The sequence below is a fragment of the Elgaria multicarinata genome, chromosome 16 (genome assembly GCF_023053635.1).
Source record: "Elgaria multicarinata webbii isolate HBS135686 ecotype San Diego chromosome 16, rElgMul1.1.pri, whole genome shotgun sequence".
Lineage (NCBI taxonomy): Eukaryota > Metazoa > Chordata > Lepidosauria > Squamata > Anguidae > Elgaria > Elgaria multicarinata.
Genome location: NC_086186.1, coordinates 19,783,093 through 19,926,531, shown reverse-complemented (window position 1 = coordinate 19,926,531; position 143,439 = coordinate 19,783,093). Strand labels below are relative to the sequence as shown.

The 143,439-nt window shown below is 46.6% G+C and overlaps 3 protein-coding genes and 1 long non-coding RNA gene across 7 annotated transcripts; 1 reads left to right on the top strand and 3 right to left on the bottom strand.

The window, feature by feature from the left end:
- Window positions 1-26,081: 26,081 nt before the first annotated feature.
- MRPL46 (mitochondrial ribosomal protein L46) lies at window positions 26,082-38,078 on the bottom strand. The gene is made up of 4 exons (XM_063142234.1): window positions 37,862-38,078; window positions 33,755-33,947; window positions 30,710-30,883; window positions 26,082-26,512 (listed from the first exon to the last, which is right to left on the bottom strand). Exons 1-4 carry the CDS (start codon window positions 38,069-38,071, stop codon window positions 26,262-26,264), a joined length of 828 nt encoding a protein of 275 aa, XP_062998304.1. The 5' UTR covers window positions 38,072-38,078; the 3' UTR covers window positions 26,082-26,261.
- Window positions 38,079-41,276: 3,198 nt separating this feature from the next.
- On the top strand, window positions 41,277-56,971 carry MRPS11 (mitochondrial ribosomal protein S11). The gene is made up of 6 exons (XM_063142217.1): window positions 41,277-41,389; window positions 44,464-44,583; window positions 45,795-45,893; window positions 52,517-52,646; window positions 55,890-55,955; window positions 56,647-56,971. Exons 1-6 carry the CDS (start codon window positions 41,337-41,339, stop codon window positions 56,752-56,754), a joined length of 576 nt encoding a protein of 191 aa, XP_062998287.1. The 5' UTR covers window positions 41,277-41,336; the 3' UTR covers window positions 56,755-56,971.
- Window positions 56,972-75,506: 18,535 nt separating this feature from the next.
- LOC134409794 (uncharacterized) lies at window positions 75,507-77,173 on the bottom strand. The gene is made up of 2 exons (XR_010026214.1): window positions 76,444-77,173; window positions 75,507-76,266 (listed from the first exon to the last, which is right to left on the bottom strand). It is a non-coding gene; the product is annotated as an uncharacterized LOC134409794 (long non-coding RNA).
- Window positions 77,174-77,184: 11 nt separating this feature from the next.
- Window positions 77,185-99,115, bottom strand: DET1 (DET1 partner of COP1 E3 ubiquitin ligase). Of its 4 annotated transcripts, none has more exons than XM_063142718.1 (5): window positions 99,074-99,115; window positions 95,522-96,672; window positions 90,987-91,177; window positions 87,885-88,076; window positions 77,185-78,611 (listed from the first exon to the last, which is right to left on the bottom strand). In XM_063142718.1, exons 2-5 carry the CDS (start codon window positions 96,602-96,604, stop codon window positions 78,422-78,424), a joined length of 1,656 nt encoding a protein of 551 aa, XP_062998788.1. In that variant the 5' UTR covers window positions 96,605-96,672; window positions 99,074-99,115; the 3' UTR covers window positions 77,185-78,421. The 4 variants fall into 4 exon arrangements, with proteins under 4 accessions (XP_062998788.1, XP_062998787.1, XP_062998790.1 ...); XM_063142717.1 differs by lacking the exon at window positions 99,074-99,115 and adding an exon at window positions 98,908-99,004; XM_063142720.1 differs by lacking the exon at window positions 99,074-99,115 and adding an exon at window positions 97,272-97,294.
- Between the last annotated feature and the right edge of the window lie 44,324 nt (window positions 99,116-143,439).

Sequence of the window (143,439 nt, the reverse complement as noted above, 5' to 3'; positions counted from 1 at the left end):
AGTTGTACTTTCAGGCCTGCCACACTTTCAAACTGAGGAACGTCCCATGATGGCCCTTCAAATAGAGGACTGTCACATAGGATGCACAGCCACCCTACCCTTGCTCCTAAATAGGTCTGGCACTCTGAGCCACTCTCTCCATTGTGTAGTGACACAGATTCTCTCTTGCCTTCCTCATACGAACCCTTTGCTGCCTCGCCTCACTTTATTTTGTCGAATCAAACCAGTGTTTGGCCGACAGCCTGTCTGTGATAACATCTCCAGGTGCTGGTCCTCTGTTTCTGTTTGTCTGTTCTGGTACCTGATAGCCTGTTCGCAACCATGCCTCCTGTCTCTGGCCCACGTCCCCATTGCCCAGTAACAGACCCGGACATGGAAGGTCATTTTCCCTTGAATTGCTTCAACAACAACAAAAATGACCTGAGATGTCCCAAATTCGTTTGGACGGTTTCAAGTAATTTCCAAGTCAGCCAAGGTCAGCTCTAAGGAACTTCCCTCTCTCTACTTCAGATCTCTTTCAGAAGACCACAGGTACACCAGCTTCTCCTGCCAGAGTTTCTAAGCTCTAACCCCTGGGCCTCTCAGGGTTTGAGTTTCAAGAGATATGCCCTTCTCCAGAATCTAGAATTAAGGGTGCAATGCTATGCATGTTTAGACTGAAAAAAATAAAACAAAAAATGTCCTACAACTCCCAGCCTTCCCCAGCCAGGAATGCTGGGAGTTGTAGGGCATTTTTCTGTCTAAGTATGTGTACAGTTGGGCCTTCAGCCATCCACATGGGTGTCTCAAAGGAGGCATTATTTGACAACGGCACTCGCCCCCTTTCGCGCTGTGCCACCGGTTGTCATGCATCGTCACTGCTATTCTGAGGTTTTCTAGCAAGAGAGGAAGCAGAGAGGAGAAAGAGGAGGAGGGAAAGGGAATGGAGTGGTTGCCCAGTGAGGTGAAAAGAGCATTTACTCAGCTGAGCAGATTAGAACAGTGTGTCACTTCATCCAGCAAATTATCTTTCTTTTGCTCTTTTCGCCCCTCTCTTATTAAAGTCGCTCGAGAAGTGTCCCAGTCACTCGCTGACCAGAATTTGAATAGGAGCAATTTAGGGAGAGTGGGGGCGGCATAGCCAAAGAATGTGGGAATTACCGTGCTGGGTCAGACAAACACCTACCGTGTACTTTCTTTTCCACTGTCAGCCACAAGCAGAATTGAGACTGACTTTCAGCAGATGTACCGTGTGTGTGTGTGTGTGTGTGTGTGTGTGTGTGTGTGTGTGTGTGCGCGCATCCTGTCAGTGGGCATAACAAAGCAGTGTGGTATTCCTTTTCAGCAGTGTCTTTAAGTTTTAAAAATTCATTTTAAAAATGTGTTCGTAAGAACATAAGAAGAGCCCTGCTGGATCAGACCAAGAGTCCATCTCTGTTCACACAGTGGCCAACCAGCTGTCAACCAGGAACCACAAACAGGACATGGTACAACAGCACCCTCTCCCCCATGTTCCCCAGCAACTGGTGCACACAGGCTTACTGCCTCTGATACTGAAGGTAGCACACAACCATCAGGGCTAGTAGCCATTGATAGCCTCCTCCAGGAATTTGTCTATCCCCTTTTTAAAGCCATCCAAATTGGTGGCCATGACCACATCTTGTGGTAGCGGATTCCATAGTTTAAATATATACTGTGAGAAGAAGAACATCCTTTATCTATACTGAACCTCCCACCAATCAGCTTCATGGGATGACCCCATTGGGTTCTAGTATTATGAAAGAGGGAGAAAAATGTCTCCCGATCCACATTCTGCACACCGTGCATGATTTTGTACACCTCTATCCTGTCTCTCCTTACCCTCCTTTTTTCCAAGCCAAATAACCCCAGCTGTTGTAATGTTCCCTCTTTCTTTCTTTCTTTCTTTCTTTCTTTCTTTCTTTCTTTCTTTGATTTATGTCCTGCCCTTTCTCACAAAAGAGCCCAGGGCAGCTAACAACCTATACAAAACACAGCCCACCACATAAACAACCTTAAAATCAAGACTCTAAAATCACAAATGTATAACAATGTATAATAAACCCATCGACACAATCCAAAACTAAACATGGCACTTGACTGCATCACCCCCAAACCCTGCATGAAGAAGTAAGTCTTTAATTCGCGTCAAAATGACACCAACCTGGGGGGTGGACAGCCGAACCTCTACCAGAAGAGAGTTCCATAGCTGGAGGGCTGCCACCAAAATGTCCCTTCCGAGTGGGGTAGCCCCAGTGGCCACATTCCTCACGGGTTCCACAAGCAAAGCCTCCCTGGCTGATATTAAATCTCAGTATTGAAGAAGGCCAGGGCTCATGTCAAGCTTAGGCATGGTTGGACATCTGCCCACACCCCAGAGACCCATGGAGTTGCTCCTTCTCTTCATCGTGGCATCATGCCTCTCCCTGTGGCCCAGACAAGGCTGGTGGTGAGAAGGAGGCGCAGCAGATGCTCCTGCCTTCTCGCTCACTAGCTCTCTGCCTGTCAAGCAAGCGAGTGGGAGTAGTGATGAGAAAGAGGATGAGGAGCAGCAGAAACCAGTGACAATGATGGTGAGATGGTCAACTCATTGAAGGAGGGGGCCCGTGGGCCGTGTCTTTCCCAAGGCCCTCAAAACCCTAGAGCTGGCACAGGGGGTGGGGGGAGGAGGTGTTCCTTCAAGTACTGAACCATTTAGAGCTTTGTACACTGGAACTAACACCGTGAATAGAGTCCGGAACCTCACTGGCAGTCAGCGCAGAGATTTCAAAACTGGTGTGATACGTTCACATCTCACTGCTCCTATGAACTCAGGGGCGGCAACATCTTCCACCAGCTGCACCTTCCGGACCACCTTCATAGTTAGCCCCATGTCGAGAGTATTGCAGTACTCCAATCTGGAAGCTATCTGAGCATAGGCTACTGTCGCCTGCTATTTTAAGGGCTATCCTGCCAACACTTTTAATTTTGTTAAAGTAAGCCCCCCCCGCCCCCCAAAAAATGTTTTAGCAGAAATTTTAGTGCACCTGACTCATCATGAGCACACTTCCTCATAGGTCCAGCCCTCCCATGATGCAAGGTGAAGCCCCCGCCTCAGGCGGTGGAGCAAGAAGAGAGGCAAATTTTGATGCTCCCACTTGCCCCCATTAGGAGGGCCCGCCATTGCCTCCAGCAGGTGCTTCAGAGAGCCCTGCCAGTTGCTCTCCTAACATGGCATTTCCTGTAACAAGAGAGCAGCCGGTGTGGCTCAGTACAGGCAATCTTCTAGGATACTCCTCCTATGCCTGGCTCTATGGAAGGACGCCTCAGAGCCAGGCATTCTAGCCTGGCTGACTCGCTGAAGGCATATAAGGCTTGGTGGTAAAGGTAAGTGACAAGGGGTTGAGGAGGCACAATACAGTAAAGGGGAGGGACATGTTGTGAGAAGAGGAAGGGAATACTTGGTGGGAAGGAGAAGGGACATAATTCCAGAAGGGGAGTGATATGGTAAAGGAAGAAGAAGGAGGGGAAATGTGACATGGGAAAGGCGTGGGCATGATGCAGTAGAAGAAAGGGGTGGAGGCTTGTGAGGGAGGCAGCCACGTGTGCTCTATCTCATCTTAGGTGGCAGGAGAGCTTGAGTCAGAGCTGCCTCCCCATACACGTGACTTCTCTTTCCAATCACCACCATGAAACAGTGAAAGCAGGGCTGGCGCTACCATAGAGGCAACTCAGGCGGCGGCCTAGAGTGCCAAGCAAATGAGGGCGCTGAACGGTGCACCCGGAAGCTGCTCTCCTAGAGCAGCTTCTGAGCGTGCTGTTCCAAAGCTGCCACCCCGGCCGCCCCCCAACCCCAGCATCCTGGCTTCGAAGCCAACACCCAGCCGGAAGCCGCTCCTGGCTTCGAAGCCAGGACGCTGGGGTTGGAGACAGAGGCTTCAGAACGGTGCTCCAGGAAGCCACTTCCGGGCACGCCGCTTTGAAGCCTCAGCCCCGCCTCCCAACCCCATGCATGCACAGGGGGGAACGGGGCGGAGGCTTCAGAACGCGCCTGCCTAGGGCGCAATATAGTCTGGTGCCAGCCCTGGGTGAGAGCCAGTGTGGCATAGTGGCTAGAGCGTTGGACTGGGAGTCGGGAGATCCAGGTTTTAGTCCCCACTCGGTCCTGGGTGGCTTTGGGCCAGTCAGTGACTCTCAGCCCAACCTACCTCATAGGGTTGTTGTTGTGAGGATAGAAATGTATGCCACCTTGAGTTCCTTGGAGGAAAAAAAAGTGGGATGTAAATGCAATCAATCATTGTTCTGGTTCTACGTGGCCATTTGCAGAGAAATCTAGTGGTTGGGAACATCTTTTCAGGGTCCTGACAATCTCAGCTTCGCATCTTTACATTTTAAAAAATAAACGGACAAATAAAGCATCATCATTATAATCTCTGGCTCTCAGAGCTTCTGAGAAGAACTTGAAAACGCTTTAGTATGAGAGTAGAGCCGGATAAGGCTTTCAAGTGATCAAAGGACAAGTCTTAGTAAAGTTACTTCTCGTCTCTGCATTATGTATTCCACCACTAGCTTTATTCTTGCACTGCGTTAACACTTCTGCACCCAAACGATGAAGTCTTGAATCATGAATATTTTCAGGCATTCACACGAGCTCTTGTTGAATAATCTCATCAAAATCATGTGTGGTCAGGTGCAACTAGAGCAAAATCTGCAATGCGTGGGAATAGTAAAGTGTTGATGAACATTTAAGACTACAAAACCTATGATGCAGTGAAACCTGGAATATAAGATGTGTGCATGGCAAAATGTTTATGAAGCTGTAAGGCAACCACCCCCAGAGGCCATAAAAAAGTATCCAGGGGCAATAGAGAGTGGGGGGGGGAGGGAGAGAGGGAGGGAGAATTGCCTGGTGCCTTTAATGGAACTGGACAGCTCAGTAGGCAACTGGACTTTTAGTTCTTATGGTTTGACATCCACTGCTATGGGCATAAGAAACAGAACTTTGACACCTCCTGCAAGAGTCACACAGCCAGTGGAGGTGTACACCCATTCTGGGTTTCACTCGGAACCAAGTGGAACATTAAAGGAGTTATCCGAAGTGCTGAACCTGTCTTGCAGTTCAGGCTGAGCACTTTGGATAAAGATAAATCGCTTAGCAGTTTGGTTGGATCTGACTGAAATCTGGAATGGAGTCACAGCCCCCTGGAAACTGGACTCATCAACCTGCACTGTTCAGAGTAGAATATCAAACCTAAGAAGAAGAGCATTGGGCCATTCAGACAACATGCAACGCCACGGTTAGGCTGCTAACCCTTTTGCAGCAAATGGTTAGTGAGCACGTCTAAACCATGGTTATGTCGCCACCATGGTAAGGAATGGTTCACGTGACACACTAAGCCATCATGTTTAGCTCAAATGCTTATATCCACCAGGGCTTAAGTGTGTCGTCTGAAGAGGGCCAATGTGTGAATGTCATCTCTTCCAGCTTGCTAAGGAATATTTTTGCTACCTAATAAAACACCAGGCATCTCCAGTTGTTCTTCAGGGTACAGCCTTCATGAGGCCATGGAACTCTTTGCTTCTCATTGCCCCTTGCAAACTGGCCCAACTCACTGCAGACCAAGTTGGATCAGTTAGCCAAAACGGATCAATGTTGGGGTGGGTGGGGGTGAGCCATGTGTGTCGAACTCCACCCCAGACGGACTCCTTTGACATCCCCACCACGGACTAGACAGAACACTAACAGAACTTGGAAATGATACAACAACCTCCCTGACCCCAGCTAAGGGGAGGCGGCGGATGTAAGCTCTCTGTGTGAAGAAATTCCAATTTGGGGGACAGCGACAAAGGGACTCAGAGCAGGGGGGGAGCTCTGGACTGTAGGCCCCTATGGGTGCAAGTCTCTGTCTCTGTCTCTGTCTCTCTCTCTCTGTCTGTCTGTCTCTCTCTCTCTCAGGATCTAACGTGAGACAACGGCTCTGTTGCCTGGTAGGAGTTTGTATGCAGTTTGCTCCCTGCTCTCTTTGTATATTTGTAAATAAGCCAACTATTGCAAGAACAAGAACACAATGTATATGCATGGGGGACGGATGGGATTAGCTGCGAAATCAGGGGGAAGGGAACAGGGCGAGGAGTTTAAACATGTGATGCTTGCTGTTCTAATTTTAATGTTCATCCCTCTTGAGTTTAAGTTTTGTCATCGCCGGGTTCCAGGCGTCTCGGACTGGGCAGGTTCATAAACCCAAATCAACAAAGAAATCCAATATGCGCTGGCAGCTGGTAAACTTAAAGGGACAAATAAGCAACTCCCAGCGATGAAAGAGATGCACTTGGAAGGCATGCTATGTCTGTACATGGGCACCACTGCAGGCCTTGGGCATAAATCATCTGATTGAAAAGGAGGGGGGGACAAAGACCTGAGAGAGAGGGGGAGGGAGGGAGGGAGAGAAAGCAGAGAGAGACAGAGAGAGACACAGAGAGACACAGAGAGAGAGAGAGAGAGAGAGAGAGAGAGAGAGAGAGAGAGAGAGAGAGAGAGAGAGAAGCTCAGCTTTGACACCCAACTCATCCAACACTTCTCAGTATTGGAAGGCGTCAGGGTAACCCAGCCTAGGGCTTGGGCTGCAGAGTCTCGTTGCGCCGGCAATTCACTCCCCACCATGTCATCTCGCCAGCTGCAGTGCTGCAGGCTGCTCCGCCGTGGCGGGAGGCACGGCTGGCAGCCGGCTGGCTGCGGGCTGCTCCGCCGATGCCAGATGGCGGCTGAGATTACGAGAAATTTGATTTTGAAATAATCCATAAACCTGGCTGAGCCCACGTCGCTCCGTATGCATTATCTTGTAATCCCGCCGAAGTGAACGTTTTCGAGCAACGAGACTAATCCCCCCTCCCTGCAAGGGCTCTAACAAGCTCCAGATAATCCCCTTTTTGTTGGAAGGTGCTTACAGGGAAACCTGTGAAGGCAAGAGGGGTAGGGGATCTGTCTGCCATCTCTGGAATGGAGGCGCCGGACGGCTGGCTCAGTTGCCTCGCAAGTCAGTGGCAGCGCAGTGCACGGAAGGTCATCAGATGCGGACGAAGCCAGGGCTAGGGATGGGGGCAGCGATTTGCTGGCATTTTAATGCCAACTTCTATGCAAATGTTTCATACACTAACATGCAAACTGAAGCGTAGTTATATTGCGATACCCGCTCTTTTGCAAATGTTCTTTATTATTTATTTATTATAGCACTTCTTTCCCACCCTTCAGCCGAAAAGGCGCTCAAGGCGGCTTACAAAAATATTTCTTAAGACAGTCCCCTGCCCACAGACTTACAATCTAAAAAAAAAAAAAAAAAAAAGCATGGCACAAAAGGAAAGGGAATTGGGAGGGTGGAGGGGAAAAAAGAAGAAGCAAATTCAGGCACTAGATTCTTAGTTACAAGATCAGCAGCCCCTTCCTTTCCCTCTCCCTCTAATAGCCTCATACAGATCAAGGCATGATGGAGGGATGCCTGGCTGTCATGTTGCAGTGAACTTCTCAAAAGAAATTAAACACACACACACACACACACATGGGAATGCATATGTTAGGGGACAGCGTGCACAGAAAATGCATGCATTTGTGTGTGTGTGTGTATATACACACACACACACACACACGGGGAAATGGCTTGCAAAAAAAAAAAGCACATCTTCGGCAAAACTGCATACACATTTGGGAGAAAGGCGGACAAAAATGCAGATTGGGTTTCATGCCGACTTTAAAAACAAACATTGGAAATCAATGCGGAAATGGGATGAAATGAATTGCAGAATGGAAAAATGAGAAATTGAAAGAAAGCCAAAAGGATTTGACCCTCTCGACTCCTGCGGCACTAAAAATAGTGTGCAAGAGAGGCAGTTTGATGTGCCACTTTTTATTTGTTTGATGGTTTTTTTAAAAACGTTATTAATTTTCCAAATGTGAAAACAAACGAACAGATGGGAAAATGCATCAAATTTAAATCTAGTTACTGACAGAAGATTGAAGTACATTTACCGCCCCCTTCATCTTACAAACAAAAAAAGTAGATGGAATCCATTGGCTGCTTAAAGGTTTTCTTAATTTTTAATGCAAATTCTATTTCGTCTCCTTTCCATAATCAGGCAAGGCTTTGTCAAATATTGCTGCATACACTGTCAATTTGTATATGAAATAAATTCATGCCATATTTTATTAAAATCAGCTATTTTGACTCTGACTTCAACTAACTTTTGTTGGTACATCAAGTTTTTTTCCTGCCTTGGCTAATTGCCGCAGCTCCATGCACCAAGAGTCAGATTTTCTGCCATTTTGTTCTTCCCATCTTTTCAAAAGAGCCAATGCTGGTGTGACGTATGAAGTTTGATGTGCAAGTGTTTGCCATTTCTGAGACGAACACGTTCCAAAACTGGAATGCAACCGGACAAGGCCACCACATGGGTATATATAAACTAGGGCTGTGCAGGGACCCCCTGATCCACCTCAGAGGCTGATCCGGGGCTCCTGAAGCAGCCCCGATCCGCCTTGGGGCTGCCTCAGGGGTTCCCGACCCGCTTCGGCCCTGAAGCTGAGGTGAAATTCGGGCCCTCTGAAGCGACTCAGAGTTTCCTGAGTGCCAGCTACACATCCAGAACCCAGAAAACTCTCCCATGTACCTGGTGCCTCTGCCGCCATGGATGGCGGAGGCATCAGGTAAGCCCCCTCCCCCCGTTACCTGTGTCTGCCGTCCACCGCCGGCTTGCATCCAGCAGCTTCCACTCCGATGAGCCTACTTCCAGGCTTCAGCGTCATCAGAGTGGAAGCCGCCAGACACAAGCTGGTGGTGGTGGTGGTGGATGCAGGTAAGGGGGGCTTACCTCCTGCCTCTGCCACTGCTGCCATCTTTCTTCTGGCAGCTTCCAGTGCCGCCATCAGAAATGAAAGGTAGTAGGCTGCGCTATAACTTAAAATCACGCGGCCTACTCCCTTTCATTTCCGGCTGCGGCACCGGAAGCCGCCAGAAGGAAGAAGGTGGTGGTGACAGAGGCAGTAGGTAAGGAGACTGGTGGGGGACTGAGGGCGGCTCCGAAGTGCCAAGGCGACCCGAAGCTTCGGAGCCTCAGCCTTCACCCGAACAGCCTCAGATCCGGTTCGGAAGGGTCCGAACCACCCCGATGCGCTTCAGATTCGGGGTTCGGATCCGAAGCAGTGCAAATCCCTAATATAAACCTCTTGAAGTGCAAGGTTGATTGAAACTGTGACTATTGATGCTTTGAAATCCCATCGCCATGAGGCAGGGTTGGGAACCTCAGGACTGGGGGACAAGTCCTGCCCCCTTTTTGGAGTCTCAATCTGGCCCTCCAGGGTTCCCCAGATGGCCTCTTTGCTGACTCCACTCCTTTCTCTCAATCACCAGTCATTGTGAGTGTGTGTGTGTGTGGGGGGGGGTTTTCCCAGCTTTTGTGACATTTTTTCCTCCCTATTCTAAAAGGTTGAAATGCCTGTCCTAAGATTTGGTTACCAGCAGGTAATATGTGCTGGGATTTATGGTACTTTGGCCACACCCCTTTTCCTTAGGCCCTACCCCTTTGCCTTCAGCTGTGCCCAGTAGTGAAAGAGCTCCCCTGCCCTGTTGCGTGTCTAGTTAAGACTAAGCAGAAAAGAAAGATCTCTTGGTGCCTCTGTTCATCTAGATTCTTCACAGCTTCTGTTATTCACGAAGCGGCTCAGCTGACTGCCTCCCGGAGACACTCACATCAGGGTAGGAGTTGGCCCAGTGCTTTCGAGTTGCTGATTTAAGTGGATCTCATCCAAGAGAAAGGAACTGCCCAAGATACCGGAGAGAGACCAAGCCCTGATCCAGTTTCCTGCATTGAGTAGGGGGTTGTGTTAGAAATGTATAGATATGTTACTTTTTCATATTACAATGTTTAACATAAAGAGAAAATATAATAGCTAATGCATTATTAAAATATTTTTATAAGGGCTTCTGAAAAGGGTCAGCTAAAAGCAATGTTATAACTGAAGCATTATAAGAAAAACAGGAAAGCATAGCTTAGCAGGTGGAGGGTCCTTTTTCAGTTGGGATAATGAGAGTAACGGAACTTGTGGTTAGGACTGGTGGTAAAACCGAAAACAGTAGTTGATAACACATCTGTTGTTTCTGAACTCATGACCTTGTGGTTACATGATGTGTAAGAGGGGTGATCAAGAGCAATAAAGAAGGTAGGCCCAGAGGAATCGAAACCAAATATGGACATAAGTAAATAAAAGTGGGTGGAATATCAAATGAGGGGAGCAAGCAGGTAAACAGAGGCTGGACCAACAGGCGTACTGGGATAGGCTGTAACCCCTTGAGTCTCTGACCAATGAAGAGACCGGGGAGGGACCTCTTCGGCCGGGCGTAAAGTATAAAATGGCTTCACATGTGCTTGGGGGGGGGGGGTGCCTACCTGCCTAGACACCCAAACTTGCAAGTTTGCTCAATAAAACAGAGTGTTTAAACTTTCACCATATTTGTCCAAGCAATTTCATTTCAAATCATGTTTCTACCAGTTGGTCTCAATGGCCTTATAGGCCCCTTCCAACTCTACTATGCTACGCTTCTGTGATTCTCCCATTTAAAGCACACATCCGTGCAGAGACGAGGCAGGGAGATTCAAGTGTCTTTGACACTGCTGGAGCGATTCTCCCCTCCCAGCCGTGTGAGATGCGAGACCTGAATTATTCCTCGGCTGGTATTTCCTCCTCCGAATGCCATGGAAACCACCCTGCTCCAGCAGAATCTTGGCTCGATGGAAGGAATAAAACATTGAGTCGTTTTTGCAGGCATCTACCACGCCGGCCCTCGCTGCATGTGTGAATGGAGCCTGTGGCAGCTCTAGCCTCCTTCGCCCGAGAGCAGCCGAGCTTCCAAATTCTTCATAAAGCCGCAGTTGCCAGAGCCCGATTGTTGAGCCTGCCACTTCGTTCATCCGCTACTGCAGACATGGGCAGAGGTTTTGCCAAATCTTCTCCTCGGGTCTCGGTGCTGGAGAGGGTGAGGCTAAGGTCTGAATGCTCCCCGGGGCGCTCTCTCCCCCAGGCAGCCCTTTACCTTGAGATTTCTCTCCACTCCTAAGCTCTAGCCTTGCTCCTAACCTCTAGATGAGGTTAGGCCTCATCTAGAGTATTGTGTCCAGTTCCGGGCTCCACAATTCAAGAAGGACGCAGACAAGCTGGAGCGTGTTCAGAGGAGGGCAACTAGGATGATCAGGGGTCTGGAAACAAAGCCCTATGAGGAGAGACTGAAAGAACTGGGCATGTTTAGCCTGGAGAAGAGAAGATTGAGGGGAGACATGATAGCACTCTTCAAAGACTTAAAAGGTTGTCACACAGAGGAGGGCCAGGATCTCTTCTCGATCCTCCCAGAGTGCAGGACCCGGAATAACGGGCTCAAGTTAAAGGAAGCCAGATTCCGGCTGGACATCAGGAAAAACTTCCTGACTGTTAGAGCAGTGCGACGGTGGAATCAGTTACCTAGGGAGGTTGTGGGCTCTCCCACACTAGAGGCATTCAAGAGGCAGCTGGACAACCATCTGTCAGGGATGCTTTAGGGTGGATTCCTGCATTGAGCAGGGGGTTGGACTCGATGGCCTTGTAGGCCCCTTCCAACTCTGCTATTCTATGATTCTATGATTCTTTCCCAACCCCTTTCTTTGCGGTTTCTCTCGTGCTCTCCCCCCTTTGCCTTGCTATTTCACTCTCACTCCCCTAACCTCGCTCTTTCTCTCCCCACAACTCCCCATTTTTGCTCTTTCTCTTCGCCATCCCTGGCCTTGCTCTTTCTCTTCCACTCGCCTGTCTTGCTGTTTCTCTCCACTCCCATTCTCTAACCTCACTATTTCTCCCCACAACCTGGCTAGTCAAAAGACAAGCAAGAGAACAGCTACAGCTGCCATTTTTCCCCTTAAAAAAAAAAATCCAGGTCACCCCTGCAGCTGCTGGGATGAGCTTTAGGGAGCAGAAATGCCCCTGTCATGTCTAACCCTACTGCTCCTGTTTTGGGAGAAGGTGTTTCAGGTAATCAATCAGAACCAGATTCAGAACTAGAAGATGCAGTGCCAGACACCAGCCAGCCTGTACCAGTGGGGGAGGAAGCTCTCACGGGCAATTCCCCAGCTGGAAGTCAGCCCTCTCCAGAGCTTATCTCCTCAAGGCCAAATCCTACACACTCAGTGGGAAGTGAGGTTTCTTCCAGAGGAGAGCATCCTGACAAACTAGCTGATGCTAGGGTCCGCCAGAAGCTCAAACGCACAGCGCGGAAGGAAGGTGTGAGAAAGTCGGTTAGATTATGTCAGAACTTGCCTCCGCACCAGGCGCTCTGAAGTTATGGGCATTTGAGAAGTGGCTTCCTATTCTTCCTGAATGGACAATTGTCTTGCTTAGTTTGCATAGTTTTGCCTAGCGGGACGTTTCCAAGAGGTTAGACTCTATTCAGGTAGAAGAGATGTTTGTTGCTTAATAATAGTTTTATGGATTACTTAGCAAGTCTCGTTATTTGCCTCCCATCAAAAGCAGGAGTGTTCTGAGCAACACAACAGCCCCCACCCCACATTGCCCGTCCCTGATGTAGAAGGTCCTAGGTTCAATCCCAGCATCCCTGGCTGGACAATTCCAAGTCGCAGGGCTGCGAAGGACCCCTGCCTGAGACTTTGAGACCTGCTGCCTGTCAGAGCAGACAGTACCAGGGCCGATCTGATTCATTATAAAGCAGCTTCATGAAGGATATCAACAAACTGGAGCGGATGGAAGAAGAAGAAAAAACAACAACTCTTCACATCTGCATTTAAGTTGCAAATGAAACTGAGACATTTTCTTACTTACAACTGCAAGGGAAGCAGTCCAACAGAACGCTCTCTGTCCTTGAGCAAATCTCCAGCCAGTGTAACATTTAGGAAAGTTTTTACACATTTAGGTTATCACAGTTAAGCGATTGTTTCATGTTAGAATGCGCTGAATTGGCATTTCTCACTCTCTCTCTCTCTGAAACATAACTGATTGCCGCTTCCTCTTCTTTTCCCTTGTCACATGCACAAGTCATCCAAGTTGGCTACACATAGGCCATTTCGTTCTTTTCTGCTTCCACAAGTGTGTGGAATACAGGGCTTGGAGACCACCTGTGATGGGGGAAAGTTGAAGAAATTGGGAATGTTCAGCTTGGACAAAAGACAATTAAGAGGTGGTATGATGGCTATCTGTTTGAAGTGGTGTCACAGAGCTTTTCAAATGCTCTAAAGCAGTGGTTCCCAAAGTGGGCAGTACTACCCCCCTGGGGGCAGTGGGATTGCATAGGGGGGCATTAAGAGGCAAGGGGGCGCTAAGAGGCAAAGGGACAGCAGGGGGTCGCTCGAGGTGGTCTTTTCTGAGAAGCGCCTCTACAGAAGGTCTTAAAACCCAGGGACATTTTTATGGGAGAAGGTAGTTTGGTCCCAAGCCATATAGGGGAAGAATCCACACATGTATTAAATACCTTTTAAGAAGAGTCCTTTTAACGGTGAATTGAAATGTTTCAAAAGCACCAAAAGGCTAATGAAGAGACATACCCTGTTTGGTGTGCCCCGCCACGCCGGCTGCAAAACAGAGGCGTTCACTCTCTTTTCCCTCATTCCCTTGGCAAGCCTGTGGCGGGTGCTTCCCCTTTTTCATTCTCAGCTCCTCAGTTCAGCTCTTCTGCCCAGCCGCCACTGCTGTGCAGCCCGGACACCCAGACCAGCAGGATCCAGAGGAGCGCGGCCCCTTTGAATGGGAGGCACCCGCCCCGGGCTTGCCGAGGGAGGTAGGGAAAAGATGTAATTGGATTTTGAATAAATATTCAATTAATTGTTACTGTTTTAAATTTTATTGTTATTATCTTCCTTAGTGGGTTGTTGAAAACCGCTATTCTGAATGATTTTTATAGTGTAGGGTAGCAGGCACTGGGCATGAGTTTGTGGAACCAAGGGGGCGGTTCCCTGAAAAAGTTTGGGAACCACTGCTCTAAAGGATAGGACCCAAACCAATGGGTTCAAATTGAGATTTTGAATTAACATAAGAAAGAACGGCCTGGTGATCTGGGCTTATCGGCCGTGGAACAGACTCTCCTGGAAGGTGGTGTACTCTCCTTTGTTAGATGTTTTAAAGTGGAGGTTAGATGGCCATTTATTGGTGGGTGCTGTAGTCAGTCAAGGCTGTTGGATCCAAAGTCAGTGGGGTGTTTCAATCAGAACCAGACAGAACCCTAAAGGAGCTATTCCAGGTGTTGCAGCAGCAGATCTCCAGCATTGACTCAGGTTGAACTAGATGACCTTTGAAGTACCCTTCCAGTTCTTTGATTCTATGATTCTCTGTGTTCATGTCCTTATGCAATTCTCCCCTTTGAATTCCTGACTTAGGAACTAGACTTACCTGCAATTATTTCCAGTGATATTTAGGGATCTACCATTCTTCCATTTTGGATTTGAAGACATTGTTAAGACTGCTGGGCATGCACCGTTTTTCAGTTTTCTCCTCTTCTTGCAAGTCACCAATGCACGGGAGCATGGATGCGCCTTTAATTATAGCACCGCCCCAAAAGCAATCCTGTTGCGATGCATCAACCAGATCAAGGTTCCTTGTTTGCGCAGTGTTGTAGTCAATGCATATCTGCACTTCGGTAACTTGGGAGCGGGGAGGTCATTACGGAACCACTGTGGCAAACCGTTCATGTGCCAGTTCAGACACACATTTTGGAAATGTGAGGAGCAGCGTCAATCCATGAAAGAGTAACACAAATGGAATGTGGGATATTGACGCGTTCCAAAGTCCAACGCAGGCTGCTTTACCACACGGCTTTTAAATGACAGCCAAGTTAGATGAGGCTCATGTCAAACATTTTAGATGTCAGCTTTGCCGTGCACAGGGTACATTCCAAGTTGGAAAACAAATCCTGATGACAACATATTAGTGTGTGCTCCTAATCCTGCTCTAATTGGGAACTACAGCCAGAGCTTGGCTGAGAATATGTACTGTATGTGCGTGTGCGTGTAAACTTCTTCTTTTTTGTATGGAGCTGAAGATTTATGGAGCATTGCCAGTCAACGCTTGCCACCTAGTGGCATAGACAGATTTGGTGTGCCTATTTTAGTAGTAACCTTCAGCGGAACATTAGGTCAAACTCAAAAGCACTTCTCGAATCAGGCCAAAAATGTGCTTGGAACCAGACGTAAAATTCCATGCCGTAATGGTGTAAAAATAGGTCTTCAAGACCCTTGAAGTTCGTGGGGTTTTGATGATTTTTCCAAAGAAATTGGCTGGCAAAAGGTTTGCGATGGGGGCAGGAGAAGCCGGGGGCGGGGGACACGTATTTTTCCACATGACAGCTAATTCACTTAAGGCAGCCTTCAGGAATTTGGGACCACAAGATGTGCTGGTAGACATTCACTTACACGCCTTTTAAAAGGATTAACTGAATTCATGGAGGATAGGCGTGTTAATGGTGGCTATCCCTGATGGCAAATTAGAACCACCATGTTCAAAGGCCAGGGACAAGCAACAGGGCAGGGCTTCTTTTTAGAAGACTGGCATTGAGTTGGCATGGTTGGGCCTCAGATGGGCCCACCCTTGACCCCACCCCTGCTGCCGCCAGATCCGTAGGCCATGTTAGGGTCACCCAGGTGTGGCCTCTGACATTACGTTGACACTGTTTAGGGCTTCGTTGATGGTCGTGCATGTGAAGGCTAGGAACGTCCAGATTTTGTGAAATCCATCCCGCGTGTCTTTTATGGATTGCATAGCGTCGTTTGTTCCAGCATCCATTCACAGACGAATTCAACTCCCCCCCCCATTACATGGGAAAATACACAAATAATTCCGTAAGAAAGTTCACAACAATTTACATAACAGTACGTAATTTTGAGCGCATTGTCCCCCATTCCATTCAGCTTCTCCCCATGTATATTTTCCAGTGCGGCAAACGTCTCAGCAGAAATGTGCATATTTCCCTGCAAACAAATTTGCGTATATTTCGGGAAACTAAGAAACAAATGAACACCAAAACACAAAAGCCCACAAACTCCATGCTGCCTGGGAGGTGGTGCACAGCAGATTCCATAGAGCTGAACTCATTTTAGTCCATCTTGAATTTCCCCAGCACCCCTATTGAGAGCGGGAGCCCATTGATAGTAGGGCTGTGCTCCGCTTCGCATCGGAGCGTAGAAGCAATAGTGAGGCGGCCTGATTCACCTTCGACAAAGGCAGAGGTGAAGTGGGTCGGGGGGCTGCGGATCGAGGCGAAGATCATCGAGACAAAGCAGATCCTTCACCTCGATCCGGAGCTCTGAAAAAAATGTTAGTGGGGGGCTTACCTGGAGCTGATGCAGTCCGTGCGGTAAGGGGACAGAGGGAGGGGGGACTTACCTGCCTCTGTTGGTCTGGCGGCGGCTTCAACTGAGGCTCAAACTGGAAGACCAGGCTGCAACCACAGCCTGGTCTTCCTGTTTGAGTCCTCAGGCTCAGCTGAAGCCACCACCGGACCGCGATGGACGCAGGTAAGGGGGGAGGGGGCCTTACCTGTCATCGCTGCCACTGCTGCGGAGCTCCGATTCGGAGCCGGAGCCGGAGCTCCATAGCAGAGCGGAGCGGCCAGTAGACGGATCGACGCGGGGTGTGTGTGTGTCCGTGTATAGCCCTAATTGAAAGTACCTTGCCCACGGGCCCTCAAACATCTGGAGCTAGCATTGTTTGTGTCCTTCTCTTGAAGAGCGTGTAGCAGCATCTCAGTCCTGCAGACGCTAAGAAAAGCCTGCATGAATGAATGATCACTTGCTACTCCATTTCAAAACGAGCACACCATTCCCTTTCCTTCCCCCAGTCCTTCCAAAGTAACCAAGAGGTGACTGTACCAGTGGGCTACTCAGAATTCAAACGCAAATGGGATTCAGAGCTCGTTATCTTTCTCGGGGAATGGGGCGGCGGATTGGGGTGGGGAGATTGCTCCGTTCTCTCGGAAATGAGCCTCACCGATGGGTCACCCAAGCAATTACTCAGAGCTCAGCAACCACTGAGCCAGATAGAGAACGACATCTCAATAAATTCCTATTTGCCCGGAAACAGAGGACCCTGGCTGTCCACTGGCTTGCCCTCCCTGAGCCGCCCTGCTTCTTTACGTGCCTATTAAATGTGGATTACATCTAGTTACTTTCCCAGATATTTCACTCCTCCACCCACCCAACCCCACAGTTTTAATGTTCGGCAGTAGAGTGGCTGGGAGGGTAAAACCCAGCCGGATGAATGTAATGTGCGCTATTACTTTGATAAATGAAAGCGAGGGAGCGCACAGCAAGCCAGGAGCTGGAAGTCCACGAACACAGTAGCTAAGATTCGCCGAGTCCATTCACTGAGATCATCACTGGAGGCTGGGAAATACGTTTTATTTACAGGGCTGGCACCAAGGTGAGGCGTGACCAGGCACCTGGTGAGGGTGCACGCCCCAGCAGGAAGCCACCGGCAAGAGGCCCCTGGACGTGCTCCTCTTCATCATTGCAACCTGCTTGTTCACCTGCCTCTTGCACCAGGCACCTGGTGAGGGTGCACGCCCCAGCAGGAAGCCACCGGCAAGAGGCCCCTGGACGTGCTCCTCTTCATCATTGCAACCTGCTTGTTCACCTGCCTCTTGCACCAGGCACCTGGTGAGGGTGCACGCCCCAGCAGGAAGCCACCGGCAAGAGGCCCCTGGACGTGCTCCTCTTCATCATTGCAACCTGCTTGTTCACCTGCCTCTTGCACCAGGCACCTGATGAGGGTGCACACCCCAGCAGGAAGCCACCGACAAGAGGCCCCTGGACGTGCTCCTCTTCATCATTGCAACCTGCTTGTTCACCTGCCTCTTGCACCAGGCACCTGGTGAGGGTGCACACCCCAGCAGGAAGCCACCGGCAAGAGGCCCCTGGACGTGCTCCTCTTCATCATTGCAACCTGCTTGTTCACCTGCCTCTTGCACCAAGCACCTGGTGAGGGTGCACACCCCAGCAGGAAGCCACCGGCAAGAGGCCCCTGGACATGCTCCTCTTCATCATTGCAACCTGCTTGTTCACCTGCCTCTTGCACCAGGCACCTGGTGAGGGTGCACACCCCAGCAGGAAGCCACCGACAAGAGGCCCCTGGACGTGCTCCTCTTCATCATTGCAACCTGCTTGTTCACCTGCCTCTTGCACCAGGCACCTGGTGAGGGTGCACACCCCAGCAGGAAGCCACCGGCAAGAGGCCCCTGGACGTGCTCCTCTTCATCATTGCAACCTGCTTGTTCACCTGCCTCTTGCACCAGGCACCTGGTGAGGGTGCACGCCCCAGCAGGAAGCCACCGGCAAGAGGCCCCTGGACGTGCTCTTCTTCATCATTGCAACCTGCTTGTTCACCTGCCTCTTGCTCTGGCCCGGAAAATGATGGTGTTGATGGTGGTGGTGGTGTGCAGGAGGAGATGTCACTGCCCGCTGTCTCTCTGCAAGGAAGTGATAGCACAGATGAAGAAGAGGAGGATGGGTAATAGCAACTGGTGATAATGGCTGTGAGGACACAGACTCGTGGAGGGAGGGAACCCATTGAAGGCATCTTGCCCAAAGGTATTGGAAGAAAATGGAGCTAGTACTTGGGATGGTGGTCCTCCTAGTGCCTCGGTCCTGAGTTATTTAGAGCTTTATACGCTAGTACTAACACCGTGACTTGGACCCAGTAGCTCACCAGCAGTCAGTGCAGAGATTTCAAAATTGGTGCGATATGCTCACATCTCACTGCCCCTATGAACTCATGAGTCACAATATTTTGCACCAGCTGCACCTTCCGGACCATCTTCAAAGTTAGCCCCAAGGCAAGAGTATTGCAATACTCCATTGCCGGAGTTATCCGACACACACACCCAAAACATGTCACTGGCTCTCTCAGTGGTGGCAATGATGAAGAAGAGGAGGGAAAACAGACTATGGCGGTGAGAAGGTAGGCTCACCGAAGGAGGTGGCCATTGAGGGTGTGTTGCCCACGGGCCCTCCGAAACCTGGAGCTGTCACTGCGTCTCTGCTTGTTATTGTCAATCGTCCCCTACAAAGCCCAGCTGCAAGGGGGTGTTGGGTATTCCAGAGGGCAGCTTTCCCCAATGAAGCGGCCTCCCAATGTGTTGGACTACAACCGCCTTCATCCCCAGCCAGCCTCTCATCATCCAGCCATGTCAGAGAAGGCTGGCCAAGGACACCCTTTTGGCTCATGCAAAATGGAGAGGCCCGACTGACCTGGCCTGCACCGTCCATGAACGGTATGGAGAACCCTTCCCAGAATCCCCTGCATGTCTAAAAATTCTACGGCAGACCCAAAAAGGGGTTCCCTGATGCTAGAAGCCATCTTTACCATGACCGCCTTAAACTGTTGTGCCATCTGCCTGCGGTGAGTGGGATGTCTGCCTGCGGTGAGTGGGATGACCACGTCACAGGCGCCCATCTCTCTGAAGACCATGGATGCCAACTCACGAGAGGGGGGAAAGACACACACCAGCCGCGCCATTCCCATCCAAAACTCCTCAGGCTCCTCAGAGCAAAGAATCCCCGACATAAACAAACAAATACTTTATTTTTTACTTTATTTTTAAGCCTAGTTGTATTTTTCACGAGGGAACTTCTGCCAAGGCAGCGAGAAATCTTTTCCCCTCCATGGTTTTTTTTTCCCCGTTCCGGCAGAACGAGTTCAATAAAGGAAACATAACGGACAGGGCTTGATTGAGTTTGATTTGCTTTTAATAAGTAGATAAGAGGAGGAGGGAAAACTGCAGAGGCCCAGAGAAAGTGTTTCCAAAAGATCCTGCCTCCAGGAAAGCCATGGTTCCCTAGTTCTCCAAAACAGATGAGGAGATAAAGCCATTTCTGGAATGTATCACGTCAATTTGCATGCAACTGAATACCTCTCCATACAAAAGAAGTGAATGAATCACTGAACGTAGAAAACTAAATGTTAATGGAGACATTTCGTTCTAATATTCTCCGGAGGGCTGGTTTTCTATAGGCAAGGGATAATTGTCCTTGCCTATTTTTCTCCATCTCTCACAATAGTGGAACATGGAATCATCCCACGAAACTGATCGGTGGGAGATTCCAGACAGATAAAAGGAAGGACTTCTTCACACAGAGCAGAGTGAAACTATGGAATCTGTTGCCACGAGATGTAGTGATGGCCACCAATCTGGATGACTTGTAAAGGAGTTAGACAGATACATGGAGGAGAAGGCTATCAATGGCTACTAGTCCTGATGGCTATGTGCTCCCTGCAGTATCAGAGGCAGCAAGGATATATACACCAGTTGCTGGGGAACATGGGTGGGAGGGTGCTGTTGCACTCAGGTCCTGCTTGTGGCTTTCCCCTTGGCCATTGTGTGAACAGAGTGCTGGACTAGATGGATGATCCTGCACGGCTCTTAAAACACATTCATATTCTCTCTCTCACACACACACACCAGCATATGGTAGCTTAAAGTTCTTAGTACTATTAACAAAACCTTCAAAAGGACATTTCAGCCTTTTAGAATGGGGGGGGGGATGCACAAAAGCCAGGAAACGATTGGAGGTTGGGGATTGGGACCCCAAGAGGGCCAAATTTGGTCATGGGGCTGAGGATCCCAACCTCTGAAAGACAGTGGCAGAAGATGGCGGCTATCTTATTGCAATGACCATGGCCTAGGCGGTTTGAAAAGGCTGAGGCCCGCAATATTTTCAAAGGGGAGTGACACCCTATACCACATAATTCTGGGAATTGTAAAGTTAGCCCCAATAAATCTTCAGGGAGTACACAGCAGCCCGCATTGGCCACTGACAAAGACCTCTTGTCGAAACGTGTTTGGCCTTTTTCTACGTTGTTTGTTACACATTGGTCTGTTCAATATGTTATTGCACTTTTAATGCAATATTATTGTTAATCTTTATTTCATTTTTGTATATTAAATATTATAGTTTCACTATATCTCCTTAACTTTTTGTTTAGTATTATATGGCTATCCTTTTGCACCATTCTCCAGATCAGGGCACTTACCCGAGATGCAATCATGCCAGTTCCCCCTTTACATCAGGACTCCCCCCACCCCCCAAGCCAATGAAGCAACCGCACTAATAAACTTTGCCGCGCGTCTCTCTCTTGACGCTCACTGCTTGGCCCGGCACCCCTCTTTGCCTCCGTCCCACTCATCACCAGAGCTTTCGCTACCTCGGACCTTGGGAAACTCATTTGCAGTCCCCCAGTCTGAGCAACATACCCACCTTTTTATTTATTTTCCCCTTCACCGCCTGCCATCGCTCTTGCCTGCCCAGGTCTCTGCAGCTGAGCCGGCTCCCTGCCGAGCCTCCAAGGGGGGGTTCAGAACAGAGGAAGGCTGAGGCAGGCGGGTGGGTGTCGTGTGCTATAGAAATCTATTTTATTTATTGCAGGCCTGCAGCTTCAGAACAGTAGCCTGACTTTTGGGCTGGGGGAGGGGGGGAGATGTTGGATAAAATAAAAGGCTGATGTGCTGCACTTTAGGCAGCTCGCGGAGTGATTAAGAAAAATACGTCGGGCTCTTTCTTTCCTTCTTTTCAAGTTTGAGGCCTCCAGCAAGACAAGCTCCCAAGGTGGTTGGCGGAATATCTCCAGCTCTGTGTTTGGAAGCCTTGCGTAATGGAGACCGAGCTCTTTCCTTCAGGCCTGAGGGCCGAGAGAACCCCCAAATTGCCACGGCAGAAGGGAAGGGCAATCCCACGTGGAGAGAAAGCAGCGTTTCAAAGTGGCAAACACTCCTGGCAGCTATTGGCAGCAGGAGGTGGCATGGTCGGGCAGTGTCGAGGAAATGTGTGAATGGGCTGTTTTGTCTGTGCCCACCCCGTTTTGATGTAAGCCCTTTCTATTAGAAATTAAGTTCTACAGCAATTTGATCCAAACTGTAACTGAAAATATATTGAGTAACACTTGCTCAACCAACAAGAAGTGTTGACACATTAGTCAGAGTGTGAGCCTCCCAGCGAGGACAGGGAGAGTAATAACCACCAAGGAACAGATGTTCCAGGATTGCAATACCCATCTACGTATTGTTTTTCTAGTCTTAGAATTATCTGCACTCTGCACATGCATTCAGATCCTCTAGGGTTTGCCACCTTGCAGCACTGCAGGCTGCTCATAATAAAACTTTTCCAAGAGGAAAGAAATTGTGTCTTGAGAGTCTTTGACCGCCACTCAGCGAACCAAGGGAACCTGCCCTTTTGGGTTCCTCCACAGCAGCTTCCAGGGTCCCGAGACCGCTGACAGAAGGCAAGCGACTGGAGACACTGGGAAAAGAGGAGAGCCCAAAGCTGCACTTCTGGGTCCAGCACAAGACATTTTGATGTCTGAGGTGAAGGGCAAGATGGAAGACACACACACACACACCCCGACTGTACACACGCCAGCTAGACGGATAGTTGAGTGTTACTTCCACCCTGTAAATAGACACCACGTCCACACTGCACCAGGGAGCAGCAGACTTGCTTAGAGGGCACAGAGCAAGCCATGTATTACCTTGACTCCACCCCACACCCCCACAACTGCTGCCTGAGGCTGCTGCCTCACTCTGCCTCACGGTAGGGCCGGCCATTTGCACTAAACGTTATTAAGGCCCAATGTTGAGGGTGATGAAAGTGGGATTATTCCAACCAGCCATGTTCAAGACCATCTCCACGAAAGCTCCTCCTCCCTCAACTGTCACTACCAGCAGCTGTTCCGGCAGGCAACGTGGAGGGAGATGAGAAGCGTGACAGTGTGTTGGGAGGACTGTGTTGCCCTAGGGGCTGCCCGAGTGATGTGTCTTTGAATTGCTATGGTCTGGAGGGCACACAACACAGCAAATGCAAAATCAAGTCTAGTCTGATCAGTGCTGGGCTGGGAGACTGCAAAGCTCGTGCGTGCCACCTCAAATCGCATCAGGCGAGGGGGTGCGGGGGTATAAACACATCATAATAAAAGAGTGATAAATAAAAGGTGGCACGTTGCTTCTAACTGGGAAGGGTGGTGGACAAACGGGATTCAAATGAGAGGAAAAGGCGACAGGGAGTGTTGTGGTTACAGGGCAGGAGGCAACAGGGCTGGAAGGAAAGAGAACCGTTTCCAAGAAGGGGAGAGGAGCTACTGAAGAGGCTGACAGACGCGGCAGGGAGAGGACAGGAAGAAAACAAAAAGAGGGACTTTGCAAAGATCATTACAAAAGGGGTCAAGGGTATCATAGAATAGTAGAGCTGGAAGGGGCCTATAAGGCCATCAAGTCCAACCCCCTGCTCAATGCAGGAATCCACCTTAAAGCATCCCTGACAGATGGCTGTCCAGCTGCCTCTTGAATGCCTCTAGTGTGGGAGAGCCCACAACCTCCCTAGGTCACTGGTTCCATTGTCGTACTGCTCTAACAGCCCGGAAGTTTATAGAACACAGTGGTCAATATCCAAAGGAGTCATTCCTCAAACTCAAACTGTGCTGAGCTCCACCTCATATTTCCGTTGTGACACCAACTGTGCATTCCACTTGCACGACTGGTTGCGCGACTGTCATGTGCATTTTGGTTGTGTAGGCGTTATTCACAACCGCTTGTTCAAACGCAATGTTAGTCGGATTCTCCTCTTGCACATAATTCTGAACCTCATTTCTATTTGCATAACGCCATTTGCACTGATGGTATGATCCAGTTGGATACGGCCCAATGTCTGAGCTTGGCAGAATCCCGAGCTAGCGTTGTTCCACAAATCTAAAGACCCACCTTGAAGAAGGAGGATCCGTCTCCTGGACAATTTCAACTCTTCACTTTGTTACTCCTTTCAAGACACGAACAAAGAACGTGCAGTCGAGCTTTTATCCCAATCATTTCCAGGAGTTAGCTGTTAATCTATTGTATGAAGACCTCTTCTGAATAAGAGCTACAGCAAGTGGGGAGTGAAACACCACGATGGATAGAGAATGCTGGGAGTTGTAGGACTTCTTTCCATCTAAACAGACATAGGATTGCATTGCTCAAGGTTTGTGGCTGCCTCTAAGCCAAATGAAGGGAGTTTGCCCTAGAGTTGGAAAAACATCAGAACTGATACCTGGAAGCTAAGAAGATGCTCGATGCAGTTGGACTATTGGTCCATCTAGCTCAGTGTTGTCTCCACCAGCCTTCTCCCAACCAGATGGAGTGTTGGACCACCTCTGTAGGGCATCAGATTGGAGACTGCTGGACTACACAGACTGGCAGCAGCAGTTTAGGGTTTGAAACGGGGCTTTCCCAGGCTTACTTGGAGATGCAGGGGCTTAAAACTGGGTGCAAGCAAACCCTCTGCCATTATTTTATTTATTTATTTATTTAAGGAATTTTATGCCGCCATTCAGCCAAAAAAGGCTCTCACGGCGGCTTACAAAAGTATTTCTTGACAGTCCCTGCCCACAGGCTTACAATCTAAAAGACATGACACAAAAGGAAAGGGGATTGGGAGGGAGGAGGAGGAGGGGGGAAAGGAAAGCAAATTCAGGCACTACAATCTTAGTTGCAAAGTTCAGCAGTTACAGTTGACAGCAGGAGGGAGGGGGCTCTGAGCTGGAGCTGGACCCAGGCACGGTGGAGAGGTGCCTGGCTGCTGCTTCCTCCCTCACTGGTGGCCTCTGAAGTGACAGTTGGCAGCAGGAGGGAGGGGGCTCTGAGCTGGAGCTGGACCCAGGCACGGTGGAGAGGTGCCTGGCTGCTGCTTCCTCCCTCACTGGTGGCCTCTCCAGAGACAGTAGGTAGCAGGAGGGAGGGGGCTCTGAGCTGGAGCTGGACCCAGGCACGGTGGAGAGGTGCCTGGCTGCTGCTTCCTCCCTCACTGGTGGCCTCTGCAGAGACAGTTGGCAGCAGGAGGGAGGGGGTTATGGATCTAAGACCCTTCTTCTTCTTCTTCTTCTTCTTCTTCTTCTGCAAGAGCACACAGAAATGAACTGCACACTGTTCTCCCTTCAACCGTCTATTACTAAGCCACCAAAGCCAGAAAGGAGAGGACATGTTTGCCAAACATTTTGGAAGACACTGTTCATTTGTGCGAGGCAAGGAGCAACACACTCCGGCCAATCCTGTGGTACGCAGCTGAGGAGAGGGAACCAGGGTTATGTTTTCACATCAGGGGTTCCCAACTGTAACTCCTGTCTCTCTACTCCTTAGAAAAGAGAGCACTTCCACTCCATTTTACTTTCCATGTGGCCACAATCAAGGCGTCTGCCCATGTGTAAACACACATGCATGTAGAATTGCTACCGGCCTCAGACTGTGTTGCCCAAAGGGGCAGGGGCTGTGTTACACCTCCCACCGAAAAAAAGAGAGGTTAGCCTGGTGCATCTCCTGTTCTTCCATGCCAGGGAGTTACTGGCACTGCTGGGGTCCAGGCTACCTAAAAGACCGTACTCTCCCTTATGAGCCTGCCCATGCTCTGAGATCTTCTGCGGAGACCTTTCTCTCAGACCCACCAACATCCCAGGCACGCCTGATGTGTACGTCCGTCGGAGAGGGGCTTCTCGGTGGCTGCTCCAAGGCTCCAGAACCCCCTTCTCAGGGAGGCTAGGCTGGCTCCCTCTGTGCTACACTGTCGGAGGCAGGCAAAAACTTTTTTGCCCTGGCAGGCTTTTGGAACTACTCTGGACCTGTGTTAATTTATTGGATTTTTTTTTTTTTTTAAAAAAAAAATCCGTTACTGTTTTAATTTTAAAAAAATGTTTTTAATTTTACTGTAGGTTTAATTCTATTTTAACTTTTCTAAATTTATATTTCTATGTTTTAATTGTACACGTTTTAATCTTGTAAACTGCCTTGAGTCCCAGTACTGGGGAAAAGGTGGGATATAAGCAAACAGTCAGCTCTACTGGGAGGCGAGCATGCAGCTTAAACGTAGGGAGAGATTTCAGCCAGCTGAGCGGAGGGAGGTGAATAGCCCTGCTTCCCCCTCTCCACTAGGCCTGCTGAAAGAACCCCCCCACCCCTTCGTTTTTCCCTTGTGTGTTGTGCCTTTTTAGACTGTGAGTCAGCGGGCAGGGGCCGTCTTGTTTGATGGATTATATGGGAGCCTTTTCGCCTGGCATAAAAATACTTCAAATAAATAAGAAATAATTTGACATCTGTTAGACTCTTTATTCAGCAGAGGCAACAGCAAAACGGGGGCCTGGTCCCTGGCCAAACAGGACTCCTGTAAATGCATGAAAACGACGAACAAAACCCTCAGGATCATCTTCTCCGGCACAAGACTGCTCCCTGTTGTCTTGACGTCGGGATGGGGCACAGCTCCTGCGTTCACAAGTCCACCAAGAACCGGGCAACTTGGGAGTGGTACTCCGGTTTCAAGTAGTCCGTCAGCTCCCCTTTGCTGACCCACACGTAGTCTGTTTTCTCCTTTGGTAAAGGCAGATGGTTGCCTTGCAGGACGGCTTTGAAGAAGAACACCTTGGCTCCTATGCCGCTTTCTGTCTGGACCGCTTTGGGTAACTTGTATTTGTAAAAGCCGCATGGCGCATTCCCAAGAAACTTGGCCTCAACACTGGTTCCTTGGGGATTCAGGAGTCAGGAAAGGGGGGGGAATGAAAGTGGAAACATACATGTCAGAGCAGGTGATATTACAAGAGAAGAAGAACAGGCTGTGCCTATCAAGAACTTTGCCCTCACACCCATTTTTAAGGTGCTGGTCTTTGGATGGACTAATCCTTTTAGTACTGAAAAGCCTGGGTCGTCATAACAGTACTATTCAGCGTTTATGCACCATGTTCAAAGCACTTTACATACAATGATCCACAAAGCTGGGATTGGCTGATTAGCCAGCCAATAGCTGTGTTTACACCTAGTAGTATACCAGGATTCCTGGCTTACTTCGCATGTAATCTGTTTGCCCACATGAGTGGGAAAACAAACCAGAAGTGTTGAGCTTAGAGCTGTGTCTGGACTTGGGATCTTGGGTTGTTTTTCCCAAACAAGGCAAGCTTGCAAGCCAGCAACAAGCCAGGGACACTTGTCTTAAAAAATCCTGGTTTGTTTGGGAGCAACAAACCAGGATTTCAGGGTGGGACATAAATATTTAGTTTTCCCACTCAGGCGAACATGAGAAACATGGGAGTGAACTGGCTATGTGTACCAGCATGTTCACATCCTGGCCTTTTATGTACGAACACAACCATTATTTGTGGTCATAATTGACCCTTCCTCTCCCAAAGTCCTTGGGAAAATGGGCTTCTGCAGAAAGCATAAACAGCAAACGCCCAATGGGGAGGAGGAAAAGTATCACACCTTAATTTTTATGAACTGCAGGGAGGAAAACAGCTGTTTCCTTTGCTTTTGTACTCTCTTCTCCCAAGTCCTTTCTTGTTAATACAAAAAAAAATACGAGGGGAAGACAATCTCACCACTGGCAAATGAATATATGGAATTCTATGTGAATACACATGCGCAACTGTCTTTACACCAACTCCGTAATATTGATACCTACAAAACAGGGCAGCCCGTTTACTAACAGGGACTGGCCACTGAGATGACATCACGCCAGTCCTTCTACAACTTTATTAGCTGCCAGTCCAGGTCCAGGCCTGATTCAAAGTGCTGGTACTAACATTCAAAGCCCTGCAGGAGCCCTGCCCTTTTTTTGTATGTAGTATAGCTAAAGCAGCTTTAACAGTTTTGATGAAGAGGGGATTTCACCCGGTGCTGCATGCATACAAATGGCTCCTGCTGTAATTCCCTTTTCTACGCAACTGTTAAAGATACAGGAGCCCTGTCCTCCTTTTCATATGGTCACCCTAGTCAGTGGCAAGATACCCTCAGTGAATCTACCTTCTCGCTACCATTGTCACCAAATGCGATTGCTCCTCATCCACTTCCTCATTTTTGTGACCACTTTCTTGCTTGATAGGCAGAGAGCTATTGGGCAAATGGGAAATGGACCCGCTGCTCCTACCTTTCACCTCCACCATTGTCTTGTGCCACAGAGAGAGGCAGGTGGACAAGAAGGTTGCAATGGTAACCTAGCTACAGGTATCCATGCTCTGATAACCTCTCTTTTCGATAACTGCAATGCATTATACATGGGCCTGCCTTTGAAAACAGTCCGGAAACTTCAACTGGTACAAAACAGGGCAGCCTGTTTACTAACAGGGACTGGCCAGTGAGACCACATCACGCCAGTCCTTCTACAACTTCATTGGCTGCCAGTCCAGGTCCGGGCCCAATTCAAAGTGCTGGTACTAACATTCAAAGCCCTAAACGGTTTGGGGCCAGATTATTTGAAGGAACGCCTCCTCCCATATGTGCCTGCCTGGACCTTAAGATCATCCACTGGGGTCCTTCTCCATGAGCCCCTGCCAAAGGAAGTGAGGCGGGTGGCTACCAGGAGGAGGGCCTTCTCCGCTGTAGAATGAGGTCCCCAGAGAGGTTCGCTTGGCGCCTACAGTGTACTCCTTCTGTCACCAGCTGAAGACCTTTTTATTTTCTCCGTATTTTAACACCTAATTTAACTTAAATTCAAACTTTGCTGTTTTAATTCCGTATTTTAATCTTATATCAACTTCTGCTGTGTGGTTTTATCCTGGTTGTGCTTTTTATATCGCATTTTGCACTTGTGTTTTTAGACAGTTGGTTGTTTTATTAGGCTCTTCGTGGTTTTAACTTTTGTGAACCGCCCAGGGAGCTTCGGCTATTGGGCGGTATAGAAATGCAATAGATAAATACATAAATAAATAAATGTCACAGATGGGGGACTGAGGCTGCAAAGAAACAACTTGCGTAAGGCCTCTTGCCATGTTCACAGCAGAGGTAAGGTTTGAACCTGGAGCTTCTTGATCCATAGCTCCGCCTCTAAGCTACTAGGCCTACCACCAATCATACCAAGTGGCAATGCCCCAAACCCCAGACCAACCACGAGATGTTGACTGGGCAAGACTGCCTTGCCCCCAGTTGCCAAGCGCGAGAAATCTTTAAACGCCATTTCCACCAAACAATTTGCAAAGACCACTCAGAGTTTCCATTTGGAAAGCCAAGGCGGGATTCTGCGTTTAAGAAAAGGGATACATTTGCAAAGGGCCATATGCCACTTGGCAAGAAGGGAGACGGGTTTCGGGAGGAGGGAGGGTGGAAAATGGCAAGCGCTGCGTAGTGTAGTATTTAAGAGCACAAGCTATTAATTAACATGAGCTGAAGTCTGCAGTCCTTCGCTTCACTATGAAGTACGTGTATCGTCGAATTAAAAAGAAACTGGCTTGCGCACACACACATTCCTACATAAAACTTAAAATAAAAACCAGCAACAGACTTCCACCGCGAGCCAAACACATTACAGCAATCACAAACTAGTGCGAAGACTCTGGAATTCCCAACTGAGACAGGCTGTGTTGACTGCCTCTCTGCTGTCCTTGCACTGACAGGCAAAGAAGTTTTGATACTGGAAGGCCTTTGGCTTGGAAGCTGCCTTGTTGCTGAAGGCAATTTGTCATTTGCTGGGTGCTGTTTATTTATGTTACTGGAGTGTTTCTAACTGTGAATTTAGTTTTTTAGAGCCAGGGTAGTGTAGTGGTTAAAGTGTTGGACTGGGAGTCGGGAGATCCGGGTTCTAGTCCCCACTCAGCCATGGAAACCCACTGGGTGACTTTGGGCCAGTCACAGACTCTCAGCCCAACCGACCTCACAGGCAATAAATGACTGAACAAAGAACATCCCCAGTTCACGTCTCACTTCTGCCACGAACTAACTGGTTGGCTGTAATTATTCTCCCTCGGCCTCCACATCTTCAATATTTATTCACTATTATTCATTCAGTTTTGGCCTTGCCTTCCTTTCCTACAAAAGCTACAGGTGGCTAATCACACTAGCCTAGCCTACAGGGCTGCTGTAGGGTTACAGAGACAATGGAAATGAACTGTTCTGAATGTCTGGCATGCATGCTGTACATTCTGATGATTACATTACACCTTGGTTATTGTTATGCCCCTGAATCTATGGGAAAGATTGTTGCTGTTCAGACACTTTTCTCAAGAAGAAGAAAAAAGACTCATAGAGACTTACAATAAAATCAAAACATGCACAATTTAAAACACCTAAAATGATTGTCTACTAAAATCCAATCACCCCACAAACAACTAAAACATCAGTGAAGACCATAATTGCCGTCAAATGACTGGGAGTGGAGGAAAGTCCTCACTCAGCGGAGGGCTCGGAGAACCACTGTGTTGTAGTGGCTAAAGTGTTGGACTGGGAGTCGGGAGATCCAGGTTCTAGTCCCCATTCAGCCATGGAAACCCACTGGGTGACTTTGGGCCAGTCACAGACTCTCAGCCCAATTGACCTCACAGGGCTGTTGTTGTGAGGATGGAAACGGAGAGGAGGAGAATTATGTATGCCGCCTTCGGTTCCTTGGAGGAAAAAAGGTGGGATATAAATGTAATAACTGTTTTATTAAAATTCTGTTTTAATCTTGATCTTATGATTGTTACCCACTTTGAACACTACTGTTTGGTGGAAAAGTAGGATATAAATCAAATAAATAAATAGAATAAAGTGGGTACTATGTTTATTTATACAGCCCCATTTATGTACATGATATTTTAGAAAGAATGAGGCAACAACTTCCTGATCCTAAGGGGCTTGCAGTCTAAAATAAAAAAACAGACATAAGAAAAGGAAACGAAGCAGAGGTATAGAGGAAAACACAGAGGTGGTGGGGGGAATATGAGAATATTTTATACACAGATGCACGCATCACTGACCTGAAAAGGTAAACAAGGCCCGTTCTGCTGTGGCTCGAAGAGTTTCCCCATCTTTCCACTCTGTTTGGGGTAAAAGCCAAATCTCCTGATTGCCAACCTTCTGCTTAACCAGCAACAGCAGGTTCTGGTCCAACTTCCTGTTCAAAGATGTCCGATCGTTGTTTTTATCAGCATCTGTGAAGGGAAGAATCCGGCGTCACAGACATCTAGCCAGCCACAACCAATCCAGGAGCGTTTCCCAAAAGTCTTTGCAGAGGAGTTATAGGAAGCCATGCCGAGGAGCAACACTGGGTACAGATTGCCTAGACAACATACGAGCAAGCATTTAGATGCCACTTGCAAATGCATCATCCTTTGCACCTTCAGGTGACAGGCAAAAATTGTGTACTCTTTTTCAAAAGGTCATTTAAATAGTTCAGTGTCTAATTTCAACACGGTGACTTATTAAAATTGGCTTTTTGTCTGTAGGGCTGACAAAAAAAAAAAACCTCCAGGGCATTGCAAAATTCTGAAGTGCATGACCTTTTAGCAACATCTACCTCTAAAAATAAACCGCCCTTCTTCAAAAAGTCTACAGCTGAATTCATGAATCATTTAAGCCAGACTACCTGGATTTAGCCAGATTGATTGCGCACGGTGACTTTCAGACAGCTGAAATGTGAGCACACCACTTTGTTCAACTCATCTGAGGACTGGGCAGTCAGATGCTCAACGATGATCAACCCGGTCAACTTCTGGAGAGCAGGAATTGCCTCCAGGTGAACAAGCAGAGAAATCAAGTGGGTCCTTTTAGACCACAAATGACTGCTTGCATTTGCATGGACAGAAGAGGTATTTGGGTGCGTGGGTGGGTAGGGGGTATTTATTCGTTTAATTTCTATACAGCTAAACAGTCTACGTTCTCTGGGCAGCTCACAAAAAATAAAACCCTAAAGTACAACATGATAAAATATAATATAAAACCTTTAGAAGTTAAAACAGTATAAACCTAAAGTAAATTCAGCAGCAGTGTAAAGATCTAAAAAACAAACCACACAACAAATTTAAAAATGTAACTGAAGGTTTAAACAACCCGAGAAAATAAAAGGTCTTTACCTGGCATCAAAACAAACACAATGTAGGTGACCGGCAAACCTCTCTGGGGAGAGCATTCCATAAATGGGGTGCCACCACTGAAAAAACCCTCTCCTTAATTGTCACCCTCCTCACCTCACCAGAACATGCTGGATCGGACTGAGGGTCCATCGAGTCCAGCACTCTGTTCACACAGTGGCCAACCGGTTGTCGACCAGGAACCAACAAAGCAGGACATGGTGCAACAGCACCCTCCCACCCATGTTCCCCAACAACTGGTGCACACAGGCTTACTGCCTCGGATATTTGAAGTAGCTCATAACCATCAGGGCTAGTAGGCATTGATAGCCTTCTCCTCCAGGAATTTCTCTAACCCCCTTTTTAAAGCCGTCCAAATTGGTGGCCATCACCACATCTTGTGATAGTGAATTCCATAGTTCAACTATGCGCTGAGTGAATAAATACTTCCTACTATCTATCCTGAATCTCCCACTAATCAGCTTCATGGAATGACCCCAGGTTAGAGGAAAAGGAGGCACCACCGCCTGGTGGAGGCATCCAGAAGAGGGCCTCTTCTTCTATGAACCTATCTTCCATGAAATAATTCGCAACATTGAGCTAAATAAAAAACAAAGCTAGTGAGAACTGAAAATGTTCCTGTTGATTGCAAGGTGTGTGTTCACTTTGTTTCATCCAGTCACCATTCAGTAAATGTGTTTAAGATTTGAACCTTTACATGTGTTTCTAGTGTGCTTATTGTACTCAGTGGAACTTAATACGGGTTAACTTCAGCTGGATTATATTGTGGTGGTGGTGGTTTTTTTAAGAGTGTGTGTGTAGGGGGTGACATTAAAGGACCTGTCAAACTGTAGGTGGAGTGAAAATCAAAACAAAAATAAGACTTTTGTGTCCTTTTTGAGGGGCAAGGTACCTTGAACTGTATGAATTTAGGAAATAGAAACCAAAATAGAAACTAAATGCACAGTTATAAGATGGGGGATACTTGGCTCAGCAGTACTACAAACGAGAAGGATCTTGGAATTGTTGTAGATTGCAAGCTGAATATGAGCCAACAGTGCGATATGGCTGCAAGAAAGGCCAATGTATTTTGGGCTGCATTAATAGAAGTATAGCTTCCAAATCACGTGAGGTACTGGTTCCTCTCTATTCGGCCCTGGTTAGGCCTCATCTAGAGTATTGCGTCCAGTTCTGGGCTCCACAATTCAAGAAGGATGCAGACAAGCTGGAGCGTGTTTAGAGGAGGGCAACCAGGATGATCAGGGGTCTGGAAACAAAGCCCTATGAAGAGAGACTGAAAGAACTGGGCATGTTTAGCCTGGAGAAGAGAAGATGGAGGGGAGACATGATAGCACTCTTCAAATACTTAAAAGGTTGTCACACAGAGGAGGGCCAGGATCTCTTCTCGATCCTCCCAGAGTGCAGGACACGGAATAACGGGCTCAAGTTAAAGGAAGCCAGATTCCAGCTGGACATCAGGAAAAACTTCCTGACTGTTAGAGCAGTATGACAATGGAATCAGTTACCTAGGGAGGTTGTGGGCTCTACCACACTAGAAGCATTCAAGAGGCAGCTGGACAAGCATCTGTCAGGGATGCTTTAGGGTGGATTCCTGCATTGAGCAGGGGGTTGGACTCGATGGCCTTGTAGGCCCCTTCCAACTCTGCTATTCTGATTCTATGAATAAATCATACCGTTTTCTTCAGCACAGTGCAAGGTTTGTGGGTGTGCTCATTCTTAGTTTTTATTTGCAAGTGGTGTCCAGGACACACCTCTCCTTCAGACACAATCCAGTTTCTCTTACAAAAGAATGGGCACAGTCAACAGAACCAGCTGCCCATTTCTCAGCACGCCACCCTGCATTCTGCTTCCACTAGATGAGAATTAAGTCAGAGCCCAACCAGAACCAAGCCTGCACAACATTCCAGCACAGCGCGAAGCATGGAGCCGAACCTATTATCCGCGGGCCAGGAGTGAACTTCCGGAATTTCTGCTCCCAACTTTCTTCGAGATCTTGGGCCAGCACAATCTCCGTCTCGCTGTCGTCATCGTCGTCGTCATACTTGTCTTTCCTTCTCTGCAGACGCTCCTCCTCTGCCAAGCAGCGCAGTTCGTGGTCTGAATACAAGCTTTTCTCCATCTCTATCTGGAGAGCAAAACCAGGAGGTCAGATCTAAAGACCAAGCAGGTCACATTTCTGCAAACCACCTTCCTGAATGTTGCATTGCTTAGGAACTCGGGAAGTCTACCAGATGGAGATTTTGTTGTGGTGTGTGAAATGTAGCACAGATAGCACAAAAGAGAATGGGTTGGAGATGAATCTTAGGAATCGATCATCTCTGTTTTCTGGATAGGAATGCCACTTAATCAGCAGTTGTGCCCATGGTGTCTTGCACAACTAGTAGCAATGTGAACGCACAGAGAATAAAACTGTGGGGTTCTCCCCACCTACCCCCATTTCCCTAAAGCATCACATCTCTAGCAGGGTATTTGCTATGCTGAAGTTTTAAAGCTCTATTATATTGGGGATCTTGCTACAATCGGCAAAATCTTCCCCAACGCAAACCACAGGATCCTCAAAACTGCCATCAGCACCCAAATTTTCATTTCCCCTCCTGTTTCTTATCCTCCTAACACTGCCTGTGTGATGATGAAGACTGGGCGGGGGGTGGGGGGCAGCACAAGCGATCTCAGCCTATAGGCTGTATGTTGCCCATGCCTGGCTTAAGGGAAAACCAGGATTAGTTTGTATTAAAGAACTATAAGCTGAGTTGTGGCACTAAAGCGTTGGCTCTGAACATGTGCCGAGAAGCACTCCGTTCCTTGATTCAAATTGTGCCGCCTTCAAACACACGTGAATCAATATTTTTTAAAAAGTTGATCTAGTAAACCCGAAGTTTGGACACCTCTATCATCACTCAGTGTTCCATCACATGTTTTGCATACAGAAGATCCCGTCCCTGGCATCTCTAGCTAAAAGGTTAAAGTGGCAAGTGATGGATACAACCTCTGCCTGAGGCTACAGAAAGCTGCCTCCAGTTAGAATAGACCAGGGATGGGAGGAGGGTAGCAACATGTAGCCCTCCAGATGTTTTGGGCTACAACTCCCATGATCCCTCTTCCACTGGCCGGTGGAAGTTTTGGCCTTCCAGGTGTTTTTGTTTGTTTATAAGCTCCCCACCCTGCTTTGAAATCAGCAATACCAGAATAGATGGGACTGTGGTTACAATAGAAGATTAAGGCGCTAACTATCTTATAAATACATAAATGGACAAATAGCCTGACGTGATATAAGGCAGCTTTCTATGTTATTTGTTAGAAAAACTGACCTGATGACTCTTTAGTCTGATCCAACAGAGCTCCTCTTAATTGGGTCGGAGTGGAGGAGATGGGACTGGTGCTGTTCAGGAAAAATACAGGAAACTGCCTTGTATCGACTCAGCCCAATGATCCACCTAGCTCAGCCCTGCCTACACCAGCCTTCCCCAACCTAGTGCCCTCTAGGTGTTTGGGGCTACTACTCTAGCTCCTTCCTATCTCTCCTCTCTCATCTCACACTATTGCTCCGCTTGTGCTCTTCGCTCCTCTGATGCCATGTTTCTCGCCTGCCCAAGGGCCTCTACTTCCCTTGCTCGGCTCCGTCCATTTTCTTCTGCTGCCCCTTACGCCTGGAACGCTCTTCCAGAACATTTGAGAACTACAAGTTCAATCGCAGCTTTTAAAGCTCAACTAAAAACTTTTCTTTTTCCTAAAGCTTTTAAAACTTGATGTTGTGCGGACTTTATACTGTTAGTTTTACCCTACCCTGTGCCTGCTTACCCTACCCTGTGCCTGTTGGCATTCTCTTCCCCTCCTTAATGTTTTATTATGATTTTATTAGATTGTAAGCCTATGCGGTAGGGCCTTGCTATTTACTGTTTCACTCTGTACAGCACCATGTACATTGATGGTGCTATATAAATAAATAAATAATAATAATAATAATAATAATAATAATAATAATCCCAGCACTCCTGATCGCTGGCCATGCTGGTTGGAGCTGGTGAGAGTTGAAATCCAAGACATCTGGTTGGGGAAGGCTGGTTTACACTGACTGACAACAGCTCTCAAGGTTTCATTCCTGGCCCTTCCTGAGACAATGGGGATTAATAACATCAGAAGAGCCCTGCTGGATCAGACCAAGGGTCCATCTAGTCCAGCACTTTGTTTACACAGTGGCCAACCAGTTGTTGAATAGGGACCCACAAGCAGGACATGGGTGCAACAGCACCCTCCCACCCATGTTCCCCAGCAACTAGTGCATATAGGCGTACTGCCTCAGATACTGGAGGTAGTACATACGTAGCTATCAGAACTAGTAGCTACTGATAGTCTTCTCCTCCAAGAATTTATCCAAACCCTTTTAAAGCCATCCAAATAAGTGGCCATCACTACATCTTGTGGTAGCAAATTCCATCATTTAACTATGCGCTGTGTGAAGAAGTCCTTCCTTTTTTCTGTCCTGAATCTCCCACCAATCAGCTTCATGGGATGACCCCGGGTTCTAGTATTTTGAGAGAGGGAGGAAAATGTCTCCCTATCCACATTCTCCACATCATGCATAATTTTGTACAGCTCTATCTTTCTCCTCTCAGCCTCCTTTTTTCCAAGCTAAACAATTCCAGCTGTTGTAACCTTCCGTCACAGGGAAGATGCTCCAAACCTTTGACCATTTTAGTTGCACTTTTGAACCTAGGACCTTTGACATGCAAAGGACATGCTGCCTTGTACCAAGTCAGACTATAGCGAGCCTCCTTGGGAGAGCTTCTGCCCTGAAAGTAAGTATTGGTCTACGTAGCTCAGCACTGCCTCCACCAACATGGAATGCTGGACAATCACTCTCATCATCCACAACCAAAGCAGCCAATGGCCATGCCTTATAGTCCAACATATCAGGAGGACACAACAGCTTGGGGGAAGTTGGTGTTCGCTGACTGGGAGCGTCTCTTTAAGCCTGGAGACGCCGGGGATTGAACCTGGGGCCTGCTGCGTGCCAAGCCTCTAGCCCTGAACTACAGTCACTGCCAAACAACTCCAGTTTGCCTGACTCACAGAGACTCTGCAGGGTTGCAGGTAAGAGGCTTTCCCTGGCTTATCTAGAGATGCCGTTGATCTAACATGGGACCAAATTAAAAGAGGGTGGCCATCTGTCACATTTCACTAAAGGCAGTCCTCAATTTTAGGGTGACCGTATGAAACGGAGGACAGGGCTCCCGTATCTTTAACAGTTGCATAGAAAAGGGAATTTCAGCAGGTGTAATTTGTATATATGGAGAACCTGGCGAAATTCCCTCTTCATCACAACAGTTAAAGCTGCAGGAGCTATACTAGAGTGACCAGATTTAGAAAAGGGCAGCTGCAGCTTTAACTGTTGTTAGGAAAAGGAAATTTCGCCAGGCTCTTCAAATATACAAACGACACCTGCTGAAATTTCCTTTTCAATACAACTGTTAAAGATACAGGAGCCCTGTCCTCCTTTTCATAGGGTCACCCTATGTTAAATGTATTTCTAATGGTTTTTTTTTTATTTTGGCCAACAGCCTGGACAGCTTTGGCTATGGGGAAGTATAGAAATATAGTAAACGAAATGAATGAAATCATTTCTAAGTGTCCATCGCTCTCTATATATTAGCATATACTAATATATTAGTACCCACATGTTTAGTTTTTAATTGGTTTTTAATGCTCTATGTGTGTATGTACTGTGTTTTAGAGTTTTAAATTTTGTATTCTTGTTTTTATCTCAATTTTAGAATTTCTGTAAACCGCCCAGAGAGCCCTGGCTATGGGAGCGGTATATAAGTATAATAAATAAATAAATAAATAAAATAGCATATGTAAATTTTATGCAAATAGCAGCTTTCTTTTCCTGGGATGTCTTTCTTTTTATTTTCAATGTGCCTTGAGCGACCACCCTAAATTAAGAGGGAGGGGGGCAGATTCAAGCCCCCCCCTCCCATGTCAGCCCCCTCCCCAAAAAACTCTGCCCGTTCTGCGCATGCGCGCCGCCCTTTCTTTTACCTGCTGCAGCAACTCAGCCATTTCCTCCTCCTCGGGGCTCATCGCCTGGGTGACGCGAGGCGGCCTCTGCAAGCAAAGCGCCCCGTGGAGCCTCCATTTCGACGCGGTAGGCGCGGAGCCGGAAAAGCCCCGCCAGCCGGCGCGGGAAGAACTCGTAGCTCGCATCGTAGCAGCGCCGCTTAGCAACGCCCGGCAGAAGGGCGCCGCCATCTTGCCCCGCCGGACCACAATGCACCGCGCCAGTAACGTTAGGAATAGGGGAAGAGCGAGATGAACGAGGAGGGGTTCTAAGCAGCCGGGACTTCCGGTAAACACCGGAAGCCGCTGTTCGCACAGAGATAAGAAAAGGCTAAAGTGACACACAGACTAAACTTCCGGATTTGATTAGCACGTCTCTCTTCTCTCTCTCTCTCCCCCCCCCCCCCCCCCATAGGAATCAATGCAGAAATTCAGAATGGTTATTGTAGCTGTGCTGGGCATGCCTATAAATATTGAAGGAATATTTCAGGAAGCTCAGCTAAAAACTTTTCTTTTTCCTAAAGCTTTTAAAACTTGATGTTGCTCGGACTTTAGAGTGTTAATTATACTGTTATACTGTTAGTTTTACCCTACCCAGTGCCTGTTTGCATTCTCTTCCCCTCCTTATTGCTTTACTATGATTTTATTAGAATGTAAGCCTATGCGGCAGGGTCTCGCTATTTACTGTTTTACTCTGTACAGCACCATGTACATTGCTGGTGCTATATAAATAAATAATAATAATAAGAAAGGAAGGAAAGATAAGGTAGGGTGACCATATGAAAAGGAGGACGGGGCTCCTGTATCTTTAACAGTTGCATAGAAAAGGGGATTTCACCAGGTGTCATTTGTATATATGGAGAACCAGGTGAAATTCCCTCTTCATCACAGCAGTTAAAGCTGCAGGTGCCCTGCCCTCTTCTAAATCTGGTCACAGTATAGCTGCAGTATAGCTTTAACTGTTGTGATGAAGAGAAAATTCCACCAGGTTGTCCATTAAAGATACAGGAGCCCTGTCCTCCTTTTCATATGGTCACCCTAGATAAGGTAGCGGTAAATATAGGAATTCCTGGTGTAAGCTAGCTCTTATTTCGTGTGATTTGTTTTAACTTCCCCCCCCCTTAGGTTTTAAACACTTAAGGTGGATTCTGTATATGTTTAGACAGGGGGGGGGGGGGGAAACAACTCCCATCAATGCCCAGTCAGCATGCTTAGACAGAAAACAGTCTTACAACTCCCAGCAATCCCCACCAGTATTCTTAGACCAATAAAAAAGGGCCTACAACTCCCAGCATTCTTCAGCCAGCATGGCGGGCTGAGGAATGCTGGGAGTTGTAGGACTTCTATCTAAGGCATGCACAGGATTGTACCTTTACTGCATACACATTAACGGAGCGCAAGGCTCCTGTCTGCGACTGGTGGTGGTGGGGGGGGGGCAATGTTGGCATGGCAATCCAGGCCCCAACCGTCTCATTTTGTTGTTTATTCGTTCAGTCGCTTCCGACTCTTCGTGACTTCATGGACCAGCCCACACCAGAGCTTTCTGTCGGCCGTTGCCACCCCCAGCTCCCCCAAGGTCAAGTCTGTCACCTCCAGAATATCATCCATCCATCTTGCCCTTGGTCGGCCCCTCTTCCTTTTGCCTTCCACTTTCCCTAGCATCAGCCTCTTCTCCAGGGTATCCTGTCTTCTCATTATGTGGCCAAAGTACTTCAGTTTTGCCTTTAACACCATTCCCTCAAGTGAGCAGTCTGGCTTTATTTCCTGGAGTATGGACTGGTTTGATCTTCTTGCAGTCCACGGCACTCTCATTCTGACCCCTAATAAGTGGGCGACGCTGAAAGGCTTTTTTAGCCGTTCTTTCTCGGCCGCAACAGAGGGATATTAGGCTGCATTTATTATTATTATTATTATTATTATTATTATTATTATTATATTTATTTTTATCCCGCCTTTTGCCCAATGCTGGGCCTCAAGGCAGCCTTACAAAGTTTAAAACATACGGGGGGGGGGGAACAAAACCATAAACATTTAAAATACACAACAAAATTATAAGACATTAACATAGATGGAGGGCCAGACTATTTGCCCTGCAGTCAAAATGGGCAACAATGGACTGGTTTAAGATTGGGAAAGGAGTACGGCAGGGTTGTATACTCTCACCTTATCTATTCAACATTATGCAGAACACATCATGCGACGTGCTGGGCTTGACGAATCCAAGGCTGGAGTTTAAATTGCAGGAAGAAACATTAACAATCTCAGATATGCAGATGACACCACTTTGATGGCTGAAAGCGAGGAGGAGCTGAGGAGCCTTATGACAAAGGTGAAAGAAGAAAGTGCAAAAGCCGGGTTGCAGTTAAACCTCAAAAAAACCAAGATTATGGCAACCAGCTTGATTGGTAACTGGCAAATAGAGGGAGAAAACGTGGAGGCAGTGACAGACTTTGTATTTCTGGGCGCAAAGATTACTGCAGAGGCTGACTGCAGCCAGGAAATCAGAAGACGTTTACTTCTTGAGAGGAGAGCAATGACAAATCTTGATAAAATAGTTAAGAGCAGAGACACCACACTGACAACAAAGGTCCGCATAGTTAAAGCAATGGTATTCCCCGTAGTAACCTATGGCTGCGAGAGCTGGACCATAAGGAAGGCTGAGCGAAGGAAGAGAGATGCTTTTGAACTGTGGTGTTGGAGGAAAATTCTGAGAGTGCCTTGGACTGCAAGAAGATCAAACCAGTCCATACTCCAGGAAATAAAGCCATACTTAAGGGAATGGCATTAAAGGAAAAACTGAAGTACTTTGGCCACATAATGAGAAGACAGGATACCCTGGAGAAGAGGCTGATGCTAGGGAAAGTGGAAGGCAAAAGGACGAGGGGCCGACCAAGGGCAAGATGGAGGGATGATATTCTGGAGGTGACGGACTTGACCTTGGGGGAGCTAGGGGTGGCGACAGCCGACAGAAAGCTCTGGCGTGGGCTGGTCCATGAAGTCACGAAGAGTCGGAAGCGACTGAACGAATAAACAACAACAAAATCTTGCAAAGACTTTTTGTACACAAAGCAAGATCTGAGAGCAGTGACTCCTATCCTCTTACGTTTGAGGGTGGACACGCCATACAGCCTACTCATGTCGCTCTATAGGTTTAGTAGCTCTATAGGTTTAGTAGCTCTATGGTGACATCCACTCTCCCACTTGGCATTTCACGTTAAGAAAAGACAAGGGAAGTCCGCGCGAGTCGCTTGAATCCTGGGCGCCGCCATCTTGAGCCCCTATTGAACTCCTATTGAGTCGAAGCCGTACGTCTCCCAATGGGCGCCGCCATTTCCCCCCCCCGTCTGTGACATATCGCGAGAAGAGCGTTCGGCCGTAGCTCCGCCCCCCACTCACGCTCCGTCGTGAGAGCTTCGCAGAACCCGGCCAGGAGTGCGGACGGTGGCGGAGAGGGGTCATGATTCCCGTCTTGGCGATTACCCGGAGGGGGCTTTTGGGGGGCGCCTCGGGGTAAGATTAGGGGCATCACTGATGTGCATTTAACTAGTGTGATGTAGTGGTTAGGGTGCTGGGAGACCCAGGTTCGAATCCTACCTTGGTTATGAAGCTCTCTGTGTGACTTTGGGCCCTTTTCACTCCTACTCAGCACAACCTACCTCGCAGGGCTGTTGTGGAGACAACACGTGGCGAAGGGAGATGGGAAAGTGTACACAGCCTTGGGGTTTCTTGTAAGAAACGTGGGGTATTATTATTAATATTATTAATAACAATATAATACTAATAATAGATGATGAAACAATACATAATCAAGAAGGGGGGAAGGTATCCCTGCCCCCAAGGACCTTGCAGTTTTAAATTTAGGCAGTGTAAATTATTATTATTATTTATTTATATAGCACCATCAATGTGTCAGAAATGTACATGGTTGCACATAAATGATTTAATGCACTTTTAACTGTGTAAATTATTTATGTTTATATTCGACTGATTTTATCTGTACGCTGCCCGGACATCCCAGTGATAATAGGGCGGGATACAAATGTTTTAATTAATAAATAACAAAAACTAGGAGGGAAAGTCTAACAGTAATAGGGAATGCACCATGTGCAAACAGTGGTATGCAGTGCAGGCCATGTTTGGTGAGCAGATTGGGACTCGCTTTTGGGCAGTGATTGCAGCTTAGAGACCTGGGTTCAAACACGCATGAAAGTCACTGGCTCATCTTGGGACAGTCATTGCTAGGGTGACCCTATGAAAAGGAGGACCGGGCTCCTGTATCTTTAACAGTTGCATAGAAAAGGGGATTTCAGCAGGTGTCATTTGCATATATGGAGAAACTGGTGAAATTCCATCTTCATCACAGCAGTTAAAGCTGCAGGAGCTGTACTAGAGTGACCAGATTTAAAAGAGGGCAGCTTTAACTGTTGTGATGAAGAGGGAATTTCACCAGGTTCCCCATATATATCAATGACACCTGCTGAAATTCCCTTTTCAATACAACTGTTAAAGATACAGGAGCCCTGTCCTCCTTTTCATAGGGTCACCCTAGTCATTGCTTAAGCGAAACCAACCTCACAGGGTTGTTGTGAAAGGAAATTGGAGTGGACCTGGAGGTCCTTGGAGGTCAGGTTGGAGAAAGACATAGCAATAGTAACAATAATAATCAATAAGTTGGTGCAGAATGGCTGGCTGGCACTATGCCCAACCAACCTCCATGTTTGTAGTTATGCCTTCCATGACGGCAACCCCAGGTAGACTCTCGGTTGCATAATTGCACACGCTGCCAACGTTAAGGAACCGAATCACAAACAGACTTGTATTAGGCGGGCAGAGCGTTTATAAGGCCAGAGATGACGGTATCTAAATCTCCAGGGCTGTTTGAGGCCTTTCTTTTCGGCTTGGCTCTGCTTACGCCGGTGTGGATGGTGGTGGTTGTGTCATGGTTGACGTGGAAATGCTTGTGCCCTAACGAAACGAAGCAATCTTCCCTCTGCCCACCCCCACATACAAGGTTATAACTAAGCGGGCTCTCTTAATTACTACAAGAAGTTGGACAAGGTTGCTACATTCCAGAAGAACTTTCTTATTTGTCCACGCTCTTTACCGCAGCTGTTGTCGAACTAGAAATACGGTCTTTCAAACGTGCAAAGACTGCCCATCTTAGAGAGAGAAAGAATGAAAAAAAAAACTTGTGGGTTCTGTTTTTACTTAAACATCCTTGAACCAAGACGCCGTATTTCTTTGAATTACTGATTGCATTTTTCTGTTCTTTTTCTCTTGACTTTTGTCTGTTTATTATGTTCTGCTAGCATCTTCAGTGTTGTCTGTTTATTATGTTTTGCTTCTGTTCTGCTTCTTGCTTGTTGGAATTATTTCTGTGCCCTTGTACAATTCTTATCTTTGGGAAGGGGGAGTTGGCAAGGTGGGTCACGTTGGAAGACGTCAGCGGGCCCTTGGTTTTGAACACAGTCTAGTAGCAGCTATTTGAGGGGGAAAGAACATTCTCTATTCTCTTATTTTTAATTATTCCTTTAAAAAAATCTTATTCATGCTCAAAATTGCTCAGGGCATCTCTTTCCTCTGCTTTTATCCTCATAACTACCCTGTGAGGTAGGTAAATGTGAGAGATAGTGACAGTCTTAAGGCCATCCAGTGGACTTAATGCCCAAGCAGGGATTTGAACCTAGATCTCTCTGGTTCAAGTCCAACACTCTCTTCATTAGACCATAGAGGTAGGCAAGCTAGTGGCTACCAGTATGCCCAAGAGGGAGGCGTCAGCAGACTTGGATGAGTTCTCAAAAGTAAAACAAAACAAAACAAAAAAAGAGGGTACAACACAACACCCCCCAAAAACAGCTCAATGAGATCTAGGTATGCTCAGTGGCCACAGAAAGTTGAGTCTCTGTTGTGGGGAGGGGGGCTCAGAAAATGAGGGAGGAGGGGGAACGGAATGGAGTTTCCTAAGGAGGACATCACTGGCTGGTTGGCACCGGGAACAGGAGCACACCACGTGGCAACATTTTGTTGCAGGACCCATAAGAAGAGCCATACTGGATCAGACCATCTAGTCCAGCATTCTGGATACACAGTGGCCAACCAGATAACCTTGGACAACCTGCGAACGGGATATGAATGCAACAGGATCCTCCAGCCCAGGTGTTCCCCTGCAACTGGCATTTTGCCTCTGATACCGGAGGTAGCATATCACCATCACGACTAGTAGCCATTAATAGCTTTCTCATCCAGGAATTTGTCCATTCTTCTTTGAAAGCCATCCAAACTGATGGGCATCCCTACCTTATAGTAGCAAATCCTACAGTTTAGCTAGCTGCTGTGTGAAGAAGTCCTTCCTTTTGTCTGTCCTGAATCTCTCCCCAATCAGCCGCATGGGATGATCCCTTTGGGTTGTGCCTTCTAAACACGGCCCCGCCCTTGAACTAAATTGGACGACATTGGTATCTGCGGGTGGAATTGATGGGCCAGCTCTGACCTTGAACGGAAATTCTGTGACAAATCTTCGGCCTGCTGTTCCGGAGCTGCCACTGAGCTAATCTGTGTTTTCTGCTTTTCCCTTCTGACGGCAGCTGCAGTCTTGCTCTGTCTCAGGGCGTGAAGACCGGTGTCCGGAGGCTTCAGGAGGTAGCAGACGATGCAGCCAGTCCGGCGACTGAAGAGCCAGAGGTTGTACAGAAGAGTGACTTCAGGTGAGGCAGTTCAGCGCTTTTATAGAATCATAGAATAGTAGAGTTGGAAGGGGCCTACAAGGCCATTGAGTCCAGCCCCCTGCTCATTGCAGGAATCCACCTTAAAGCATACTTGACAGATGGTTGTCCAGCTGCGTCTTGAAGGCCTCTAGGGTGAGAGAGCCCACGACCTTCCTGGGTCGTTGGTTCCATTGTCATGCTGCTCTAACAGTCAGGAAATTTTTCCTGATGTCCAGCCGGAATCTGGCTTCCTGTAACTTGAGCTTACAGGAAGCCAGACTCCGGTTCGACATCAGAAAAAAAATTCCTGACTGCACAGTGTGGATATTCAGTGTGGAGTGTTTTCCATTAAAAAAAAATCCACTGTGGATTGGAGTTTTCCCGCCAGACAACACATTTCTCAATGGTGGTGTAATAACTCCATCGTGGAGTTCTAAAACCACCGTTGAGAAACGTGTTGTCTGAGCTGAGCCGGAGTCTCTTTTTCAGAAGCTCACTTATTGACCTCGGCCACTTTGGAGTTGTGTTCTTTCTTCTGCCAGTGCTTACAAACTGTTTGTAAAACTGTGCGCAGAATGGGTTGAAATAGTTTGTGTATAAAGCTGAGCCAAAAGTTCTCAAGCGAGCTCATGGAGTGGGGAGAGGGAATCTCCAGTTCGCTAACCTTTTTTCACTCCTTCACAAAGGGTTTGTGGTCCTGGCTATGCCCTCACTCCTGCTGGGCACCTTTTTATAAGCCATGCCAGAGTGAGGGCTGGAAACATTGCCTTCACTCTGATTTGGCTTTGAACGTCATCCCATTGACAAATCTCTGGCCTTCACAATGTTGTCACAATGACAAATCATTCTGAAGGCAAAAAAGGAAGGAGGGAAAAAGCTCCCAAGAGGAACCAGGAGCATAATTGAATCACTAGTAATTTATATGCATATTTCATCTTTCTTCATAAGGCCCCTTTCCTCAAATGTAACTCAAAGAGGGGGCTGTACCTGAGAGTGGGAGAAGATGGGGAGGATTTCAACTCTGCCTTAATTCAGTTCCTACTCATGATGAGCATCTTTGAACAAAGTTAGAAGTTCACATCTTGAGGTGGTGACTTCTAAAACCTCATTTTTTTTTGCTGGAGGTTCTTTTCTCGATGCCCAGGCTGCCAGAAACGTAGCGCTTAGTTGGCTAACGTGAGTATGTCCTTCCTTGACATTTTCGTTTTCAGCTTTTTCCCTCCGGTGCCAGGAAGAGAGAGTTCTCTGAGGTGGGCTGGAAAGAAGTTCGAAGAGATCCCAATAGTTCACATCAAAGCAACATATAACAAGTAAGAGACCAGTTTCTCCATCTGTGGTGCTTGTGCGGACAGACCTGCCAGAGCGGGCAAGTGTTGGTGGGGGGCGGGGGAAGATCTGTGACCTATAGTGAGGGGGTCACTGTGGCGTTACACCCCACAACTCAGTTCCCTAATGTATGTCTAGGATTTGTAAGTCTATTGTGTTTATAGTGACCTGAGTGGGTGGAGATTGAATATCTTAGGAGGGAGGAGGAGGAGGATATGTAAGGGAATGACTGAGGTGATAGGGGGGTGTTTTTAAAGTACTTTGGTTCGAGGGAGAATTAGAGGATCAGGGTAGAGAAGGGTATCTTTTGAGCGTAGTGTGCAGATAGTCAGTTGGTGTATATTAAACAATCCTGATAATAAAGGAAGTTCAAGAGTGGAGGTGTGAGAGAAAGGAAAGCGTGTATGAGAAGAGAGAAAGGATTGGATGAGAGGTTTTAACAAGGGTCTGAAAAGTTTTATTATGAAACAAAGTTTGTGAACATTGAAATAATTTTTTATTCAGTTTGTTTTACTACCACAAAAATCCCACGTGTCTCCTTGGCATTTACCATCTGCAGTTATATACATATAACACCCGTTCTGACATTAATTCACCATCAGCACATATAATTTGCAGCGCGTTATTTTATTCCTGAAATTATTCCTGTTTAACCCCTTTCTCCACAGAGTTTGTAGAAAGGTGGTGTTTGTCCCTCACCTCAGGCTCATAAAGTGGTGGCGCTTAGCTTGAGCAGGGAGTGTCCGCGGACAGGCCTGTTGTAAAGAGCCCGTGTCGTGGCAGTCAGATAGGGAAATGTTCAAAGGGAGTGCGATGCCACCCCTTCACACACAAGGCTTTGACACGCACACCTCCCTCAGGCTAAGCACCACCACTTAAATACCTGAGGAAGGGGGTAAAAAGAAAAGTATAACCATTCCCTTATAGCAGAGGGAAAAGCTAAGGAGATTTGGAAAAAGGCTTTTCTGTGAATATAGCAGGCTGAAGGTTTAATGTAATATGTTCATTTACGAACTAATAGAGCAGGAGACACAGCCAAACTGACTCGTGGTTTTATGGTTGCAAAATAAAGAAAATGTTTATTTTTTATTTATTTATTTATTTATTTATTACATTTCTATACCGCCCAATAGCCGGAGCTCTCTGGGCGGTTCACAAAAATTAAAACCATTCATAATATAAAACAACAGTATAAAACCATAATATAAAATACAATAAAAAAGCTCAACCAGATAAAAACAGCAGCAATGCAAAATTACAAATTTAAAACACCATGTTAAAATGTATTTATAGATTGTTAAAATGTTGGGAGAATAAAAAGGTCTTCACCTGGCGTTTAAAAGCATATAATATAGGTGCCAAGCGAACCTCCTTAGGGAACTCATGCCACAGCCGGGGTGCCACAGCAGAGAAGGCCCTCCTCCTGGTAGCCACCTGCCTCACTTCCTTTGGCAGGGGCTCACGGAGAAGGACCCCTGAAGATGACCTTAGGGTCTGGGCAGTTACATATGGGAGGAGGCGTTCCTTCAGATAACCTGGCCCCAAGCCGTTTAGGGCTTTGAATGTTAATACCAGCACTTTGAATCGCCCGGACCTGGACTGGCAGCCAGTGAAGCTGGAAAAGGACTGGCGTAATGTGGTCTCGTCGGCCAGTCCCTGTTAGTAAGCATGCTGCCCTGTTTTATACCAGTTGAAGTTTCCGGACCATTTTCAAAGGCAGCCCCACGTATAACACATTGCAGTAATCCAAGCGAGAGGTTATCAGAGCGTGGATAACTGTAGCTAGGCTATCTCTGTCCAGATAAGGGCGCAGTTGGTATATCAACCTAAGCTGATAAAAGGTGCTCTTTGCCACTGAGTTCACCTGTGCCTCAAGTGACAGTTCTGGATCCAAGAGCACCCCCAAACTACGGACCCGATCCTTTAGGGGGAGTGCAACCCCGTCCAGGACAGGGCAAACATCACCTCGCCGGACAGATGAACTACCCGCTAACAGTAGTTTACAGTTCTTAGTTCCTTCGAATTATGTTCCAATCCTGCCTATTCTTAATAATACTGGTAGTAACCAATCTAATAATAACAATCCTTAGTCCCTATGATGTTTTTTTCACTCACTCCTCACACAACTCCTGACAAGAAATCACACAGCTAAACACATCCACCCTCCAAACCCAACCACCCACCGAACAGCTCAGACCCCTCAGCTCCCCCATATATATAGACTCCTCCCCACTTTCCACAGCATCACCAGCCACACCCGCTCAGTCCAACATTCCGCACTCACCCAGACATACCTAAGGGAATAGACATGTGGGTAACACCACAGGGAGTCTGGGTATTTCGGTTCTGGAGTAGTGGAGAAGCTCTTCGGGGCAAGAAGAGAGGGGAATCTATCCCCGGCCTGTAGCTGTTTGGGATTTTTCTTGAAGAATTTGTATTCTGTTTTCCTTCACCCTAAAAACTCCAAAGCATCGCACAGCGTTTAAAAATTGACAGTGTCCTGCCTTGGTGCAAGTTATCCCACTGCCTGAGGAGGGAGAGCACGTAGGCTGCCATCGCTTCCCCCCACTTAACGCCACATCACTCACCACTGCTTGCATGTTGGCTTGCCCTGAGGATCCTCTCAGCGTGATCCAGGGGGCAAGTGGGCTCTCTGGAGAGCTGCATCAGCCACTGTGGGAGGAGTGCCCCAGGTGGTCCTAGGACACCTTCCCATGAAGATTCACCCCACCTCATGGGAGGGCCGGCCCTGACAATTAAAAACAAACAAGGATAACCATGAGGTAAAAACCATGAGACATCAGTGGAGTCTTCAAAACCTAGGCTGAATCCACCAAAAGCTTCCTAAAAGAACCTGGGGAGAGCCAAACACCTGAGAGAGAGAGAAAGAGTGAGTGTCAGGACCCGGTGAACCTCTCCGGAGAGGGAATTCACCAAGCTTGGTGCCATTACTGAGAAGGCCCTGCTTCTAGGGGATGCCTGCCTGATCTCGTTTGGCAACGGCACCCAAAGCAGGACGTTTGCCAATGAACAGAGCATATGGGGGAGGCATATATACTGGATAAGGGGCTTGATAAGATAACCTTAAACCAGTATCATACTGCCTTCATACAAAACTATGGTGCGACCACACCTGGCACCTATGTTGTGACCACGCTTAGAATACTGTGTACAGTTCTGGTCACCACACCTAAAAATAAAAAGATGATCTAGAGCTGGAAAAAGTGCAGAAAAGGGCAACTAAAATGATTAAGGGGCTTGAAGGTAACAACAGCTGGGATTATTTAGCTTGGGGCGGGAAAGAGGTTAATGGGAAAGCTGATAGAGGTGTACAAAGTTAGGTATGGTGTGGAGGATGTGGATAGGGAGACATTTTCCTCCCTCTCCCAAAATGCTCGAACCCAATGGGGTCATCCGATGAAGCTGATTGGTGTGAGATTCAGGACAAATAAAAGGAAGTACTTCTTCATTCAGCGCATAGTTAAACTATGGCATTCTCTACCACAAGATGTAGTGATGGCCACCAACATGGATGGCTTTCAAAGGGGGTTGGATGAATTCCTGGAGGAGAAGGCTATCAATGGCTCCTAGTCCTGATGGCTGTGTACTACCTCCAGTATCAGAGACAGTCTGTCTATGTACACCAATTGCTGGAGAACATGGGTGGGAGGGGCCTCTTGCACCCATGCCCTGCTTGTGAGTTCCTGGCCGACAGCTGGTTTATTTATTATTTATTTATTACATTTTTATCCAACCTGTTTTCCTCCAAGGAACCCAAGATGGCTTACATAATCCTCCTCCTCCTCTCCATTTTTATCCTCACAACAACAACCCTGTGAGGTAGGTGGGGCTGAGAGGTTGTGACTGGCCCAAAGTCACCCAGTGAGCTTCCATGGGGACTAGAACCCGGATCTCCCAACGCTTTGGCCACTACGCCACACTGGTTGGCCCCTGTGTGAACAGAGTGCTGGACTCGATGGACCCTCGGTCTGATCCAGCAGGGCTCTTCTGATGTTCCAATAGCAGGCTTTTGGAGCATGGGTTCTTAGTGCAGATAGGGGTGGGAAGAGATGGGGGCTGGAACAAGGCCATCTTGTGAGCTGTTTGCAGGAGGGATTTGGGGACCTGGGAGGTCCAGTGCAGTCTTCCAGAACCAGATGCCCTCCAGAAGTGTTGTATTTATTTATTTAGAATATTTATATACCGCTCCACCTTGAAAAATTTTGGAGCGGTGTACAAGGTAAAATGGGGGGAAAAAACAGAATAAAAACAGTTAAAACAAAATTTAAAAGAAGCAATAACAGTAATCCAAGGCTGCATGTTAAAGAAAGGCTTCTTGGAATAAAGATGTTTTCAGGAGGCGCTGAAAGGAGTACAAGGTTGGAGCCTGCCTGTCCTCCAGAGGCAGGGAATTCCACAGGAGGGGTGCCACCATGCTGAAGGCTCTTCCCCTGGTGGATTCCAATCGGAGGATGGATCTGTGTGGAACCACCAGGAGCAGGCCCTCGGATGACCTCAGTGACCGGGCAGGTTGGTAAGGGAGAAGGCGCTCTCTCAGGTATCCTGGTCCCAAGTTGTTTAGGGCTTTGTACACAAGTACAAGAACCTTCAACCTGGCCCGGTAGCGAATAGGCAGCCAATACAGTTCCCATCATTCCCAGCGAGTGATCTGGAGTGGAAAATTCCTCCCTCCCTCCCATTCTATAAGTTTATTGACAATAATTAATAGATGCCAATGGCAAATACAGTAGTAGCCAATCTTGGCCGCTTCAGCGTTCTAATTAATGTTTTTTTAGGCCATCATCCCTAGCAAATAAGCAAGAGCAGACATATATGTCATTGATTTGTAAGCGAGGGGGTAGGGGAATAAAAATGACAAACAGATCAGGAATGAGCGCGTATTGTCCTGGGTTTTAACGATGGCAAAAGTTGTAAAAGTTGGAATAGATTAGTGGTTGTCAGCATATCATGCACAGCTCTTTGAATTTCTAGAATTAATTGGAGCGTCAACAGTTTTCAGTACCTTCATTGTTGTCCTTTTCTTAAATGTAAAAAAAAGTAAGGGAGGAATGCGTCTTTATTTTTTTATATATATAAGTATTCCAATACAATTTCTACGTAATGTACCATTGAAATCACATTAAGTGTGCTTAATTTCCTGCCCCCCTCCAATATTTTAGGTCAAATACTTGCGGTGTATTGGATGGAGTTCTTTTCTTTCCTTTTTTTTAAAGCATTGTTGTTTACTTAATGCAAGTTCTTTTACTTGTATTTAGTAAATAATGAAGTTTTTTTTTAAAAAGGAAGTAACTCCATGCTAAATTAGATCATGCTCGAGAGCAACACATTTTTTCCCAAAGCAATCTGAACGTTTTCTGATGCAAATTATCCTATGCACATTATACTAATTTTCTGAGCAGCCCACGTCATTATTCACAATGATGGGGGTTGTAGTCCAACACCTCTGAAGGCTCTGACATTGGAGAAGGCTGTTTCAGACCTTTGGAAACAGGCTTTTGACTGTGTCATTTTGAGACGCATGTTTTTTGGGGGGGTCTTTTCCTTTATGGCACCTCGTTTATGAAACACTCTCTCTAGATAAGCTTTGCCCCCAAGCTATCAAGCTGTTAAGATTCCCCGACAGCCCAGGGAAAACTGGCAGGGTGCACACATTGGCTGCGGTCGAACAACACAATTGTCCACGGTGGGGTAATAATATTTATTATTTTATTTATTTATTAAACTTATATACCGCTCCCATAGCCAGAGCTCTATGGGCGGTTTACAGATAATCACTTCGCGGTTCGTTTATCTAGTCCATGGTGTGGATTGAGATCAGCATTGAGTTGACTATTAGTCCACGCTGAGTTGACTCACTCCTCCTATGCCCTCTCCCCCACCTCAGTCCTCCCGCTAGTATCCCATCAACCATTGCTGCCGAAAATCTATGCTGCCGGCTGGACTAGAGCGACAGCCGTTGCTTTGACCACTCTTGCCTTGCGACTCTGTGGCTGACGAAATAGCCAGCGGTGCCCTCCACGCCACACGATAACCAACTCTGCGCAGCAGGGGTTGCCCTGAAGCATCCACAAGAACAGCCCTTCTAGGCACGCTCTGTCTAATGCAGTATCCTGTTTCCCACAGCAGCCAAACAGCTGCCTCTAGGAAACCCACGAAGAGGACATAAAGGCAAGTAAGTGCCTCTCCCCATTGCTGCTCCCAAGGTCCAAATGGAAGTGCCTTTTTCCCAGGCCCGGGGTGACAGTTTGCTTTGAAGAAGCAGCTTGCCTCAAGCCGGGATTGATGGTTTGCTTTGAAGATGCCGATGGGCTCAGCCAGGGAATGCCTTTTTTGTTTTGTCATTCAAGATTTTATTTTCTTCGGTCACCTAGAAAGGGGCCTTCTCTAGTCACAGGCTGCCTGTTCCAATCACACGCCTGCCATCGGTTGCATACTTTTTGATCCCGATCCAGAAGCAGTGCATGAGTTTAGTTAAAATATGGCTAAGAGCTGTAGTCCAGAGCGCCAGAAAAGTTGCCAGGCAGTCTATGGACTTCTAACAGGCTTCCGCTTCTGCCTTCTTGTCCGTCCTCTGTCCTGTCCGCAGCACTCACGTCCTGGTGTCCTCGCATGAGAACGTCCCGTTGGCCCTGTCTACCTGTGGCACCGAAGGGTTCAAGAATGCGAAGAAGTCCAGTGGCATTGCTGCACAGGCGGCTGGAATCGCGGCAGCAATAGTAAGTGTTGGCCCCATTTCCCCAAGTGAAGGGGGGGTTGCTTGTTTGCACACTTGAGATCCGAGTGGCATCGGCCTTGCTCTCTTGAATCAACACCTCTTGTTTACACAGGCAGGGAATCCCATTGTGTTAATGACTCGCTCTCTTAGGCTGCTCTTGGATCATTTGCCCAGAAATTTTGAACTCTGCCCATCCCTGTAAAGTAGGGTTAGGTGACATTTCGAGGCCAGGGACACCATTATTATTATTAGTAGTAGTAATTATTATTTATTACATTTCTATACCACCCCACAGCTGGAGCTCTCTGGCTGTTTACAAAAGATCAAAACATTAAAAATGAAACATAAAAACATACAACATATACACAAAGACAACATACATCGAAAAACAACTTTGAGCTATCTGCCAGACCTAAAAAAAAAATAGATCCGGTATCGATTAAAATCTCATCGCATGCCGCTGAATGCCCGGGGAAAGTGGATCGGCCACTGCTGCTGTCCTGGAACAAGTAAAAGGGATCTGGGTACCATTCAGTTACCTGAATATCAGCTGTGCAATAGGCCTGGGAGAAGCGACTGGATGCTATTCCAGAATTTCCCAAGGCCAGAGAGCAATGGAGGGGGGAAGAGAGAAAGAGAATTGGGAGGAAAATAGCACTTGGAGAGAGTAAGTGGGTATGAAAAAGAAAAGAAAAAAATCCCGGGGGTGTTAGTCTGTTGTAGCAAGAACAACGGTCACCTTAAACACATGCAGGGCAGAGAGAAGCCATTTAGAGTGAGTGGGCGCATAGAAAAGGAAGAGGCAGAAAGAAACAGAAAGGTACAAGGACATGTTCTGTCACAAAGATACACACACACACAGAGATGGGTAGGGGAGGGATGCATGCTGGAACGTTTCACCCAGGAATCCGTAGCAACTGAATGTTGCACGTCCCACTTGTAGCTCAGCGGTACCTGCACTGCGGCATGGAACTCCACTTAATCAATCGAGGCCCTATGAGGCCAGAGTACCCCCATCCCAAGGAGGGGATCCCTGTAGCAGCCCCGGCTGATTAACTGCTCTGCTTTGCCTTCAACTAATCGGCCTTCGCTAGAGAGAGAAAGAGAGAGAGAGAGAGAGAGAGAGAGAGAGAGTAATCCTGCCCCAACTCTACATCGGGTATGGCTGAATTGTTCCATCACTCCCAATGCGGGGCTGCAGCAAAAGTGTGGTGTAGCAGCTAAAGTGTTGGACTGGGAGTCGGGAGATCCGGGTTCTAGTCCCCACTCAGCCATGGAAACCCACTGGGGGACTTTGGGCCAGTCACAGACTCTCAGCCCAACCTACCTCACAGGGTTGTTGTTGTGAGGATAACATGGAGAGGAAGAGGAGGGGGATTATGTATGCTGCCTTGGGTTCCTTGGAGGAAAAAAAGGTGTGATAGAAATGTAATAGATAGATAGATAGATAGATAGATAGATAGATAGATAGATAGATCTTAAAACATGAATAACTTAAAAAAATTCGAAGTTCGAAGGAATCTGGAAACAGTTCCTAGTGTTCGTGTTTACTAAGGGAAGTGGGAAACCACCAGCAGAAGAAATGATTAGATTTTGGACTCAAGAATGATCCCGAGGTGGGGGGTGCACATTTATGTTAAGAATGAAGATGTTGTAGAGTGATAAGGCATATGTAATAGTTTTTGATATTTGTACTCAACAATTATTCAATATGTATGCAGCAGATATTTGATGTATTTTTTTTTCTTATTGTGTTAGTTTCAGTTATATTTTGGAAATGTTTATCTATGTTTATATAGTGTTGTTTTTAATTAAGAAAAAAAAAATTAAAACATGAATAACTTAAAAAAATCTAAGATTGAAGTAATGTTATTTTTAAAAATATATGTATATCTTTTGATAAATCTCTCTCTCTCTCTTTCCCCCTCCCTCCCAATTACCATTAGCACCAGCTACTTTTGATCCTCATCCAGCGTGGTGTAGTGGCTAAAGTGTTAGACTGGGAGTTGGGAGATCCGGGTTCTAGTCCCCACTCAGCCATGGAAACCCACTGGGGGACTTTGGGCCAGTCACAGACTCTCAGCCCAACCTACCTCACAGGGTTGTTGTTGTGAGGATAACATGGAGAGGAGGAGGATTATGTACGCCACTTTGGGTTCCTTGGAGGAAAAAAGGTGGGATATAAATGCAATAAATCATCATCATCATCTGCCTTCCGAAGGTCTGCAGCTCTGCATGAGTTCCTGTTCTACCTTTGCCTCCATCCAATCGGCCTCCTCTAAGAGCAGGAAATTCTGTCTATCTCTGCATTGGGGATGATTGGATCTTTGTGCACCTCCTGGTAATGCAGCGGATTTACCTGCCCTCGGAGGAGTCTGCGTGCGGGTCGCTGCGCTAATCCTCATCCTCCTGATTGACCTCCTCGTACATTCTCTAAAATAGGCTTTGGGAAACCTGTGGCTCTCTAAGGAGTTGTTGGGACAACCAACTCCCACCATGGCCAATGATCAGGACTGATGGGAATTGGAATCCAACATATGGAGAGTTTCAGGGTAAAATTTGCGGGCGGGGCAGGTAGGGAAAGGAACCGTGTTTTGATGTCTATCAGAAACTGCGGAAATATTGCCACAGGTAAAGGGGTTGGAGATAACCGCTAGATGGCACCCTTAGCATAGCAAAGTTGTGGTATCCAGTGTTCTCTGGAAGTTCCCGCTAGCCGCTTTGCATGTGAGAAACCTTCAAGGGAGCTGCAAGCGGGGTGAAAAGAAATGCTCTAGAACGAAATATTCTCGTTTTAGCAAGCTTTCTCGCATGCATGGGCCCACGGTGACCATCTGCAGCCGGCTTTTTTCATTGGGCGAAGGGAGCTTTTTTCCTGGCCCAGAAGCCTTCAGGGCAGGCTACCACTCTCTTACTCCCAGAATGCTCCTCTCCATTTAACATGATAGGTCTGGTAGTGAACAACGTACATTTATTCTGCGAGACCATTGGCCCATTTAGCCAGCTACTGTCTGCTTTCTGGCAAGGCCTCTGCAGGGACCGTTCTGCTCAGAGTTATTGCCCAGCGCGCTCCCTGGTATGTATTGTCCTTGGAGGTGCCAGGGATTTAACCTGGGACCCTCCAGTGTGCAAAGCGTGTTCCTTCTGCCAGTGAGCCACAGCCCTCCCGAAAACGAAGGGCAGACAACATTGAGATGGCTAAACGCACAAACCGGTGTCTTTTCTCTTCTCTCCCCGCTCCCAGAAAGCCAAAGCGAAGGGCGTGTCCCACGTGCGAATCGTGGTGAAGGGCCTGGGACCCGGGCGAATGGTACGTGGCCGTGATTTCGTTTCCGTTCTTCTTTTACGGAGTGCCATCAATGCACAGGGGTACTTATTTATTAAATTTATATACCGCCCCACAGCCGAAGCTCTCTGGGCGGTTTGCAAAAGTTAAAAACGGTGAATATTAAAAAGTATACAAAATTTTAAATCATCAAAAACATAAAAACAACAGCTCTGGGGGTCTGTTAAAAAACAAACAAACTTTGCGTTGTTAAATGCTGTTAAATGCTTGGGAGAAAAGTCTTGACCTGGCGCCAAAAAGATAGCAATGTTGGCGCCAGGCGAGCCTCATCGGGGGAGATCATTCCATAATTGGGTGGCCACCACTGAAAAGGCCCTCTCCCTTGTTGGGGAAAGTGGCAAAATCCAAGGGGGTGCCTTTCTTTCTTTCAGCCTCTGTTTTGCAGGCAGGCCCCATAGGCCAGAGGTGGTCAATTTATGGCCTTCCAGATGTTTTGGCCTGCAACTCCCATCAGCCGTCACCACTGTTGGCTAGGGCTGATGGGAGTTGTGGCCCTCCAGATGCTTGGGCTCACAAGTTGCCCAGCCGTGGTTTAGACCCGACGGAGCTAGACAGACCAAGGCTCCAACACAGTATAAGCCAGCTTTCCCTGCTCTCGTGTGAAGGGCCAAATGTTGCCATCTGAAAACGCAGGAGGTCTCTGCCTCTTTTTCAGGCAGCCATCAAAGGACTGACCATGGGCGGCTTGGAGGTGATCTCTCTTACGGACAACACCCCGATTCCACACAATGGCTGCCGGCCTCGGAAGGCACGGAGGCTGTGAAGCTGGGAGGCTGCAAGGCAAAGAGAAGACAAAGTCTGTGTCGTCGTGTTCCCCCGGATGTCTGGTTCTGAGGGAGCAGTGTAGTCCTACCCCACCACTCCCTTCCATGCAACTATCAAAATGGAGTCAGGCTCAATTTTTGCCTCTAGAACAAGCAAGAGAGTTTTTCTTTTGTAATCTTTTGAATGAGAAACATCTATAAAGTCTTTAGGTTAAACCGTTGTCTGTCTGTGTGTGTGTGTTGTGTGTGTGTATCTCAAGCTTGTACATTGAACTGCATTTTCGCCCTGCTGCTGTTTTCCTCTTCTGAACGTGGCATTTTAAAATATTGTTTATTTGTTTTAAACCGCATGTTGTAGCAAAACGGAAACAAAAGAGGGTTCTGGTAAAATCAGAAGAGGCGTAACAAGTCACTTATTGTAAAAAGAGCCAGCTACAGGCGCTGCCAAGCAATTTTCACACACATCTGCATCTGCCAAAGCAAAAGAGGGCACTTTTCCCATTACGTTCGCCTCGCTGTTGGCTGGCAGAAGTTCATTTCCCCCCCCCCCCCCTATGAGATGACTACCCAAATGTTTGGTCCTTGGTTCTTTTTTCACCCCATTGTGTATTGGAATAAGCGACCTGGCACGTTTTTGACAACTCCTTCGCAAACCTGGTGGGTTGGATCCAAAGTTGATCCTGCGGGAACGGAAGACCTGCTTCTGTTGGTGGAGAGAAATGGGATCCGGCAGAGCTTGGGCAGGGCAGCGATGCTTGGCTATTCCTCCTTGCCGCTGCAGCCTCCACGTTCTCAAGGATCCCTGAATGCTCCCAAGGAAGATTTCTGGGGGTAGAACAGGAATCAGTGAAAATTATTCTCCACGCACCTTTCCGCCCACGAGATCATCCAGTTCACTGAGTTCTGCTTGGTGTAACTCTGGATCTAACTCAGGGTCTCCTATGAGGGATCAACAAATCCACTTGCCAGGGAGGAGAATCCTCAGCTCTATGGCAAGTGGGGCACCCAGCACCGCACAGATCCGTGCCCTGGTCTCATTGCCTCAGCAGTTTCAAACAGGCAAGAAGCTGCCGGCTTCCCCTTTGCGCTGAGACACCTGCTGTTCCTCACCTTCCAGAGAGGAGCCCTCCGTGCACGCCAGAGGGCTCTGGGGAACTGGAAGCAGCAGCAAATAGTGGGTGGCTCGCAAATTGAGCCAACCTTTGCGAACGTCTTTGGATGATGTCACACTGTTATTGCCTCCCATGAATCTATTGCTGCCACGGCTCACAATTGCAAAAGGTTACCTTCGCCGTAAGCAGCAGCTGTCTGTCGAGGCAGCTTTAGCCACCAGCCAAGATCAGCGCCCACATGCACACCAAAAGCGGAGATGTTGAGAACCGTGGAGGACGGCGAACTGGGAGACTCCTGAGGCATCAATCCACTGTGGAAGCCCCTGCGAGTTGGCCAAAGACACCCTTTAAGAGTGCAGGGCTCCAATCTCTTGGGATCTGATCCAGGGTAGAGAGGCAGTGTGGTGTAGTGGCCAGAGTGTCAGACTGGGAGTTGGGAGATCCGGGTTCTAGTCCCCACTCAGCCATGGAAACCCACTGGGTGACTTTATTATTATTTATTTAGAATATTTATATACCGCTCCACCTTGAAAAATTTCTGAGCAGTGTACAAGGTAAAATGAAAATAAAAACAGAATAAAACAGTTAAAACAAAATTTAAAAAGAAGCAAAAACAGAAATCCAAGGCTGCATGTTAAAGAAAGGCTTCTTGGAATAAAGATGTTTTCAGGAGGCGCCGAAAGGAGTACAAGGTTGGAGCCTGCCTGACCTCCAGAGGCAGGGAATTGCATATGGTGGGAGCCACTACGCTGAAGGCTCTTCCCCTGGTGGATTCCAATCGGAGGATGGATCTATGTGGAACCACCAGGAGCAGGCCCTCGGATGACCTCAGTGACTGGGCAGGTTGGTAAAGGAGAAGGCGCTCTCTCAGGTATCCTGGTCCCAAGTTGTTTAGGGCTTTGTACACAAGTACAAGAACTTTGGGCCAGTCACTCCGGGGAAATGCCCACTCTAAGACATAAAAGTAGTGAGTTGCTTGAATACAAAAAGGAGAAAAAAACAGAACCTAAAGCACAAATGTTCACCCCAGGAGATAAGACTGCTCTAATCGAAGAAGAGAAGATATTATTGGACTCTTTCTCTGCACTCCCACTAGTAGAGCAAAATGAAATTATGCTAAGGCTGGAAGGCCTTAAAGGGCACTTAACAACTCTATAAGCGAAGGTGAAAGGCCGTAACCACACTGAAAGGGGAGACCACGTGGAAGATGAACTTGACACAACACATACGACTGATTTGGATATTGCGAAGGCATGTCGAATAATAAAGGAGGATTCATGTCAATCAAAGAAAAGGACTCCCAAGTTCCAGTTATATGCAGAAGTACACCAACCTCCCCAAAATACAGGGCCAAGCAAAAATGAGAAGAAAGTACTCCCAGTCCAAGCCACTGTAGTACCTGGGACATTAAAGCCTCTGACCTGGTTAGACATGAGACGTCTAGATAAGGAGGAAAACGGATCACCAGCGTCACAGACTCTCAGCCCAACCTACCTCACAGGGTGGTTGTGAGGATAAAAATGGAGAGGAGGAGGATTATGTACGCTGCCTTGGGATCCTTGCAGGAAAAAAGGAGGGATATAAATGCAATAATAAAATAAATAAATGCGCTGTGCTTTAAGGCGGCTTTGCAGTCTGCCCCGACTTCTGCTCAGCAAGTGGTATGAAAATATCCAGGGAGGCCGTAACTCAGTGGCAAAGCACCTGGTCCCCGGTTCGATTCCCACCATCTCCAGGTAGGGCGAAGAACAAATCCTGCCTGAAGGCCTGGGGAGCTTCTGCCAGCCAGTGTCGACCGTACTGGGCTAGACGGACTGAGAATCTGACACGGTATGCTTCCTATGTTCCTAACCCTTCCAAGACTACAGCTGCTGCCTATAGAACCTCTCAAGGAAGGGAGTGGAGAAATTAAGCACATAACAATACGTTGATCTCACACACCAGTACAGCGGGGGTCAGAAAGTAGGGGTTTGCCCTGCTTCACCCCCACCCCTGGTTTAAGGAACGCTGCTCTCTCGCCTGTTACCGGCTCCTGATAATCTCCCAGCTGTGGCCCACAATGTTGACTATTGCAGCCAGGGCTGATTAGTCAAAGCGGGGAAGCGCTGATTCTAGTTAATGAACAGATCGCAAACACACTTTGTTTTGTCATGACCGTTAATGGGGCGTAGATGGTTCCCTCTTTGGTCCAGCTGCCAGCTCCAAAGCAAATGTGGTTGTGTCTGCCTTCCTCCCTTTGATTCCATTATTTTCCTCTCTCTCTCTTTTTGGTTCCTAATGTTGTATAATCAACTCTGCTCTTCTTTAAAAGAAAGGCTGCCATGACAACCAGGCAGCTGTTTTTAACTCCTTGTTAGGCACTGAAACAGGCGTTTTATCTTCTTCCTTTTTTCCGCTTTTTTTAGGAAATGGTCTTGTTTTTGCTTCTAACACTTTGGATTTGACGCGATTGAAGAGCGAGGTCTAGAGAGAGAGAGAGAGATTGAAGTAATTAATTTTTTTTTCTTAAGCGAGGGGAATAATCGTAAGCCCACAACAGAACAAGAAAATGTAGAATATGAAGATTGCGTGCGAAACTTATCAGATCTATCCAGAGAAGGACAGGTACACGCTGATGATTTGTATAACAGTATGAAAAGCATCCAATGTGGAAAGAATGTAGAGGTTCATATTCCTCCCTTACAACAGGAGAACTGGGAGTGATCGACAGAGGAGTTGATTTGTAATAGGATTTCTTTTGTTTTTTAATGAGCTATTTTCTCCCCCCCCCCCCAAGAAATAAAATAGTTTGAGATGCATCACTTCCAGTACCAGAGGCAGTAAGCTTTTGTACACCAGTTGCTGGGGAACAGAGCACTGGACTAGACGGACCCTTGGTCTGATCCAGCAAGACTCTTCTTATGTTCTTATATGGCAATTTTTCTCAGGTGCAGAATTTCTGAAGTATTCATTAAGCACCCCACCAACAGCAATAGCTGTTCTCCGCCTCACCTCCAGTCTGTATACGCAGAATTAGTGGGTCGTTGACAAGGATGGCCATGTGCCCTACTTTACAGAGGACATTCTTCTGCTTGAAGGTATCCTCTATTTGAAGGGCTGACTGGTCCAAGTCTGGTTTAAAGAGTAAGAATCGTAAGAACGGAGAGCAGAAGCCCTGGAATTGGCCCACAAATGAACCCGTACAGTAGGCTGAGGAGGCACACCACACAGGTTGCTTCCCTGGTCATAGTCTTCCCCCATTAGAGTGAGACTAGTGTAAAGCCCATGTCGCCATGGGTATTCCTTCTTCTCACATCAGTTCGTTGGTTTCTGTTCACCACTCTGCTGCTAAGATCATCTTCTTGGCTCGCCGCTCTGACCATGTTACTCCACTTCTGAAATCTCTTCATTGGCTTCCAATTCACTCCAGAATCCAATATAAACTTCTCCTGTTGACCTACAAAGCTTTTCGCTGTCTAGCTCCTTCCTATCTCTCCTCTCTCATCTCACACTATCGCCCCGCTCGTGCTCTTCGCTCCTCTGATGCCATGTTTCTCGCCTGCCCAAGGGTCTCTACTTCCCTTGCTCGGTTTCGTCCATTTTCTTCGGCTGCCCCTTACGCCTGGAACGCTCTTCCAGAGCATTTGAGAACTACAAGTTCAATCGCAGCTTTTAAAGCTCAGCTAAAAACTTTTCTTTTTCTTAAAGCTTTTAAAACTTGATTTTGCTCTGACTTTTATACTCCCTGTTTGGTGCATTCTCTTCCCCTCCTTATTGTTTATTATGATTTTATTAGAATGTAAGCCTATGCGGCAGGGTCTTGCTATTTTATTGTTTTACTCTGTACAGCACCATGTACATTGATGGCGCTATATGAATAATAATAATAATAGTAGTAGTAGTAGTAGTAGTAGTAGTAATCTGAGGGAGTAACATGCTGTTCCTTGACTCCCACTTGCTCTGTCCTCCGAAAGCTGTATGGAGGTTACTTTCCTTCAACACAACAGAGGACTTTGGGCCCTCACTTACAGCTGTCACCACTGGATGACACTCGCTTCTTCCCCTCAGGCCTCACGCCCACCTCCTTCCCTCTTCCCCACATTTTACAACCCGGCTTTTCCTGGGGCCGCTTCTTCCTTTGCTGCTGCCTCAGAGGGTTCGCCGTTGTCTCCTCCACCACCATCGCTGCTGCCAATATGGCTGCTTTGAGAGCGACTTTGACTGGCCAAGCCCAAGGCCTTCTGTCTGTCCCCACCTTCGTGTTGGACTACAACTGCCAACGTCCCAAGTCAGCATGGAGCTGGCGATGATTGGAGTTGTAGTCCAACACATCTGGAGACACCAGATTGGGAAAGCTTGGGGTAGAATGTTGGATTAATACTGGGAAACCGCTAAAATTTGAATCCCTGCTTAGCCAGGAAACGTGAGCTGGTTTCTCTCTCTCTCTCTCTCTCTTAGCCTCACTTACCTCACAGGCTTGTTCTGAGAATGAAACAAAACTGTGTGCTCCTCCCTAAAATCTTTGGGGAAATGGTAGGTTATAAATAAATAAAATAATAAATAAAATTGGGCACTTTTCTGTAGATCTAAAAGCTTTTAATTGATTAAACTTGGTAACAAGGATAGCATATCCACTTCTGTATGCAAGATGGCTTACACTTTAATAAACAGAAGCTATCGCTTGATGTTATGTAAATCAAGGCCATCTGTAAGATTTTCTTTGCCTTTCTCTATTACAGTAACAGGCTGGAACTGAATTATTTTCAAATAAACAAGGGTGGCCTTAACTCACTGCACATACACACAGACAGGCTGGTGTCATGGATTGGGATGGTGGGCACCTGTCAAGGGTCCACTCCCCAATAGGGAGCCCACTGGCAAGAGCCCCTTGAACCTGCTCCTCCTCACCATGGCAACCTGCTTGTTGGCCAGACAACGGGGATGGGGAGACGGAGGAGCAGGAGATGCCACAGGTGGCTTTCTCATGGGCTCTCTGCCAGGGATGCAAGTTGAGAGTAATAATAATGCTGCTGTTGATGATGACCATGCTGGTTCTTAGCACTAATAGAGGAGAGCCAACTGGAGGTTTTCCAAAACCTGGAGTTAGTCCAGCCTATCCTGGTTGGTTTTTTTAAAAAAAAAAAAAAAAAATTACCCTATGTGGTGAATCAAATGCTTCACTCAGTTGGCCTTACAACTCTTGTGCAAGACACCCTCAGTCTTCCCTCCATGAGTCTCATGTTTTCCCATCATTGCTCCCATTTACTTTACAGGCACAGAGCCAGTGACCAAGTCGGCAGGGGCATTTACCACTCTGCCTTCCTACTACCTCTACTGTCTGGGTCAAAACAAGAGGCAGGTGGACAAGCAGGCTTCAATGGTGAAGAGGAGCAACTCCAAGAGTCCCTTGTCAGTGGGCCCCTGCTGGGGTGTGGGCCCTCGACAGGTGTCCAACCATGCCTACCCTGGCCTTGATATCAATAATGAAGTGACCCTCAAATGAGAGAAGGTCAATATTTGCACACACCATCCTCTTCCAAATCAACACAAGTTGGCGTTTCAGAGTTTGAACTGACACACAAAGGCCAGCATATGCGTGTGAAGGTTTGAGGTCTTCAGAGGCAAGGTAATAAGTTCAGGTCTAGAAGCCTAGAGTTTTTCCTGCTCAGAGGGGGTATCCCTGAGAGGAATAGTTTCATTTCCCTGGTTAAGTTTCATTTTTCCAATCAAGTTTCATATCTTCAAGGTTCAAACTGTACTTTCTGCTTTGGGGGAACAGCATATAAAAACAGAGCCAGCCAGGGAGGGCATGAAAAGATGAGAGCATGAGGAAGAAACACTTGGAAAAGCCTAAATGCAGCTAGGGTAAAAGAACATGCATTTTGCATTTTCCCCCTTTTTCTTTTAATACCTTGGTATCACACAGCTCTATTGACTTTCAAGATTGCTGTCCCAGGCTTTGGTTGTTTTAATAGTCTAGTAAACTGTTGTGTTAAAACTAAAGTGTCTGGGGCATCACTCACCCTACATCTACAGCTTAAACCCCCAGATTATTGGGAAGAGGAAGGAAAAGAAAGCAAGCAAGGCGGGATTCTTAAGGAGGCAAAAGACCTTCAAGGAGTTCCTCAGAGGGTCCAGGTCATAGAAGGAACCTGGGCAGTAAGGTGCTTCTGTTTATAATGGTGAATGTGCGGACGGACTCAAGAGGTAGCGCTTGGACCTTGCTGTTTGTCTTTTTCAAAACAAAAAACCCAACACCACCACAACGTTATAATAACATCTGCGGAGGCATAAAGATTGGTCTAGAAAGCCAACCTGTCGCTGGGAGGGGACGGACGTGAGCTCCTTATCACGTCGGTGCAATCTGGTGCCTGCTTTTCCATCCCTTTGTGTTTGCTTTGCTCTTCAGTTCCTTGCGTATCTCGCTTGGGAGAGGCGGGTTTTACCTTTCCAGCTGCCCCATTAGGCCACGGAAATGTAACATCTTGCTGTGTTTGCTTCCTCGCCAGATCCACCAGCTCAGCACAATCTTCAGGAGGGTTTGCAAACAAACTCCATCAGTCCTGTCTTTGTCTTTCGCCCTTCTTGGTGGGGGACGGGGACCTCCAGAGCAGCATGAATTCTCATCGCATGGCTAAACGAAGGACAAAGGGGAGCTCCTGTCCTGCGAGGTTTCCTAAACTTGAGGGCTGGATGTCACTAAATAGGGTCACGGGCAGCCGATCTGCCGTTGCAGATGCATACCGCATGCCTCTGTATCAGGGTGGGGCGACAATTTCATTCCAGCTAAGAATTTACCAAAATTTGCAAGGATTTCCAGAAGGACCAGAGTTGGACCCCAGCCCTGAGTTTCAGCACCCCTGCTTGGGCAGGGAGGAGAAGACGACTGGGAACTAGGCTGGCCACTTACGCTTCGTCCCCAAAAAGGAAGCGCATACACAAAGGATGTATAAGTATAGGCAAGTGTTTAGAAATGACTTTGAGAAGAAATGGGATTTGCAACCTAAATAGAATTGCCTTGCCTTGCTGGGTCATGCAAAAGGTCTACCTAATCCAGGATTTTATTTATTTTATTTCATTTCATTTCTATACCGCCCAATAGCTGGAGCTCTCTGGGCGGTTCACAAAAATTAAAAACATTCAAAGTATAAAACAACAGTATAAAACCATAATATAAAATACAGTATAAAAGCTCAACGATAAAAACAGCAGCAATGCAAAATTACAAACTTAAAACACCAAGTTAAAATTTATTTATAGACTGTTAAAATGCTGGGAGAATAAAAAGGTCTTCACTTGGCGTCTAAAATCATAAAATGTAGGTGCCAAGCGAACCTCCTTAGGGAGCTCATTCCACAGCCGGGGTGCCACAGCAGAGAAGGCCCTCCTCCTGGTAGCCACCTGCCTCACTTCCTTTGGCAGGGGCTCGGGGAGAAGAACCCCTGAGGATGACCTTAGGGTCCGGGCAGGTACATATGGTAGGAGGCGTTCCTTCAGATAGCCTGGCCCCAAGTAGTTTAGGGCTTTAAATGTTAATACCAGCACTTTGAATTGGGACCGGACCTGGACTGGCAGCCAATGAAGCTGGAAAAGGACTGGCGTAATGTGGTCTCATCGGCCAGTCCCTGTTAGTAAACGTGCTGCCCTGTTTTGTACCAGTTGAAATTTCCAGACTGTTTCCTAACAGCAGCCGAATGGACAACTCCGGAAACTTGCAAGCAGGACGCAAAGGGGACAGCAGCGGCCAATTGTATGTTCCCAGCACCTGGTCTTTGAGGTGCACGATGAGCCTCCATGATGATCAGAGCAGCAGCACTGCAGGGCAGCTGTGCCATCCTTTCCACCCCCCACCATGTTCCCCATCTAAATTCTTCTCCCCAAATTGCAACTAGCCTTATTGGGGGGTTGGGGGGGGGGTGGATTAAAGGTGCCCTCTAGATGTTTTGGATTTCAACTCCCAGGAATCCAGACCGATTGGTCAGGCCGGCTGAGGCTTATGGGAGTTGTAGTACAAAACATCTGGAGAGCACCAGGTTGGCTACTCCTACGCTAAACCATGGTTGTCCCGTTGTGCATTCGGAAGCTCAAATCAAGGCTGATTTGTGTTTTTTAAAGCTTTAGACCGTAGCATTGTATAGGATTTTATCCTCCTTGTGTAGAGGTTTAGATTGTAAGTTCCTTGGGGCAGAGACCTTTCTTTTCACAACTCTGTGTAATCCTCCTCCTCCTCCTCCTCCTCCAACCTTTCAGAGCTCTTGCAGATTTCTCCTTTTTTTTAACCTCCCTCCCATCCACTTTCACGAGCCAGTGCAGCTGCAGGGCTTCTTAACCCACTTGCTCGCCTCTCCACGTTCCTCAAACACAATTTGGCAGGGCAGGAAAGATCAAGGGCCCTCCAGTTGTTGTTTTTGTACTTTCGCAGCCCTCTCTGCTCGCAAAACACCCTGGCTTTAATTGGCACTCTTTCCGTCTCGGGAGCTGCTCGGGGGCCTTTGTTATCGAGCCAGCTAAAAGCACCCAAGAGGCCCAGGCCCTGATGGAGGGGTTCAGTAATGGAGGAAAGGGGATTTGGTAGAAGCTGTCAGGGAGCAGCTCTTCTCCATTTCTCGGAAACGCGGAGGGGAGGCGCCCTCCCTCCCTCCGCTCCTGCACGGGTTTAGCTAGGGTGAACCGTGCCCTCATTTGGCCAGTAAGGCACCTACCAAGGACAGTGCTGGCTCCATGTTTTCGTGGTCCCTCTCCCTCCAGAAGTCTACCTTTATTTATTTATTACAGTTATCTACTGCCCCATAGCCGAAGCTCTCTGGGCGGTTTACAAAAGTTAAAAACAGTGAACATTTTTTTAAAAAAGTATACAAAATTTTAAACCATCAAATATTAAACAGTATAAAACAGTATCCATTTTAAACAACAGTTCTGGGGTCCGTTAAAAAACAAACAAACTTAGCATATGCTGTTAAATGCCTGGGAGAAGAGAAAAGTCTTGACCTGGCGCCGAAAAGATAACAATGTTGGCACCAGGCGAGCCTCATTGAGGAGATTATTCCATAATTGGGGGGGCCACCACTGAAAAGGCCCTCTCCCTTGTTGCTATCTTCCGAGCTCCCCTCGGAGTAGGCACTCGGAGGAGGACCTTATATGTTGAGTGCAGTGTACGGGTAGGTTCACGTCGGGAGAGGCGTTCCGTCAGGTACCATCGCCACCAGCTCCTCTTGCTATTCGTCCTTTTTCTCATAATTTCTCCCGCTCGATCGCTTGCCAGGGCAGTGAGCGATTAGGCATTGACTGCTCTTCCTTTTTTATTTATTGCATTTATATCCTGCCTTTTTTTCTTCCAAGGAACCCAAGGCAGAGTACATAATCCTCCTTCTCCTCCTCTCCATTTTTATCCTCGCAACAACAATCCTGAGAGTCTGGGACTGGCCCAAAGTCACCCCGTGAGCTTCCATGACCGAGTGGGGACTAGAACCCAGATCTCCTGATTCCCAGTCCAACACTCTAGCCGCTACACCACACTGGCTTTCCTTGTCACCAGCACCAACGTTGCCTAGGCCAGGAGGAGAGGCTGGTGAACAAGCCGGTTGCAATGGTTCTGCAACCCACAGAAACTAGCCGGTGAAGCTTTTCACGGCGTGGAGAGAAACAGTACCAGCTGCTAAGGTTTGATGCTGAACATGCTGCCGTTAAAAAGACGAAACAGCACCATGTACACTGATAGTGCTAAATAAATAAATAAATAAATAATAAAAGAGGGTCTGTTTAAAACAACAACAACAACAACAACAACGGCATCAGTTGGTGTGAAACTCTGAACATGCTCAGAGGCCCCCAAGCCTAAAACCTTGGTAACTAAAAAGTCACCAACGAATTTGCCAAAGCCCTAACCATTTTGGGACTAAGTTACTTGAAGGACCGCCTTCACCCATATCAGCCAGCCCACACTTTAAGATCAGAAAGAGATGCCCTTCTCATCTGCCCACCAGCGTGAGAAATTAGGTGGGTGATCTACATGAGAGGGCCTTCTCTGTAGTGGCCCCACACCTTTGGAACAAGCTGCCATCGGAGGTCCACCATGCTCCGTCATTGCAGGCTTTTAAGAAGACCTTGGAAACATATTATTTTACCGTGGCCTTCTCGTGATACGAGTACCGTTGCTGCTATTGCCATTGCCATTTTTGGCCTTTTTGGATTTTAATTGCTGTTTTACTGTGTTTGTTTTGCTGCTTTTTAATGTAACTGGCTTTTTAAAATGTATTTCATTGTTGTAAGCCGCCTTGCAAAGGCTTCTGCCCTAAAAGGTGGCCAAGAAATGTTTTAAATGAACAAAATAAAATAAAATATGCAAAACCGGAACTGAAAACACCAACATGTGGCTTAGCTCTAAGCCCCGACTGCCGTGAAGACAGATGATTGCAATCTTCCCCTCCTCCTGCCCTGAGGCGAACAACTTTCCTGAGCAATTGTCAGAAATAGCTCTCTTGCCACTCTTTGCAGAACCCCGGGCTTCCATTTACTCCTGGATGGTTTATGGCAGATGCAGGTCCCTTTATTGGCTTGTCAGCACTCTGATCTGCCCAAGCAGACCCACACGACAAAGGAAAACAGGAACTGACTTGGAGGCTAGCTCCCGAGCAACGCTGGAGCGCCGTGTGCTCCAAACGCACCCTCCGCTGTTCATCAGCTCCGGGGCATTTGCAGTGAAATAGATCATCGCTTTGGATCATTTGGAGGGGCCCATTTAGTGCCAGAGACAAGAGGCAGGCAGACATTCGCCATTTGTCTCTAGAGCAGGCATGACAGGGGAACGATCCAGATACTCTTATTCCACATGCTTTGTCAGTGTGGCTGATCTTTATCTAGGGTGACCCTACGAAAAGGAGGACAGGGCTCCTGCATCTTTAACAGTAGCATAGAAAAGGGAATTTCAGCAGGTGTCCTTGGTACGCATGCAGCACCTGGAGAAATGCCCTCTTCATCCCAACAGTTAAAGCTGCCTTCTTTTGTAGCTTGTCATACTAGGCAGGGCTCCTGCAGCTTTAACTGTTGGGACGAAGAGGGCATTTCACCAGGTGCTGCATGCGTACCAAGGACACCTGCTGAAATTCCCTTTTCTATGCAACTGTTAAAGACACAGGAGCCCTGTCCTCCTTTCCATAGGGTCACCCTATCTCTAACCCCAAACTCTTCATGCTTTGATCCTTTTAAAACCCTTCCAATTATCATGCCTTGCAATATAAGAACATGAGAAGTGCCCTGCTGGATCAGACCAAGGGTCCATCTAGTCCAGCACCCTGTGTTCACACAGTGGCCAACCAGCCGTTGGCAAGGGATGCCCAAGCAGGACATGGTGCAACAGCACCCTCCTGCCCATGTTCCCCAGCAACTGGTGCATACAGGCTTACTGCCTTGAATACTGGAGATAGCACACAACCATCAGGGCTAGTAGCTTCAGGACATTACCAAATCCTACATTAGAGGCAACTTACCTTTTGCTGTGCCTAAGGGCCAGTGTCAAGAATCGGCATGGCTGGGCCCTTGCCAAGGGCTTATAGCCCAATAGGGGCTCACTGGCAAAAGCCCCCTGGAGTTGCTCCTCCTCCTCCTCCTCCTCCTCCTCCTCCTCCTCACCCTTGCGACCTGCTTGTTCCCCTGAAGAGAGACTGAAAGAACTGGGCATGTTTAGCCTGGAGAAGAAAAGATTGAGGGGACACATGAGAGCACTCTTCAAATACTTAAAAGGTTGTCACACAGAGGAGAGCCAGGATCTCTTCTCGATCCTCCCGGAGTGCAGGACACGGAATAACGGGCTCAAGTTAAAGGAAGCCAGATTCCGGCTGGACATCAGGAAAAACTTCCTGACTGTTAGAGCAGTGCGACGGTGGAATCAGCTACCTAGGGAGGTTGTGGGCTCTCCCACACTAGAGGCCTTCAAGAGGCAGCTGGACAACCATCTGTCAGGGATGCTTTAGGGTGGATTCCTGCATTGAGCAGGGGGTTGGACTCGATGGCCTTGTAGGCCCCTTCCAACTCTGCTATTCTATGATTCTATGATTCTTTGGCCCAGACAACAGTGGTGGTGGTGAGAGGGAGGAGCAGGAGATGCCCCTGCCTGTGTGCTCACTGACTCTCTGCCTGTCAAACAAGTGGTAGCAATAGAGGGAAAGAGGATGAGGAGCAACAGCAGCTGATGACCATGGCCATGAGAAGGTAGGCTCATGGAGGAGGAGGGACTGTTTGATTGTCTAGCCCAAGGACCCTCAAAAGCCTGGAGCTAGAACTCTATGGCTGTGTTCAGAAGACACCTTAAACCACGGCTTTAACCACGGTGAAAGGGCAAAAAGCCTTATTCACTGTGGTTAAAGCCATGGTTTAAGGTGTCTTCTGAACAGGACCTATGACTGGTAGGAGGAAATGCCATTTTTAAACATTTCCCCTGTTACAATAACACATCTGAGCCAAAGGAGACTCAAGAAACAAACTCCGCTTACAAGCGTCGCTGATTCAAACTGGCTTTTGACAGTTAATCAGCAGAAGCACTGGTTGATTAATCCTACTGATGACACAATAAAGCTCGCAGAAGTAAGCCAGATGCAAAGCGATACTTGGAAGTACGTAATGGACTTGGCCCAGGGTCATTCTTTACTCCCCCATGCCGTGTCATGCCATCATCTGGTTACTAAGCCAGGTTACCATGTCGAATGGGGAGGAGGGTGATAGCTCAGTGGTAGAGTACCTGCTTTGCAAACAGAAGGCCTCAGGTTCAAACCCCAGCACCTCCAGCTGAGGATCTCTGTTAAAAGGCCTGGGAAGGACCTCTGCCTGAAGCCGAGAACCACTCTTAGAATAGACAATACTGGGCTAGTTGGTCCAACTAGATACAAGGGTCATCCAAAGGAGTTGAATGACAAGGATTCAGGAGGGATTTCTTCACAGAGTATGGAATTCGCTACCACAAGATGCAGTGACAGCAAACATCTTGGACGACGTTAAAAGGGAATTGGACAAATTCATGGAGGAGAAAGCAGATCAGGGAATAGGGATTTAGCTTGTGCTGGATGGGGTTACACTCCCCCTGAAGACACAGGTCCGCAGCTTGGGTGTACTTCTGGATTCAGCCCTGAGCCTGGATGCCCAGGTTTCGGCGGTGGCCAGGAGTGTATTTGCACAGTTAAAGATAGTGCACCAACTGCACCCGTGCCTAGAGGTGTTGGACCTGGCCATGGTGACATATGCCTTAGTTACATCCCGATTGGATTACTGTAACGTGCTCTACGTGGGGCTGCCTTTAAAGAGTGTTCGGAAACTCCAGCTGGTTCAAAGAGCTGCAGCCAGATTGTTGACCGGGGCTGGTTACAGGGAACATACAACTCCCCTGTTAAAACAGCTCCACTGGCTTCCAGTCTGTTTCCGGGCACAATTCAAAGTGCTGGTTATGACCTATAAAGCGCTATATGGTTCGGGTCCAGGTTATCTGAAAGAACGTATTCTCCCTTATGAGCCTGCCCGTGCTTTGAGATCTTCTGGAGAAGCCCTTCGTTCAGTCCCACCTTCTTCACAGGCGCGCTTGGTGGGAACATGGGAGAGGGCCTTCTCGGTGGCTGCTCCAGTGCTTTGGAACTCTCTTCCCGGGGAAGCCAGACTGGCTCCCTCCTTGATGGGCTTTCGGAAGCAGGCTAAAACTTCTTTGCTCCGGCAGGCCTTTGGAGAATAATCTGGTCCTCCATCTATGTTAAGGACTTGTAAAATTGCCATGTATTTTAAACCTTTAATGTTTTAATATTGTATTGTATTTTAATTTTTGTACATCTCTTTTCCTAGGTTTTTGAAATGTATATGTTTTAATTTTTTAATGCCGCCATGAGGCCCAGTATTGGGCAAAAGGTGGAATAATGATGATGATGATGATGAAGAAGAAGAAGAGGAAGAGGAGGAGGAGGAGGAAGAAGAAGAAGAAGAAGAAGAAGAAGAAGAAGAAGAAGAAGAAGAAGAAGAAGAAGAAGAAGAAGAAGAAGAAGAAGAAGAAGAAGAAGAAGAAGAAGAAGGCCATCAAGGCCTACTAGTCTTGCTGCTATGTGATCTCTAGTATCAGAAGCAGTGTGCCTATGTACTCCACTTGGTGGAGGACATGTATGGAGGGTGCTGTTGCACTCACGTCCTACATGCAAGTTTCCAACAGGTAGCTGATTGGCCACCATGTGAACAGAGTGGACTGGATTGACCCTTGGTCTGATCCAGCATGGCTCTTCTTTTATTCTAATGTTCTTATTCACTTTCTCCCGCATTCACATTAAAAACAAACAAACAAAAAACTCAATTTCCATCCCAAATATGAGGCATATCTCTCACTCATCTGTACCAGCCAAATTCAACAGCTACAGCTATTTCCAGCATGGAGAGGTCCATATTGTACCTCCCTGCCATGTAGCTGTTAAATCTCCAGGTTGGTTGGTTTGTCTTCTATTTCAAATATGAAGAAATGTGTGGATTCTGACAAATGCTTATCAAAACTGAACAGAATTCTCACCCATCTCTGTTCTTCACACGGCGCATACACGATGGAATGCTCTAGCGCTAGATGCAATGACAACTGCCAACCTGGATGGCTTTGAAAGGCAATTAGACAAAATCCTGGTCTATAAGGTCATCAGTGGTTACTAGCATTACCTAAGCAATAGGTAATTGCTGGAGAATACAAGCGGGAAGGTCCTGTTGTGCTGTGGGTTTCTGGGATAGGGGAGGACCCCAAAGGCAATTGGCCAATGGAGAGCATTCTTACCCCTCCCTCTGCTGCAACCTACAGATGTCAATATTAGGTTTCTACTTTCAAGGAGTTTTGTTTTGGTGCAGGAGGCAGAATTCAATCATGCAGTCCTCCTTCCTGACTCCCCTCCCACTGCCAGCCTACATCCTACACCTAGGAGTGCATATCTGCTCTGGCAGCACGGTCCTGGCCTTTGGCCATGGGTCTACGGTGCTACTCACAACGTGGAGGGTGAAGGAACAGCCCTCGATCCCAATTAAATCCAAACCTTGGAAAGCTCTTTGTCATTAATCAGGGTGGAAAGAAACAACCCTGTCGCAATATGGATCACGAGAAACTCTCTCAACCAGATTTGAAAGATTGGCACTTGGATAGCATCTTCTGTAAGATGACTAAAATAAGGACCAGGGGGTTGTCCGATCAGATCTCAGACAATGGAGACAGCCCTTTCCCATGCAGAGGGTGGACAAAGAACCACTCTTTTCCACTCCAGAGCTACAACCACCACCTGTTGCCATGCGTTGAGGACATTCCCGCGATGGGAGCCGATCTGGCAGGGCCATCTCTACTGGTCGTCATGGTTACAGTGATTAGCAAGAGCTTCGTCCTGACGGGCAGGGGGATGGGGGCACGGTAAACTCTCTCTTTTCCTCCAAAGCACTCTCCAAGGGCAACAGGTACTTTTAATCCCAGCCTTGCTGTGTTTTAGGTCTCTGCTGAGCATCTGAGAGCTACCAAAGGGACAACTCAAAGCTTTGCACCAGTTGTTCAGGGAGGCCAATGAGGCGTTTGGCTTTCTTAGATTAACGTTTTAAATCACTGCCTTGGCTCGGGATGCTAGTCCAACATTCTCAACATCAGATCAGGGGTAGGTAATCCTCCAGATGCAGCCAGGGCTCTGGCCACACACAGCCCCCGACCGGAGGTAATGTAAATTTCGGCAGGAAAAAAAGGTTCCCAACAGAGTTAGATTAAAGCAATCTTGACTAGTTGGTGTGTTCTTTCTTTGTCTGTTTGATTAGAGTTTGAAATTTCAACAGCAGCTAGAACGGCTGATTTCTCCCCCAGGATTTGATTTTACTGATGTGTTAGGAATGTCATTTTCAGATGGGCGCCCTACCATTGAGACTGCTTTTAAAGAAGAAAGACCGATGTTCAATCCCTAGCATTTGTTGAAAACTGCCCAGAGAGCTTTCGACTACTGGGAGGTATGAAAATGTAATAAATATCTAAATCTCCAATGGAAGGGATCCGAGGCAGAAGAGGCAGGAAAGTCCCCTGCCAGAGAACTTCCAGCATGGCTGCCAGTCACAGTAGATGGTATGAGGCTAGATGGACCAATGGGATAATCCTTGGATGTGTGCAATTGATATTACGCAAGGAAAACAGTGCAGATAATTGAAATGGGTGTGTGTGTGTGTGTGTGTAGCTAAGTGGTCGTCATGTGCCAACAAATCCCCAGTTTCAAATATCACCATAGCACTCCATCCACTGTCTCCCGGCAGCACGGCAGCATCCGCTCTGTCGAGCGAGAGAAGGAAAGCAGGGGGGCGCTCAAGAGCACCATCAAGGGACAAGCAACTTTGAGTTCCTCCTCTCCTTAAACGTCACCATGGGAGCTAATACTCTTTCTCCTTCCCCGTTTTTTTACCCCCTCAATCCCCTCACCAGTGGCTCATTAAAGCCAATGTGACTCCGGCAGAGTGAATCCCCCCCCCCCCCGAAATTTCCCCACTTTCACTCCCTCCCGCACCCCGATTGGCCATCGCGAGGGCAGGGACTGTCTTCTTTAGTGATCAATCCTGCTGAGGTGCAGGATAAAAATACTCTAGTAGTAAATAAATGAATGAATGAATGAATGAATGAATAAATAAATAAATAAATAAATGAATAAATAAATAAATGCCATCCCCTTTCCCCTCCTCACTGGCTAAGGCAGCCTAACCACGCGACTGCACCCAGGGCCAGCCTTCGCGACACACTCATTGGCTGAGCAAGGTTGTCTTGTCATATCGCTGGCAGAGGGGCTGCTCTGCCTGTTTGGTGAGGAAGAAATTCAATTATTATTATCATCATCATCATCATCATCATCATATCCCGCCTTCTGCCCAATGCTGGGCCTCAAGGCAGCATTACAAAATTTAAAACATATACATTTAAAACCTGTAAATAGAAATATACAAAAGTTAACAATATATTAAATATGTTCCAATATTAAAACATTTAAAATGACAATTTTAAAAGTCCTTGGCACAGACGGAGGTCCAGGTTATTCGCCCAAAGCTTGCCACAACAAAAACGTTTTTGCCTGCCTCCGAAAGCACATCAAGGAGGGAGCCAGTCTAGCTTCCCTTGGGAGGGAGTTCCAGAGCACTGGAGCAGCCACCGAGAAGGCCCTCTCCTGTGCTCCCACCAGGCGTGCCTGTGATGGTTGTGGGCTTTGAACTTTTTCAAACCTTCAAAATTTTCTGCACGTCTTCACTGCTCAAGCTTCAGTTTAAAATAAAAATGAGCAGCATTGGTCCGGTAGATCTTGAGCAATAAGCCTTACAAACAAACATGGCAAACAAATTAACAAATAAACCTGGCTGTCCCTAACATCTGTCCCTTAAACCAGTGGTCTTCAACTGGTCCAGACCCGAGACCCACCTCGGATTCCCAACGTGCAACATGGGACCCACTTTCACAATTGCCCAACATGGCAGCGAGAGTTTTGCCACGACCCATCTGGACTGATCTCGCGACCCACTTTTGGGTTGTGACCCACCAGTTGAAAACCACTGCCTTAAAAATCAGGTGTATGGAAGCTTAGTTTCCGAGAGGAAAGCCTGCTTATAGACCTATGCAAAAGGCTTCCTGTTTGCACGTATAGGTATTAAGGAGAAAGTGAGGAGACAAGTCAGCGTTAAAAAATAGAATTGTGGTTTATTTTGTTCTTAATCTCACACTGGTAACAAGTTTGCACCGTAGCCTGGAGAAAAGAAACATACGAAGCGTACATATTTGTCTGCTTGTCAATTTTTCCTTTTATGCCCCCTAAAAGCATTTTAAGAGAGAAGAGAGAGGCAGGGAAGGAATGCTTTAGATAATACATTTGTGGACTTGGTCATGTGCCTAGAGGTAGCTCATTCCCCCTTCATCAACCACCCCTCCATATTTTGCATTCTAAATCATCAGGTCCCATAGAAATGTAGTGGTATCGACAAATGCTTTTTCTCTTCCATCTTTTTTTAAATATGAAGAGGGTGAGATCAACGCAGCGGAGAAACACAAGCTGTGTACGCCATCTTCAAACACCTTAACCCCAATTTCTAATGCAGCATCTGTATAACAATACCAAGATCTCATTCCTGCCTCTTCAAGATAGGATGTCGTGGTTGCTCACAAAGCTAAAAAAAGACTTTAAAAAACAACAGCATTCTCAAGTGATGGCTTCTCTCGATTTCCTTGGAGTTATAGGGCCAAAACAGATGTGATGCTAAAGGGAGGCGTGAGGCAAGTACCATCACTTCCCCAGGGGGGCTCAATATCAGCTTTGGATGCAATTTTGATCAGGAAACACAGGATGAGGAGGAACGAGTTACATATTCCCATCCTAGCACCCCTGTTCTGATAAAAACTGGAGCCAACTCAAGGGTATTTTAAAGAGGAAAAAAATGCTGGGAGACCCAGGCCATAGCTAGACCTAAGGTTTATCCCTGGATCGTCCAGGGGTCAAACCTGTTCATCTAGGTGACACACAGGGGATCCAGTGCTCAGGCAGGGGTGAACCCTGGATGATCCCAGGATAAACCTTAGGTCTAGCTGTGGCCCCAATTATGCATCTCTTGCATCACATCTGGTTTTAGGTCCTCAACGGTGGAGTCTAAAGGTTAGTGTAACTCGGGGCTTTGATAGGGAGAAGTTGTGTTGAGAACTTTCAGGAAGTGTTAAAGGGTGGCCATTTTGTCAATTAACTCCGGAAACTGCAGAACGTTTTTGCCAACTGTGAGGAAGACTGTGTAAGGACGTGGCTTAGAACTTCAGCAAAACACCTCAGGAAGTAGGTTCAGACAAAAATGAAGAAGCACGGTGTTCCAGAGCAGAAAACAATTAAGTGCTAGTGCCCACATATTCCAGAAGTATCCAAATGTGAAAACATCCGCCACAATGACTGAAAAAGTCTCTGTCCTCTATAAATCTGATCGGCGAGGGAGTGACATTGGAGAGTTTAAGCACAGGGGGTCAGAGGAAGGGTTGAGTTCATGCTTCCCGTTACTGTGCTTATTTAGAATGAGTGACGCTAGTCTGACCCGCCTCCCCGGCCATCTCAAAGACAGCGGTACTGTACGTAGAGAGAAAAGGAAAAGTGTGGAACTTACTTAAAGGTAATGTAGTGACAGTCGCCAACCGGAACGGCTTTAAAAGGGATTAGATAAATTCATGGAGGATAAGGCTAACAACGGGTACTAGTCATGATTTCTATATATTGCCTCCAGATCAGAGGCGATATCCAGTCGCTGAGGAACTCAAGCGGGACGGCACTACTGCATTCATATCCTGATTGTGGGCTTTCCATAGGTATCTGGTTAGGCTAGAGAAGCCTTTGGTTTGATCCTACACAGCCCTTCGTATGTTCTTAAGACATCTCGGAATGATGCCCCCTGCTCAGTGCTTATCACATCCTTCTTGCCCCAACCTCATCTCTAGTGCCAAATATCTACAAAAGGCAGCCAGCAAAGATCAATAAAATGGATGCAACAACACGTTTGAACTCCCGTTTCATGAATCACATCTACAAAATGCAGCCAGCATTTCAGGAGGAGCGAATGCTCTGACCATCTCCCAGTGAGCATCTGCCATGAAGAACCTCACACTCCTTTGAGGCGTTCGCTCTGCCTCCAACATGCTAGACGGACATAGCGAGAATGTGAACAGAACCACTTGCAAAGCCATTCGGAGGCCGCAAAGGCGAGAGAAAAGCAAAGCAACCAAAGCATGAACCTCCCAGAGGAAAGAAGAGCAACCAGACGGCGGCCACGAAGCTCCCAGACAATTGTCCTTGCTGTGCATATCTCTCGCACGGCCCAGCTGCGAGCACCTTGCCATCTAGCTCACATCAGGGCCTTGGCTGAAGCAGACTGCGCACAACTGAGGGACAAAACTAAACACCCACATTACCAAGCCGGGTGACGCTACTCACCAGGTCGCACTCAGACCTCCCAAGATCTAAAAGCTGTTAAGGGCCAATCCTCGATGCCACGTGGCTGAACACCGCTGGGAGAGTGTGAAACTCTGTGCATGAAGACAAAAGGCTGGCTTGTCTATATATTTTTCTCTCCACCCCCCCTCTCCCTGCTACTTTTTAAACAGATGCTTTTTCATCCTTAAACAATGATGGAAGAGCTTGCTCCCAGTTACGAGAAAAAGCTGACGAGAGATGAACAATGGGAAGACTAAACTCCTTGGTGAAACGCAAATGGTTTCTCAGTCCCATTGTGCTTATCTGGTATTACCATCCTCCTCACCCCCTAGCCAAAAAATATAGAGGTTGTTGGAGCAAGAGGACTTCACAAGATACGTTTGTTTGGCTCATATAGAATGACCAAAGGGCTGAAGCTTAACAAACATGAAGAGGAGAAGCACAATGAACTCTGGATTCATCAGCACTCATCTAACCTGTGAGAGTCAAATGCTATTGGCCAAGACGACACCTTTTTAGGTCCTCAAAAGGGACATGGCTGTTTGGTTTCCTAGAGCATGAGACTAACTTTGGTGTGTCTGTGATGAAATGCACCTACTCAACACCCGCGACCGCCATAAACGAAAAGCGCGCTATGTGCAGCTGTGACGCATATGGAAGTTGACGACATATTCGGCGTTAGTCCGTTGCACGGAAATAGCAAAGGGCTCGAAAGGGTGGAAAGTGAATGCAACCAAGCGCCGGACTGTGTGATTGATGGGCCGGCCCAGGAGTCCTGCTTGGATTTCAAACTTCAGAAGACCAGAATCTCGGGCATAGAATCTGTGAGGGAGAGAGAGAGAGAGAGAGAGAGAGAGGCAATGATGCTTTAAGGACACTCATGAAACCATGTGAGAGTCAATCTCTTGCAATTCAGCGAGTGAAGAAACAGTTCTTTTGAACAGAGTAAAAACAAAATAAACAAAACACCAGGCAAAAAAATAGGATTGTTAGACCTATATGAGAGAACAAGGCCAGAAGCCTTGATACACCTGCTCTGCATGTAGGCCTCTGTATGAAGTTTAGCTCTTGCAAGTGAACGGCATGATGGGATTGCAATAATGTATGTGCCTGAATGTGCTGTAATGCTAAAACTGTTATATCAGCAAGGAAATGCTTAACTGGAATTTCTAACTGTCAAGACCTCTTGATATAGTAGAAGACAAATAAGCTAGCTTGATAAAGAGGACTGACCATCCAGGACCATCTGACATTGCAAGAAGAGTTATAGGCCATCTATTGATAAGGTACAATGAAGTTTTCTTTGATCTGTCTTTGTTTTACTTTAGAATTTTGCTACAATGCTACAACGTATAAATACATCTGCTTTTCACACTGCCAGCTGAGAAGTTCTTTGTCTGCAGGACTTTCTCTATACAGCTGTATTACGCTCAATAAAACAGAGTTGCCTTACAACCAAACTGGATTTATTCGAATGTAAGCCTATGCGGCAGGGTCTTGCTATTTACTGTTTTACTCTGTACAGCACCATGTACATTGATGGTGCTATATAAATAAATAATAATAATAATAATAATAATAATAATAATAATAATAATAATAATAATAATAATATCCTTGACACGTAGATCCCATAAATACAATGTGGGATGCGGGGAGGAAACTTTGCTTTTTTAAGATAATGGACAACAATGGGATTAAAGCACATGGTGGATTAACTAGTGAAATGCCCACCAAATGGTGTACAGGTGGAACTTCATAGGAGAAGTGACTGTAAAGATGGACCGTAGCTGAGTGGCTTAGCAAGTGTAGCTTGAGCCTCCTCTCTCCATGGCACAGGAACTGTGCCCAACGTCTCATTTCTCATCATTTGCTTCACGGGCTGTGAAGTAGAACAGCCTTTGCTGCTCAGCTGAGAGGCATGCAACGAGGTTTGAAACAAGAGTGGGGATTGGCGTTAATGGCTGCCCATGCCGCAAAGGCACAGATAGGTTCCTAAATCAGTGATATTGCCCCAGGCAGCTCCTAGGAAGAAAAGGGCATTTGGGAAGTTCTCCGCACAGGTAAAAGGGTTGCCGATTTCCCAAACACAGTCTATTGCCTTCCCCCACCTAGGTTTTCAAGGGTACCTCTCCTGGCCATGCCAGGAAAGCAGTTCTGGAAGAGAGGGTAAAAACAGAGACTTTACAGAGGCATGAGACATTATTATATAATATTCGTCTGTATTAAGTGGTCCTGAAAAACACCCACAATTGACATTGGTGAGAATTCATCATTTTGTTCCCTCAAACTCTCTGAGGGACAAATTCATAAATCAGCCACCCCGGGAACTTTATGTAATGGAGTGGCATAGAAATGCTGTCAATCAATCAATCAATTGCCCAGCAGCATGGCAGCTATGTGGAAACTGCATTCCATGAGTGCCGAATCATGGGATTGGGAGCAGTGTTACCATCACAACAAGCCACTTCCAGGCAAAACACATACCTGGATGCCTACACGTCACTGGTCTCATAGAAAGCGGTCTTATGCCAGGTCAGACAGCTTGTCCATCTGTCTACTCTGACCGCCAGCACCTCTCCCTGGCCTCAAGCTGAGCTCTTCTTCCTCACCCACCACCTGATCCTGGTACCTTCTATATGTGCACCATCACTGAGCTACGATCCAAGAGGATCCGAATGCAATTTGGCACAACCAATGTAAGTTTTCCTTTGAAGCGGCAGTTTCCAAACTGTGTTCCAGGAAAGCCCAACATTCCTCAGAAGTTCTAATCGGCGATTCTTGGTAAGGAGGTTGGACTCCATCCCTGCCTATCATCCCTTGCAAATTGCAGCCCTGGGGAGGAATGTTGATGGGCTCCAGGACACATTCTCTACTTAAGTGTGGCAAGGGTAAGTCCACAACAGACATGGACCGTGCCTTGTATTAACCACTTTTCGACCCAGAAGTTGCCCAGAATCCCTCTGCAGTGCACTAAGTTTCTATGGAGACATTCCTGTATTTCATGGCAGACAAATATTTATTTATTTATTTATTTATTACATTTCTATACCGCCCAATAGCCGAAGCTCTCTGGGCGGTTCACAAAAATTAAAACCATAATAAAACAACCAACAGGTTAAAACCACAAATACAAAATACAGTATAAAAAGCACAACCAGGATAAAATCACGCAGCAAAATTGATATAAGATTAAAATACAGGGTTAAACAGTAAAATTTAAATTTAAGTTAAAATTAAGTGTTAAAATACTGAGAGAATAAAAAGGTCTTCAGCTGGCGACGAAAGGAGTACAGTGTAGGCGCCAGGCGGACCTCTCTGGGGAGCTCATTCCACAACCGGGGTGCCACAGCGGAGAAAGCCCTCGTCCTAGTAGCCACCTGCCTCACTTCCTTTGGCAGGGGCTCACGGAGAAGGGCCCCTGTAGATGATCTTAAGGTCTGGGCAGGTACATATGGGAGGAGGCGTTCCTTCAAACAACCTGGCCCCAAACCGTTTAGGGCTTTAAATGTCAATACCAGCACTTTGAATTGGGACCGGACCTGGACTGGCAGCCAATGAAGCTGGAAAAGGACTGGCGTAATGTGGTCTCGTCGGCCAGTCCCTGTTAGTAAACGTGCTGCCCTGTTTTGTACCAGTTGAAGTTTCCGGACTGTTTCCTAACAGCAGCCGAATGGACAACTCTGGAAACTTGCAAGCAGAACGCAAAGGGGACAGCAGCGGCCAATTGTATGTTCCCAGCACCTGGTCTTTTTGGTGCACGATGAGCCTCCATGATGATCAGAGCAGCAACACTGCAGGGCAGCTGTGCCATCCTTTCCACCCCCCACCATGTTCCCCATCTAAATTCTTCTCCCCAAATTGCAACTAGCCTTATTGGGGGGTTGGGGGGGGTGGATTAAAGGACCTGGACTGGCAGCCAATGAAGTTGTAAAAGGACTGGCGTAATGTGATCTCGCCGGCCAGTCCCTGTTAGTAAACGGGCTGCCCTGTTTTGTACCAGCTGAAGCTTCCGGACCGTTTTCAAAGGCCGCCCCACGTATAACGCATTGCAGTAATCCAAACGAGAGGTTATCAGAGCATGGATAACTGTAGCTAGGCTATCTCTGTCCAGATAAGGGCGTAGTTGGTATATCAACCTAAGCTGATAAAAGGTGCTCTTTACAGGTGGAACATTTTTTCCCCCCAAGGAGGGAAGCTTGCTTCACAGAAGGGCATCCGCAAAAGAGACACAACAGCCCAGGGTTGGCGTCCCATCTCATGAGTCGTCTCTCTCCTTCCTCTTCTACGGCCATGCTTGAGAAGCTCCCTGCTTTCAGCTCAAAGCCTCCCACTACTCAAGCGGATCCCACGCGCGCCCCCCACTCCCAGCAGCCTGCCCTTCCCATTCCTGGGCTGACCGCTTCAGCTGCAAATAGAACAGGAAGCAGGCTGCTCTTTCAATAAGTAGACACCCTCCAGATTTCAATAATGCAGCCTGTTGAATTCCTCGCATTCTTTCTAAATGGCCATTATTCTCTTTCTCCTCTTGAAAGCCCCAGCGAGGCTGGCTGACAACGGACAAGGGCTAGGTGGAAGAGCAACCATCTTAATAGCTTGAAGAGCTGGAAGCCTCTTGATAGCTGGCTTTCTAAATGGTTCCCTCCTCCGCAGGAGGAGCCATGGGGGGTGGGGGTGGAAGTAGGGGAAGGGAGGAATAAAGGGAAGGGGAGAGAGTTCTCTTCTCCCCCCCCCTTTCACCCAAAGTAAAATATGGTGTGTGTTCTGCTCGTCTCATTCCAATTCAGGGCAATTTGCCACACTCAAGAAGAGAGCCCTGTAATCTCCAAGATGGGCTCTGTTTGGTATTTTTAAATCTATTTTTGAAAAGTGCTCTGCAATCAGAGGCCATTTCCACAGGCTTGCATGCCATGGATAAATTAGGCACTGAAATGCAAGATGCGTGTCAATAAGAACAGGCATATCAAGCATTCCCCCCCCCCCCCCGCTCCCTCTGCCAATTGTTATGAAAACAGGAAGTTTACCTGCAAATTGTTTTGCTTCTAAAATGCTTCCAAATGCTTCCTATTAAGCTTTTAAGCCTCCCGAGCCCCAGCCTTCCGACATTGACAGGGGCTGCAGGCAGAAAATCGGAACACCTTCATCCCTCCCTCCCCTTTTCGCCCCACCCCGAGGCTCCATGTTTGGCTAGAGGGCAGCTGACTTGCAAGTGGGACAACCGGGGAGGGCCAGAAGCCATGCAGTCACCCAACACAGAGGCTGGACAAGCCAGCAGGCCGCAGCCTGGCGCAAGAGGAGGAGCACTGTGCGGCCGTGGGAGGAGGAGAAGCCAAAGCGTGACAATGGGACAAACCAATGGTTCAGGAGAGCAGCGACAACCATCCCGCGTGGAAGAAAACCTTAAAGCCCCTGGGGTGGGGTGGGATGGGGTGGGGGAGAGGCTCACAGAATGACAGGAGAGGATCCAAAGCAGCCGGCCAACTGGCCACCAAGAGGAGGCTGAAGCGACAGTCCTGCACAGCAGCCAGGTTGTCATCACAGCCCACCACCAGCATCAGGACCCTACTACGTAAGTAAGGCAGACCTGGTCAGGGCCTGAGGCAGGCTGAGGATTAAGTCTCTGATCCTCTCAAGGGAGCCAGGCCTGCTCCCTCGCAGCCTCCATCTCCATCTGCCCTGTTGCGTCCAGGTCCTGCTCATCAGCTTCTCGGAGGCGTCTAGTTGGCCGCTGGGGAGAATAAGAAGCTGGACTAGATCAGGGATGTTGAAACCCTTCCAGCCCAAGGGCCAAAATTGATTTCAGAGAAGCTCTCAGGTGGGAGGCGAGAAAGGCAAAGGGGCGGAACCAGAGACAAAAGGGGTGTGGCCAAAGGGACCAACAACGCAGCATACTTTCACGTACTGCCAGTAACTAAAGCTTTAGCAGAGGCATTTCAATGTTTCAGAAGAGAGGGGGGAACCGCACAAAGGCTGAGAACCACAAAACGATCAGTGGTTGGAAGAAAGAGGGGGTGGTCAAGGGAGGGGTCGGCTACCTGGGAACCTCAGTGGGACAGACTGGGCCCCAGGTCTGAGGATCCCCAGTCCTGGACTGGATGGAGCTTTGGTGCAATCCAACAGGGCTTCTTTTATGTCCTCTTGTCTCTGACTCCACCTAGCAGCTCCAAATTGGAGACATTGGTCATTCTTAAGTTACAACGGAAAGGGTGAAATCCAGCCTTCCCAAGAATATATTTCATTTCCGGCAGGCCCACCCACATGAATTTTAAGATGTCCAATTGTTAGGTTGTAGCGGAGGGCCTTCTCTGCTGTGGCACCCCAGCTGTGGAATGGACACCCTTAGAAGGTTCGCCTGGCACCTATTCTATATTCTCTCAGCATTTTAACAGTCTATACATTTGTGCTTTTATATTGTATTGTATATCATGGTTTTTATACGGTTTGCTTTATACTTTGAATGGTTTTAATTTTTGTGAACCGCCCAGGGAGCTTCGGCTATTGGGCGATCTAGAAATGCATTGAATAAATAAATAAATAAATAAATAAATAAATAAATAAATACATAATAAGTTTTTAATCAGTTTTATGCATTTGATTTATATGGCATTTTTGTATTAAATGTTGTTCCCTGCCTCAATCCAGGGAGAGGCGGGTAAGAAATAAAATTATATTGTGATGATGATGATGATGACGCTACTCAGGAGGGATGACTCAGCAGTATCCAATTCACTTCAGAATCCAATATAAACTTCTCCTGTTAACCTTCAAAGCTTTTCACGGTCTAGCTCCTTCCTATCTCTCCTCTCTCATCTCACACTATTGCCCCGCTCGTGCTCTTCGCTCCTCTGATGCCATGTTTCTCGCCTGCCCAAGGGTCTCTACTTCCCTTGCTCGGCTTCGTCCATTCTCTTCTGCTGCCCCTTACGCCTGGAACGCTCTTCCAGAACATTTGAGAACTACAAGTTCAACCGCAGCTTTTAAAGCTCAGCTAAAAACTTTTCTTTTTCCTAAAGCTTTTAAAACTTGATGTTGTGCAGACTTGTACTGTTACTTTCTACTGTTAGTTTTACCCTACCCTGTGCCTGCTTACCCTACCCTGTACCTGTTTGCATTCTCTTCCCCTCCTTATTGTTTTACTATGATTTTATTAGATTGTAAGCCTATGCGGCAGGGTCTTGCTATTTACTGTTTTACTCTGTACAGCACCATGTACACTGATGGTGCTATATAAATAAATAAATAAATAAATAATAATAATAATAATAATATCTCCCACCCTCGGTCTTTCACAGTATACCCTTCTTCTCTTTGTAACTACTGGCGATTCCTGCAGCACAATTGCAATTTCTTCCATGGTATAAGGGGCCTGTCCTTCGTGATGCCTTTCTAATTATATTCCTCGCAAGGACTGTGCCATTTAGAGTGGAACGTAAAATAAAAAAAATCACCCATTCAGAAGTTGGCAAGATTTTACAATTCGACTTCTAACATTTTTCATCCGTCACTTTCCCCCACTCCCCCAGATTTCACTTTTGAATGTCAACCTTGAGGGAGATTTGCAAGGGAGTCAAGTCCTGCTGGTTCACTTTAAGGCACAAAAGGTTAAGCATCAAGAGCAGCGTGGCACAGGCGATAAATGACTGAACAAAGAACATCCCCAGTTCACGTCTCACTTCTGCCACGAACTAACTGGTTGGCCGTAATTATTCTCCCTCGGCCTCCACATCTTCAATATTTATTCACTATTATTCATTCAGTTTTGGCCTTGCCTTCCTTTCCTACAAAAGCTACAGGTGGCTAATCACACTAGCCTAGCCTACAGGGCTGCTGCAGGGTTACAGAGACAATGTAAATGAACTGTTCTGAACGTCTGGCATGCATGCTGTACATTCTGATGATTACATTACACCTTGGTTATTGTTATGCCCCTGAATCTATGGGAAAGATTGTTGCTGTTCAGACACTTTTCTCAAGAAGAAGAAAAAAGACTCATAGAGACTTACAATAAAATCAAAACATGCACAATTTAAAACAGCTAAAATGATTGTCTACTAAAATCCAATCACCACCACAAACAACTAAAACATCAGTGAAGACCATAATTGCCATCAAATGACTGGGAGCGGAGGAAAGTCCTCACTCAGCGGAGGGCTCGGAGAACCACTGTGTTGTAGTGGCTAAAGTGTTGGACTGGGAGTCGGGAGATCTGGGTTCTAGTCCTCACCCAGCCACGGAAATCCACTGGGTGACTTTGGGCCAGTCAAAGACTCTCAGCCCAACCTACCTCACAGGGTTGTTGTTGTGAGGATAAAATGGAGAGGAGGAGGAGGAACCGCCTTGGGTTCCTTGGGAGGAAAAAAGGTGGGATATAAATGCAATAATAAATAAAATAAAAAAAAAAGTCCAAACCCGGTACTGAAAAGCTAACAACGTTGGTGCCAAGCGGGCCTCGGGAGAATGTTTCATAATTAGAAATCGCCACTAAAAAGGCCCTTCCCCTTATGACTCCAAGCCTCACTTAGCGGAGGGCTCAGATTTTGATCATAGGGCATGGGTAGGTTCATACTGGGAGGGACAGGGAAAGCAGGCACTACAGCTCAGAGGCAGAGTGTATGTTTTGCATGCTTGGGGGTCCCAAGCTCAGGGGATTCCAACAGCGGGTGGAGGCCAAAGGTGATGGGAGTGGAGCAAAAATACCAAAAAATGTATAAATAAAAATACCAATGTATTTAAGCTTTAAAGCTCTTACTGCTGATAACTAAGTCTTCAGACAGGCATTTCAGTCTTTTAGAATAGGGGAGGGGGGGAGAATGCACAAAGACAGAAAACCACCAAATGATCAGTGATTGGAGGAAAGTGCGTGGGTCCAGAGAAGGGCCGTGGCCACCTGGCAAGCTCTGGAGGGCTGGAGTAGCAAGGACAGAATTGGGCCCTGGGCCTGAGGGCTCCCCACCTATGATATCGCCATTCATCATCACAACTAGGTCACAGTTTGGACGTTCTGCTTTGGTCGAAAGGCAGAACTCTCAAAAGGCTGGGGACAAAAGAACTCTCAAAATCCCTTCCAATTGGAGGATCTTCCACTTGGTAAGCAAGCACTGGAGACGTAATAACTATTCAAAAGCTCTGAAAGGCTACATGTGGCCTCTAGCCTTCTGAACCCCCAGCTGCTGAGCCCAGGAGAAGGTGGCTATCTGCTGTTGTTTACTGCAGAAGTCTGCTGTTGGGAACATCTACAGAGTTCCTGCTTTCTGTCGGCAGGTGGGTGGGGGACACGTCACCACCTACAGACAAAAGGCCGCCCAATGGAGCTTCTCTGAGCATCAAGGACAGCAGCAAGAAAAACAAGCGGGAGCGAAAAAGCCAGGATGACTCATATACATGGAGCACTTATAACCGGGAGACAGCACGAGCAACATTGTCCCAGTGCTCACCAAGAACTTGCAGGGACTGAAAGGGAAGCACAGGCAGATCTGTTGCACAGCGGTAATGACTATTTCCCTCCAAATATCCTGGATAATAATAAAGGGGAAGGCTTTTGAACCGTTGCTCATCTTTCTAGGAAGGTGAAGAGAATCAAGGCCTGGAGTGGCTGTGCGGTATCAGTTCTTAGAAGTGTTCTTAGATGCAATTAAGAACATCCAAACCCAAGAACAGTCTATACTGGATCAAGCTAGCCTGTCAAGGTTGGAGAGGAGCCGGTTGACTTTGTCTGGGTATCTCAGGCTCTGAGATTTGTTGGGGAGAACAAAACAACCTTTGATTCATGACTTTGGGGGCATACATACTAGAGTGCAACAATACATCAGCCACGTACCTTTTAGCACTTTGAGGTGTTTGTTTGGATCAGGCTAAGGACCGTGTAGTCCAGCCTTCTCCCGGTCTTCGGAGGTAGCTTGCCCCTGTACACGGGGGCTTCATTTAGCTAACGTGTCTTCCAGTGCAGCAGAGAGGTTAGCCAGAATGGAGATAATATTCTAGTTTCTCCATTCTGGCTAACCTGCCTCTCTTTTGCTCATTTCAAAATGCAGAACGTACATAAGAGTCATGCATTCAAACCCTAGATGTAGGCGATGCTCGAGGCACTCAGCATACCTGATAGGGTGATCGCCGCATGTCTTGGGGCGCTCCATGACCGAGACCCACTTGTCGTCGTAGCTGAAGAGGGAGAGGTCAAGGTAGGGGCTGCCGCTGTACGACTGAGCACTGATTGGAAGCTGGCCCAGCAGCCGCCGTACGGCCTCCGTGTGCCCACCATACTTTGCGTTCACAATAGTGTCCTTGAATCTGAAGCAGACAGGGGGATAGGATAGAGCTGAAAGGAATGAAATGCTCCTCCACCACCCATCGCACCACCAACAAAACCACTGCGTCTTAGCCTTGGGAAAAGCAGAGATGGAAAAGGACAGGGGGAATCCCAAGCTCGTCAAAGGAGAGGAGGGACTGGAGCTTAGACGGAGCACATGTTAAGGCCTGGGAGTGCTACTGCCAGTTATTGTACAACGTTAGATGGGCCAGTCAATGGGCTGGCTCAGCATGAAGAAGCTTTACATAAGAAGGCCCTGCTGGATCAGACCCAGGGTCCACTCTGTTCACGCAGCGGCCAACCATCCATCGGCCAGGGACCAACAAGGCAGGACATGGGTGCAACAGCACCCTCCCGCCCATGTTCCTCCAGCAACTGGTGCACACAGGCTTACTGCCTCGAATACTGGAGATAGCACACAGCCATCCGGGCTAATCGCCATTGATAGCCTTCTCCTCCTTGGTACACTGCCAACCCAGTAAATAGTCTTCCACATTTTAACCAAGAATTGATTGGTACAGTGGTTTGCAAAGTGTGGCCTAGTAGGGAACCCTGTAGTTCCTTGGACATTGCTGATCATGGGCTCCTCGGTGAGAAGATTAGTGATGGTGGAACAACTTGCCCACCACCACGGACACCACTACCCTCTGCAATGTGAAACCCCAGGGCAAATTCTAGGCTGGGAAACATCTAGGGTGCAGTCTCAGTCAAGGCGGGGGCAACAGCGAGAGTCCTGGAACGTTTTTGAGGATCTCCTGCAACAAAACCAGGGCTTCATGCCACGGCAGATGAGCCCAAAGATCCCAGCAGACAAATCTATGTGGAACAGATACCCTGTTGCTAAATTGTCTGGAAACCACTGCAGGAGTTAATCAATTAAGTGCATCTGAATACTCCTAAAACTTAAACTTAGCGATGTTTTCGAGATGTTTTCAAGAAAAGACAAAAGTACAGTTTAGACCTCAATCCTATAGACACTTACCTGGGAGTAAGCCCACCAAAGTCAATGGGACTCATGTCTAAGGAGAGATGTTCAGGACTGTGCTGTCAATAAACTAAAGCAGGGATGGGGAACGCATGGCTCTCCAGATGTTGATGGGCAGAAACTCTCATCAGCCCCTGCCACCATGGCCAATAGAGAGGCAAGATGGCAGCTGCAGTCCAGCAACATCTGGAGGGACACACTTTCCCCATCCCTGAATGAAAGCTATCACTTGTTAAAAGAAAAAAAAGGCACCTCCTTTAATACATTCTTTTGGCATCTCCATCAAAGTAAAACAACAGAATCAGCAGCCTTAAAAAAATAAAAAAATAAGACTTATCCTCAAATCACAGCCCCGTTAATTGAAATTGACCCCATCAAGCAATCAACTCAAGCCTTTGTTGATTAATCTTCCAATTGAATGTTTCAGCCCTGCCTATGCAATAAACCTGCCACTTTATTCCCTAATCAGCACTCATGTTTTGTTTGAGGTAAGTTCTGAACTAAGCTGATACGAATTGGCTTCTTCCCAAGACCTCTGAGCTACATGGTATGGTGGAGATCAGAAATGGGGAGAGAGATGGATTAGTAACACATCAAATTAATCTAAGGTTTAGCGCTATAGAGGGACCTTCTAAGATCGAAACATGATGTCAAAATCCATCCACTGCAGCCATTATTGTTGAGATTAGGGGAGGAAAGGGGAAAATGCTGCTACAGGGCAAAAGGCTTTGAAGAATAGTCTGTGCTTGACCATCTGCCTGAAAAAAATCCTTCCAGTAAACAGACTAAACTAGTTTTCCTGCCTTCAAGATGGGAGAAAGCTCTACGCTCTCTTCACTAGACTCAAGTACAATTCACAAACAATCAATATTCCCTGTGTTGCTTCTTGTGCATGGAACATCTCCCCTCTCTCATGCCGCCTACCTCTCTTTATTTCAAACCCGAACTCCAAACATATCCCTTCCATGAAGTCGTTGATGTAATGCCTGAGCCTTCCTCCGCAACTCAGTGCGGTCCAATGGTTAGAGTGCTGGCCCAGGACTGGGAGACCCAGCTTCAAATCCTCATTCAGCCAGGAAGTTCATTGGGTGACCTGGCCTTGAAGATGGAGGATCATAGAATAGCAGAGTTGGAAGGGGCCTACAAGGCCATGAGTCCAATCCCCTGCTCAATGCAGGAATCCACCCTAAAGCATCCCTGACAGATGGTTGTCCAGCTGCCTCTTGAAGGCCTCTAGTGTGGGAGAGCCCACAACCTCCCTAGGTAACTGATTCCATTGTCGTACTGCTCTAACAGTCAGGAAGGTTTTCCTGATGTCCAGCTGGACATCAGGAAAATGTTCATTGGGTGGCCTTGCCTAAGAAGATGGTCAGCAATAGCATCTTATTATTATGCGACCTACATCACAACAGCAATGTCGTGAGGATAAAATTGGGGGAGAAACACATATCTTGATCTCCTTGGATGGAAAATGGAGTAAAACTGAAATACAACCAATGAACGGAGCCTATGTAAGTGTTATCTTGCTTCTGCTCATAGTCACCCGGTTATCCCCATCTGCTTGGTGGCTTCTTGGCTTTTGTACAGTTTATTCCCATTGTCTAAAAGGATGAAACGCCTCTTCTAAGGCTTAGTTACCAATAGGAAAAGCTTTAACCGGCAATCTGCTGGTAGTTTTGGTATTTTGGTCCGTACCCCTTTTGCCCAATCTACCCCTGGAATGCAGCCCCCAAGAGCTTCTGCAAAATGGAATCCAGCCTCCGGGCTGCAACAGGTTCAACTGCCCTGCTTTAAAGCGCTATATAAAAGCTAGATATTATTTTCAAAGCACTGCCTCTGCTGATAACAACGAAGCCTGTTCGACCTCATTGGCTTTGAAGACCAACCGGCCGCCCAAAGAACTCACCGACGTTGGATCTGCCTGGCAAAGTTGTTGCTCGAGGCGGAGCAAGGGAACTGCACCACCTCGCTGTGGAGCGTGGCATTCCGGAAGAGGTCACAGAAGTTCTCAAACAGTTCCAGCAACTCATCCGACGTGTTCTCAAACACAGCAATCACCTCGGTGGTCACCATGTTGTACACGACAAAAAACGAGGGCTGAGAGAGGGAGGAAGCAGAATTAACTTCAGCAGAGTTAACACGAGTGCAGGCAGAAGCCCTCTCGGTGAGTAACTTTCCCCACTTGACCAGTTAAACTAACCAAGGCAGGCGTTATTTTGTGGCCAGACAGGAGGATGCTGCATTTCGCCAGCCTGTTCATTGCGCTTTCCAGCCAAACGCAACGGGTAACAGATTAACTCTGCTATTAACGCCCATCAAATTATTTACAAAGCAATGTGAAATTCCGCCAATTCAGGTTTTGTTTATTTCAAACAGGACACATCAGCGTTCCTGTTTCCTTTCTCTGCCAAACATGGTGGGGTTTTGTGGGTTTTTTTGGTTTTAGTTTTGTTTTTCAGAACAGCAGATTTAATTTTAGTTCCTGCTGGGAAGTGATTTTTAAGCCAGGTGGTAGCTGGCAACCAATTATTCCCCCCCACTCTGTATATGCAGAGAGGTGAGAGTTGGTAGGTTTTATTTGGGGGTGGGCTGGGGGGCACTTATTTTCTTTTCCTGTCTTAATATTTCCAACATGCCGAGATGAGCCTTTTAAAGTGCATTGTGCTCCACTGTTGCCTGTAAATGGTGTACCCTTCAGAGTCCCCCGCTGCTGGGGAAATGAAAGACCGAGCGCCATTAACAATTTCTTTTGAATTACTGGCGTTCGTATCCAAGAATGTCCAAAAGCCGCAGTTTGGTTTTGCAATCAGTCACCTGGATACTTGTGAAGAAATCTTTGCCTATGCTGCCCATAGGGAAACAAATCTATGGACAAATCGTCAGGGTTATGTATATTTCTGCATGTCTAAAAGCTCAGTGCTCGAGACTATACAAAGTCTCGGGAATCCTAGATTTCATTAAAAAAAGAAGACGCAAAAAACAGTTTCGAACAGTTTCGTATCATAGAAAATGATACGCAGCATACTCGCTTAGAAAGACATGAGAAAGATCAGTTTAAAAAGTCCAAGGCAGTTGACAACAGATCAGTCGTCCCCAAGCTGGTGTCGCACATTCCCTACGGCCATACTACCTTGAACACGCCCGATCTCGTCTGATCTCGGAAGCTAAGCAGGGTCAGGCCTGGTTAGTACCTGGATGGGAGACCGCCTTATCAGTCCTTGCCAGCCATGGCTAGCTCGGCCTGATGAGGGCTGTCCCCAAACATCTGGAGGATACTGGGTGGTGGGAGACTGCAACACATCATAAAATAATGGGACAATAATTCTCAACAGACGAACAGTTGAAGGCAGCACTTGAAACACAATTTCAGCAGGAGTTAAACTCCATCAGAGGTTAAAAGCCTGGACAAATATAAAAGGTCTTTGCATGGTGCCTAAAAGAGAACTATGCTGTTGTCCCTGGGGAGTGAATTCCACTAGTGGGGCACCACAGTTGAGCATGGCTCTGTTTTCCTGTTTCATCTCCCTCATTACAGTCTTCTGGAATGGCTGATGGTGGTGACAGTTACGGGGAGATGTTAGTGCAGTGCACAGGCAGATTGATGTGGGAGCAAACAGTCTCTCAGGTGCCTGTGTCAAGCAGAAAAGGACAGCAACAGCACTTTGAATTGCGTTTGGGAATGCACTCTCTTACAACAATCCCAAGAGGCAGGGAAAGCTGGAAGTGTCTCAACCCTCACCTTTTCTGACTCTCCCAGGATGGAGACAGAGCCCCAGATGGATCAAAGGAGTAGGCCATCAGCCTTAAAGGATCATGACTCACAGCTGCCTGGGCTGGTTTTTAGATACTGTTTAAATTGGGAAGGAGCAGGGAAAATATGTAATTTGAATGTTAATTGCTCAACCCCCGAATCAACACTGGAAAATGGGGTCTGGGGGCGGGGGAAAGCCCAAGCCAGCAGTGAGAATATATGTGTCTCCTTTGAGTTGGCTGGAGCTCTTTCTCCTTCATGGGAAAGAAGAAGTTTTTAGTGCATTTGGGGATAGCTGCGGCAGGGAGACCTTTGGGATGCTAAACCATCAGCCACCCACCTGAGTAGTCATAATCCATAGCCAGGTTCTTATGTAAGCCTAATGTTTTGCTTCTATAGATAACGGAAATTCACCAGTTCTTTGGGGGCAACAGTGTTTGCTTTTGTCCCTGCTTAAGCCACAAATACAGTCATCATCAAAAGACCTGCTGGCAAATGACATCTCTTGGTCCACAATGCTAAAAAACACAAAAACTGAAGTAGGTTGCAAAGTAGAGGAGAACGACTCAAATCATGCAAATACTATTAGGCTTAAAAGCCAACAACAATCTTCATCGAATTTTTGGGAACTGGATAAAGGAACAAGAAATATCTTTTATTTTTCTTTCTTTTTTGAGCAACCTGGACTGATTTAATAAATAGAGATTGAACCCGATTGTCATTAATAGCTTGGACAGCAAAGTGATCATTACAATAAACTAGAGGCCTGCAGCCAAAACATCTGGTGGGTTACTTCAAATTAGCAGAAGAACATCGACCTTCTTCACCTCTGCAGTATCTAGCCATGTTCACCTCTCTGCTCTACATAACTCTCCCTCCCAGTTTGTCAGCCCTATATAGGCTTAGCTTTCACCCTTTCTCCCATTCCATTCCTCTTTCGCTACACCCTTTCACGTGTTCTGCCCCTCTCTCTCAGATCACGGCAGCTGAGCCAATGGCAGCCAGAGACCATCTGCCTTCCTCCGAACCTCCATTTGCAAACCAGAGGCTTTATCACCATAGCCACAACATCCCTCAGCTACATGAAAAGCCAGGGTAGCACTGAAAATAAGCAGAGCTGTTCCCTTCACCCCGGTGTCTTACATTAATCACCTGGCTGGTCACTATTGGGAACAGGATGCTGGATTAGACGGATCCTTTAATGTGACCCAGGTCTGTCTGTCTGTCTCTCTCTTTTTAATACACACAGTCTGAAAGCAGCATACTGACCAGAAGCATAGAATGCAGCAGCCTTCCCCAACATGGGCCCCTCCAGATGTTTTGGACTACAAGTCCCATCAATGCCAAACACTATTGCCAATAATCAGGGATGATAGGTGTTGACAGGAATGAGATAGGTAGTAACACAGTGATAAGAATGTATGCTTTGCATGCAGAAAGTCCCAAGCTGACATCTCTGGGTAGGGCAGGAAGAAGACTGGAGAACCGTGGCTCGTCTGTGTCAACAGCATTGGGCTAGATAGCCCAATGGACCAACTCAATATAAGGCAGCTTCCTATGTTCCTGAGTTATAAGCCCAAACATCTCGAGGGAGCCATCTGTTGAGGAAAGCTGGCCTGGAGGATTTATATGCATGAGTACAGATCAATAGCATGATCTTAATCATTTTATTAATGATTTTATTAATAATTTATTAATGGTTTTATTAATGATTAATCTTAATCATTTTATTAATGATTTGGACGAGGAGGTGCAGGGAACGCTGATCAAATTTGCAGATGACACAAAATTGGGTGGGATAGCTAATACCCTGGAAGACAGAAACAAACTTCAAAGTGATCTTGATAGGCTGGAGTGCTGGGCTGAAAACAACAGAATGAAATTTAATAGGGATAAATGCCAAGTTCCACATTTAGAGAATAGAAACCAAATGCACAGTTACAAGATGGGGGACACTTGGCTCAGCAATACTACAAACGAGAAAGAGCTTGGAATTGTTGTAGATCGCAAGCTGAATATGAGCCAACAGTGCGATATGGCTGCAAGAAAGGCCAATGCTATTTTGGGCTGCATTAATAGAAGCATAGCTTCCAAATCACGTGAGGTACTGGTTCCTCTCTATTCGGCCCTGGTTAGGCTTCATCTAGAGTATTGTGTCCAGTTCTGGGCTCCACAATTCAAGAAGAATGCAGACAAGCTGGAGCGTGTTCAGAGGAGGGCAACCAGGATGATCAGGGGTCTAGAAACAAAGCCCTATGAAGAGAGACTGAAAGAACTGGGCATGTTTAGCCTGGAGAAGAGAAGATTGAGGGGAGACATGATAGCAGTCTTCAAATACTTAAAAGGTTGTCACACAGAGGAGGGCCAGGATCTCTTCTCGATCCTCCCAGAGTGCAGGACATGGAATAACGGGCTCAAGTTAAAGGAAGCCAGATTCCGGCTGGACATCAGGAAAAACTTCCTGACTGTTAGAGCAGTGTGACGGTGGAATCAGCTACCTAGGGAGGTTGTGGGCTCTCCCACACTAGAGGCCTTCAAGAGGCAGCTGGACAAGAATCTGTCAGGGATGCTTTAGGGTGGATTCCTGCATTGAGCAGGGGGTTGGACTCGATGGCCTTGTAGGCCCCTTCCAACTCTGCTATTCTATGATTCTATGTCGAGTTAGTTCCTCATGAAGGTCAGATTCTTACCTGTGAAGGGTCCGTCACCCGTAACGTGACTACGTCCTCGCTTGTGTATTTGATGAAGAGATGGTTTTCATCCAACAGCTGCATCTTCCACATGCGCAGCTGCCTCAGCTGGTCAAAATACTGGAAGAACCTCCTTTTAGCCATAGCGCTTCCATCCTGCTCCGCCCGTCGCCACAAGTAGACCAGCAGCCTGTGTTTCAGAGAATTTATGAACGGCTCTTTGTACGGGTTCGCCATGCCTGTCTGAGAATCCCGTTGGACCTCTGGATAGACAGCAGAGAGCGTGAGAAGGTCATCCTCATAGCAAAAGCGGCCAATGGTTCGTACGTCAATGAAGGTGCCTTCAGGTGTTACCTGAAAGACATGAATGGTTTGCTGCTGTACAGACAGAATGGCCAGAATATTCTTATACAGGTAGAGTCCTTGGTTGTGGGACAGGATGACTTTGTCACATTTGAACGTCCTGGTGTCACACAGCCTGCCTGTGTGAAGGTCTATAATGTGCAAAGAGTAGTCTTCCAAAGGAGACCTAGGGTTAGGGGTCACTGATTCGCTGTTGCGGTAAACCTCAAAAAAGGGAGGGTGGGGCTCCTCAGGCAGATACGCAGCAGAGCCAACAATGACATAGCGGCAATCATCCGTGAACAAGCTACATTCGCGGTTCAAGTGCTCACCGTTGGAGGCCACATTGGTAATGTGAAGGAGAACAAAGAAACGTTCAAAGAGCCGCCCACGGATGTTGATTGACCTTTGGTCGTTGCCATTAGCCAAGATCTCCCCATCGTAGCCCTGAAGGAGATCCTCTGCTGCTTGACACCCCTGATATTCATAGATCTCCAAAGAAGTCTGATCTGAGGAGAAGGCAATGAAGTACCTTCCATCAGGGGAAAACTTCCGTAAGAAGCAGGGTGGTTTTTCAACGTTGACCACAGTAAAATTGGGGAAGACATTTTGGTGGAAGATGCGGACTTGGTGCCAATGAGTCCCAGTCTTGCCAGAGGTAATCCTTCGACGTTCCAGACGGTAGATGACGTTCTGGTTCTGGATCCGACGAGGCCTGATGGTTGGGGCCTCATGATCCATACTATGTTCTTCAAGTGGAGAATTCTCCAGGAAAGCTAGAATCAGACAGTGCCCCAAAGCAGATCATGCTGTCAAGGAAAAGAAAATATGGATGTTGTGAGAACCGGAGTTCCATCCCAGCGGAAGCTGGTTTCAGGCAGCCGGCTCGGGTCGACTCAGCCTTCCATCCTCCCGAGGTCGGTAAAATGAGTACCCAGTTAGCTGGGGGAAAGGTAATAATGGCCGGGGAAGGCAACGGCAAACCACCCCGCTATAAGGCCTGCCAAGAAAACGTCAGCGAAAGCTGGCGTTCCTCCAAGAGTCAGTAATGACTCAGTGCTTGCACGAGAGGTTCCTTTCCTTTCCTTTTCTCACCAACTACAACCAATCTATAGCTAAATCTACTATGAGAAATAGGATAAGGTGGGACTTTGGCCCATGAAACTTATGCCACAAAAAATGTGTCCATTTTTTACTTGCCATAGATATTTGTACTGAGTGCCAGAGGAATGAATATTTCGCTGTTGGCCAGTATCTTGTAAGCATGCATTCAACGCACAAAGTGTGCTTAGCAAGTTGAGCTGTAACATCATGCTTACATGGTTTTTGACAACAAATTTGACTAATATATTTGTTATATGTGATTTAAAAATTGCAAGGAGGAAAGCAGGGGAGAAAATAGTCCTACCCTGCTCTTGCAGTGCAGTAGCAATGACCTGGCCTAATAGGTCAGAATATTAGATGGGCAGCTGAACCTATTTTTTGCAGCATCTCAGGAAATATGATCCAAACTGAAACATGAACATTCTCTCAGACAATATGAAAGTATTATGAAAGGGCATCCTTGCTATTATGCAGCTGAGAGTACACCAGAAATAAAAATAAAATGGGAACCAAGATACAACAGCTTTCAAACGCAGATGCCAGACGCAGGCTTTAACAAATAAAACATCCATGCGCCAGCCAAAAAGTGAAAAGGTTTGGGAGGATACTAGAAATCAAACAGTTATAAAGGCCTCTGTAAGACCTGACTCATTAATCTTTCACACGGTGATTTAAGTTAAGTATCAGGAGATCAGGTACCACCACAATATCGGCCACAATAAAGATTTCCACCCTCCCTCAAGGAGTTCAGAGCTCCCTTGTATACATTTATTCCTGGGTTTTATTCTCATGACTGTGTTCGGTAAGTTAGGGTGGGAAATAGTGACTGGTCCACAGCCACCCAGTTCAGCAGCAGGGCTGAACAGGGATTTCAATCCAGGTTTCCCTGGTCCAAGTCCAAATACTCTATTCCCCAAATTTCTGACAAAATACAGTGCGCTTCAACTGTGTTAAAACTGAATACGTATCTGTGCTGCTGTTGTTTTTAAGAGCGTGTAAACATTGCCATAACACAGTGGTAAAGCATAAGCTGTACACTCCGAAAATCCTAGATTCAATCCCCATCATATTCAGGATCAATAATATAGGGTGACCATATGAAAAGGGGGACAGGGCTCCTGTACCCTTAACAGTTGTATTGAAAAGGGAATTTCACCAGGTGTCCTTTGTATATGCGGGGAACCTGGTGAAATTTCCTCTTCATCACAACAGTTAAAGCTGCAGGTGCCGTGCCCTCTTTTAAATCTGATCACTCTGGTGGGTGGTGGGGAAGAGGTGGAGGAGGATAGTGGGTGGGTGGGGTGACCCATATTTAGGGGTCTTGAACCAAGCATTCCTGAGGTATAGGGTGACCATATGAAAAGGAGGACAGGGCACCTGTATCTTTAACAGTTGCATAGAAAAGGGAATTTCAGCAGGTGTCCTTTGTATATGCGGGGAACCTGGTGAAATTTCCTCTTCATCACAACAGTTAAAGCTGCAGGTGCCGTGCCCTCTTTTAAATCTGATCACTCTAGTGCAGCTCCTGCAGCTTTAACTGCTGTGATGAAGAGGGGAATTCACCAGGTTCTCCATATATACAAATGACACCTGCTGAAATTCCCTTTTCTTTGCAACTGTTAAAGATACAGGAGCCCTGTCCTCCTTTTCATAGGGTCACCCTACTGAGGCAGATATGGGGCAGTGGAGGTGGGCCAGAAGAACACAAGGGGCTGGAATCAGCATAGCATGCAGAGATACAACAGGCAACCTCCTCTGCGGTTTTTTTTTGGGGGGGGGGGGGCTCAGGGGAAGTTTGAGTTACTTGACTGGTTTATTTCTCACGAAAGCTCCCCCCTCCCACGGCTCAGTGCCTTAAGGGCGGGAGCGCTGCGAGATGTCTGGAAGAGCCTTCCGGGCGGCCAACTGCCTGGCGGTGAGGAAAAGGGAGAGGGACAGACCTGATGCCAGGGTGAGGGGCGCAGGGAGACGCGTGGACGCCCCCTCTCTCCCTCCCGATCCACGAGTGGGAAGAAAGCGTCGGGCAGGGAGAGATCCCGCCTCCCCGAACCGTCTCCCGCCCGTCCCTCACGGGGCAAAACGAGAGCACGACCCCCCACAACTCACTCAGCGGCGGCGCCCGCCGCCATGTTTCCGCCGAGGGAGGAGGGCCCGTCACTACCAACGAGTTCCCCATAGCCTAACGGCACGGCAGCGGCAAGAACGTACGCGCCTCAAACCGGAAGCTCACGCGGAGAACAGACGGTTGATCTCTCGGCTTTCCTTTCCCCCCCCGCTCCACCTCCCGGCAGCGCACCCTGGTGGCCGGAGGGCGCGCGACCCTCCCTCCGCGCCTCCTCCCGCGTCGCTGCCATGGCAACCGCATCGTCGCCTAAACATGGCGCCATGGCAACCAGCTTCCTAAGAGGGAGGGCTCCGCATGGCAACCGAGGCGCCTTAGCAACGGCTACTCCGCCCCCCACGGCGGGATGCTCCATGAGTGTCATTATTTGCTCTATGGCAATAGACACCTTCAATGGTGGTGCTATAAGATCTACCCCACAAAGGAGCCTCTCTATGGCAACCTCCCCGCTTTATAGAATGGGGAGGAGGAAGCATAATGCCAGGCCCCCTTGAAGTTGCCATGCCAACCACTCTCATCAGTTGGATGCATCGCCACGACAGCCGCTACCTAGCAGGATGCCATGACAACCTGAAGCACCGTGACATCCCATACACACACACTCACACACACACACACAAGCAAGCCATGATAACAACAATGAGTGCCTCCCTGCAACATGCCAACCACTATCCTAGGATCACACATGGACCATTGCACTAGTCCGCCACCCCAATGAAAGTCTTCAGGCACCATGTCAATCTGTTTCCTCAGAAAAAACTTCACCATGGATGTCAGGAATTGCTCCTAAGATCCATGCATCACCTTGCGTGAACAATATGGCATCTGATTTTCTCCAGGAGTAGGGAAAACATATCCACACCCATGGATGCACACACATCTTGTGGTAGTAGGGTCCCTTAGGGTGACCATATGAAAAGGAGGACAGGGCTCCTGTATCTTTAACAGTTGTATTGAAAAGGAAATTTCAGCAGGTGTCATTTGTATATATGGGGAACCTGGTGAAATTCCCTCTTCATCACACCAGTTAAAGTTGCAGGTGCCCTGCCCTCTTTTAAATTTGGTCACTCTAGTATAGCCCCTGCATCTTTAACTGTTGTGATGAAGAGGGAATTTCACGAGGTTCTCCATATATACACAGTCGGACCTGCTGAAATTCTCTTTTCTATGCAACTGTTAAAGATACAGGAGCCCTGTCCTCCTTTTCACATGGTCACTCTAAGTAGGGTCCTAGTTTTGAACCCTGAAGGAACACATCTATTCTGTATTCTCCTCCCCTTGGGCGAAACTTTATGGGGTGATAATGATAATGAGGCCTGTGAGGGATTGAACCGTTTCATCAGTTCAGGGGGCTGGGGAGGGCAGGGAACTGTTCCTGCTTGAGTTCAGTGTTTGGAAAACATGTTTTAGTGGGAGGTTAGAAGAATCAATATCCCTGCTGGGTATTGAGGGTCCAAATCCAACTTCAGACACCACAGGTTCTCTCTTGCATTGATGAAAAGTGTCTGAAATCGAAGAATGAATCCATTTTTGGGATATTATGAAATGAGGTAAACAGTCGGACCCTGGTATGGTGTGAGGAACCCCTAGGAGCAACTGCTTGTGGAACCATGCTGCTATCGCAAGCAGTGACCAGCAGACTTCTTTGCAGCGATGTCATTTCCCACCTCCCCCAGCCCAGTCCTTTCAATTATCAATGGGAAGCCCATTTTCTCTTTTTCTCATACGTGGAGCTATCGACATGATATGAGTTTCTCTACATCAAACTCCACCAACCTGGTACCCTCAAGAAGTTTGGGACTACCATCCAGCATGGTCAGGGATGATAGTGGGTATCATCCAAAACATCTGGAGGGAACTGTGTCAGGGAAGACTGCCCTACATGTATACCAGGGGGTAAGTAATCTCCAGATGTGTCGGACTGCAGTTCACACCAATTCCACCAGCATGGCCAATGGTCAGGAATTATGGAAGTTTTAGCCCAAAACCTAAGGTCATCTTCAGGGCCCTCCTCCAGATGCCTCCCCCAAAGGAAGCTATGCAGAGAAAGGCTACAACAAGAGAAAGGCAACAACAGACAGGATTGTCTCAGTGATGGCACCCTATTTATGGAATAAACTTCCCAAAGAGGTCCGCCTGGCACCTACATTGTTATCTTTTCAGCCCCTGGTGATGACCTTTCCTTTCTCCCAGGCATTTTAGACATCTAGTTCTAAGTTATTATGGCTGTTCCATTGATTCCTGTATTTTTATTCTTTTAAATGTTTTGTATTGTGTTTTATATTTAACTGTTTTAAAATGCCAATTTAATTATTTAATTAGTTCTACTCTGCCCAGAGAACATTAGTTATTGAGCAGATTAGAAATGTACTTTATCATCTTTATCATCATCCTCATCCTCATCCTCGGAAGGGTACCAGGTTGCCTATCCCTAATACATACATACACATTCACACACACACATCTCATAATTACGATTCATATTCTCAGTTGTATCAATACTTAGTGTCTACCTTTGACAGAAGAGAACTGCCACCAGAAGTACAGTGAATGGGAATGAAGGAGATGTCCTTTTCTGTTTTATGCCACAAATGTGGAACACCTGTGATCTATCTTTCGATGGGCACTGAAGGCATATTTATTCTAACAGGCTTCGGGGGACAGTTTTTAGCTGATAAGATTATATTGTGATGGTGGAAGTTGTTGAGAGAAATCTTTCTTCAGTATGGCAAGGTTTTCAATGGTTGTTTTGTACTTTTGTAATGTTTGTTAGCCATTTTGTCCAGTTCTGAAATGGAAAAGCGGGAGAGAATTAATACTTAGAATAAGTTGTACCTGCTGGCTACAATTTCTCAGCTCTCTCCTTCCCTGTGTGGTAGGCAGTTCCACGATTCAGCTTAGTGGCATCTCATAGCATAACAGTAATGTATGCTGATTTACAGATATTTACATTGCATATGGAAGAGGAGACAAACACATAGTCACAGTCCAAATGTTTAAACCAGATCACTTCCTTGCAAAGAAACAGAATTCTCTTGGAACCTCTGTCTTCTTTCTGAATTACCACCTCAAAAGGTTTCACCTTGTCAACTAGCTACATGAATTCAGATTTCTTTAGCTTTTGCTGGCCATATTCTAACTACCAAACTCTTTCCTTAAGCCCTCCCATGTGTGTGTGTGTGTGTGGGGGGGTGTTCAGTAGCTAGCAGCCACAAGTCCTCAAAGGACATTCAGCAGGCAAACTATATCACAGTTTCAAGAGTCATTTACTCTCTTTTATTTTTATTTTTTTAAAAAAGCATGTGTACTTACAGAACTACCTTGACTTGTGATTGTGTATTCAGTTATGGTAGATTCACAAATATGTATTCCTCCCTGGATTTTGAAATAAGAGATGGAAGGAAGGAGAATCAGAGCACCTTGAAATGAAGAAGTAAGGGTTGCTATGTAGATGGAAATGATACTGTATGGAGAGCCGTGTGTGTGTGTTTGTGTTTGTGTGTGTGTGTGTGTGTGTGTGTGTGTGTGAGAGAGAGAGAGAGAGAGAGAGAGAGAGAGAGAGAGAGAGAGAGAGAGAGAGAGAAGATGGTGATGAAATAGTGGTACATAAAAACGTAAGTGCCATATGTGATCAGACCAAGAGTCCATCTAGTCCAGCATTCTGTTCACACAGTAACCAACCAGCTGTTGACCAGGAACACACAAGCAGGACAAGAGTGCAACAGCAACCCCCCACCCATGTTCCCCAGCAACTGGTACATAGGCTTACTGCCTCTGATACTGGAGGTAGCATATCACCATGAGGACTAGTATCCATTGACAGCCTTGTCATCCATGAATTTATATAACCCACTTTTAAATCCACCCAAATTGGTGGCCATCACTACATCTTGTGATAGGGAATCCCATAGTTTAACTATAGTGACATTGGAGTCATGGTAACATGGGGCTGTTTGGAGATTATGGAAGTCTGCACATGGAAGCTTATGACTCAATTCACTTACAACTGCAAACCATGGGACTTTTAAACCATGGGTTAGAATCATAGAATAGCAGAGTTGGAAGGGACCTACAAGGCCATCGAGTCCAACCCCCTGCTCAATGCAGGAATCCACCCTAAAGCATCCCTGACAGATGGCTGTCCAGCTGCCTCTTGAATGCCTCTAGTGTGGGAGAGCCCACAACCTCCCTAGGTAACTGATTCCATTGTCGTACTGCTCTAACATAGGGTGACCATATGAAAAGGAGGACAGAGCTCCTATATCTTTAACAGTTGTATTGAAAAAGAAATTTCCTCTTCATCACAACAGTTAAAGCTGCAGGTGCCCTGCCCTCTTTTAAATCTGGTCACTCTAGTATAGCTCCTGCACCTTTAACTGTTGCGATGAAGAGGGAATTCCACTAGATTCTCCATATATACAAATGACACCTGCTGAAATACCCTTTTCTATGCAACTGTTAAAGATACAGGAGCCCTGTCCTCCTTTTCATATGGTCACCCTGCTCTAACAGTCAGGAAGTTTTTCCTGATGTCCAGCTGGAACCTGGCTTCCTTTAACTTGAGCCCATTATACCATGCCCTGCACTCTGGGAGGATCGAGAAGAGATCCCGGCCCTCCTCTGTGTGACAACCTTTTAAGTATTTGAAGACTGCTATCATGTCTCCCCTCAATCTTCTCTTCTCCAGGCTAAACATGCCCAGTTCTTTCAGTCTCTCTATATAGGGCTTTGTTTCCAGACCCCTGATCATCCTGGTTGCCCTCCTCTGAACACGCTCCAGCTTGTCTGCATCCTTCTTGAATTGTGGAGCCCATTACTGGACGCAATACTCTAGATGAGGCCTAACCAGGGCCGAATAGAGAGGAACCAGTATGTCACGTGATTTGGAAGCTATACTTCTATTAATGCAGCCCAAAATAGCATTTGCCTTTCTTGCAGCCATATCGCACTGTTGGCTCATATTCAGCTTGTGATCTACAACAATTCCAAGATCCTTCTCGTTTGTAGTATTGCTGAGCCAAGTATCCCCCATCTTGTAACTGTGCATTTGGTTTCTATTTCCTAGATGTAGAACTTGGCATTTATCCCTATTAAATTTCATTTTGTTGTTTTCAGCCCAGCACTCCAGCCTATCAAAATCACTTTGAAGTTTGTTTCTGTCTTCCAGGGTATTAGCTATCCCATCCAATTTTGTGTCATCTGCAAATTTGATAAGCATTCCCTGCACCTCCTCATCCAAATCATTAATAAAAATGTTGAAGAGCACTGGGCCCAGGACTGAGCCCTGTGGTACCCCACTCGTTGCCTCTCCCCAGTTTGAGAAGGTTCCATTGATAAGTACTCTTTGAGTCCAATTCTGTAGCCAACTGTGAATCCACCTAATAGTTGTTCCATCTAGCCCACTTTTAGCTAGTTCATTGTGAATGAAGCAGAAGACAGCACGTGAGTTCTTGCCACCTGGTCAGTCTCACTGCAGCCTTTCAGACCTAAACAACCCAGGGATGTTCCATCCGTTCATGATATCCAAACACAAAATTATGGGTTGTTGAGAGAAAAATAACCCAGAATCAGAACTGAAGAACAAATCATGGGTTCCAACATTGGGTTCCCTCTCCCTCCAACAACCTACAATTTCAGGTTCAGACATCATGATAAACAACCCAGGGACAAAGTGTCATTGGGTTGTTTAGCTCAGTGGGACCTGGCATCTATGAGCCAGAGCGCTTGCTTCTGCTCATTCATGACTACCCAGGGTTTAAACAAACTGGGTAGCTGCGATGTGTAGGGGATTGTAGGGATTGTACCAGAAATTGTGAGGTGGTGCTATAAAAATGCTTAAAATAAATAAATAAAAGAGAGATGATTTATTAAATATCCATGGATTGGTTTCATTTTATTCCATTATTCAAGTGCTGCTCAATCAAGGACACCAAAGTACCTCTCCAGTACAGCTCCACAGAGCTGCAGTTGACCTGATTCATTTACGCTGACCCACATTGCCTTCATGCTGCAAACCACAGGTTTGCCTCCCTTGTTTGAAGGAAGTTTCTCACTCTTCCCTACTAGAGCAAGATACTTCAATGAGAGCAGAGAGTGGAAGGGGAGTCAAAAACTAGCCTAGAGCCCCTATTAGTGATGAATTCACCCAATATTGTTCTGTGGTTCGTTTGATTTCTCTCTCTCTCTCTCTCTCTCTCTCTCTCTCTCTCTCTCAAAAAAGTTTTGTTGGGAAAGAAAGCAGCTCCCCAACAGACTATACTCAAGAGCTATAATGGAGAAAGAGGAAAGACAGGGTTCTCTCATCCTTGGGCACATGTGGCAGGCTGAGGACAAACAAACAAGGAAAGGTCATGTCCCCTCTGCCTCTGGCAGTTTCATCTCTCATCTTCCATCCCTGGCATTGAAAAGTGGGGGAGGCAACGACAAATCAGGCAGCGTAGCTCCCCAGCCAATTTCTATTAGGATAATTACGAAGATCTTGCCTGGCTTTGATCTAGCCGTTCACTATTATAAGGCTGCACCGAGCTGGGTTAGAACTTCAGCCAACACATAGTCCTGCATTGTGAACTAAGAGAACACCGATATCTCCCTGAATTAACACTGGCCTATAGAAATGTAGCTGTATGTCTCCAAAGAACCTCTTTATATAAAGCACAGGTGGGCAACTTCTGGCCCTGCAGATGTTTTGGCCTACAACTCCCTTCATCCTTCAGCATTGGCTATGCTGGCTGGGGCTTGTGGGCTAAAACATCTGGAGAGCCACAAGATGCCCAGCCCTGATATATACACTTTAGTTTCCAAAATGGGTTAGAAGAAGAATGGCCATAAAGTAGATCTCCAGGTGTTTTGGACTTCAACTCAGAGATTTCTGACCATGGGCCCCAAACCCCTGGGGATCTACTGTCTGCCCACCCTGGGTTGGAAGAGAACAAAGAAGGATCAGAAAGCCAACTAGGACATTGTACTCGGACCCTGCTATCTTGTCCTGAAGCAGAATGGTGGAAGGCAGGCTTCCATCATCGAGTGGGGACTAGAACCCAGATCTCCCATCTCCCAGTCCAACACTCTAACCAATTTCCCACACCGGCTCTCATGGATCTCTGGCTCCATGTGCCCCTGGCTGACAGCATCACCTGTGCTGTTGCAGCCTGGGTTGGTATCCAGCACTTCTATTTCCTTATTATTAATGACATTCATATACCACTGAATATAATAAAATCCCCCAGTGGTTCACAATAATACACAATATTAAATACACAATGTTTAAAACACAACGTTAATATTAAAAACACAACGTTTAAAACACAACATTAAAAGCACAACCTTAAAAGTAACTGAAGGAGCAGCAACATGAGTGGCACGGTTATTTTACCTACAGCCCAGGGCAAGCCGGGGTGAAGAGGCACGTTTTTAGGAGGCATTTAAAGGATGTCACATCTTCTGCCTCCCCAACTACACGAGGGAGGGTTTTCCAGAGAGGGTGCCACTACAGAGAAGGCTGGGTACTTCATGGTGACATTCTATTCATTGTGGAATGACCAGCAAGTCCTCCTCTGCTGACCTTAAAGTCCATAGGGTGATCTTCTATTCCATAGGGTGGTTGTATAAGCATCTCTAAAAAAAAGAGGGCTCAGATTTGCATACAGCCTGCTTATACTAATGCATAGGAATAGATGCACTTGGGGAAACCATTACTATAATTTAAACAGAAATGCAATACCTCCCATCATAGCGGCAAAGGCTGTAACCAGGTGAGCTGTGTGTCTGCTCAGGCCGCTGTGCAGCTGCTGACTTCAAATGGGGTTCTTCCCTGCTCTGCCTCCTTCACCTTGAAACTGGACTTGGATGGGGCAGCTTTTCAAATACAGCAGTCTTCCCCAATGGGGAGCCCTCCAGATGTTTTGGATTACAACTCCCAAAATTCCTGACCATTATTATTATTATTATTATTATTTATTTATTTATTTATTTATATAGCACCATCAATGTACATGGTGCTGTACAGATAACACAGCAAATAGCAAGACCCTGCCGCATAGGCATACCATTGGCCATCCATGTTGGCTGGGGCAGATGGGAGTTGAAGTCCAAAATATGTGGAAGGCAATGGGTTGGGGGAGGCTGAAAGTTATTATTATTATTATTTATTTATTTATTTATATAGCACCATCAATGTACATGGTGCTGTACAGAGTAAAACAGTAAATAGCAAGACTCTGCCGCATAGGCTTACAATCTAATAAAATCATAGTAAAACAATAAGGAGGGGAAGAGAATGCAAACAGGCACAGGGTAGGGTAAGCAGGCACAGGGTAGGGTAAAACTAACAGTATAAAGTCTGCACTAATGATAGAGCACATGCTTTGCACACCAAGGTTCAGTCCCAGGATCGAACTTTCTTTCTTTCTTTTTGATTACGTTATCCTGCCTTTCCTCCAAGGAGCCCAAGGCAGCGTACAAGATCCTCCTTCTCATTTATCTTCACAACAACCGTGTCACGTAGGTGAAGCTGAAAGTCACTGATTGGCCCAAAGTCACCCAGTGAGGGTGTGTGGCCAGCCTATGATTGGGCTGGCTCTTCTTTATCTGTTTCATGTCAGAATCCAAGCTACTGTTCATGGTGGGAGTCCTGATGGACTCATCCACTCCCCCCGCCCAATACTTTCAGCAGTCTCTAAATTTCCACGCTTCCACAGCTAGGAAGGTCAGGTCAGATCTATCCTCATTGAGGAGTTATGCCTTATTTGAAGAGTTTTCATTTCTCATGCCACTGCCAGAGTCCTATTTCCCCATAGATAACATCACAGATCTTTTGTTTGGATATAAGGAGCTGCTGCTGCCTTTTTGACACATTTCAACCCAGTCTCCCTTCAGTAAATCAAAGCAGGCACTGAATGTCTCCACTCGCTCATTGTATAGAGCCGAGCATGAGACCCCTTTTAGAGTTCTGAATGAAACCCGGAGTGGATTCACCACCCCACTGACATTGGAGCCACCCACCTCCGCTGCCGGTAGACGTGTACATAAGAGTGTCGCAAAGTGGGATCAGCAAGTTATATGTATTGTATGTATAATAATAAATTGGATCTCTGAACCAAGGCCATTGTTTTCTGTGCAATTTGCTTTGCAGTAAACAGGGTATGGATTGATAGTTACTTACCTCTGTGGTGGGTAAGTGAGTATGCCCACACTTGCATCCTAAGTTTAGTTCTCAAAGATAATGATTTATCCAAGACCACCCAGTGAGTATCACAAGCCAACCATGCATGTAACCTGGAATATCAACATACCGACCCAAGACATTGAGCACTCCATCACGCTGGCACAATTCCTTGTGTTCCGTGAGTCATTAAGGTGGGTGTGCTGAACCTCAGGCCTCTGGGCTACCTCTGGCTTGTGTATGGCCACAGTGTGGCCTGCTGAGATTCCCCAGAAGGCCATGCCCCCTTTCCTCTGACTGCAGATCATTGGTGGTTTCTCCTCTTTGGCACCGTCCCCCTACCCCCATTCCAAAAGGTTGAAATGCATTTCCTTTGGATCAGTTACTGGCAGTAAAACATACTAATCATTCTTGGTATCTTTGGCCACACCCCTTTTTCATTGGCCCCTCCCACCATTGGTATGCATCCCCTGAGAGCTTCTCCAAAATTGAATTTGGCTCTCAGGCTGAAAAAGGCGTGACAGCTCTATTTTAAGGAACATAAGAAGCTTCCTTAAACTGAGTCAGACCATTGGTCCATATAGCCTAGTATTGTTGACGCTGACTGGCAGCAACTCTCCTGGGTTTCAGGCAGATGTTTCCCAGTTCTACCTGGAGATGCCAGGGATCGAACCTGTGACCTTCTGCATGCAAAGCAGAAGCTCTACCAGTGAGCTACGGTCCCTTCCCTTAGGTTGAGTTTCTCCATTCAGCAAAATACAATAGAACATTTTTGAGGATTATTTATTTATTTACTGTATTTATTAGTAAAACATTTGTATCCCCCTCCCCTATATCATTGGGATCTCAGGGTGGCATACAGATAAAACTGAACAGTATAAAACAATAAATAATGTACACAGCTAAACATGAATTAAACCATTAACAATATTTTATTTATTGAAATACATTGTAGGTTGGACTGCACCATTTCAAAATGCAGTTCAGGACACTATTTTTGAATGCTGTCCCATGTTAAAAACAAAACAAAACACATATGTTACTGGAAGTAGTAAATTAGCACAACAAGGAGGTCATTTCTAGCTAGCTTTCTGCTTTTAGGGGATCCTCTCTCTCTTTAACGTATGGGAGCATGGGGGTAAGTGGGAATGTGATCCCCACACTCACAATCAGAGTGGCACAGTCTCTTCTACCAAATCAGGACTCTACCACTCCCTTCCCATCTGCTGTATGTGTAGATCCAGCCAGAGTGCAGCATTGACTTTGCCTTGGCACCTAAGTTTTCTGCAGATCAGATGGTGATTAAGATGTACAATACAATTCCAATCATTAAAACGAACGAGGCGCCAATTCCACCGATCTCGCCATTAAAAGTTCCCCATGGAGTTGCCTTGATGCATACGCTTTAAGGTCAGAGGGGGCTGTGACAAAAACCACTGTTTGCGCCTTGTGTGTGATACAGGCAATTGAATTGCTTCCAATTATTACAATATCAAGGCCACTAAATTGTGTTTGGCTAACAGGGCATCTGTTGGCTCGAGTCCTGTAAGTCAATAGCATCGGTGGGAGTTAGGACTGGGTGGAATACGCCGTGTTGTTCAGACAGGTGCAGGAAACAATGAGCTGAAGAGTAATGCTGGGATAAATTTGCCACAGAGGGACATAACTTACTAGCCCTGCGGCAGCCAAATTATGCCACCAAAGATCCATTTCTTTCCTTTCTGACTTTCTACCTCAGGTGCTTCTAGTCTGCACTGCTAGCCAAATTTTGTTTGTCAAGTGTTGATCCAAGGTGAACTTGATCTAACTCCTCTTTCTTCTAAGCTTGGAAATGACTTCATCTAAATAGAGGAGGAGTATTATTATTATTATTATTATTATTATTATTATTATTATTATTATTATTATTATTATTGCTGCTGCTGCAATCTCTCTTTCCAGAATGGCAATGAAGAGAAGATCATCAACAACAAACATGATACTGTCCTCAGCAAACCGTTCAGGTGGCTGTTTCAACCCTTTCTCACACACCCCCACTTACATCCTGTTCTCACAGCTTTGAAAGCCAGCCAGCCAGCCTACCCTCTAGGGACGTCTCCTGCTTTCTCTCCTCACCTATCAGCAGAACCGTTTGAACACAAAATGCTGCTTTGGGGTGAACGGAAGGGAGCTTTTGACTTGCCACTGATACACTTCTCTTCCATGAAGAAATCTATCTGTATATGTCAGGGCCGGCCCTACCATTAGGCAGGGTGAAGTGGTCGCCTCAGGCGGCAGATGCTGGAAGGTGGCAGCAAGGTGCAGATATAGGGTGACCACCTGAAAAGGAGGACAGGGCTTCTGTATGTTTAACAGTTGAACTGAAAAGGGAATTTCAGCAGGTGTCATTTGTATGCATGCAGCACCTGGTGAAATTTCCTCTTCATCACAACAGTTAAAGCTGTCAACCAGGGACCCACAAGGAGGACATGAGTGCAACAGCACCCTCCCACCCATTTTCCCCAGCCAAAGGTACATATAGGTAGCACACAACCATCAGGGCTAGTAGCCATCTGCTCCAGGAATTTATCCAACCTCCTTTTAAAGCCATCCAAATGGGAGACCATCACTACATCTTGTAGTAGTAGATTCCATAGTTTAACTATGCATGGTGTGAAGAAGTAATTCCTTTGATCTGTCCTGAATCATCGCTTGCAATGGCAATTAAGCTGAGGAAAAAAAAGACAACCTTCCATTGGCACCAATGGGATCAAGAGCCAGGCAGAGGTGGTTCTATCCTGGGGGCAAGTAGAGCAGTGACCCTCTACCTGTCCCCACCCACTTGTGGCAGAGACAGCCAGGTGCATGTGTAGCTGCCAAGCGCCACACATGATCTTCTCCTGTCCTCCTTTGGCGATCTCAATAGAATATGGGACATCTGCCCTGCCCTCTCCCCTACCAGCTCCAATGGGCACCAGCCACCACTGGATTCAGAGCTGTCGGAAATAATATTCAGGGATGGAGCCCCAGGCTTAGCAATACCCCTGGGGAGGGGTTGTCAATATTTCCGAAATCGCATGTCCAGTCCTAGCTCCGGACTTATGCTTCAGTTGCGTTGGGTTATTGGGTTCTGTGTGGGGAGGGTGATAAGTACCTTCTATAGGAGCTTCTGTTCTTTGGGCTTGCTTTGAGATCTGGTGTTGGAATGCACGAGAGCTTTTAGTTGCTTGCTCTCTCTCTCTCTCTCTCTCTCTCTCTCTCTCTCTCTCTCTCTCTTCCTTAACAATGTAAGAGAGAGAGAGAGAGAAAATGAGAGAGAGAGAGAGAAGGAAATGGGAGCTGAGACGGGGGCTGTGGAGAGGGACACAGGTCCTCGCCTGTGCCCACTTCAGGGCACTTCCTCATCCCCCCCCCCCGACCCTCACAACACACACACACACATCCGTTGAAAGGGAGAATGTCAGGGGTCTCTTGAGTTCCATTTGCTGTCTGCTGGCCTGTCCTTTTTCCCCCCAGGCTGAGTGGCTTATTACGCATTCCCAGCACAAGCCATGAAGGCACTCAACGCTACATCGTAAGTGCAGTAAATACGAAAGAGATGCAGGGATGGGGGAGGGCGATGGCTGCTGAAAAAATACTAGAATTTGAGAGTTTTTAAAAATATAGATATTATTGACTGATGAGCAGGTTGGACGCCCTCTTCCATTTTGGGAGGGAAAAGCACAGTCTACCTAGCCCAGTATTGTCGACACTGTCTCGCAGCGGCTCGACAGGGTATCAGGCAAGACTTTTTCCTGCCCAACTTGGAGTTGCCAGGGATTGAACCCGGGGCCTTCTGGATGCAAAGCAAGGGGGTCTGCCACTGAGCTATGGACCCTCTACCTAAAAGCATAGGAGAACGGGGTGGTGAAGGGCTTCCTGGTTAAGTGCACATATATGCCAAGGCCGCTATCCCCCACTCTGCTGCTTCCATTGTGACTGGTTGTCAGGGTGCCCAGGGCAAAGGGGTGCAGCCGGATATCATGCCAAAGACCATCCAGGAGGCTCATTGCCGGATACATCCAACCAGGGGCAAAGGCACAGGCGGGGAGGAGGGAAGAGGCCCTCGCCGCCGTGTGCCTCAACGAGGCTTCAGGGGAAGCGCTTTTCTCCACACAAGGCCGGCAATGAAATTAGAGGTAATTGTGAGGCCCGAAGATTCAATAATAATAATAATAATAATAAAACCCTGGGAGATGTCAGGTGAGCGAAAGGGCTGCGTAGCCATTTCTGTAAATTGAACAGATGTTCCCTGCTGGTGTCAATAATCAGTTACTGATGACGCTGTTAAACAAACAGCACTGAGACTGCCTCAGGTGCTCTGAGGCTGATAGGGGACATCTGTTAGCGACACCTTTGGACTTTTTGCAGCGAGGTGGCGGGCGGAGGAGATGAACAGGCCTCTCTCGCTCGGGACCGGGCTTAATGAGGCCCGGTGCCATTGAACAATGCTAACCAGCCGCTGATGCTTATGGGAGACGAAAAGGCCACCGCTGTGGGACAGGAGTCACATCTTTCAGTTCTCATCTGGTTTAGGGCAGCCACAATGTGGGGGAGATAATCTGGAAATGATAGGCCTCCAGCTCCTGACCTCCACGTGACTCTGCCGGCTACAGCTTTCCTGCCTCTGGGTAGCTCCTTCGGAGTTCTGACTGGTTCTGATTGAAACCCGGAGTGGATTCATGGTCCCACTGATATCGGAGCCACCAGTCTCCACTGCAAAACACTCTGCCATCCTAATGGCTCCTGCTCCACCCCCGTGTAGATTTGGTTTTTAACTAGAGCATAGTTAAACTATAGAATTCGCTGCCGTACGATGGGGTGAGGGCCACCAAATTAGATAGCTTTAAAAAGGAATATGACCAGCCTTCTCTCCCACTTGGTGCCCTTCAGTGTTTTAGACTTCAACTCTCAGCATTCCTTACCATGGGTCATGATGGCTGAGCATGATGGGAATTCACATCCAAAATATCTGAAGGGTGCCGGGTTGAGGAAGGCTGGATTAGAAACATTCAGGGTGGATAAGGATATCAGTAGCTGCTTGGTGGTGACAGATTGACCTGGCTGGCATGTCAAGACAGCCCACCATGGCTTAATTTACCAGCGGGGGCTGTCGCATTGTGCCAGGCACCCAGTTTGCCATGATTTGTTGTATCATGTGAATTCAGTTGCCAGGGGTTGTTGGAGGGTTAGACAACCCTCAAATAATCCATGGTTTGTATTAGAGAGTTTTGGGGGAAGGGTTTGTCTATCCCTCAAACAATCCCTTCTGCCTGGATTCATATGACACACCAAGCCACGGTAAGCCATGGGTGCAGGTCTCTCTCTCTCTCTCTCTCTCTCTCTCTCTCTCTCTCTCTCTCTCTCTGTGTGTGTGTGTGTGTGTGTGTGTGTGTGTTTGTGATGTAACCCACTGAACCCACCCTTGGTATTGCCCTGGTTCATGGGTGTGTGGATGGGTGTGTATTTATGTGGATGGTACTTCTGAGAATGTATGTGGTAGTAGAAAGAGGAAGGTACAGTTTATCATCTTCTAGAGAAATTCATTATTAAATCAAATTTTATTTGTTTTAGCCATGGGCCATAACAAAGTTCCGGATGAAAATAGATGCAGCAGAATGAGTAAGAGAGGGAGAGAGATAGAGAGAGAAAGAGAAATGATACAAAGCTCCAAAATAAATATCATCCAAATCAACCAGATGGCAATCAAATATATTAGAGGTAAGAAAACTGAACATAGTCTACTCCCAAATGATAGGGTTCAAATTTTGCACCCTGATTGATGATGGTCTAATTCTGCATAGGTTGTGATGGACGTGCAGATAGATCACAGAGGAGTCAAATCAACAAGTATTCTTAAAACCACCTGCCCCATATTTAAGGCTGCAATCCTGTACCCACTTACCTGGGAGTAAATTCCATTGAGCACAGTGTGGCTTATGTCTCAGTAGACATATATAGGAATGCACTATAAAAGAGAGTCAAGATTTATCGTCATGACTAGGTTGTCATAACTATGTAAAGGAAAGAAGCAGGAAAAGAGAGACAATAGAATACAGGATTGGAATCATGTGTCATCCTTAAATTGATCACCAACATTCTTAACAGAGAGTGTTGACGTGGGGCTGCAGTATTGGCAAAAGCAGCTTCTTCCACAGTTAAATCCCAGTTGGCTCCTTCTAACAGGCACGTTGTTGTTGTTGTTGTTGTTGTTGTTGTTGTTGTTTGCTTACTGTATACTTAAACTGTTTCCACCCCACCCTTTGACAATAAAGTCTTCAAGGTGGCGAACAGCTGATTTAGGGTGAATTGGCCAAAATCTAATTCAGTGTAATGGTTGAGTTAGGTTTGTATCATTTAACATCATTATAAATGTAGGACAAGCAAGCAGCCCATGTTGGTTGGGGATGATGGGGATTGTAGTAGTCCAATTAATCTTAAGGGCACCAGGTTGAGGAAGATTACTGGTGCAGAGCCTGGATTAGGCACAACGTTTTTGCATCGTTTAGTCTGTTTCTGCTGACTTACTTTTTTTCCTTGTGTGTGTGTGTGTGTGTTGGTGTGTAATTGGGGCAATTTGGCTTCCAGGCCGGAGGTCCTGCCTCCCGGATTAACTGAAAGGAGCATTTCAGTGTTCTGGTCATTGGGCACATCTACACAACAGGCTGAAATGTGATTACCAGTCAATGTTTGTCAACCACATAGAGAGCATCAGCTATGGGTCGGTATAGGAATCTAATAAAAGCAATGAAATGAATATAACATTTCTTCTTCCCAGAGAAGCCTGGGGGCTGCAGTTCCATGGTCAAGGTTAGGTGGCTTCAGCATCCCCAATGAATGACATCTCTCAGGATTCTAGACGGGAGGAATTCGATGATGAGAGCTCAATGATGGGAGTTGTAGTCTAACACATCTAGAGGGCACTAGGATGGGGAAGGCTGCAATAGACCCCTGAGACCTCATCTCCAGCCCACAATCCCCTGCAGAGATAGCAAAGACCAGAACGACTGCTAAATGCTACCCAAACATTAAGTGTGACTTCCACATCATAGCGGAGAAAACACGGTTTTCACTGAGACTTGCCCAGAAAGATGTTTATACAAAACATCGTCAAGGAGGAGTTGAGATTACTTCATTTGGGGAAAACGGCCTTTTCCTTGCCAGAAACTTCGGCTGTCTGCCTCTCAAGGATCAAAATCTCAGAACGCGGCTCAGCTTGTAAATTACATTTCCAGCAGCTGCTGCAAATCCTAACCTCCTGAAGGAGTGTGCAACAGGCTTACACAAACGTTGCTTCCTCGCTCCCCTGAATCATCCACCACTCTGCTCTGCCTGTTCTATCTTTCTTTATCTGTACAAAACTGCCAAAGTGCATGTGGTTCCAGACACAGACGCACACACCGCTTATGCCTCCTAAAGAAACCACATGAAGAACATGAAAAACGATACCCTTCAATCCCTAGCCCTGGAGTAAACTTGTGCCAGATACAGTTGCTTGCACCCCATCAAGTTTGTACATTCAAGTACTTTGATACTACGGAAGAGAAAAAACATATAGCCCTCCTTCCTACTAGATCAGGAGTGGGGTAACTGATCCTCCACATGTTCCTGCACTGCAACTCCCATCATCCCTCACCATTGGCCATGCTGTCAGGGGGCTGATGGGAGTTGAAGTCCAAAACCTGTGGAAGACACCAAGCTCGAGAAGGCTGTCTTAAAAAGTAACAGTTTTATTATGGGTAGAGAGTCCATATTGTCACCTGCATGAGATTGAATCCTAAACTGAAAGGCCAATATGCACGGAGAAGAGTGAGATCAGAGGTGAATGCACAAAGAACAGGTGCCCCGCAGGCTCACATTTGTGATCAGGGCAGAACGAGGCAAGACCATGCATTCTGATCATTGTGGATATTTGTGGGATTCCCTTAGAGGAGATGCAACCTCTTTCAACCTAACAGCTGGATTCAACTTCCAGGGGGGGGGGGATGGACCACATTCCAGTGGTGGGCAGACCAAAAGGAGTGAGCCCAAAATACCCCCAAATACTAGCATATTTTAGTCTGAAGTGCTTACCATCAGGAACTAAACTTTAGAGGGCAATCCTATGTATGTTTACACACACACACACACACACACACACACACACACACACACACTACAACTCCCAGCATTCCCCAGCCAGTCGTGCATACAATTGCACCCTTAGAGACATTTCAAGCTTTTAGAATGGGAAAGACACGGTGCAAAAAGTGTGGAACTACCAAACAATAAGTGGTTAGAGGGGGGAAAAGGGGGGTGAGGCCTTCTGGGAAATGCTGGAGGGGCGAATTGGGGGCCTAGGTAGGCTGGATGGGGTGTAGGGCACACCTGCCCAAACCCAAATATTTGTAGTGCCAGAGGAGGCTGGTGTCTGTGATGTCAGCAGGGCTGTGAATCCACTCTGGGCTTCAGTCAGAACTCTAAGGGAGCTATCTGGGTGCAAACCAGAGTTCTGGTTTGCAACCCAGAGCGGATTCAGTGCCCCACTGACATCACAGCCACCAGCCTCCACTGTGTAGTGTGAACCTCATCAGAGAAGTTCAGTTCATCCCTCCCTCCCTCCCTCCCTCAGGAGAATGTCACGGCTCATATGCCGGCAGAGAAGCAGGGAAGGGATCAACGCTACCCGAGGCCTTCTTGCTTAGAGGACCATAGAGTGATGGATAGATACCCAGCACAGCTGCTTAATTTTTGAAGACAGCCTTCATCCCTCTCTTGCAGCACACCCGTGTGCCTTGGCACACAGTTGGAGAATCACCATCCTAGAGGAACGGATGGAGAGACAATGCCTGGCTTCTCAAATGGGGGAGCAGTTCATCTGCTTCCAAGCAGGACTGATGGAGTGAAAGAGACAGAAAGTACAGTATCTACTCACCACCTGAGACTATGCAGAGACTTAATGTTTGTCAAGTGCTCCAATCTCCTAAAATGAGAGGTGTTTCAGCATGGCTAAAGTACCTTTGCCATCACAGAACTTCACCTGAATGGAGGATTTGTCTGCTGCCAAATGTGCTTGTGGTTCAGAGGGAACCATGGCTGGGAAATTAGTTCTGGCCTCATTCTCTGGCAACGTCCCTGATTTTAAGAGTTGCCATGATGCCAACAAGATAGATAATGGGCCCCTGTGCATTGGCTCTGGCCCTTCTGGGCTGCCTTTTTCATGGCCTATGGATTTTGTTTCAGTCCCATGACATTCTTTGGAGCCAAATCCTTAATTTCATTGGCTGCCATCCCATGGCAGGTACTTGTCACATGGGATGCAAGCGTGCCTAACAGGCCATAGGACTGCCTGAAGCACAGTGGCTTGTAAAATCTGGATTAAATTCATGGTATTCTAACACTCTTACACGGTGATGCTCGAGCTGAAGGAGGAAAAAAATGAGGAGCAAAAAAAGTTGTTTTTAACAGAATCATCTTAGAAATGTTAGGCTTAGGGTGAACACTTTTGCATCAAAAGAAGAAGAAGAAGAAGAAGAAGAAGAAGAAGAAGAAGAAGAAGAAGAAGAAGAAGAAGAAGAAGAAGAAGAAGAAGAAATGCATACTCAAAGCAGAGGGCAAAAATAGTCCCAGTGTGGTGTAGTGGTTAGAGTGTTAGACTGGGAGTCAGGAGATCCAGGTTCTAGTCCCCACTCAGCAATGGAAGCTGACTGGGTGGCTTTGTGCCAGTCACAGACTCTCAGTCCAACCTACCTCGCAGGGTTGTTGTTGTGAGGGTAGACACGGAGAAGAGGAGTGACATATTTATTTGTTAGTGAGCCCAATTGGAATGTCTGTGAAATTTACTATTGCTTTGGATGCATGTAGAAACATCTCATAATCAGAGATCCTGGCCTGTGATTATGAAATGTCTAGCTACCCCTTGGTGAAATCTAGAAAGAAATTAGTTTTTTTTTTTTTTTTGCTTTCTTCCACCCCCCCCCCCCCCGCTTCTTGAAGGGATGTGAGCAGAATGGCAAAATACCTCCCCAAATCTAAGGACTAGATGAAGAGAAACTGCCATTAGCTGAAGGTTTGAGATGGCATTTGTGTAACCCATTCATCATGGGACTGCATACTGAGAGCGTTCAGCAATGGAGGTAATCAGCGCGTCCTGGGGGAGCAATTTGCACCTATTCTTTGGCATTTATAACTGTGGCCTAACAGTGTGTGTTTTGACCTAGAAAGCCCTAGGTGCCCTGGTTGCTGCCTCAGCTGCATTGCTCCGAATGGAACCTACATCGTTGTCAAGGCTTGTTTCGAGGGTGAAAAGCTCCCAGGATGTAACATCTTGCAGCCTTTGACTAACTGGTTGTCCCAATAAGAAAGAACAGAATACCAATATGACTATAATACAGGGATGGGGAAAGTTCAGATCATGTGCCTCACTTGGCCCACGGAGATTCCCTACCTGGCCTGTGGAGGAACTTCCCTGACTCTTGTCCCTCTCCTAAGCCAGGGTTTCTTTGTGTGATGATTGCATTCCTCTCTGGGATGGTGAGTGGCATGTGTAAAAGAGATCCAGATGGAACTTGGAGGTGCCGCTCCAAGTGCTGATGAAGTACTCTTTCTTGTGTGCTGCCCTGATTGCCTGGTGTTCTCTGTATGGTCATTTGGGGGCTCCCTAGGCAGGCGTGGCAGGAACAGTAGGCATGGTCTTGAGAATTGAGAATAAAACGACCAGTATCGTACTGCCCTTATACAAATCTAATGGTGCGACCACACTTAGATTACTGTGTACAGTTCTGGTCGCCACACCTAAAAAAGGATATTATAGAGCTGGAAAAAGTGCAGGAAAGGCCAACTAAAATGATCAAGGGGCTGGAGCATCTCCCCTTTGAGGGAAGGTTACACCAACTGGGGTTGATTAGCTTGGAGAAGAGGAGACTAAGGGGAGACATGATAGAGGGGTACAAAATTATGCATGGTATAGAGAATGTGGAGAGGGAGAGATTTTTCTCCCTCTCACATAACACTAGAACCCAATGGGATCATCCCATGAAACTCATTGGTGGGAGATCCAGGATAAATAAAAGGAAGTGCTTCTTCACACAGCGCATAGTCAAGATATGGAGGATGTGATGATGGCCACCAATCTGGATGGCTTTAAAAGGGGCTTTTCCCGGAGGCAAAGGCTAGCAATGGCTACTAGCCCTGATAGTTGTGTGCTATCTCCAGTATTCGAGGCAATAAGCCTGTGTGCACCAGTTGCTGGGGAACATTTTTTTATTATTATTTTTATTTATTTATTTAAGGATTGTTATGCCGCCATTCAGCCAAAAAAGGCTCTCACGGCGGCTTACAAAAGTATTTCTTGACAGTCCCTGCCCACAGGCTTACAATCTAAAAGACATGACACAAAAGGAAAGGGGATTGGGAGGGAGGAGGAGGAGGGGGGAAAGGAAAGCAAATTCAGGCACTACAATCTTAGTTGCAAAGTTCAGCAGTTACAGTTGACAGCAGGAGGGAGGGGGCTCTCAGCTGGAGCTGGACCCAGGCACGGTGGAGAGGTGCCTGGCTGCTGCTTCCTCCCTCACTGGTGGCCTTTGCAGAGACAGTTGACAGCAGGAGGGAGGGGGCTCTCAGCTGGAGCTGGACCCAGGCACGATGGAGAGGTGCCTGGCTGCTGCTTCCTCCCTCACTGGTGGCCTCTGCAGTGACAGTTGGTAGCAGGAGGGAGGGGGCTCTGAGCTGGAGCTGGACCCAGGCACGGTGGAGAGGTGGAGAGGTGCCTGGCTGCTGCTTCCTCCCTCACATGGGTGGGAGGGTGCTTTTGCACCATGTCTTGCTTGTTCATCCCTGGTCGATGGCTGGTTGGCCACTGTGTGAACAGTACTGGACTAGATGGACCCTTGGTCTGATCCAGCAGGTCACTTATGTTCTTATGGTCACTGGACACATCCCAACTACTGGGAAAAAGGTAGAGAAGTGCAAATCAAGCTTAGGCCAACCACAGTGCAGGCTGCTGGGATGACTGCTCAGCCAACCTGGATGTGTAGTTTGAGGGCTGGCTCCCAGCTGGACTGGCTCTTGAGCACTCCCCCCTGCCAAGTCCCATGGAGGGGCACATCTCTGGAGGACCAGCATCAAGGGTAGGCATGGTCAGGCATCTGATGAAGGCCCACACCCCAGCACACATACAAGAGTCCTCTGGAGTGGTTCCTCCTCTGCACCATTGCAGCATTGCTCACCTGCCTCGTGCTTTGGCTGAGAAAACAATGCTGGTGAGGAGGAGGAATAGTAGATTCCACCGCCTATTTGCTCACTGGCTCACTGCCTTTCAAGCAAGCAAATCATAGCAATGACGAGAAAGGGGATGAAGAGCTAGAGCAGTTGGTGACCATGGTGGTGGGAAGGCAGACTCATGAGGGAGGAGGGTACAAGGGATGTCTGGCCCATGGGCTCTCCAAAACCTAGAGCTGACCCTGGGCTGTGGGACCCTGGGCTTGGTCTAGTCCTAGTTGCACCACTGATTGGACGGTACCATTTGGGGGAGGGTTTCCTAAGCACAAAGGATGAGTGGGGAAGAAGCATCAAGGGATTCTCTGCACACAACTGGTCAACCTTCTGCAAAAAAGGAAAAAAAGAAAAGTAAAGCAAGCAAGGAAACTGAATTTGCTCAACGTGAACACACTACCTTCCAGTGGAGGCTGGTGGATCGTATTTCAGTGGTGCTGTGAATCTATTCTGGGTTCCAGTCAGAAACAGTTAGAACTCTAACAGAGCTGTCCAAGGTGCTGAACCCAGCTTTTGGGGATAGGCTTCAGCTCTCTGGATAGCTCCTATAGAGCTCTGACTGCTAAAAGGCCATCCAAAACCCTAAAGGAGATGAATTCATTCTGGGGATAGAGGTTCAGAACCGTGGATAGCTCCTGTAGAGGCCTGGCTTGCTCTGAGCTAATCAGTCAGTCCTCCTGGTACCTATCCAAGGCACCGAACCTATTTGGGGGACCTGGTTTCAGCACTTCGGATAGCTCCGAGGAGGACTGACAGGTCTAGAACCAGCCAGGCCTCTCATGGAGCTCTCCAAGGTGCTGAAACCAGGTTTGGGAGATACGGTTGAGAACTTCGGATAGCTCCTTTAGAGTCCTGCCTGAGGATTCACTGCTCCCTTGAAATAGGGGTTCTCATTCTCCACTTCTCCGTTGAGTGCTTCCCTCCCCACTGGCTGGAGGGACGTTGGGTGGGGTAGGGGGGCTTTACTGAGCAGCTTCAAAATGGCCGCTTTGCCCAGGCAGAGCATGGCAGGCGCCTGCGTGCATACTGCATGCTGATGGCATTGGCAGGCCTTGTTGCTACGGGCGCGAGCCGGGGGCTTTTGTTCTGAAGTGGATGCCTCTCCTTCTCTCTTGCCTCCCCGCCACTCCTCCTCCTGGAAGGTGACGTCATGGATGTCCACGGCGGTGACGAGGGCCACCTGTGGGCTGAGCGAGGCTTTAAAGAGACAGGCATCCGGCTGGGAGCAGGAGACCTGGCCATTGTCTCGTCCTCTCTCCGCATCGGAGGAAAAGAGGCGGACTGCTCCCCCCTCCCCTATACTCCCCCCATGCCACACTTTTTAGTCCCCCCTTCTTTTTATTGTGTGAATATTAACAAAACAGAACAAACAAACAAACAAACCATGAAAAAAAGGAAAAAGAAAAAGGAAAAAAGCACTTACTCGAAGTCTTTGCTCTGGCAGATCATCCCCCAGAGAAACTCGATCCAGACTGCCCGTGTTTGTTTCTACACGCGTTGAGCACAGACACACAGACACAGACCCGCACACACCCAAGACAAGCATGGGAGAAGCGGCAGCGGGGGCCGGCATCTCTCCATCAATCGGAGCTCCACGCCAGGAGAAATTTCCCTTCCCGGAGGAGCCCGTGGGAATGAGTGATGTGATTCATTCATTCTGTTGCAATTCGTTCTTACGCCCCAAAGAGATGACACCGGAGGTAAGAGCTCTCTCTTTCTCTCTCTTCCTTTCTCTCTCTCTCTCTCTCTCTCTCTCTCTTCTTTCTGCTTCCCCTTTCATTGGGTTTCTGGCGAGTTGATCTCTCTGGATAGGATAGAGTGAAGAAAAAAAGTTTTCTATTGCGGGTTTCTTTTCGTTCTTTAAAGATGTGTGTCTATGTTTGGGGACATTATCCTGTCTGGTTGAAGCCGGGCAGACTTTCAACAGGTAGAGCTGATCTGCTGTTTTCTGAGTGCTTGAATTAGCAGCCATTGATTGCTCAGCTTCTCTATATTCTGGCCATTTAAAACAAGAAACTGGTATATTGTGAATTATAGGAAATAGTCTTCTCTGTGTGTGAGAGATAGATAGAATATTCTGTTGATGTTCTTGAACTATCTCTAAACAATTCGCCATTCTAGCTAAATGCAAACTCTTTGTACTGCAGCAGCTGTCTTCATTCTGAGTACCAGATGCCTGGCACAAAATCAACAGGCGGAGAAGTTGTTTTGCCTTCCTTTCATGTTTGCTTGTTGATTACCCAGAGGGGCATCTGGCTGTCCACTGTCGGAAACAGGATACTGGACTAGGTCTGATTTAATGGGGTTCTTCTTGTGTTCTTAATATTTCCTATAATCATAGCAATGAGAACCAGCAGAGTCTGGAAGAATGTAGCCTACTGTCCTGGCTCTTCAGTTCTAAGACCCAGCACCAAACTTGACAGAAAAGTGTGTGTCCACACTACCCAATCCATCCTTCAGCTCCTTCATTGATGCAGGAAAGCTTCACTTCCGCACCTCCCCACTTCCTTCTCTCTTAGAAGCCAAGGGACAGAAGCAGGTTCTTGGCAGCTGCAATTTTAGAATGGGGAAAATAGTTGCCTCCTGTGTCCTCGTTGGCTTTGGTTTGAATTTCCTGTGCTGTCGCTCTTCCTATGACATTGCTGATTTATTGGATGGAATCCAACGTTAGTTTTGCTTAGAGCAGACACATTGAAATTAATCTGAACCAAATTAGACTCGTGTTGGATACAGCCTATGGTATTTTTAATTATTTAAATTATTTATATATTGTTGTTGAATGTACTTGTGGATCCTGAAGGATGGAAAAGTTGGATATTATTATTAAATACATAAGTAGGAAACCCTACATGCCCCATCCATTCCTATCGAATCTTTTGCATCCCCCACTGACCTCTTTACGTCGGCTCTCCACTTTATTGTCCGTTTACTTTCACCCCTCTTCTTATTTTTTTAAAAATCTTTCCAGATGCCTCAACATCTGTCAAAGCTACCTTGGCTCTATGGAAAGGAGACACCCCTAGACCTTTGATGGAGGTTAAGCTGGCTTTCATCTCCTTTTGCTGCTGGTTTTCAGATTCCAAAGCGCCCCCCCCCCCAATATTCCATTCTTTCTCCATGCATTTTATTTAGATTTCCAATTCACCCCCCTCCACTTTCTCTCTTCCTGGAACCAAGCTGTTAATGACACCGCAGAATCCTCTTGCTTTGCAAAAGGGGGCATTTGCCCTTTTGTAGAACTTGTTGAATGCTAATAATAGGATTCGGCAAACTCTTGATTGTGTTATTGGGCTTTAATCTAATCTTTGAGGCGCTCTCTCTCTCTCTCTTTTCACATTTCCTTAGGGTTTTTTCACTCCCTCCCCCTCTATACAAGAGGGGAGAAACGGTTTCTTTTGAATTCTCTTTAGTGCAAATTGAATTGGAGAACAATCACACCCTGGGAGCTAACAAAGGGACTTCATTGGATGTCACTGTCATCCCCAATTATCTGATTGCTGTTTGTCAAATGGTTTTTGCTGCAGAGGAGAATTCCAGCCCAGGCTTTTGATTTCTGCATTAAATAGAAATTAGGAGCCAACAACCATTCTCTTTGCTTTCCTTAATGCCAACCCATGAGAAGCACAGGTTCACTGATCTTGCTGAAGCCAGCTATCACTCATAAACCAGCAGAACCTTAAAACCTTTAGGGAGAAAGTAAACGCAGAATCGCTGAAGACTAGAGTCGAAAGGGACTTGCAGGATCAGTGCCTCCCCCAAAGCAGGACACTCAAACTGACAAGTGGATATTTTTGAGAGGAGTACTTTGAGGTCTGGAGTTTGAATGAGGGATGTAAGTTGGGGAGCCAACCCTTTCGAATTCGTCTCTTTCATTCCCACTGAAGTCATTTATTTATTTATTTTAGTTCATTCACTCTGGTTGTCCCCAGACTTTCAGAAAGGAGGAAGGAATGCTGTTACAGCTAATGAACTTTCCATGGGCTAAAAGCTGTGTCCTCCGCAATGCCATTGTTAAATAATTTAAAAAGTGGATATAATATGCTTTTGTGTCACTAGCGTTTGCATGATAATAGGCAATTTCAGTCGAATCCCTAGAAGTGGGGGGACGACTCCAAAACACTCGTGGGCAGGTGTTTAATTTGTCTGAACTGGCTCGGGTTAGGGTCATCTGGAAGGTAGCTGCTTCGGGCAGGCTATTCATTTGGGTTGGGTTCCAGCACCAAGGACTGTGGACAGCTCCCTTGCAACCAGAGATCTCCTGTGCTGAAGTATAGTTTTCAGCACGAGAGGTGCGGACAGCTCCATTTGGAGCAAATAGACAGGGTTCAGCATCCCAAGTCTTTGTAGATACCCTTGAATTTGCAACCTGCAATCTCTGGAAGGAGTCTCCAAAGACGTCCTGATAGATATAGATATATATATAGATATATAGATATATATAGAGAGAGAGAGAGAGAGAGAGAGAGAGAGAGAGAGAGTCCAGAAGCATATCAATAATAATAATAATAATAATAATAATAATAATAATAATAATAATAATAATAATAGAAAGTGAGATAGTATAGGTCTGTGTTCACACAACATTCCTGGAGCTGTTTTCACTTGCCAGGGAGCCTACTTTCAGATAATGTTATGTAGATTTTGCAATGCGGGGTGTTCTGCACACCTCTTGACCCAGAATTTCAGCCTTATCCCTTCCATGTTGCCAAGCAGATATATTTCCATCACTGTTTGGCACTCAGCGTCAAACTGACAAAAGGCCTGGATGCCACATGGTGATTGTATCTTGTTGGTCGATTTGCCTAGTCTTTTGTGCTTTTGATGGGAAGATGGATAATGGAGGGCACAGCAGTTGTTGGCGGATGTTAAAAGGAAGCTATCAGTCAAAATGGGTGGGTGGAATAGAGGCTCCACCATAGAAGGTACCATTAGCTACTTTGGTGAGGATTGCAGGAAAGCCAGTTGCTAGAAGTGTAGAAGCTCCCCTGGAGTAAAGACTGGGAGAAAAGAAGATGTGGCTGAAGAAAGCCTCTCAGGTCAGTTTCTAGCTTCCTGACATTGAATCCCATCAGAGGAAGGAGAAGACTGGGCTCAAATGCAGGTAAGTTCTTCACTATGTATCTCTATGTATGTATGTATATATATTGAAATTGGTGTTTAAGAAAAGACATGTGTCTGGTCTGAGTTCAGAGAAAGAGCATCCCATAATGTCACTCCTTTTGTATCAAGATGAACTTATGCTAGCTTTCTCCTTCAAACAGTAAACTGATATAAGCTAGGTCTGAGCACTAGAATGGACTGGTCTACTTCGCCTCTGTATATTGGAAGATTGGACTGGACTGGTCTACTTTGCCTCTGTAAATTGATTACACCAATCTCCTTCCTTTCCTCCATCATGGAATTGGGGCTGTGCAGTTGGTTCCCAGGCTGTCTGCCCTTCAAGTGCTTACCAGACCCACAGCTGCATAGCTTTATCAATCTTACTGCCTTATCTACCATTAGACCAGTTGCTTTCAAGGGACAAAAAGTGTTTCAGGCAGCCTTCCCTGGCATGGTGCCCTCCAGATGTTTGGGACTACAACACCCAGGATTCTTGACCATTGCTCACGATGGCTGTGGCTGATGGGAACCAAAGTCCAAAATATCTAGATGGACCAGGTTGGAGAAGTCTGCCTTTGGCGCACATCTAACAATATCCGTCCCAGGCATTATGAGCAGCTGAAAGATACATTGTCCTATGTTAGGTTCTATGATATCCATGGTCAGCCTTCTACACATTATTCATCCATCTCTTTTCTATCTTTGCTGACAAACTGAACACAAAGCACAGCATTCTGAGAGGGTATCCATTCCATCCATCAGCAGATACATCTTCTAGTGCATTGACTGCTTGCAAATATTCTGGGAATGTTATGAAAGATTATATTTGTAAAAGGGGTTCAGTGGAAAGGTTCAATGAAAAGTTACAGATGTCTTTTCCCTCAAATCTTCCCACATTAAAACAGACAAGCAAACTCCCTCAATGGACTGAATTAGCACAGCAAGGATGTGGCTATGTTAATCTCTCTCTCTCTCTCTCTCTCTCTCTCTCTCTCTCTCTCTCTCTCTCTCTCTCTCTCTCTCTCCACTCCCCATTTAGTGCTAACAGGGAGCTTTTTATGTAGGGTAGGAAAGCAACACCCCCCTCCCCATTCTGCAATCTAAGGTGGTTTAGCCCACCTCAGTCTACCTCCTCATTCTGTGTAATGGGTGGAAGAACTTGAAGAAATGCAGAAAGGGAATGAAGAGCAGCTTTACCTACCAAATTGCTTTAAATTGCATCCCCTCTTTTTTTTTACTTGATATTTGTGCTGCAGGAGACGTGCCCACAATTCTCCCCACCACCTCTTTCCATTCAAGTAGCGTGTTCCATATCCTGTCCTTATTGGAGCTGCTCCAATAATACTCCAGCTCACCAATCTGTTCTGTAAATGGAACTCTCTCTTACCGCGTGCGTCTTTCCGGTTTTTACTACAAGCAGCTTTTACTACCCTTATTTGAATTCCTGCCCAACTCCACAAAAGCATCCAGTATGGAACGAACTTTGATTTTATTTAAGACATTAGTATTGTTTTTATGCACTATTCTCCTTCTCATTTATAGCCACAGTCCAATTCATCCTCTAAACCATTGCATGTTAGTTCAAATCCTAGCATCAAAATGCATTGTTCTCTATATAAAAGAAAAGAAATGGGGCTTCATAGGATATGCACAATTTTTTTTTTCCACTGGGGAGGTCCCTGTGTTTTTTTCACCATCTGGCTATTTCAGAGAGTCTTATGGTATTTCTCAGCCTTGTTCCTTATTGCCTTTTCATATGGTACCAGGCTATGGCTATTGCATTTTTGCTATGGCTCATGACCATTACTTACTGCTATTGCACTTGTTCCCAGGCTCTTTCTTAAAATATCTGGCTATTGCTCTTCCTTCCCCCATTCTGTGAAATTCGACATCATCGTGCAATCATTCTGAACCCTGTTACTGCTCATTTTCTTTCTTTCTTTCTTTCTTTCTTTTTTTCTTTCTTCATTTTTGTGTAAATCTGTGCTAACCATTTGGAAATCTGTTGCTATGTTTGGGAGGTGCGGAACGCACTGCTGCAGCTATGTGCTTTTCACTTCAGATGAGAATTACGGATATTTAGCGTATGTCTAGAAAAAGCCATTGAGAAAAGGAAGGGAGAAATTGGTGGAGAGCGCAGAAGAGTCAACAGAAAGGGGAAAAACCTGCTTGAAGTCAACCGAGAAACTGCCAGATGAAAGAGAGAGATTAAAGATGTGGGGAGGGAACGAAGGAAGAATAGCGGAGGCGAGGGAGGGGAGGAAGTCAGAAGTGAGTGAGATCAAGTGAGCAATTAGGAAGTTCAGAAGAAGAAAGGATATGAGGAAGCTCAGAAAACGAAACTGGACTAAAATCAAAAGCAGAAAAAGAGCAAGAGATGAAATAATTGAAAGAGAGAGAGAGAAAACCATTCTCAAGGCAGTTCCCTGATATTACATCGTGATTTCAAATGGAGAGTACGATCCACCCCCACTTCCCTCCACATGCAAATTAAAACAATTAAAGAGCCAAAATCAGAACAGCTAAGGCTGTCAACTCCGAAGAGAAGATGCTTGCATTAGATTTAATTCCCCCAGGTTTTGAGGGCATGGAATCTGGGAAAAGTCAGCTAATGTGTTAAGAATGTGATACGGCTCGGAATATGCACCCAGCAACGTTTGAAATCAATTCCAAGTTCATTATTTCATTCACATTTCCCTGTTCGAAAGGGTTCTCATTACTTTAGGGAACCATTTTCAAAGTTTAATATCCTGCCCATAACAGAAGATATTTGGGTTCACTTAGGCTGCAAATCTGTAGCTACTTACCTGAAAGTAAGCCCCACTCAACTCAACAGGACATCATCCTCATCATCCTCATCCTCATCATGTTTATTTCTTACTCGTCTCTCCCTTTGGATCAAGGCGGGGAACAACATTAGTACAATACAATATAGATCAAATACATAAAATTAATTATGATTTTATGATTCTATGATTCTAATTAAAAGAGCATATAAAACCAATACATGTATGGACATGCTATTATGTTATTATGTCAATATGTTATTTTGCTACTATTTTATTTGTTTGCGATTGGCCTATTCGGCTAACAAGCAATAAAGATTGATATTTGATATCAAAATAACAATCAAGATAGCTTCAAGTTCTTCATTTTAAATTCATCTGGGAAGGCCTGCTGGAAGAAGTTAAACTTCATAGCTATCTTAAATTCGGAGAGCGAGTTAAGTTGACGAATCTCCTTTGGCAGGCCATTCCACAGTCTGAAGGCGACAGAAGAAAAGGTCGTCTGGGTAACAATTGTCAGACTAGTTTTGGCTGACAGAAGTAAGTTCTCCCCAGAGGACCTGAGTGTATGGGGTGATCCCGCAGGTAACCTGGACCCAAACCATACTTCTGAGTATGGGACTGCCCTGTTAGATTCCATGCTGTTCTTTCCTAGTATTTGGAGAAGGTATATAAAAAGATAAAACTCAGAAGAACATCACCTTTGTATCTGAGGCGCACCTGTAGCAAGAGTGCCCCTCCATCACTGATTACCCTATCCCCGTTTATACTGAGCCAGGGGAAGTTTTTCTTTTGAATTTGACAAGAGGTGTTACGACCAATGCAGATCACTCAGCTAAAACATCCAGTCCAATCCAGATATGTTTGTCACAGATGAGAGTCGACCGATTTTTGTCATTGAAGCTGGGAAGGTGAGAAAGAGGGATGTTGAGAGCTTTACTCTGAGCTACAGAGACATTGATTTGACCCCCACCCCCTATACTTAATACCTTTTTGTGAGTCTTGTCATGAGCAGTTTTCACAATGGTTTTATGAACATTGGGAAGATGACCTCATTGGTTGAAACAGTATATGAATGAATGAGGAGGGAAGATTAGGGGACTTGGAGTAGAAACTACAATAAAAGACTTTTAAAGTATTTTGATTGATCAGCTGTTTGCCAGTCCTGTGTTTAAAGCTTCTGTAGAATCGTTTAGTGGTTAAGAGTCTGAGCTATTGATCCTGGAATCCCAGGATTAAATCTCATTTTTGCCATGTACTTATTAGGTAGCAAACCTCTCTCTCTCTCTCTCTCTCTCTCTCTCTCTCTCTCTCTCTCACACACACACACACACACACACACACACACACATGCACATACAGTTCGCCGTAAGGATGACAACAAAATAATGTAAGCAAAGCGCTTTGGACATTTTGATTTATTTATATTTGCAGCTTTTGGCACTCAAGGCATCATACATGGTGATCTCCCCCCACCCACCCTGGCCACCATCCCCTATTTTCATTCCCACAATGACCCTGTGAGGTAGGTTAGGTTGAGAGATTAGCGATAGGCTTCAGGTCACCCAGAGAACGCTTCCTGGCTGAGTGTCCTAATCTAAGTATAGTTCATTGATTTATTCAAAAGCACACTATAAATGTGGCATCATTATCATCATCATCACCACCATTCAAAGATGATGGGATCAGCTGCTTCAGGGGAGAGGAGCCTTTTGTCCTACAGATGTTGTTGGACTCCAACTCCCATTGGACTCTGCCAGCAAGTCTGATGGTCAGGGATGCTGAAAGACCACAAGTCTCCTACGCCCGCTTTAGACTTGCATCATGCCTTGCTTCTTCCAGTAGGAAAACAATTTCTCTGTGTTGGAAATGTTTGAACAGATACATACTCCACCCTGTGTATATACCTGAAGAAACAGAGACACATTATCCTTCTCACAGCATGAGCAAAACCCACAATCACATCACCTTTGCCCCTATTGTGGGGTTGATTGGAAAAAAGAAACAATTTGGAAAAAGAAATGCTCTCCCCAGCTAGAAGAAGTTAAGTTGAGAAACCAGAATTTTGAATGGATGGAAGTTTCTGGACAGTCTTCAAGGGTAGACCCATCGAAAAGGTACTTTACTACATGTCTGCACCTGGCCAGAACTCCAAAGAAGAGAAGATTGGGGTAATGTTCTCCTCACCATTTTACATCTCTCAGAAGATCTTTGAAAGCGCTCAGCCGTTCTTGATTCACCCTAGATTTTCCTAGTCACTCCCCTTGGTGGTCCATTTAGGGGTATCTCTATACATCCACCCACTTTTAGCTTCCTTACTTTCATCACACAATTGATGAAATGGAGCCAGTGTTGCGCCAAATGAAAACAGGAGCATAGTTAGGCTTTTGTTTAATGGATGTTCTTTCCTCAAGAGAAGGGATGAATGGACTTCAGGCCTATGGGATCTACTTTGCTTTTTTGCTAGAACACTAAGATCCACAAACTGGAGTCTGGTACAAAAGCCATACACTTAGAATTAAAGAATTCTGAGCCCATGAGCTTGTGTTGTATACCAGAACTGATAGCACTGACAGTTCTTCTACTCTTGATTTCAACAATTTAATTTAAGAGATGGGGGAGGGTTAATTTTATAACTGCTATTGTTAAACAATGGGGGGAGGGATACAGAAATCCTTACTGATCTAATGCAAATCATCCAAAGATCTACAAATAGATCCAGATCTACCTTCTACTCACTGACCTCTGATAAAAAGGATACTGAGACATATGACGAAGATGAAACCCATATTTATTTAATGTACTTTTAAACCACCCAATAACTGAAGTTATGTTGGCAGCATACAACACATTAAAAACATACAGTATGAACATGAAAAAAATCACACCATCACCTCATCATTTCTTCTGCTTCTTCCTTTATTGTGAGGTTAATTTCTGTGCAGGAAAAGAAAAAAAATGTTTTGAAGTGGTTCAGGATAATCAGATTTCTCCTTCCAGACTCCAGCAATATATATATATCCTCTCCAAAGATTTATGGGAGCCAGACTTCCTATTTTTTATTAAATCGGAGATAGTCTCCTTATTCTCAGGGTACAATGCGTTCCAGGGAATAGAAGTGGCCAAATCACATGGCAGTAAGAGCTACACAGTTAAAGAATACTCATGCAGAGTATTATATAAAAACAGGTACATTTCCATACATGGATCATTGTAAATTTTTTTGGGGGGGGGAGCAGAGGAGGAGGGAGGAGAGGAGAGGAGAGGACTGTGTGTTGTACATGTAACTAAAAGGAAATCTTTTCTGCCAAATGAAGAATATGGAAAGGGGAGTCAGGCTTCTGCTGTGGCTGGGTCTCTAACCACCAACCCTGTTTCCTGTCTCCAGTATCAGGCTCAGCATATGAGCATGGAATGCAGACAGCCCCTCTAGGCACAATATATATACAGCCTATCCTGTTAGGTTTGTTAGCGTGATTATTTATCTTTTCTGCTCCATCCATCCTCCTTCCCCCCCTCCCCGCGTGCATCCTCCTCCCTTACAACAGAGCATCCAGCGCAGAGGCTGCTAATTATACTAACGATGGGCGTTCTGCAATGTGTCTGTTTGTCAGTTTCATTATTTCCTGACAATGGCAGCAGATTGGGGAGGGGGAGGAGGAAGAAGAGGGGGGGGCACTCTGCCTTCTCTGCCAGTGCAAGATTACGCGATTACAATGCCGCAGCAGTAAACATCAGAATTACCGTGGCTCCCAGGAAGCAACCAGAGAGACAGACTGCTGTAGCCGCTCTCCCAGCAAATATCGTAAGTAGCACTGCCAACTTTTAACCAGCACTGTTCCTGCAGCTAACAGCAGGTGGATGTGCAGATTTTACTATTTTAAACATTTCCACCCTGACTTTCCACCAATTTAATCCTCCGTGATGGCTTGCAAACCCAATCGAAATCAAAGATCGAGAATTATTTTTTTTAAAAAACTAAACAAAGCTAAAACCAGAAGGTGCAGCAAATAATAATAATAATACTAAAAATAATAATGATGATAATTTTTAAAAATCAGCAAAGAATCAAAGACACACACCCCTCCCAAGGCCTGTGCAAAAAAAAAAGGAACATAAGAAGTTTTCAAAAGGCATCTCATAATCACTTTTTAGTCCCGTTACAAAATCTGATTAGTCTCACTCAGTATTGTCTCAATGGCTCTCCAGGGTTTCAAAGACTATTTCTCAGTCTTCTCTGGCGATGCAGAGATTGAACTTGAGACCTTCTACCTATTGCGCTACAGCTCCAGTATGAAGCTACGTTCTCTGGAAGCCAAGTCTATGTGAGCTTCCCCATGATGTCACTGCTGTTGGCAGAGTGCTGAAGTAGATGTGCCTTTGACCTGTGGTGGCAAAAGGTAAACCTTATACTCAGGCGCAAGCCCTATTAGGAGTGAAATAAGCTGCCTTACACCAAGTCAAACCTTTGCTCCATCTAGCTTCGTATTCATCTCCTGCGTTCCCAGTAGATGGCTTTCTGAACCCTACCTGGGAATTGAACCTAGGACCGTGCGCATGCAAAGCACGTGTTCTCCCTCTACTGAGCCACAGTCCTTCAACAGATGCCACTATGGAGAGGGCCCCACCTCTTATAGTCTCCCCCCCCTCTTCGATTGTGCAGGTGAGGCATGAAAAGCAGGGCCTCCATAGATGAACAATGTATGAACAGACAAGTCCTTTGTATGGGAGCAGATGGTTTCTTCAGATACACGAAGCAGATGAAACTTCTCCTGGTGTAGAGACACTATAACGGGAATAGCATGCTTTTCTCTCTTTGTGTCTGAATGCTCTTAAAGAAGCCGAGGCAATCCCCAAATACATACACACACACAAAAATGTCAGTACGCCTATACCTCACTCGGTCAAGGTAAAGTTACCTGCACAGTGGTGAGTCTAATCCGCTTTCGTGAGAACAACTGGGACCTGCAGGAACCGATTGCAGTGTTCCAGCCAGACAGTCAGCTATACCTTCATGGTACCCTATTCCATTCCATCCCCCGCACCCAACCCCAAGCCCCAATCACCCAGCAATTCATGGTCACTGCGTATGTGGAGTCCTCACCCGCCTTTCTTTCACAAGATTTTTATTTCAATATACCTGGGAATCCTCCCAGCCTTCTGAGATTTCCCTCTTTTGTGTGGGTGGTGCCATTTGGGCGACATAAGCAACAGCACGTTTCCTTGGGCGACTTGAGATTGAGCATTAGAAAATGAGGAGGAAAGTTCTTCATCTGTATACCTCATTCCTACTTTTATAAACCTGAATTATCTCCTTGCTTGGGGTTAAATTGAGCATGAGGTCGTAAAAGATGCACTCCGCAGCACCTGCTTCACATGAAAAATATTTGCATGGGCCCCTGACCTGGATTTGAACCATGTGTATGTGGGTGAGAGAGAGAGAGCGAAACAGAGAGAGAGAGAGAAACAGGGAGAGAGAGAAACACACACACACACACACACACACACACACACACAGAGAGAGAGAGAGAGAGAGAGAGAGAGAGAGAGAGAGAGAGAGAGAGAGAGAGAGAGAGAGAACATAAGAAGAGCCCTGCTGGATCAGAGATGGGTAGACGAAGGGGTCAGAGGGCAACAATCTCGCGATTTTATGATTGCGAAATCATCACCCTCAGTTACATGTGGTGCACGACATCACGGCCACCATTTTGGATTTTGGTTTTTAAAGGGAAAGGAGCGTGCACAAACACTGATTTTTTAAAAAACTCATTGCCCCATGCCCAGCTCCCAGCTCCTCCTGGTTACTCGCAAGGCGCTGGGACATCCCGCAATGCCCGGCCAGATGTTCCACGACTGCAGAAAAAGTGGGATTAAAGTGTAGGGCCATATCCTGGGCCAAGGGAGGGATCATCCTTCCCTGATCCTTCCCTGCCCCTGGATCCTCTGTGCATCATGTGGACACACAGGGATGATTCCGGGACGATCTTGGGATATAGGCCTGGTCTAGCCATGGCCTAAGAGTCCATCTAATCCAGTGGTTCCCAAACTTCTTCAGGTCACCGCCCCCTTGGTTCCACAAACTCATGCCCAGTGCCCCCTACCTTACACTATAAAAATCATTATTCAGAATAGTGGTTTTCAAAGACCCCCTAAGGAAGATTTATTTATTTATTTATTTATTTATTTATTTATTTATTTATTTATTTATTGCATTTCTATACTGCCCAATAGCCAAAGCTCTCTGGGCAGTTTACAAAATTATAAAAATAATAACAATTAAAATTATAAATAACAATAAAAATTATAAAAAACAATAAAATTAAAAACAGTAACAATTAATTGAATATTTATTCAAAATCCAATTGCATTTTTTTTAGTTTATTCAATTAAACATAATTGATGGACTTGATCCAGTGATATCATCTTTTCAAAGTCTGATAGTCATTTAGCAAGATAGCACATTTATTAACTAGGGTAGAGTACCTCACTATTCTGTAAATTCTTAATGTGATGGATGGGCTTCTTAAACAGTATTAATACATGTGTGGATTTTTCCCCTATATGGCTTGGGACCAAACTACCCTCTCCCATAAAAATGTCCCTGGGTTTTAAGACCTTCTGGAGAGGCGCTTCTCGGAAAAGACCACTTCAAGCGCCCCCCTGTCGCCCCCTTGCCTCCTAACGCCCCCCTATGCAAGTGGGGGCAGTACCGCCCACTTTGGGAACCACTGATCTAATCCAACATTCTGTCCACACAATGGCAAACCAGCCGCTCACAGGAAAACATGGAGCGGAGCGGTTAATCCTTTTCTCCATTTTCTCACTAAAATCCTCCCCCTTTCATACTGCTATTTGTGGCAAATGGCATTTTGGGGGTAAATAGCTGTGTAGGAGGGGTTGGGTTTTTTATATATATATATATAATTTTGGGCAGGAAAATAGCATAGAGCAGGGATAGGGAACCTCTGTCTCATAGGCCAGATGCTCCCCTGTTGAAGGGTCCCTCATGCAGCCCACAAGCTTATTTTGCAGTTACATCTGATCAGAGATAAGAGGGCATTAAAGGCAATTAACCTGGAAATAATCTGCACAGAGAGAGAGAGAGAGAGGGGTTAACTCTTCTCCTTGCACCATAGCCCTGATCTGGATTGAGCCCTTTTTGCTGTTGTTGTTGTTATTAAGGAAAAAGAAGTGGTAGTTCTAAACCTGTGCTTTTAAGCTTTTATCCTCTTGTGTAGTTTGACCCTTCATCCTAATTCCCAAAGTCCCAAAGCTTTAACTTTCTCTCTCCTTCAACCATCCCTTTGACCATTTCAGTTGTTCGTTTTCTGTCCCTTCTCCAACTGTTTCCATTCTCTCCCTTCGGGGATGCCCAGGATTATAAGTACGGAGAACATATGCCTCCCTCCAGCCGTTTTGGACCTCAACTCCCATCATCCCTCACCTTCCACTCCACTGGCTAAGACAGATGGGAGTTGTAACCCCACCACATCCAAAAGGTTGAGCATTCCCCACCCTCGCTGTACATGGAATTCTAAGCCTGGTTGTTTTTTAAACGAAAACAGGGGGGAGAAACACATAATGGCATTATGGCGTGCGCTGTTTTGTTTTCTTCATCTCTTTCCTAATCATTCTTAATCAAACACCACGACTCTGACACACACACACACACACACACAGAGTGTGTGTGTATTGTGTGTGTGGGGGGAGGAGGGAAATCAAATCACTTCAAAGCGAACAGGTCTTTGCACCTGTCTCTGAGCTTCTCTTTCCATTTCCCCCGGCTTCCACAAACAGCCTGACCATCTGGACTCACCTCCTCTCCACCCCACCCCCGCCCAGGTTAAAAGCAAATGTTTGACTCCCTTATCAGTCCCTGCCTTGCTTTTTTCGCCTCCTCCCTGCCCTCCACCTTCTCCCCCACCACCACCACGCATGCCCCACTCCCACACATGCATACATACACACCTCCACTCCAGACAGATGGAGTTTGAATCTGCTCGGAGCATGAGCCTTGTAGCATTCATGTGTGTGAATGAAAAAAAAAATTGAATTATTTATCATTGCGTCAAGAAGGGCAGGCAGCCACCGCCAAATGGAAAAGGGTGGCATTACGTGACAAACACCTGTTGCTATGGCACTACTCTCCAATCCATTCTCCTCCACCCCCCTCCACAAACTCTTTCTCCTTGTCTCCCAGCTGCAGGCACAAATACATCTTCACACCAGCCTGATTCTCGATTGAGGTGAGGGTGGCTGCAGTTTTGTTCATTCTTCTCTGTTGGCTTTCTTTGCTTGGTTTTTGACTGCATCTCGGTGTTGAGCAGTTACCTCCTGGAGAGAGGGATGAACGGAAGAGAGGGGTTCTTTCTGTCTTTGTTGGAAAGCCCACATGGTGCTCTGAATAGTAATGCTAGGACGGGACAAGGACAGGAGGATGGGTTTTGGATACGGGTATCCATGCTCAGCATAGGCGTGTGCAGCACATTTCAGTAGGGATTTTTTTTTTTTAAAGGTGAACATTTATTGAATACGTAATCATAAAGGACTATATTTTTATTCATTTATTTATTAAACACTGTAGACATTGATGCCCTATTCCACATTTAGCTTGCCTGAGCATCTGAGGGCTGTTGCAGTTGAGCGGGTGGAATGAGGAGACGCTTCTCAAGCCCCAGCATTGATGGGGTGTTGGGATGACACTGGCCAGAGGAGGGGCTTGCAAGGGGATAGTAGCCTTTGGGGGCCCTCCTCCTGACCTCTTGGAAATGTGGCTCCCAGCAGAGTGATTCCTTTTCACTCCTGCTGCCGAGACCAACAGTGCTCTCTTAGGCTTTTGCTAGATGAGAGGTTAGCCTGGTGCGAGGCCCGGGCTCATCCCTGTGAGTCCAGATGAGTCCGGATCCCTGTGAGTCCGGATCCCGGGCTCAGGCAGGGGTCAAACCTCCCTGCCGCTTTTCCCAGCTACCGCATTTACTTGTGAGTAGCCGGGTAAAGCGGCGAATGGTGTGCAGCATTCCGCAGGAGTGCTGCGGCCATCTGGGCAGGGTGGGGAGATGGGAGGGAATCGGAGATCGGGGGGGATCAGAGATTGCCGGGGGAGGGGATCACGGCCAGGGTGGGGAAATTGGGGGCAGGGGGGAGCAGGGAACCTTTCCCTCCCCCAAAAAGCCTACCTTAGTCACTGGTGCGCTCCTGCGCACCCGACCCCTTTAAGTCATTAAACAAAATGGCAGATGCGACAGAGCTTTCCTTTACCCCATCACATCTGACGTGTGGAAAGGAGTGACAGCCCGCGCTACTCCTAGCGCAGGCTGGCCCCTCCTCACCACTGGATTTTAAGGTAGGTCTAGCAAAGGCCTTAGAGGCAGCAATTCTTTAGTGCGGCGGCTGGACAGCCAGAGGGCAACTAGAGGACCATTTCTGCTGTGTCTGGATCTCCCTCTGATCTCTACTCAAAGACCTCCTCAATTCAATGCTTCTTGCTTGAGACGCTAGGGTGTGCCTGGGCACACCCGGCACACCCCTTGCACATGCCTATGATGCTCAGCCGGACAGGTCCTCTAAGTTGGACTCTTTTTTAATTGCAGGAGAACTCCTCTTCAGTGGGGAGACTCAGCAAAATCTGCACACTGTCACCTGGTTAAAGGAAATGTTTGTTGATTAATGTATCAGTTTTAGTTGATTAATTGATCAATCAAACCTGCATTTAGGAAAAGGCAGTAGCTCTAGAGGCGTGGGCAGGAAGGGAGGGAAGAAGCAAATTTTCTTTGGTTTTAGATGATGTGATATATTAAATTTATACGGCCATCCTTCAACAAATATTATCTGGGAGACGAGGAAAATAAAATTAAAAACACAAAATGCAAAATAACAGCGAATAAAAATGCAGTGTAAAAAATAGATGATACAAAGGTATAGAAGAGGTGGTCCCTCTTGTGTGTGAGGGAAGAGGGAGGTGCCGCTTTTGCTCTGTAATCCTGAGAGTAAGTCCCATTGATCTCAGTCAGGATTTCTGAGTACACAGAAATACCGTATTTCTTCAATTCTAAGACACACTGTTTTTCCCCATATAAACATCTCTAAAAATGGGGTGCTTCTTAAAATCGTGGGTGTGTCTTAGGGATTTTTTTTCTGTTGGTGGTACTGAAATTAGTGTGTGTCTTACAATCAAAGAAATACGGTAGGACTGTCTTGTTAAGATGGCACTTGCCATTTGTGAGTTTTTCAATACAATTCTTTGTATTAACAAAGAATTGTTTAAGAAGCAGCTGGATGAATGTGGGGGGCACCTTCTTAGTTGATTGAAATGTTTTTATCTGATTAATCTAATCACTCAACCCAGGCTCCCCCAACCTGTGCAGTTCAATTTTGCACAACTTTCCTAATTTGCGCAAATTCCCCATGCAGATTGAATCAGCCCTGCCTTAGTCTACAGAGGAAAGTTGCGCAAATTTGGGAACTTGCACAACTTTGGGGCAATTTGCACCAATTTCAATTTCGATCACTCATAGTACTAGTGAGAAAAGTGATTCTCATAGTGATTCTCATAGTATCATGGATGCAGCTTGGATGCGGGGGCTAGAAAGGTGTAAAAGGTCTTGTAATACCATAGGCTATTAAATCAATGCCACATTTTGCTTTATTTTCAATACGAAATAGTTAGGCTTGTATTCAAGATGGCAGGTGAAAAGTCAGAGTATCAGTCTTCCCAGAGGCTGAGTGAGGATATCAGTGGTGAGGTCAAGGCAGGACTATGTAAGCAGAAATCCAGGGTTCCATTCAGCAGAAAGAGCAGGAGGGTGTTCAACTGTAGCAAGGCTGGAGTGATGTATTTTGAAGTAGGTGAAATAATACTGTGGCAATACTGCGAGTCAGTGTGGCGTAGTGGTTAGAGTATTGAACTGGGAGTTGGGAGATCCAGGTTCTAGTCCCCACTCGGCCATGGAAGCTCACTGGGTGACTTTGGCCAAGTCACAGACTTTCAGCCCAACCTACTTCACAGGGTTGTTGTTCTTCCCCAACCATACCTGGAAATGCCAGAGATTGATCTGGAGCCTGCCTGCATGTGAAGCACCTTTTCCACTACTGAGTTGTGAACGACCCGGGGGGGGCGTTCTTTCAACTGAAGGGTCACACACATTTTAAATAAATAAATGACTCACTCTCCAAACACCTACACAATGACACCTCTCCCATGTTTCCTCCAGAAAACCCATCCCCGTTACACATTCTTGATTGCTCTGCCTTTCCCAGTTATATATGCTGTATTGGTTTGACTCTGCAACAGTCTGCCTTCTGCTGATGGAAAGCCAAAAGAGCTCAGTTGTTCTTTTAGTTAAAGACATGCTAGGGAAATGTCATGGCTCTGCAATATGTTATAAACATTTGGGCATATAGACCAGCAACTGCAGGGTGTGAAATGGCTGGCTGTGCCTTGCATGGTGTCTGAGGGCTGGTATGCAAGTATTTACCTCCATATGGACTAGAGCCATTATGCATCTACACATACCTACATAGAGATTGAGCCTACAGTCCAATGTCCCATTAGCTGGGAGTAAGTCCCAATTGAACTTTGAGTAGTAATGGGAGGAACCCTCTGTCTGGAAACAACCCTGTACTGGGGGTGCATGAGGAAATTGTTTCAGTTCGCACGTTCCAGATTGAACACAGACCCAGATGCAAGCTGAAGTTGAAGTTTGCATATTTCCAGGTTTGCGATGTGATTTCTAGACCCTAAATGAATAAATGAATAAATGTATTTGACTTTGAAAGTGTGTACTTTTAAAAACTACACATAAATACGCTTTAATCAATGGGAGAAGAATGCATATACACTTCAAAGATGGGCACAATCGATGCATATATTTGGAAAAATACACATGGATTTTCATACAAAAAGAAAAGCAAAAGCTGACCATCGGATATGGATTTGATTCAGAATGAGCTTCGAGGTGGAGTTCAAAGAACTTTGGCTTGAGATTTTGCTAATTTGCAGATCCTTTCCCTTTACTCATTAACCCACTGAACGCGGTAGAGCTTGCATCTGAGCAGATACGTATAGGACTGCACTGCTAACTTGTGGATACCCCTCGGAGGGAGCTAAAGCCTGAATAATGAAAGCCATCCCCAGGCACAAACGGGGGGGACAAAATAAGAGCCATGATTTAGCAGGGAGCAGAAAATCAGAAAATTAAAGCATACATCTTTTACATGGATTTTATAGTAAACACTAAGAAGTTCATAAGTGTTTGAACCATTCTCAGGGAATCAGGGGAACGGCTCTGGAGAATTGATTAATAGTTGGGGTATGTCATCTCTTAAATTCATGGACCAGCCTTCCTCAACCTGGTGCTCTCCAGCTGTTAGGGGCTACAACTCCCATCATCCCAGACCATTAACCATGCTGATGGGAGCTGTAGTCCAAACATCTAGAGGGCACCAGGTTGGGGAACACTGCCATGGACTGATCTGATTTTATTCCCAATCCCCCCCAACCCCAACAAAGACATGTCAAGTTAGATGGGAAGACAAGGACTCATTTCATACCACCCATTGCTTACTATTTATTTTTATTCAAAACTATTAGTATTCAAATTTATTAGTATTCAAATTATGATTAGTAAATGAGGAGAGTTTAATCCTAAGGAATTCCAGTCTCACTCCAACACTCTATTCATTATATCTCACAAGCTCGCTACAGCAGGAGCAGGCAGGAGGAAAATCAGGATTTACTGGTAGATTGTCAGATGATTTGCAGTAGGTCTGTATGAGTTTCCAACATTGGTGAAGCTAGGTAGTTTTAGACCTCTGGCATAGGTGTGCACAAGGGGTGTGCTGGGAGTGCCCAGGCACACCTTAATGCAGTGGTTCTCAACCTTCCTAATGCCACGACCCTTTAATACAGTTCCTCATGTTGTGGTGACCCCCAACCATAAAATTATTTTCGTTCTTCTCTACACGATCCATTGTCATGGGATTGTTTGCTAATGAAAATAATACATAACCATAGCTTTAATAATACAAAAGATGATACATGACATAGTTCAGTCAATACAGTTTCCTAAGACCATCGGAAATATGTGTTTTCCGATGGTCTTAGGCGACCCCTGTGAAAGGGTCGTTCGACCCCCAAAGGGGTCCTGACCCACAGGTTGAGAACCGCTGCCTTAATGTCTCAAGCCATAAGTGGTGAATTGAGGTGGCCGTTGAGCAGGGATTCATAGGAGGATGCAAACACAATGGGAACAGTCCTCCGACTGCCCTCCGGCTGTGGAGTAGGGCATCCATGCCTACAGTGTTTAATAAATAAATGAATGAAAATAATGTCCTTTATGATTGATATTCAATAAATGCTTGCCTTTTTAAAAAAAAATTCCCTGGATGCACACCCTAATGAAATGTGCTGCTCACGCTTAAGACTTCTGGACTTAATGATCTTATAAGCACACACTTTAGAGTTTGTCTAAAGTTCTCCTCTCCTGCCACCCCCTCCACCACAATGCCATGCTTTTCAGCTGCTTAAACATAATCACTGCATCTTCATGACTATGGAAGTGAGGCAGGTGGCTACTAGGAGGAGGGCTTTCTCCTCTGTGGCACCGCGGTTGTGGAATGAGCTCCCCAGAGAGGTCCGCCTGGCGCTTACACTGTACTCCTTTCGTCGCCAGCTGAAGACCTTTTTATTCACTCAGTATTTTAACACTTAATTTTAACTTAAATTTAAATTTTACTGTTCTAACTCTGTATTTTAATCTTACATCAATTTTGCTGTGTGGTTTTATCCTGGTTGTGCTTTTTTTATACTGTATTTTGTATTTGTGCTTTTAACCTGTTGGTTGTTTTATTATGGTTCTTCATTTTTGTGAACCGCCCAGAGAGCTTTGGCTACTGGGTGGTATATAAATGTAATAAATAAAATAAATAAATAAAATAATATGGGAATACAATGGAGTTGCTTCTCCTGCCCTGATGCTAACCACATTCATTGGGCTTGAGCACAATTTTGTGTAAAAAGGGAATAATACAATTTAAAATTTTAAAAATACTGAGCATCAGTAACCATGTATATGCCTGGAAAAGTTTTTCTTTTAAAGAAAAAAGAAGAAGAAAAGTTGCTGTGGCAAGTAGCATCAAATAGGGATATACAGATTTTGTGAAATACTTTCTGTCTGCGTTTCGCAGACTGTCAGCTGCCTTTCAGTCCATCATCTGTTCATTGATGGAATTGGATCTTCTGTATGAGAAGTTCATTTGTTTGTGTATGTGTGCCTGCACCAATGTGTGACTGTGCAAATCCCCCCCCTCCTAAATGTAAATAACTAGTCTGCAAGTCCATGGAATCCATGCAACACAGAAAAAGTCCTTGGAATTCACGTGATTCAGAAAAAGTCCTTGGAATTCACGTGATTCAGAAAAAGTCCTTGGAATCCAGACAATTCAGAAAAAGTCCTTGGAAGCCATGCGACTCAGAAAACATCCTTGGAAGTCATGCAACTCTTGGAAGTCATGTGACTCTGGGCATGTCTAGACCTGGCAATATCACTGGGATCGCCCTGGGATCATCCCTGTGCATCCACATGACACACAGGGGATCCCGGGGCAGGGGAGGATGATCTCTCCCTTGCCCCGGGATAACTGGGATGGCTTTAATCCCGGCTTTTCCCACTTTCTCGGGATAGTCCTGAGACTATGTGTGGGCAGCCATCCCGGTTTCTTCCTGGCTCCTTGCGAGTAAACACGTGGAGCCGGGAACTGGGCATGGGGCACGGAGCTCATGGGGGGAGCAGGATCTTTTTTTAAAAAAAATACAGTTGCTATGGAGCAATCCTGCACTCATTATCGACAAAAAAACCCACCCCAAAATGGCAGCCACGACATCCTTCGTCTTCCCGGGACATCACGCTCCACATGTAGACTGAGGGGGAGGATCTCACGATCACCATATTGTGAGATCCTCCCCCTCCACTCCCCTGGTGTAGACATGCCCTCTGATGAAGCCAGTCTGCTGCAAAATTTACAGGTCGGATTCATA

Coding starts and splice junctions, on each gene's coding strand:
- MRPS11 (XM_063142217.1), top strand. CDS start 41,337: ATGATTCCCGTCTTGGCGATTACCCGGAGGGGGCTTTTGGGGGGCGCC. Junction 41,390..44,463: donor CTTTTGGGGGGCGCCTCGGG/GTAAGATTAGGG, acceptor TTCTGACGGCAG/CTGCAGTCTTGCTCTGTCTC. Junction 55,956..56,646: donor GCCTGGGACCCGGGCGAATG/GTACGTGGCCGT, acceptor CCTCTTTTTCAG/GCAGCCATCAAAGGACTGAC.
- MRPL46 (XM_063142234.1), bottom strand. CDS start 38,071: ATGGCGGCGCCCTTCTGCCGGGCGTTGCTAAGCGGCGCTGCTACGATG. Junction 33,948..37,861: donor TGGCTGAGTTGCTGCAGCAG/GTAAAAGAAAGG, acceptor TTTGCTCTCCAG/ATAGAGATGGAGAAAAGCTT. Junction 30,884..33,754: donor TCCTGGCCCGCGGATAATAG/GTTCGGCTCCAT, acceptor TTCCCTTCACAG/ATGCTGATAAAAACAACGAT.
- DET1 (XM_063142718.1), bottom strand. CDS start 96,604: ATGGATCATGAGGCCCCAACCATCAGGCCTCGTCGGATCCAGAACCAG. Junction 91,178..95,521: donor GGGTGACGGACCCTTCACAG/GTAAGAATCTGA, acceptor TCCCTCTCTCAG/CCCTCGTTTTTTGTCGTGTA. Junction 88,077..90,986: donor GCCAGGCAGATCCAACGTCG/GTGAGTTCTTTG, acceptor TGTCTGCTTCAG/ATTCAAGGACACTATTGTGA.